Source organism: Coregonus clupeaformis, chromosome 27 (genome assembly GCF_020615455.1).
Source record: "Coregonus clupeaformis isolate EN_2021a chromosome 27, ASM2061545v1, whole genome shotgun sequence".
NCBI lineage: Eukaryota > Metazoa > Chordata > Actinopteri > Salmoniformes > Salmonidae > Coregonus > Coregonus clupeaformis.
Genome location: NC_059218.1, coordinates 7,796,132 through 7,940,310, shown reverse-complemented (window position 1 = coordinate 7,940,310; position 144,179 = coordinate 7,796,132). Strand labels below are relative to the sequence as shown.

At 42.8% G+C, this 144,179-nt stretch overlaps 5 protein-coding genes, 1 long non-coding RNA gene, 7 other non-coding genes and 2 pseudogenes across 25 annotated transcripts; 10 read left to right on the top strand and 5 right to left on the bottom strand.

The window, feature by feature from the left end:
• Nucleotides 1-9,875: 9,875 nt before the first annotated feature.
• On the bottom strand, nucleotides 9,876-12,668 carry LOC121541107 (prostaglandin E synthase-like). Its single transcript, XM_041850089.2, has 3 exons — nucleotides 12,434-12,668; nucleotides 12,186-12,268; nucleotides 9,876-10,673 (listed from the first exon to the last, which is right to left on the bottom strand). Exons 1-3 carry the CDS (start codon nucleotides 12,563-12,565, stop codon nucleotides 10,421-10,423), a joined length of 468 nt encoding a protein of 155 aa, XP_041706023.1. The 5' UTR covers nucleotides 12,566-12,668; the 3' UTR covers nucleotides 9,876-10,420.
• Nucleotides 12,669-24,878: 12,210 nt separating this feature from the next.
• LOC121541441 (ubiquitin carboxyl-terminal hydrolase 20-like) lies at nucleotides 24,879-76,206 on the bottom strand. Of its 8 annotated transcripts, none has more exons than XR_006657511.1 (26): nucleotides 75,885-76,206; nucleotides 72,983-73,079; nucleotides 72,713-72,766; nucleotides 72,444-72,506; nucleotides 72,141-72,311; nucleotides 71,653-71,761; nucleotides 70,984-71,053; nucleotides 70,622-70,735; nucleotides 70,007-70,106; nucleotides 68,847-69,333; nucleotides 68,534-68,686; nucleotides 68,247-68,359; nucleotides 67,780-67,952; nucleotides 66,723-66,817; nucleotides 66,570-66,603; nucleotides 66,405-66,450; nucleotides 55,959-56,139; nucleotides 55,587-55,713; nucleotides 54,619-54,788; nucleotides 54,221-54,302; nucleotides 53,864-53,972; nucleotides 52,276-52,378; nucleotides 50,251-50,319; nucleotides 47,738-47,907; nucleotides 25,433-26,170; nucleotides 24,879-25,172 (listed from the first exon to the last, which is right to left on the bottom strand). XR_006657511.1 is itself a non-coding variant. In XM_045208027.1 (25 exons), exons 2-24 carry the CDS (start codon nucleotides 73,061-73,063, stop codon nucleotides 47,744-47,746), a joined length of 2,868 nt encoding a protein of 955 aa, XP_045063962.1. In that variant the 5' UTR covers nucleotides 73,064-73,079; nucleotides 75,885-76,206; the 3' UTR covers nucleotides 24,879-26,170; nucleotides 47,738-47,743. The 8 variants fall into 8 exon arrangements, 6 of the variants coding, with proteins under 6 accessions (XP_045063962.1, XP_041706378.1, XP_045063964.1 ...); XR_006657510.1 differs by having other exon boundaries at nucleotides 24,879-25,580; nucleotides 25,744-26,170; XM_045208027.1 differs by having other exon boundaries at nucleotides 24,879-26,170.
• An 11,249-nt stretch (nucleotides 76,207-87,455) lies between these two features.
• LOC121541439 (mediator of RNA polymerase II transcription subunit 22) lies at nucleotides 87,456-93,267 on the bottom strand. Of its 2 annotated transcripts, XM_045208025.1 has the most exons (5): nucleotides 93,158-93,267; nucleotides 92,790-92,938; nucleotides 91,713-91,793; nucleotides 91,112-91,320; nucleotides 87,456-87,853 (listed from the first exon to the last, which is right to left on the bottom strand). In XM_045208025.1, the coding sequence occupies exons 2-5, from the start codon at nucleotides 92,910-92,912 to the stop codon at nucleotides 87,652-87,654; spliced, it is 615 nt and encodes a 204-aa protein (XP_045063960.1). In that variant the 5' UTR covers nucleotides 92,913-92,938; nucleotides 93,158-93,267; the 3' UTR covers nucleotides 87,456-87,651. The 2 variants fall into 2 exon arrangements, with proteins under 2 accessions (XP_045063960.1, XP_041706376.1); XM_041850442.2 differs by lacking the exon at nucleotides 87,456-87,853 and having other exon boundaries at nucleotides 90,085-91,320.
• A 712-nt stretch (nucleotides 93,268-93,979) lies between these two features.
• Nucleotides 93,980-94,056, top strand: LOC121542272. Its single transcript, XR_005995879.1, has one exon. It is a non-coding gene; the product is annotated as a small nucleolar RNA SNORD36 (small nucleolar RNA).
• An 80-nt stretch (nucleotides 94,057-94,136) lies between these two features.
• Nucleotides 94,137-97,205, top strand: LOC121541440 (60S ribosomal protein L7a; the record flags this gene model as incomplete). The annotated part of the gene is made up of 7 exons (XM_041850443.1): nucleotides 94,137-94,260; nucleotides 94,492-94,641; nucleotides 94,928-95,068; nucleotides 95,271-95,350; nucleotides 95,613-95,743; nucleotides 95,994-96,063; nucleotides 97,066-97,205. Coding segments are annotated over 7 exons (801 nt in total), but the record flags the coding sequence as incomplete, so codon positions are not given.
• On the top strand, nucleotides 94,329-94,397 carry LOC121542240. The gene has a single exon (XR_005995849.1). It is a non-coding gene; the product is annotated as a small nucleolar RNA SNORD24 (small nucleolar RNA).
• LOC121542241 lies at nucleotides 94,732-94,800 on the top strand. Its single transcript, XR_005995850.1, has one exon. It is a non-coding gene; the product is annotated as a small nucleolar RNA SNORD24 (small nucleolar RNA).
• Nucleotides 95,119-95,193, top strand: LOC121542228. Its single transcript, XR_005995839.1, has one exon. It is a non-coding gene; the product is annotated as a small nucleolar RNA SNORD36 (small nucleolar RNA).
• LOC121542229 lies at nucleotides 95,442-95,518 on the top strand. Its single transcript, XR_005995840.1, has one exon. It is a non-coding gene; the product is annotated as a small nucleolar RNA SNORD36 (small nucleolar RNA).
• On the top strand, nucleotides 95,848-95,917 carry LOC121542230. The gene has a single exon (XR_005995841.1). It is a non-coding gene; the product is annotated as a small nucleolar RNA SNORD36 (small nucleolar RNA).
• LOC121542242 lies at nucleotides 96,175-96,244 on the top strand. The gene has a single exon (XR_005995851.1). It is a non-coding gene; the product is annotated as a small nucleolar RNA SNORD24 (small nucleolar RNA).
• Nucleotides 97,206-98,943: 1,738 nt separating the features above from the next.
• On the bottom strand, nucleotides 98,944-103,092 carry LOC121542176 (annotated as a pseudogene).
• A 6,598-nt stretch (nucleotides 103,093-109,690) lies between these two features.
• LOC121541106 lies at nucleotides 109,691-110,285 on the top strand. 2 transcript variants are annotated; one of them, XR_005995711.1, is made up of 3 exons: nucleotides 109,691-109,929; nucleotides 110,037-110,148; nucleotides 110,230-110,285. It is a non-coding gene; the product is annotated as an uncharacterized LOC121541106 (long non-coding RNA). The 2 variants fall into 2 exon arrangements; XR_005995710.1 differs by lacking the exon at nucleotides 110,230-110,285 and having other exon boundaries at nucleotides 110,037-110,149.
• A 1,128-nt stretch (nucleotides 110,286-111,413) lies between these two features.
• LOC121542175 lies at nucleotides 111,414-112,744 on the top strand (annotated as a pseudogene).
• A 9,558-nt stretch (nucleotides 112,745-122,302) lies between these two features.
• Nucleotides 122,303-137,788, bottom strand: LOC121541438 (alpha-N-acetylgalactosaminide alpha-2,6-sialyltransferase 6). Of its 4 annotated transcripts, none has more exons than XM_041850437.1 (7): nucleotides 137,710-137,788; nucleotides 137,001-137,080; nucleotides 136,362-136,568; nucleotides 124,363-124,781; nucleotides 123,979-124,086; nucleotides 123,697-123,768; nucleotides 122,303-123,584 (listed from the first exon to the last, which is right to left on the bottom strand). In XM_041850437.1, the coding sequence occupies exons 2-7, from the start codon at nucleotides 137,022-137,024 to the stop codon at nucleotides 123,398-123,400; spliced, it is 1,017 nt and encodes a 338-aa protein (XP_041706371.1). In that variant the 5' UTR covers nucleotides 137,025-137,080; nucleotides 137,710-137,788; the 3' UTR covers nucleotides 122,303-123,397. The 4 variants fall into 4 exon arrangements, with proteins under 4 accessions (XP_041706371.1, XP_041706372.1, XP_041706373.1 ...); XM_041850438.1 differs by having other exon boundaries at nucleotides 123,697-123,765; XM_041850439.1 differs by lacking the exon at nucleotides 123,697-123,768.
• Between the last annotated feature and the right edge of the window lie 6,391 nt (nucleotides 137,789-144,179).

The following is a 144,179-nucleotide window of genomic DNA, read 5'->3' as shown; positions in this document are numbered from 1 at the left end:
CTGAACGTTATTGAGTAGTATACTTGGAAGCGGTGGGGGGTGTGCGCGCCTCCTAAGTCGAACCAGCAGGCCGCTCCGAGTGCCTCTCCTCCGCCGGCGATGTTTTGGGTCAGCCGCTGGAATCAGTTCAGTTGCCCTGGGGAGAGCAAACAAAGGATCTGCTTCGGGAAAGTCGTATTCCTGGTCTTAATGCTGGTGAGTTACTGCCGCTCTGATATCCAATAGTTTTCCCCGGCTGTATGTAATGATACAAAACACTTTATGAGCTAATAATGTAAAAAAAAATACATTAAAAAAAAAAATACTACAAAGTTTCCTAAGAGCTAGTCGCGAGGCCGCCATCTTCGTCGGCGCCAGGTTGGTCCAAGTTTTTGCTTGTAAGCAGGAATCAGGAGGATAGAATTATGGTCAGATGTTCCACATGGAGGGCGAGGGAGAGCTTTGTACGCGTGTGGAGTAAAGGTGGTCTAGAGTTTTTTTCCTCTGGTTGCACATGTGACATGCTGGTAGAAATGAGGTAAAACTGATTTAAGTTTGCCTGCATTAATGTCCCCAGCAAATAGGAGCGCCGCTTCTGGATAAGCATTTTCAAGTTTGCTTATGGCCTTATGCAGCTCGTTCAGTGCGGTCTTTGTGCTAGCATCGGTTTGTGGTGGCTACGAAAAATATAGATAAACTCTCTTGGTAGATAGTGTGGTCAACAGCTTATCATGAGGTACTCGACCTCAGGCGAGCAATACCTCGAGACTACTTTAATATTAGACATCGCGCACCAGCTGTTATTGACAAATAGACACACACCCCCACCCCTCATCTTACCGGTCGTAGCTGTTCTGTCCTGCCGATGCACGGAAAACCCAGCTAACTGTATATTATCAATGTCGTCGTTCATCCACGACTCGGTGAAACATAAGATATTACAGTTTTTAATGTCCCGTTGGTAGGATAGTCTCGAACGGAGCTCATCCAGTTTATTCTCCAGTGATTGCACGTTGGCTAACAGAACGGATGGTAGAGGCGGGTTACCCACTCGCCGACTAATTCTCACAAGGCAGTACCCATGCTAAGGACTATTCAACGCTGGTCTGACCAATCGGAATCCATGCTTCAAGATTGTTTTCATCACGTGGACTGGGATATGTTCCGGGTAGCTTGCGAAAATAATTTAGACGAATACACTGAAACGGTGACTGAGTTTATCAGGAAGTGAATAGGTGATGTTGTGCCCACTGTGACTATTAAAACCGGCCCAGACGGCATCCTTAGCCACATCGTCAGAGCATGCGCAGACCAGCTGGCTGGTGTGTTTACGGACATATTCAATCTCTCCCTTTCCCAGTCTGCTGTTCCCTCATGCTTCAAGATGGCCACCATTGTTCCTGTACTCAAGACAGCAAAGGTAACTGAACTAAATGTCTATCACCAGGGGCGGTGTGTTCATTAGGGCGATATGGGCGACGCACTGCCAAACGGGAAAAGGAAGGGATTTTTTTTCTAATCAATTATATCACGGCAACAGTAGTTATCAGTGTTCTAATCTAGACGTCTGATCTGCCACTAAATGTCCAATCAGGCTAAAGTCGTGCTTCAAATGGCCCCGCCCCTTTTGGGGTGATTTCAGTCAGGTTGAAAATCGCCCCAGAAGTCTCTCATAGACTCTCATGTAAAATCATTTTTTTTCAAATATCAGAGCTTTCAATACAATCTCTATGGGTTCCGGGAGGGCTTGCACTTACGCGCTTTCGTCATACGTAACATAACCATGAACGTAACTAAGAAAAGAGCGGGTAGCGGCGTCAATCAATTCACGTACTACTGTCAAGATGGCTAGCGTTCAGTGCAACTCGATTGTCTCTTTGAAAGAAGTTCCTTTTTGTCGGCGAACAAATCAAGATAAATTGGCAACGAAACAATTAGGACCTCCCAGACCAAATTTTATAATTCAACAGGTTTCTACTAAAGGGGGAAAGTCCTACACCCGAGGATTTTCCAAAAATTGGTACGAACGAAAAACCTGTCTAGCAGGCTGCGATGTAGCTAATGCAGTCTTCTGCTACCCCTGCTTACTCTTTCACCCTGAAGGCGGCACGGCAGACAGCACCGCTTGGACAGCGACTGGTGTAACGGACATGCACCATCTTTCAGAAAAGATTAAGAAACATGAGCTGTCAAAGACCCACATGGATAGCTGTTTGAGATTGTCTGCTTTGGGGAGAGTGAACATTGCCACTCAACTGGATGAGGGATACAGGCTAGCTGTCCGCCGCCACAACGATGAGGTTAGCAAGAACCGCCACATCCTCAGCCGGCTAATCCAGTGTGTGAAGTTTTGCGGAGTGTTTGAGTTAGCTTTGCGAGGCAAAGATGAAACTGAGGGCTCCACCAACCCTGGTATTTTTCTTGGACTTGTCAACTTTGTGGCACAATTAGATGAGGTGTTTTATGGAAATGCATATTGTTTATGCAGTGTTGAGGAATGTGAAAGAACACCCTTGATTATTTTTACTGTGATAACTTATTTTGCTTTTGTAAGCCAACACTTTTGAGATCAGTCAATAAATGCTTCTGGTATTGACTTATATGCTGCCCCTGTCTTCATGTTGTTGCTGGACATATCTTTTTTAAAATGTGTGTAGGTCACCTAAATCATCAGAAAAATTGCCCCCCCCCGAGATTTTTTTCAGGAGCCGCCACTGTCTATCACCCTGTAGCACACACCTCTGTCATCATGAAGCGCTTTGAGAGACTAGTCAAGGATCATATCACCTCTACCTTACCTGTCACCCTAGACCCACTTCAATTTGCTTACCTCCCAAATAGATCCACAGACGATGCAATCGCCATCACACTGCCCTATCCCATCTGGACAAGAGGAATACCTAGGTAAGAATGCTGTTCATTGACTATAGCTCAGCATTCAACAGCATAGTACCCTCCAAGCTCATCATTAAGCTTGAGGCCCTGGGTCTGAACCCTGCCCTGTGCAACTGGGTCCTGGACTTCCTGACGGGCCGCCCCCAGGTGGTGAAGGTAGGAAATAACATCTCCACCTTGCTGATCCTCAATACTGGGGCCCCACAAGGGTGCGTGCTCAGCCCCCTCCTGTACTCCCTGTTCACCCATGACTGTGTGGCCAAGCACGCCTCCAACTCACTAATCAAGTTTGCAGACGACACAACAGTAGTAGGCTTGATTACCAACAATGACGAGTCAGCCTACATCGAGGAGGTGAGGGCTCTGGGAGTGTGGTGCCAGGAAAATAACCTCTCACTGAACGTCAAGAAAACAAAGGAGATGATTGTGGATTTCAGGAAACAGCAGAGGGTGCACCCCCCTATCCACATCGAATGCATGACTGGCAGGATGCATGTGTAATGATGATTTTATGGGCATTCCCCCATTGTTTAAAAAAAAGTTACATTATTTCACCATAAAACCTTTGACACATGATAGAAGTCATCCATAAAAAAAAATCATTTTTCTTTTGAATACCTTACACTGGGTGTGTAAAATCAATTGTCATGTACAGTGAGAGTATGTAAGTGTGTTAACATGAATGAGACATAAAGAGGGTGAAGTGCAAGAATGCATGTAATTGTGAACACCCATACAGTAAATTACAGATCGGGCACATATCCATGTGTGAATGTGAGAGCGTGTTTAAATGAGTATGAGAGAAAGAGTCTACAGCCAATGAATATGTGTATAGGTTAGCAGCAAGCATGCATGACTGCACACTCTCCAGCCCCCCCAGCCCCCTTCCTGTGGACAGTGTCCAGCCCAGGGCCTTACATAACGGGCAGAGGAATTATGGAACTCAGCCCTGCCTGGAACTCTGGACCATCAGACACGGAGAGAGAGGCCAGCCAATACACACCGTCCCACCTATGACACTCACCTTCCCCCCCAGCCAGAGATTGCAATGTCTTCCCCCTGGCCCTGAATGAGATTACCTAGCAGCCCCAAGTCAGAGGAAGGAACAACTTCCAGGCCAAAAGTCTGTCTGTCTGAGGAACTAATGGTGGTCTATTGATAAGCTTGTACCTAGACAGATATTGCTTGGTTGTAATCCAGGGGCTTGAAACTTGGAACTGTGTTGCAGTAAATTGGAACTGTGTCGTAACTGTTCAGTAATGATGCCCAATTGAAACACGTAGGCTTACACAATGTCAACTTCTGCTCTAGCAAGCCTCAAAGGGCTGCAGTGTAGAACACACAATACAACATAGGAACATTCATCAACAAACCATTGGTTATAGATGGACAATATTCTAGAAACATTAGCCTGGTCCCAGATCTGTTTGTGCTGTCTTGCGAAAGTTCATCTGGAACCAGGTTAAAGAAACACAAAGGGTGAGGTTAAAGTACAGATGCCGTATCTTAATTTGAGCCAGTTTCACACAGCAGAAAAATAATCCTGCAGCAACAGGAAGTGTGAATTGGAAGTGTAGGGGTTGATACTTTTAAAACCTTGAATACACTACAAGTTTGCATTTCCTGCCATGCTGGAAACTTCCTGCAACAACAGGATGATCAAATTAAGATACGTAATCTGTAGATGTTATGATTATGGATCTGTCAGCAGTCATAGCTCCTATATAGGTCCAGGACCGGACCAGGAAAAATGATGGACCCTAGTGAGTCAAGTCCTGTGATCAGGACACATTTCTGAACCCATCCGTAGCCCATCGACCTGGCGCCGACGAGGATGGCGGCCTCGAAACTAGCTCTTTGCGGTATATTGTTTTTTTAATGTATAATTTTTTACATTATTAGCTCAGAAAGTGTTTTGTATAATTACATGCAGCCGGGAAAAACTATTGGATATCAGAGCGGCGGTAACTCACCAGCATTACAACCAGGAATACGACTTTCCCGAAGCAGATCCTTTGTTTGCTCTCCTCAGGGCAATTGAACTGATTCCAGCGGCTGACCCAAAACATTGCCGGCGGAGGAGAGGCACTCGGACGGCTTGCTGGTTCGACTTAGGAGGCGCGCACACCACCCACCACTTCCAAGTATACTACTCGCTAAAGTTCAGTCTCTGGTTAACAAGCTTGATGAGCTCCGGGCAAGGATTTCTTTCCAGAGAGACATCAAGGCCTGTAACATACTTTGTTCCACAGAAACATGGCTCTCTGGGGATATTCTATTTAAATAGGTCCAGCCAAATGGGTTCTCAGTTCATCGCGCAGACAGGAATAAATATCTCTCCGGGAAGCAGAAGGGCGGAGGTGTGCGTTTCATGATTAATGACTCATGAATGTAATGTAATTGTAGTAACATACAGGAACTCAAGTCTTTCTGTTCACCCGACCTAGAATACCTCACAATCAAATGCAGACCGTATTATCTCCCAAGAGAATCTTCTTTGGTTATAGTCACGGCCGTGTATATCCCCCCTCAAGCCGATACCATGATGGCCCTCAAAGAACTTCACTGGACTTTATGCAAACTGGAAACCACATATCCTGAGGCTGCATTTATTGTAGCCGGGGATTTTAACAAAGCAAATTTGAGGACTAGGCTGCCGAAGTTCTATCAACATATCGACTGTTGTACTCACGCTGCTAAGATCCTTGACCATTGCTATTCAAACTTCTGGGATGGTTATAATGCCCTCCCCAACCCTCCTTTCGGCAAATCTGACCACGACTCCATTTTGCTCCTCCCTTCCTATAGGCAGAAACTCAAACAGGAAGTACCCGTGCTAAGGACTATTCAACGCTGGTCTGACCAATCGGAATCCACACTGCAAGATTGTTTTGATTACGTGGACTGGGATATGTTCTGGGTAGCTTGCGAAAATTATTTAGACAAATACACTGAAACAGTGACTGAGTTTATCAGGAAGTGTATAGGTGATGTTGTGCCAACTGTGACTATTAAAACCTACCCTAACCAGAAACCGTGGATAGATGGCAACATTCGCGCAAAACTGAAAGCGCGAACCACAGCACTTAACCATGGCAAAGTGACTGGGAATATGGCAAAATAAAAACAGTGTAGCTACTCACTCCGCAAGGCAAATAAACTGGCAAAACATCAGTATAGAGACAAAGTGGAGTCACAATTCAACGGCCCAGAAACGAGATGTATGTGGCAGGGTCTACAGACAATCACGGACTACAAAAGGAAAACCAGCCACATCGCCGACACCGACGTCTCGCTTCCAGACAAGTTAAACACCTTCTTCGCCCGCTTTGAGGATAACACAGTGTCACCGACGAGGCCCACTACCAAGGACTGTGGCCTCTCCTTCTCCGTGGGTGACATGAGTAAGACATTTAAGCATGTTAACTCCCGCAAGGCTGCCGGCCCAGACGGCATCCCTAGCCACGTCCTCAGAGCATGCGCAGACCAGCTGGCTGGTGTGTTTATGGACATATTCAATCTCTCCCTTTCCCAGTCTGCTGTTCCCACATGCTTCAAGATGGCCACCATTGTTCCTGTACCCAAGAAAGCAAAGGTAACTGAACTAAATGACTATCGCCCCGTAGCACTCACCTCTGTCATCATGAAGTGCTTTGAGAGACTAGTCAAGGATCATATCACCTCTAACCTTACCTGTCACCCTAGACCCACTTCAATTTGCTTACCGCCCCAATAGATCCACAGACGATGTAATCGCCATCACAATGCACACTGTCCTATCCCATCTGGACAAGAGGAATACCTATGGAAGAATGCTGTTCATTGACTATAGCTCAGCATTCAACAGCATAGTACCCTTCAAGCTCATCATTAAGCTCGAGGCCCTGGGTCTGAACCCCGCCCTGTGCAACTGGGTCCTGGACTTCCTGACGGGCCGCCCCCAGGTGGTGAAGGTAGGAAACAACATCTCCACTTCGCTGATCCCCCACAAGGTTGCGTGCTCAGCCCCCTCATGTACTCCCTGTTCACCCATGACTGCGAGGCCAAGCACGCCTCCAACTCAATCAACAAGTTTGCAGACGACACAACAGTAGTAGGCTTGATTGCCAACAATGACGAGACCGCCTACAGGGAGGAGGTGAGGGCTCTGGGAGTGTGGTGCCAGGAAAATAACCTCTCACTCAACGTCAACAAAACAAAGGAGATGATCGTGGACTTCAGGAAACAGCAGAGGGTGCACCCCCCTATCCACATCGACGGGACCACAGTGGAGAAGGTGGAAAGCTTCAAGTTCCTTAGCGTACACATCACTGACAAACTGAAATGGTCCACCCACGCAGACAGTGTGGTGAAGAAGGCGCAACAGAGCCTCTTCAACCTCAGGAGGCTGAATAAATTTGGCTTGGCACCTAAAACCCTCACAAACATTTACAGATGCACAATTGAGAGCATCCTGTCGGGCTGTATCACCGCCTGGTACGGCAACTGCACCGCCCGCAACCACAGGGCTCTCCAGAGGGTGGTGCGGTCTGCTGAACGCATTACCGGGGGCAAACTACCCGCCCTCCAAGACACATACAGCACCCGATGTCACAGGAAGGCCAAAAAGATAATCAAGGACATCAACCACCCAAGCCACTGCCTGTTCACCCCGCTAACATCCAGAAGGTGAGGTCAGTATAGGTGCATCAAAGCAGGGACAGAGAGAATGAAAAACAGCTTCTATCTCAAGGCCATCAGACTGTTAAATATCCATAACTAGGACATTAGAGGCTGCTGCTGCCTATTAAAATCACTGGCCACTTTAAGAAATGGAACACTAGTCACTTTAATAATGTTTATATATCTTGCACTACTCATCTCATATGTATATACTGTATTCTATTCTATAATATTCTACTGTATCTTAGTCCATGCCGCTCTGTCATTGCTTGTCCATATATGTACAGTTGAAGTCGGAAGTTTACATACACTTAGGTTGAAGTCATTAAAACTTCACAAAAACGTTTTTCAACCACTCCACAAATTTCTTGTTAACAAACTTTGGTAAGTCGGTTAGGACATCTACTTTGTGAATGACACAAGTAATATTTCCAACAATTGTTTACAGACAGATTATTTCACTTATAATTCACTGTATCACAATTCCAGTGGGTCAGAAGTTGACTATGCCTTTAAACAGCTTGGAAAATTCAGGAAAATTATGTCATGGCTTTAGAAGCTTCTGATAGGCTAATTGACATCATTTGAGTCAATTGGAGGTGTACCTGTGGATGTATTTCAAGGCCAACCTTCAAACTCAGTGCCTCTTTGCTTGACATCATGGGAAAATCTAAAGAAATTAGCCAAGAAAAAAATTTGTAGACATTCACAAGTCTGATTCATCCTTGGGAGCAATTTCCAAACGCCTGAAGGTACCACGTTCATCTGTACAAACAATAGTACGCAAGTATAAACACCATGTGACAACGCAGCCGTCATACCGCTCAGGAAGGAGACGAGTTCTGTCTCCTAGCAAAGGACCTTGTGAAGATGCTGGAGGAAACAGGTACAAACGTATCTATATCCACAGTAAAACTAGTCCTATATCGACATAACCTGAAAGGCCGCTCAGCAAGGAAGAAGCCACTGCTCCAAAACCGCCATAAAAAACCCGACTACGGTTTGCAACTGCACATGGGGACAAAGATCGTACTTTTTGGAGAAATGTCCTCTGGTCTGACGAAACAAAAATATAACTGTTTGGCCATAATGACCATCGTTATGTTTGGAGGAAAAAGTGGGTCGCTTGCAAGCCGAAGAACACCATCCCAACCGTGAAGCACGGGGGTGGCAGCATCATGTTGTGGGGGTGCTTTGCTGCAGGAGGGACTGGTGCACTTCACAAAATAGATGGCATCATGAGGAAGGAAAATTATGTGGACATATTGAAGCAACATCTCAAGACATCAGTCAGGAAGTTAAAGCTGGGTCGCAAATGGGTCCTCCAAATGGACAATGACCCCAAGCATACTTCCAAAGTTGTATCAAAATGGCTTAAGGACAACAAAGTCAAGGTATTGGAATGGCATCACAAAGCCCTGACCTCAATCCTATAGAAAATTTTTGAGCAGAACTGAAAAAGCGTGTGCGAGCAAGGAGGCCTACAAACCTGACTCAGATACACCAGCGCTGTCAGGATGAATGGGCCAAAATTCACCCTACTTATTGTGGGAAGCTTGTGGAAGGCTACCCAAAACGTTTGACCCAAGTTAAACAATTTAAAGGCAATACCACCAAATACTAATTGAGTGTATGTAAACTTCTGACCCACTGGGAATGTGATGAAAGAAATAAAAGCTGAAATAAATCATTCTCTCTACTATTATTCTGACATTTCACATTCTTAAAATAAAGTGGTGATCCTAACTGATCTAAGACAGGGAATTTATACTAGGATTAAATGTCAGGAATTGTGAAAAACTGAGTTTAAATGTATTTGGCTATGGTGTATGTAAACTTCCGACTTCAACTGTATATATTCTTAAATTACATTCCTTACTAGATTTGTGTGTATTGGGTATATGTTGTGAAATTGTTAGATATTACTTGTTAGATATTACTGCAATGTCAGATCTAGAAGCACAAGCATTTCGCTACACCCGCAATTACATCTGCTAAACATGTGTATGTGACAAATACAATTTGATTTGATTTGATCGACAGGAGTGGTAGACCTGACACAACTCTATATCCATCATGTGATAGCATAGTGGCCAATGAATTGTAAACAAATACAGTGACCACCACACCGGAAATATTCCTTAGAATATGGTATTCAACCGTTTTCTTCTGTTTTAATTGAAAAATTGTATTATTATAAACTGCTCTTCAGTTCAATCTCTAAAAAACTGGATCAAACTGGTTTGAGCAAATAGGTCACTATATCCCAGACTTTCCTACAAAAATACCACTTGTTGAATGACAAGAAATACAGAATGAAAAAGACAAAAACAAGCAACAACCTTCACTTGTGTATAAAACATGTCAATACAATTAATTGATTACAAAGTTACATGTTAATTGAAAGGTTAACCTTTTTCTTCAGAGAGTAGTGTCCCCATAACCTTCAGAGGGAGTCAATTGACTTCAACATTCTGTAGCATATAGATAGCCTGGTGGTTAAGAGCATTGGGCCAGTAACTGAAAGGTCGCTGGTTCAAATCCCCAAGCCAACTAGGTGAAAAATCTGACTATGTGCCCTTGAGCAAGGCTCCTGCAAGTTGCTCTGGATAATAGCATCTGCTAAGTGACTACGATGTGAAAGAATACAGTACTACATGAAGATGTACTAGCTAGAGCACAACACTGACTTCATTTCTGAGTGTACACTTTATAGAGTATCGCTGAGAGGCACAAACTGCTGTTGTAGCATTGCAGTCTGATGACGACACAGTCTTTAGGATTTCCCTCATATGAAAAGCATCCATCCCTCTTACGAGCAGTATCCTCTACCGCTCTTATCAGGCCCTAATCATCCACTGAGATAGGTCACAGATTGACGCGGTCACCGATAGAGCCAGAACACGCATGCGAGGATCTGAACGGCCATGGAGATGCAGGGAACCTGGGTGATGACGTAGGCCAGGGAGCGCGTGGGTGCCCGCAGGACACACAGGTAGGCCACTGTATGGAGCACGCGGAACAGGAAGAAGACCAGGAAGTGAGCGTGGGCCACAACCAGCGACGGGCCAATCAGGGAGTAGACGGCCCCCAGGAACAGGAAGGGGAATATATTCTCCATGTCGTTACGGTGAGCCCTGAAACACACGAAAGAGAATATTAGATTATATGTTTTAGATGTATATTTTTAGATATTCATTGATTGGGTATATTCATATTCATTATCACGGAGGTATGGGTTTTTAAGCGAATAACTAAGCGGTTTGCACTCAACAAGTAGCCTAGAATTACTTGGATACACACAACCGCTCTCCATGCTAACACATCTGTTTTGAATCAGAAGTTCATTCCTGGAACTTACGGTATACGGTCGTCTGACTCAGCCGTCTGGCACTGACCCAAACAGTGAAAACACTTCCGCTATGATTACTCAACATCACACACACTGACACACAAACAAATTTTTTCCATTAGCCAACATTAGGGAGGGATTTAGACTACAGGTTGAGCGTAGAAACCCTCCATTACAAGAGTCTGGGAGTATAGCTGCTTATCCAGGTTTCTTACTAAAAGTGAATCACTTCCTCTCCTCTGACTGACACACACTTTTACCCAAGAGGAACATTCTTCTCAGGTATTCCAGTCTCTGTCTCTAAATGGACCTATAGAATGTCTCTATTTAAGCATGGGCTTTACCGTCAGCTAGCTGAGTCAGTTGTAAAACACAGACCATGGATTTCAAATCACCCTCAAGAGCCAAAACAGACTCAATACTACGCATTTTCTTCAGAAGCCATTCAGGCATTCCAATGAAATCAGATTTGCTCAGAAAAAGGAAGGGAAGGAAGAGGAAGGTTGTATGTAATCTCAGAGAATTGCAGTGTGTTGTTCATCTTACTTTGTTTAATTTAAGTACCACTCCAACCAATCAACATCAATATATGGAAAAGGACACAGGACCTCCCATGGTGTTGACTAATCAGAATCCACACTTGACCTTTAACTGTTTGATTATTTTGGCAGAGCTGGACAAGCATATACCCCTCCGGAATCTGTTAAGTGTACAGACTGAAACCACCATTAAATGGCTTCCTCTGGCTACAAAGCCACTCCTGTACTAATATTATCGTAGGAGGCCTGCCCTGATAAGAATTCAACTTCACTCCCCACGCATTCTACCCTATGCCATATGACTACTGGTTATCATTAGTTAATGCAGTGAATCTTAATTGGACATAAATGATACCAGTCATGAAGCATTCCATTTTATTGTGCATCAATGTATGAATGCCTGCTCAGCTCAACATATTTCCTGACTCTGGTCAGAGAGGGCCCCATGTGAAGGAGAAAAGTTTTCAGTGTTAGAAAAACATGTTTTTTCTGCTGTCATGGATCATTTCCAGACAAGTTAAAACAACACAGACACCGAGGCTGGAGAACAAACGCCCATGAAATTTAAACAAAAGTGCCACAAATGATCTCTAAAGATTTCAACCAGATCCAGATAAAATTCTCCATTCACGTTTGAGAAAAATACAAACTATTACTGTTCAATTTTAGACCACTGTTAAAATGTAATCATATTGCTACCATCAATGTCAATAGGCAAGGCTACATTAGAATCAGATAACAGTAATCATTCCTCTCACCTTCGGCACCGCTCTACATCCGGATCCTCTCTGAAGTGCTGGACGCCACCGTGTCTCTGCGCATCCTCTGGGTTCGCGAAAGCCTTCACATGAGAGAGAAAAAGAGAGAGAGAGAGAGAGAGAGAATGAATACCCTGATCAATGTTTATACAGTGCAGTACTTGACTAGGAACTAAGATGTTCAAACCATACATCAAATACTGAATTAGCCTAATAAACTGTCAGCTAGGACGCACAGAGTCTCTCACCTTTTTGCGCAGCCTTACTTGTCCAGTGATGATTGCTATGATGTACATCTTGATTACCAGGAGAACACTATAGAATACAAAACAGGAAAAAACCTTGTTCTCCAACATGATTATTTGGTATGATCTTCCCATTCCCAAATTAGTACTGCTGTTGATGTGTGCCTAACGGGAAATTGTGTGTGAGTGGGCTGGATCCCCGGTCTAAACACTTTCACTGACGCACATTTAGGAGGGGCTTCTCTCTCTCTCTCTCTCTCTCTCTCTCTCTCTCTCTCTCTCTCTCTCTCTCTCTCTCTCTCTCTCTCTCTCTCTCTCTCTCTCTCTCTCTCTCTCTCTCTCTCTCTCTCTCTCTCTCTCTCTCTCTCTCTCTCTCTCTCTCTCTCTCTCTCTCTCTCTCTCTCTCTCTCTCTCTCTCTCTCTCTCTCTCTCTCTCTCTCTCCTCTCTCTCTCTCTCTCTCTCTCTCTCTCTCTCTCCCCCTCCCTCCCTCCCTCCGGTTTTGTGATCTGAGCAGTATGATCCAATCACTATCTAATCAAGGTTTGGGGCTGGAGGGAATAGTGGACATTTTATGGGCTCCTGACCAATTGTGCTATTTTGTGTATGACTGCGTGGCCACTCAATAATAAAGTTTGCAGACTACACAACAGTAGTAGGCCTGATTACCAACAATGACGACACACTCGAAGAAGGAAGAGATGACGCTGTAGAGAGGTTGGCGTGCAGGATACCTGACGAGACTAAGTCGAAGAATGGATAAATCGCCTCTACCCTCCGTTCTATTGACGAACGTGCAATCACTGGAGAATAAACTGGATGAGCTCCGTTCGAGACTATTCTATCAACGTGATCTGAATAACTGTAATATCCTATGTTTCTCAGAGTCGTGGCTGAACAAGGACATGGTAAATATAAATCTAGCTGGTTTTTCTATACATCGGCAGGACAGAACGTTGGCGTCAGGGAAGCTCCAGGGAGGGGGTCTGTGTCTCTTTGTTCAACAACAACTGTTGCGCGATCTCTAATATTAAGGAAATCTCGAGATTCTGCTCGCCTGAGTTAGAATACCTCATGATAAGCTGTAGACCATACTATTTACCAAGCAAGTTTTCATCTACATTTTTCATAGCTGTCTATTTACCACCACAAACTGATGCTGGCACTAAGACCGCACTGTATAGGGCCATAAGCAAACAAGAAAATGCCCACCCAGAGGCGACGCTCCTAATGACCAGTGACTTTAATGCAGCAAAACTGAAATTGGTTTTACCTCATTTCTACCAGCATGTCACCTGTGCAACTAGAGGCGAAAAAACTCTAGATCACCTTTATTCCACACACACAGAGACGCATACAATGCTCTCCCTCGCCCTCCATTTGGCAAACTGACCATAACTCTATCCTCCTGATTCCTGCTTACAAGCAACAACTCAAACAGCAAGTACCAGTGACGCGCTCACTACGGAAGTGGTCCGATGAAGCAGATGCTAAGCTACAGGACCGTTTCGCTAGCACAGACTGGTATATGTTCCAGGATTCATCCGATGGCATTGAGGAGTTTACCACTTTAGTCACTGGCTTCATTAATAAGTGCATCGACAACGTTGTCCCCACAGTGACCGGACTGTACGTACATAAGCCATGGATTACAGGCAACATCCGCACGCAACAGAACAGTGTACTGTCTACACTCGGTTTGTTGTTTTTATGAAATTGCTTTAATTCAATCGTTTTTAATCATAGCTAAAGTTTGTATTGCTATGGATTCCGCGATGTGGTCAGCCTTTACAGCTCGGACTGCAAGTTTGTGTTCCAGATTCCTGTTAAGTAGCAGTTAGCTGCAAGCCATCATGAAAACAGAGCAGGCTAACGCTAGCAGTGCTAGCCCACCTGTGTTTTTATCCATGACTGGGCACAGATGCTTCAGGAGTGAGATGTTTTCCACACAATCACAAGATGAAGATAACGTGGAACGGGAAAATGGACAGGGATTTGTCTGCCTTAAATGCACCACCATCAAGCGGCTTAGGGAAGAGATTCTCCGGCTGTTAGCTCGGCTGCGAGAAAAAGATAACCTGCTTTCTAAGTACACCAACCTTGCTGTAACCCAGGCAAACCATATCTCAGTTTTAAATGCATCCTATAGCAAAGCTGTCGATGAGTCAGGCGGCGTTGATCTGTCCCAATCCAAATGACAGATGTAAAGCTCAACTCCGCGGCCCATGGGAGACTGGACACTCGCAAGGCGTTAGAGATCGGGGAGGCAGTCTGGCCACCCTTCATCTATCCGAGAAGATCCGATCCAGCTATCAAACAGCTTTGCCCTGCTTGAGACGGACCTACCAGCCCCGGGAGTCAGCACGGATCCTGGGTGTATACTAACAGCCGGCGGCCACCCAGTGGTACCCTCCCCCATGGCCACCACAGTTCAGCAGGTCACTTCCTCATCAGATTCCATCATGACCACTATCATTGTGGGCAGCTCGATGGTGAGAGATTTTGGCCTGCCTACATTCCAATATTGACACCATCGTCACTCACGTAGGTTTTAACGGCCTTCATTTTAGGCGATCTGAGGAACTGAGGGAGGACTACAAACATTTTTTAAACACCTAGTACAGGGAAGATAAGAATTATGTCTGAGACCTGGCAGTGTGGTGCCAGGACAACAACCTCTCCCTCAACGTCAGAAAGACAAAGGAGCTGATCATGGATTACAAGAAACGGAGGGCCGAGCACACCCCCATCCACATCGACGGGTCTGTAGTGGAGCAGGTCGAGAGCTTCAAGTTCCTCGGTGTACACATCACTAAGGAATTATCATGGTCCACACACACCAACACAGTCGCGAAGAGGGCATGTCAATGCCTCTTCCCCCTCAGGAGGCTGAAAAGATTAGGTATGGGCCCTCAGATCCTTAAAAATATCTACAACTGCACCATTGAGAGCATCTTGACTGGCTGCATCACCCCTTGGTATGGCAACTGCTTGATATCCTACTGCTTGATCCATCTTCCCACAACTGTTCCAGAGTCTGTTTGGGCTATTTCTTTCTCGACAAGCTGACCAATAGTGTAGGTAAACTTTTCTACTATGGGGGATAGTTGATTGACATAGGCTCATAGGCAGCGCATCCATGAGACTAGGGGAAGCTAAGCTAAGTTAAGTAAATGTAATTCAATTGCCAAAATTATATAGCCTAATTAGCCTTCTCCTGTTTATACAGAAATAAATAAAATCATTCAAAATAGGCTACTAAAGCATGATTTGGCCGCAGAGGGTCATTAGCTTCTCCTAGCCTTATAAAAATTAGTTGTGGATTGTTTTAAATTGCATTGCCTACAGTCGGAAGGAAAGGCAGTGCGCCCAATTTTGGTAGTGTTTACGGCAAATAACAAATAGATGATTTTGAGTTGCGACTGTCAGTGAAAAGAGGCTCAGCCATGCATATCGCAATATTTCAAAATTCAATCGCGGAAAAAACATAGTTTGGAAAGCAAAATGGCTATTGCTGTAAGAAGAAGACAATGAATAGACTCATCTGTCTTTTAGTTATAAAACGTTTCAACTTAAATGAGCGAACAACAGTAGCCCTATAGCCTATCTTATTGGCACCAGCGGTGTGGCACTGTGCATATTCACTCTTTATCATTGTTGGGTCAGTGCCACCTAAAAGTTTGTATTTGGACAATAATTTCCTCCTCCAGTTTAGATGGAAGTCATATTCTATAGTCTCCCCTTCTAGTAGGCCTATTATATGGATTATATTGATATGTTTGTCAGTGTCAGCAGAGTAGGCCACCCTGTAATTTGCAGTATTAAAAAAGATTCTGCTAATGTCTGCAGTAATATAAAGAGTAGTAGAATGTGTTTATAAAAGGCCACATTTTTCCCATGCAAAGAAAGAAAAAGCGTATCTGATATAGCCTATAGCCTAGGCCTCTATGCTATACGTGCTCAGCCATGCATTGAACGGTCCTTTTTGCGAACAGTGATTGAGTTATATTATTAGCCTAAATTATGACTATCCAATCTACTCATCACATTATGAATAGTGGCTACAGTGGCTTGCGAAAGTATTCACCCCCCTTGGCATTTTTTTTTTGTTGCCTTACAACCTGGAATTAAAATTGATTTTTGGGGGGTTTGTATCATTTGATTTACACAACATGCCTACCACTTTGAAGATGCAAAATATTTTTTTATTGTGAAACAAACAAGAAAGAAGAACAAAACTTGAGCGTGCATAACTATTCACCCCCCCAAAGTCAATACTTTGTAGAGCCACCTTTTGCAGCAATTACAGCTGCAAGTCTCTTGGGGTATGTCTCTATAAACTTGGCACATCTAGCCACTGGGATTTTTGCCCATTCTTCAAGGCAAAACTGCTCCAGCTCCTTCAAGTTGGATGGGTTCCGCTGGTGTACAGCAATCTTTAAGTCATACCACATATTCTCAATTGGATTGAGGTCTGGGCTTTGACTAGGCCATTCCAAGACATTTAAATGTTTCCCCTTAAACCACTCGAGTGTCGCTTTAGCAGTATGCTTAGGGTCATTGTCCTGCTGGAAGGTGAACCTCCGTCCCAGTCTCAAATCTCTGGAAGACTGAAACAGGTTTCCCTCAAGAATGTCCCTGTATTTAGCGCCATCCATCATTCCTTCAATTCTGACCAGTTTCCCAGTCCCTGCCGATGACAAACATCCCCACAGCATGATGCTGCCACCACCATGCTTCACTGTGGGGATGGTGTTCTCGGGGTGATGAAAGGTGTTGGGTTTGCACCAGACATAGCATTTTCCTTGATGGCCAAAAAGCTCAATTTTAGTCTCATCTGACCACAGTACCTTCTTCCATATGTTTGGGGAGTCTCCCACATGGCTTTTGGCGAACACCAAACGTGTTTGCTTATTTTTTTCTTTAAGCAATGGCTTGTTTCTGGCCACTCTTCCGTAAAGCCCAGCTCTGTGGAGTGTACGGCTTAAAGTGGTCCTATGGACTGATACTCCAATCTCCGCTGTGGAGCTTTGCAGATCCTTCAGGGTTATCTTTGGTCTCCTTGTTGCCTCTGATTAATGCCCTCCTTGCCTGGTCCGTGAGTTTTGGTGGGCGGCCCTCTCTTGGCAGGTTTGTTGTGGTGCCATATTCTTTTCAATAATGAATTGAATGGTGCTCCGTGGGATGTTCAAAGTTTCTAATATTTCTTTACAACCCAACCCTGATCTTTACTTCTCCATAACTTTGTCCCTGACCTGTTTGGAGAGCTCCTTGGTCTTCATGGTGCCGCTTACTTGGTGGTGCCCCTTGCTTAGTGGTGTTGCAGACTCTGGGGCCTTTCAGAACAAGTTTATATATACTGAGATCATGTGACAGATCATGTGACACTTAGATTGCACACAGGTGGACTTTATTTAACTAATTAGGTGACTTCTGAAGGTAATTGGTTGCACCAGATCTTATTTAGGGGCTACAGAGGACATGCTATAGAGGACGTTTTAAAGGCATAGGCCTACTAATAGATTAAAGAGATATCATATGCCCTTAATTCAGGGATGGGAAACTGGCGGCCCAGGGTCTATCATGGTCAAATAACCGGCTGGTGGGCCCCATTTATTTTGTTAGTCAGTCTCACTCAGATATCATATTAAAAACTGCAAACATTTCTCACCACCCTATGGCAAAATGCTCACAGACCTGCGAGCAACTATGGCCCCTCATGATGAGTTCAGATTTTTTGTGGCCCCCACCCCCTTCAAAGTTGCCCATCCCTGCCTTAATTGAAATGTTACACTTTGACAAGGAAAAACATTTGTCATGACCTCAACTATAAACAGAGACAGGTTTATTATATACAGGTAAACACCCATAGCATGTCAGGCCTCCTAACCATTTCGCTCCCCTGGGCATGGAATTTTCAGAAAGCGTGCGTTTGGGATGTTTGAAAAGCCGCAGGTTGTGTGGAGCCTTTGGAGGTGCGAGCGCCGAGCTTCAAAGATAGTCTACCTCTGAGGAATGCGCGCACGCTCCTCTCTCTGTGTAGTAAAACTTCCCAGCCGATTTGAACTCTGTCATTATAGCAATTAAATCATTACTCCGATATCAGAGTTTAAAACAGGGCCCTCAGGGACAAATTCAGAAGCACGACTTCAGGAATTCAGGAGCACGACTTGAACCCGCAACTCCATAGTGTTATGAAGCACTGTGCCATAAAAGCAGTCCAGCATTAGCTAAAATGTCCTCGGAAAACCCTTGGTTGGCAATGAGAGAAAGAGCGAGAGAGAAATAAAGAGAGAGAAAGCGAGGTTTCTATATCCTTCCTGCATTGTCCCATTTATCATCAGCACCAGAGACCCAGACAGAAATGTACAAATGTAGGATCTTAATTTGAGATGGTTTGCTACAGAAGGAAAATAATCCTGCAGCTCCAGGACATGTGAATTAATATGTGGATTATAATTAATTTATATTTTTGTAGGGGTTAATACATTTTTCGAAAGGGAAAATCTGAAATGTCAAAGTGGATATGACAAACTTCAGAAGCCTTTTTAAACCTCAAATACACTACAAGTTTAACATTTCCTGTATTGCAGGAAAGCTCTCCTGCAACAGGGTGATCAAATTAAGATCCTACATCTGTAAAATATACAGATACATATGTCCTCCACATCATAATACTAACACAGACGTTTGTACAATCCTCACAATGCGAATGTCTAATGATGTCAGTGCTAATAGACTGGTGTTTACAACAAAATGCTCTCTAATTTACTCTGGCAGCAGTTAACTGTTTGCTTTCCATGGTGACAGTTTCTCCTGCAATGAAGGGCCCTTAACTCCTTATATGCACTGTTCTTCGATCAGCTTTCTCAAATGTATCCATAACCTTTACCACAACCTGACCTAGAACAAAGCTGATTTGGTTTCTGTTGTTGGTTCTCTCTTAATACATCCTCACAATAATAGCCTCATTGGCCCAGTTTTAACACAAGGCAGTTTTGTCCATGTCAACTCCTGGATAATGTCCATAGTGCTACTGTTGGCAAGAAGGACTCTTTATCATCCTTTTATGAGGAGAATTGTTCCTATCCATGAAAGGAGAGTTCATCTTCTCTGCTGTTTGGATCTGAATATGTAACCTGGTTAAACCAGACTGAATGCTGCGCTCAAGTGAAGTAAAACAATGGTGAGAGCAGCGTTGTGAGATCCAGGCTACTTGAGCTCACCCTGGTGAGAGATTCCTACAGTTATGTGTGTAGCTCCACAGTGTCTGACTCTGTGTGTGTGTGTGTGTGTGTGTGTGTGTGTGTGTCTCACGTCTTTGCCAAAATAGGGGCTGGTGTTGTATAATACACAACAGATTTTTCCTGCACCCAACCTTTAATAGACCAACGTCAAGGGATTCATAAGCAGTGTATTCAGACTGACTGACACACGAGAAGAGACTGTATAAACAAGCTATTTTAGTAAGAAAGCTATAATAAACTTGTGCTGTATCTTGGAGCCAAGACACTGACAGCATTTCAATGTTAGATTTAATGTAGACTGATACATTATGATCAGGGCCCAGAGTAATTTACTTGACCTGATCAGGAAAAACTCCAGGTGCTAGTATATTTTCCTGGAAAAGGTCACGTAGTCAGAAAAAATGATTAGCTTGTTTATGACACAGTGTGAGCCATGATGGTAAGGCCACATCATTGTGGGATGTTTTGAGAGTTCTAAGAAAGTCTTTCCAAATCCCTATAAGACAAAAGAAACAAACAAATAGTAAAAGGATACAGATGTGAAATAATAAATACTGTACAATGAATATAATGTTGATCATTTTAACCACTTAAGAATCTGACCCTTTTTTTCAATTTTCTCCTAAAACTATTTGATACGTTTTTCCTTCATTGAGAGGAGCATATTATTATTTAATTTTTTTGTCATCTTTGAAATGCAAGACATTTTGGCCACTAGATAGCAGCAGTGTGCGCGCAAAGTTTCAGATTGATCCAGTGAAGCGTTGCAATACTGGACTATTTTGTATCAAGTCTGCCCAAATGTGGCGAATTGGTCAATTGATACATTTTCAAGTACATAAATATAGAGAACATAGAAGAATTATGTGGTAATACAAAATGTAAGTTTACACACTCCCAGGAATGTCATACATGATGGATCATTAGCTTATATACTAACTTTCACACATCTAGATGGCCGGGCGGGGTGGGGGGTGGAGCCAGAGACAGCAGGGGTTCAAACTGTAGAACCCAGTTCCTACATTTGAATATAAAAATGGATTTTATCAAACAAAACTATGCTACATTGAATCTTTGGGACCCTTAGGATGACAAATCAGAGCAGGATTACTGAATGTAAGTACATTATTTACCTTCAGAGGTGAATGTATCAAACCAGTTGCCGTGATATGTTTTTTGTTGTTGTGCACTCTCCTCAAACAATAGCATGGTATTTTTTCACTGTGATAGCTACTGTAAATTGGACAGTGCAGTTAGATTAAAAAGAATTTAAGCTTTCTGCCCATAAAAGACATGTCTATGTCCTGGAAAGTTTGCTGTTACTTACAACAGTCATGCTAATCACATTAGCGCACGTTAGCTCAACCGTCCCATATACGGGACACTGATCCTGTAGAGGTTAATGATTTATAAACCCCAAAACAGTTCCCCTTATCTCACTCACATTCACACAAGGAGGATTAGCCAACAGTTCAGTACTGTCAATCCTGTTGCAAGAAAGTTCATCTGAGTGAAGCACACTTTATTGTACACTTTCTTTTCAGATTACAGAAATGTGTATTTTTATTTCAACCCAACCTGCTAAGACACACAGGGCTCTATTTTTAATAAACCTTACGCAATGGTAAATCTAAGTGCTGGCGGAAGCGCTATAGGTCTGGGAGTGTGTCAAAAATATTTTCAATATTTTCACAGCCATTATTATGAGTGCAATAGCTGGCGGTGGCGTGAAACGGTTCAGTTTTGATTAATAAAGTTGTAGGTGTGAGGAGGCCTTGGCCACTCACTGGCCAATCAAGATGTTCCATGGCTTAATACTGAATGTGTTTGTCTCAAATTCTGTAGATTATTGACAGTCTTTGAGTTGTCATCAACTCCAATTTGGCTGGGGACACGAAAATATATCTTCCTATCCTAGTCCATTGTGGATTGATACTGCAGTTTTTAAATAGCATTGGCTACATTAACGAGTGATAGTAACATTATGTTTGGAGTGTTGACAGTCAACATTATGTTGTAATTGGCTTCAACGAGTATAGGCCTTTACGCATCGCACTTCTCCTCAAATAAAAAATACTAGGCTCCCTTAAATTGTATTGTATGTGTGAGGCACATTCTCAATAAGCAAGATATAGCATAGGCCTACCGTTGATAAGGTATTATAGGACTGAAAATGTTGAATAGCCTATGTTTGGAGGAGATCATCTTTGGTAACCGGACAAGAGGTTCTTTTTGGAAATGGGATGGATACAAGCCGAAGGGAGCATGCACTGCAGGTAGGCCGAATGTGAAATGTCAATGTGAATTGAGAATAATGCAAAAGCCTCACGAGTAGACCATTTAGAAACCTTTTATGGATAGGCTACTTGGCTAATACATGGCCATGATAAGAAAGACACCAGACATATTGCTGTTGAACCAGCTTTGGATACGGAAAACAAGCAATTGTTACAGGAAAATAGTGTCATCTCGTTCCATGATGGGCATATAGCCTGCATGGAGGGGTTTTACAGACATCCAAAATAATATCAGGAGCTGGCTAAAATAATGTAATAGCCTACATAGATAAAAAGGGGATGTCCGCTCACTGTTTTGGTGCTGCCAAACTTGATCTTTTAATAAAGCTTTGGTGATTAAGATTAATTTCAAAGCGGTCTCACGAGCCAAACGGTTTATCGATAGTCCCCACTGGGTACAGACATCAGTTCAAGGTCTAGTTTTGAGTTGTCAACTAACGTGAATTGAACGTGAAAAAAGACTAAATGGCCTTACTTTGATGACTTTTTGCAAATCCAATCAGTTTTCCATGTTGATTCAACGTCATCACATAGATTTTTTGGGTTCAAATGACGTGGAAACAACATTGATTAATAGTAGAGAGAATGATTTATTTCATCTTTTATTTCTTTCATCACATTCCCAGTGGGTCAGAAGTTTACATACACTCAATTAGTATTTGGTGCATTTCCTTTACATTTTTTTACTTGGGTCAAACGTTTCGGGTAGCCTTCCACAAGCTTCCCACAATAAGTTGGGTGAATTTTGGCCCATTCCTCCTGACAGAGCTGGTGTAACTGAGTCAGGTTTGTAGGCCTCCTTGCTCGCACATGCTTTTTCAGTTCTGCCCACACATTTTCTATAGGATTGAGGTCAGGGCTTTGTGATGGCCACTCCAATACCTTGACTTTGTTGTCCTTAAGCCATTTTGGCACAACTTTGGAAGTATGCTTGGGGTCATTGTCTATTTGGAAGACCCATTTGCGACCAAGCTTTAACTTCCTGACTGATGGTCTTGAGATGTTGCTTCAATATATCCACATAATTTTCCTTCCTCATGATGCCATCTATTTTGTGAAGTGCACCAGTCCCTCCTGCAGCAAAGCACCCCAACAGCATGATGCTGCCACCCCCGTGCTTCACGGTTGGGATGGTGTTCTTCGGCTTGCAAGCATCCCCCTTTGTCCTCCAAACATAACGATGGTCATTATGGCCAAACAGTTCTATTTTTGTTTCATCAGACCAGAGGACATTTCCCCAAAAAGTACGATCTTTGTCCCCATGTGCAGTTGCAAACCGTAGTCTGCCTTTTCTATGGCGGTTTTGGAACAGTGGCTTCTTCCTTGCTGAGCGGCCTTTCAGGCTATGTCGATATAGGACTCATTTTACTGTGGATATAGATACTTTTTTACCCGTTTCCTCCAGCATCTTCACAAGGTTCTTTGCTGTTGTTCTGGGATTGATTTTTACTTTTCGCACCAAAGTATATTCATCTCTAGGAGACAGAACGCGTCTCCTTCCTGAGCGGTATGACGGCTGCGTGGTCCCATGATGTTTATACTTGCGTACTATTGTTACTGCAGATGAACGTGGTACCTTCAGGCGTTTGGAAATTGCTCCCAAGGATGAACCAGACTTGTGGAGGTCTACAATTTTTTTTCTGAGGTCTTGGCTGATTTCTTTTGATTTTCCAATGATGTCAAGCAAAAAGGCACTGAGTTTGAAGGTAGTCCTTGAAATACATCCACAGGTGCACCTCCAATTGACTCAAATTATGTCAATTAGCCTATCAGAAGCTTCTAAAGCCAAGACATCATTTTCTGGAATTTTCCATTTTTAAAGGCACAGTCAACTTAGTGTATGTAAACTTCTGACCCACTGGAATTGTGATACAGTGAATTATAAGTGAAATAATCTGTCTGTAAACAATTGTTGGAAAAATTACTTGTGTCATGCACAAAGTAGATGCCCTAACTGACTTGACAAAACTATAGTTTATGAACAACAAATTTGTGGAGTGGTTGAAAAACAAGTTTTAATGACTCCAACCTAAGTGTATGTAAACTTCCGACAACTGTATGCCTCTGCTACATCAGAAATGTGAAAGCAGAGGTCTGGCCCCGAGACCATCCACAAAAGCTGCGGTCCTTGCAGAGCAAGGGAAACAACTACTTCAAGGTCTCAGAGCGGATGACGTCACAGATTGAAACGCTACTAGCGCGCACCGCTAACTAGCTAGCCATTTCACACTGGTTACATAAGCACACTATTCCAGACCAGTCTGCACATTTGAAAGTTTGAATGGCGTTTCTAGCTTAAATGGTGTAAGAGGAGTAGTGTTGTAAAGAATGATAAAGTCTATAAATAAGTGGTAGTTTCACAAGCCACACTAAAGATGTAGATTTATTGATGTAAGACGTGAAGACAAAATGATGGGATTAGGATAGGTTGACTGTATTTTTATTAGATTTTCCTGTATCTTTTATTTTTATTTATTTATTCTATGCCATGTGATGCATTGGGATTAATGTTATTTTGTCTGTATTGTGAGTATTTCATCGGGGGACCACGTTGAAAACAAGTGGAATCACTTTAACGTGTTATCCCCTGGGTTGTACTCAGTGCATTTTTTGCATAAATTAATCAAGGGCAGGAGATGGCATCTATAGGATATTGGTGCCAATTAGCCTCAGGTTGCCAGTCCGGACCAGATTTTCCCGTCAGACTCAGGATTTGAACTGCCGACCCTCCGGTTCTGGCCCGCCTCTCTAACCTCTAGGCCGGTGTTTCCCAACTTTTGTCCTCCAGTACCCCCAACAGTACACATTTTCATTGTAGCCCCTGACAAGAACACCTCATTCAACTCATCAAGGGCTTGATGATTAGTTGACAAGTTGAATCAGGTGTGCTTGTCAGGGGCTAAAATTAAAATGTGTACTGTTGGGGGTTCCTGAGGACTGGAGTTGGGAAACACTGCTCTAGGCTACCTGCCGCCCCAGTGTCAGTCATCTGTCTCTTGCCAGTCCATAGTGAAGGAGCTGCCGGTGGTGCTGTTGTGACTGTTGTTGTCATCGCAGCAGTCCTCTGCATCGGAGAAGGAGGACATGTAGTGGAGGCCGGTGACTCTGTGGTAGCCCCCCTGGAGAGCATCGGGGAGGGCAGTCAGTTCCATGGCCCTGCGGCTGGTTCTCCTCACCGCCACACTCCACATATCAATCAACTGAGAGCACAGGGCACAGCCCATTGTGGGTTTATGGAGAGCGATACACACACAGTGGAATTGGCTCGTAATGTTGGATGCTGATAGACACACACACGTTATGTCAGATGAAGTCACTGATTCCCACAGACAGACAGAGACAGACACCGGTAAAGTTACGTATGTGATATCACTCACACTTATTCACACGGACAGACAGACGGATGGACAGATGTGACAGGTAAGTAAGTGAAACAGACAAACAGACATGACAGACTCACTGACATACACAACTCTCTCTCAGTGGCGTAGTCTGACTCAGACCTCCAGTGAGTGAGCGAGTGTGTGCGTCTTCCCTCGGGAATGGGTTTACAGGAGCACTCCTCCTATCTGAATCCTTGCCCCAGGCCGAGAGAGAAAGCGGTGTAGCTACAACAAGAGAAAAAACGGAGGGAGTAAAAAATGAGAAGTCAGACTGTTGGTTGTATGTCGACCGCAGCAGACAGTTGCCTCACATCGAACCCAGCCCCTAGGGCAGCTCTGAGGTCACCGCCAGTTGAGGAGTCAAAGGGTTATGGATGAGCTCCCATACCTTTCACTCCTCTTTCTCTTAGTGCAATTCAGAGAGGACAGGCAACTGTTCCAAGATGGACTGTGATGAGAAGCCGAGCAGGGCCCATAGACCGAGGACAAGATACAGAATAGCTTATGCTCAAGTGTTTCTTAATTATGTAAAAATCTTTAATTAGATAACAGATATTAGTCTGTTCTGTGAAGTCCTTCTCTAGTGCCAGAAAGGAGGGAGAGTGATGGAAAAAGTGTTGGAAATGTGTCCCTCTCTCCTTAATCCAGGATATGGTTAATCTGCAGTATGGTTTACTCTGGCTCTGACTAGTGTTTTCTTTCCCAAACGTGGTCCTGGTCAGTCTTTGGTCATGCAAGGGTTGTCCTCGGTGTGAGGTCCTCAGGTCAGTGACTGTTGTAGCTCAGGATGTCGAACACACATACCAGTGACGAGCCTGAGAAGAAAGAGAGGAGAAAAGGAAAACTAGGGGTTAATGAGAGTCATCTCTCAGTCTGGCCTCCCAGTCACACACTGACACAACAAGGCTATCTAATACAGCTGTCTGCTGCAGTCGAACACACACATACCAGTGATGTGCAGTCAGGGTAGGCAATGTGATAATCTAATTTAAAAAGCTGTTATTAAAATTGTCATTCTTTTTTATTAGCTAATGTATTTTCTCAATGATTCTGGTGATTGTGGACTACAGGAAAAATAAGAAGACAGGTCAGTCTGGTTGGAGGTCGTCGGGTGAGGTTGTGTCTCTCTCTGGCGGGAGGTAAGCTTGGCTTTATACATAGTTTAAGCTTTACTCGATAAAGCCCAAACTATGTATTTAGATTGTAGTTAGGTATTGTAGGTAGTTATCGTGGGTTGTTGTATGTAATTATTGTAGGTTAGTATTGTATTCGGCTGAGCCCGGTGAAGAACGAAGCTAGCTAGCTAACCCACTGCCTGGACTAGCTAGCGGGTAGCTACTGGCAACTATTAGCAACGGTGGATAGTTGTTTCACGCCTGAGAGTGCCTGTAATTACGCCAGCTGGCTGCCTACAATAATTACATACAATAATGCCTACCATTCAGCTGTTTTCTAACCTCATTGTCTGAAGCGTTAACGTTAGGTAGTAAGTGGCTACTGTGCTTGAAATTTAGCTAGCTTGTTGCTACCTGGATAGCTACTAGTAAACAATAGCTGGAACGACCTAGCGAACAGACACGAACTGGCTGAGTCAATTCAGTGGCTAGCTTTGCACTTGGCTAGCTAACAGTAGCTGCTAGGGGTAAGTTATAACCTACATTTGTGTTTTGTTTTTACATATTGGTAGCCAGAGTCGTTCAAGGGAATTCGGGACATGGGTGACTAGTTAACGTTAGCTTGGCTCTCTCTGTGTGTTCGTGCCGTGAAAGGAGGGGTTTCTTATTTGTCTGAAAGCAATGGCTAGCTAGTATGCTAACTATTCTAGCTAACTAACTGGCTGAATAAGTTGACGACGGACTCGCTCAAGCTGTCGGGACTAACCCACAACGTTAGACACGGACACGAATGATCTGCTTGGCGTGTTGACACACTGGTGGTTTGTTGTGGCCGAGTATTGGTGCTAAACCGTGTTGTTGGAGTCCGGCATGCTAGCTGGCTGTAGCGTCTTATGACTAGGTGCCCTGGACGATTTTTCACAGAAGAATACTGTACCAAGTTAGCTAGCTGAATAAACTAAGTTAGTCTATTCCTAGAAAACATTGAACCGCTGTAGTTTACAACAATTATAGTTTCTGAGGTGGAAGTTGGGAGAGTTATATTTGGGTGTTGTGGTGAGGGAGGCCCCGCTCTCTCCTTTCCCAGATGTTTAGTTCATTTAATTCCGATCTCCTTTGCATTATTGTAGCCATTTTCTGTAGCCTGTCAACTATGCCGCTGTCTATCCCTGTTCTCTCCTCTCCGCACAGGCTATACAAACGCCTCACACCGCGTGGCTGCTGCCTCTCTAACCTGGTGGTCCCTGCACGCACCACCCACGTGGAGTTCCAGGTCTCAGGCAGCCTCTGGAACTGCCGTTCTGCTGCCAACAAGGCAGAGTTCATCTCAGCCTATGCTACCCTCCAGTCCCTCGACTTCTTGGCGCTGACGGAAACATGGATTACCACTGAAAACACTGCTACTCCTACTGCTCTCTCCTCGTCTGACCATGTGTTCTCACATACCCCGAGAGCATCTGGTCAGCGGGGTGGTGGCACAGGAATCCTCATCTCTCCCAAGTGGACATTCTCTATTTTTCCCCTGACCCATCTGTCTATCTCCTCATTTGAATTCCATGCTGTCACAGTCACTAGCCCATTTAAGCTTAACATCCTTGTCATTTATCGCCCTCCAGGTTCCCTTGGAGAGTTTATCAATGAGCTTGACGCCTTGATAAGTTCCTTTCCTGAGGATGGCTCACCCCTCACAGTTCTGGTGGACTTCAACCTCCCTACGTCTACCTTTGACTCATTTCTCTCTGCCTCCTTCTTTCCACTCCTCTCCTATTTTGACCTCACCCTCTCACCGTCCCCCCCTACTCACAAGGCAGGCAATATGCTTGACCTCATCTTTACTAGATGCTGTTCTTCTACTAATCTCACTGCAACTCCCCTCCATGTCTCCGACCACTACTTTGTATCCTTTTCTCTCTCGCTCTCCTCCAACACTACTCACTCTGCCCCTACTCAGATGGTAATGTGCCGTCGCAACCTTCGCTCTCTCTCTCCCGCTACTCTCTCCTCTTCCATCCTATCATCTCTTCCCTCTGCTCAATCCTTCTCACTCCAATCTCCTGATTCTGCCTCCTCAACCCTCCTCTCCTCCCTTTCTGCATCCTTTGACTCTCTATGTCCCCTATCCTCCCGGCCGGCTCGGTCCTCCCCTCCAGCTCCGTGGCTTGATGACTCATTGCGAGCTCACAGAACAGGGCTCCGGGCAGCCGAGCGGAAATGGAGGAAAACTAGACTCCCTGCAGACCTGGCATCTTTTCACTCCCTCCTCTCTACATTTTCTTCATCTGTTTCTGCTACTAAAGCCACTTTCTACCACTCTAAATTCCAAGCATCTGCCTCTAACCCTAGGAAGCTCTTTGCCACCTTCTCCTCCCTGCTGAAACCTCCTCCTCCTCCCCCCCCCACCCCCCTCCTCCCTCTCTGTGGATGACTTCGTCAACCATTCAACCATTTTGAAAAGAAGGTTGACGACATCCGATCCTCGTCAAATGACACTGCTGGTCCTGCTCACACTGCCCTACCCTATGCTTTGACTTCTTTCTCTCCTCTCTCTCCAGATAAAATCTTGTGACTTGTGACGGCCGGCCGCCCAGCAACCTGCCCGCTTGACCCTATCTCCTCCTCTCTTCTCCAGACCATCTCCGGTGACCTTCTCCCTTACCTCACCTCGCTCATCAACTCATCCTTGACCGCTGGCTATGTCCCTTCCGTCTTCAAGAGAGCGAGAGTTGCACCCCTTCTCAAAAAACCAACACTCGATCCCTCAGATGTCAACAACTAAAGACCAGTATCCCTTCTTTCTTTTCTCTCCAAAACTCTTGAGCGTGCTGTCTTTAGCCAACTCTCTTGCTATCTCTCTCAGAATGACCTTCTTGATCCAAACCAGTCTGGTTTCATGACTGGTCATTCAACTGAGACTGCTCTTCTCTGTGTCACGGAGGCTTTCCGCACTGCTAAAGCTAACTCTCTCTCCTCTGCTCTTGTCCTTCTAGACCTGTCTGCTGCCTTTGATACTGTGAACCATCAGATCCTCCTCTCCACCCTCTCCGAGCTGGGCATCTCCGGCGCGGCTCACTCTTGGATTGCGTCCTACCTGACTGGTCACTCCTACCAAGTGGCGTGGCGAAAAGCTGTCTCCGCACCACGTGCTCTCACCACTGGTGTCCCCCAGGGCTCAGTTCTAGGCCCTCTCCTATTCTCGCTATACACCAAGTCACTTGGCTCTGTCATATCCTCACATGGCCTCTCCTATTATTGCTACGCAGACGACACACAACTAATCTTCTCCTTTACCCCTTCTGACAACCAGGTGGCGAATCGCATCTCTGCGTGTCTGGCAGACATATAAGTGTGGATGACGGATCACCACCTCAAGCTGAACCTTGGCAAGACGGAGCTGCTCTTCCTCCCGGGGAAGGACTGCCCGTTCCATGATCTCGCCATCACGGTTGACAACTCCGTTGTGTCCTCCTCCCAGAGTGCGAAGAGCCTTGGCATGACCCTGGACAACACCCTGTCGTTCTCCGCTAACATCAAGGCGGTGACCCGATCCTGTAGGTTCATGCTCTACAACATTCGGAGAGTACGACCCTGCCTTACACAGGAAGCGGCACAGGTCCTAATCCAGGCACTTGTCATCTCCCGTCTGGATTACTGCAACTCGCTGTTGGCTGGGCTCCCTGCCTGTGCCATTAAACCCCTACAACTCATCCAGAATGCCGCAGCCCGTCTGGTGTTCAACCTTCCCGAGTTCTCTCACGTCACCCCGCTCCTCCGCACACTCCACTGGCTTCCAGTTGAAGCTCGCATCTGCTACAAGACCATGGTGCTAGCCTACGGAGCTGTGAGGGGAACGGCACCTCCGTACCTTCAGGCTCTGATCAGTCCCTACACCCAAACGAGGGCATTGCTTTCATCCACCTCTGGCCTGCTGGCCTCCCTACCTCTGCGGAAGCACAGTTCCCGCTCAGCCCAGTCAAAACTGTTCGCTGCTCTGGCACCCCAATGGTGGAACAAGGTCCCTCACGACACCAGGACAGCGGAGTCACTCACCACCTTCCGGAGACACTTGAAACCCCACCTCTTTAAGGAATACCTGGGATAGGACAAAGTAATCCTTCTACCCCCCACTTACCCCACCCCACAAAAAAATTAAATAATAATAATTGTAAAGTGGTTATCCCACTGGCTATAAGGTGAATGCACCAATTTGTAAGTCGCTCTGGATAAGAGCGTCTGCTAAATGATGTAAATGTAAATGTAAATTGTTATGCTCAAAATGTGCTAAAACTGCATCAAAACCTCAGGAAAAACGCTAGTGTTTTCACGGCTTCCTTTCCATCCTTTCCATCCATTCAAACCACTGATGCGAGCGGCTATTCCTTACTCCAGTGACTGTTAATGGACAGGGTCAGCATAGGCCTCGCTGCTTTGCCTAGCTTCATTTGTTGCATTGAGCCTATTTCATATTTTGCACATGCGTATTGCCTAAACATGTTGTGTGGGTAAGCCTGGGGTAAGCTCTGCACGTTTGGGCGTGTCCCTTGAAGCTAGCCAAATTCAGTCTGCTCGCTGTGGCAAATCAAATCAAATCAAAAGTTTATTGGTCGTGTACACAGATTTGCAGATGTTATCACAGGTGCGGCGAAATGCTTTTGTTTCTAGCTCCAACATTGCGGTAATAATACCTAGAAAACAATACAAAACAATACGCACATAATCGCAGAAGTCAAAAGAAAGAAATTAAGAAATATCAGAACGAGCAATGTCAGAGTCCGGAATATATATATATATATACTGTTTATACAACGGGTGGGTCTAATCCTGAATGCTGATTGGTTAAAATCATATTCCAGCCGGTGTCTATTCCACAAGTTACCACCGGCAAAATCTATGACATTAAAATGCCTATTTACTCTGTTCCATCTGACTGCGCAATCCACTGTCTCATCAGCCCAGCCAGGCAACTTATAAACTTGGTCTCCACTATAAAAAACATTTAGAAATTATCTCACATTTCTTGTAGACTAACATTTAGTTTTCAACAGCGGAGAATTGTATAAACCTTGCTGTCTGTCTCTCTGACATATACAACATTGTTTCAGTATTAAAATTCGATCTCCTTTTGTCCCATACTAATGAACGTGTCGGCAGTCGGGATGAGACAGACAGGCTGGCAGGCATTCTTAGGCAGTCATGAATCAGCTGGCATCATTTTTATGGATACAGTGAGGGAAAAAAGTATTTGATCTCCTGCTGATTTTGTACGTTTGCCCACTGACAAAGAAATGATCAGTCTATAATTTTAATGGTAGGTTTATTTGAACAGTGAGAGATAGAATAACAACAAATAAATCCAGAAAAACGCATGTCAAAAATGTTATAAATTGATTTGCATTTTAATGAGGGAAATAAGTATTTGACCCCCTCTCAATCAGAAAGATTTCTGGCTCCCAGGTGTCTTTTATACAGGTAACGAGCTGAGATTAGGAGCACACACTTAAAGGGAGTGCTCCTAATCTCAGTTTGTTACTTGTATAAAATACATCTGTCCACAGAAGCAATCAATCAGTCAGATTCCAAACTCTCCACCATGGCCAAGACCAAAGAGCTCTCCAAGGATGTCAGGGACAAGATTGTAGACCTACACAAGGCTGGAATGGGCTACAAGACCATCGCCAAGCAGCTTGGTGAGAAGGTGACAACAGTTGGTGCGATTATTCGCAAATGGAAGAAACACAAAAGAACTGTCAATCTCCCTCGGTCTGGGGCTCCATGCAAGATCTCACCTCGTGGAGTTGCAATGATTATGAGAACGGTGAGGAATCAGCCCAGAACTACACGGGAGGATCTTGTCAATGATCTCAAGGCAGCTGGGACCATAGTCACCAAGAAAACAATTGGTAACACACTACGCCGTGAAGGACTGAAATCCTGCAGCGCCCGCAAGGTCCCCCTGCTCAAGAAAGCACATATACAGGCCCGTCTGAAGTTTGCCAATGAACATCTGAATGATTCAGAGGAGAACTGGGTGAAAGTGTTGTGGTCAGATGAGACCAAAATGGAGCTCTTTGGCATCAACTCAACTCGCCGTGTTTGGAGGAGGAGGAATGCTGCCTATGACCCCAACACCATCCCCACCGTCAAACATGGAGGTGGAAACATTATGCTTTGGGGGTGTTTTTCTGCTAAGGGGACAGGAGAACTTCACCACATCAAAGGGAAGATGGATGGAGCCATGTACCGTCAAATCTTGGGTGAGAACCTCCTTCCCTCAGCCAGGGCATTGAAAATGCATGACCCAAAACACACGGCCAAGGCAACAAAGGAGTGGCTCAAGAAGAAGCACATTAAGGTCCTGGAGTGGCCTAGCCAGTCTCCAGACCTTAATCCCATAGAAAATATGTGGAGGAAGCTGAAGGTTCGAGTTGCCAAATGTCAGCCTCGAAACCTTAATGACTTGGAGAAGATCTGCAAAGAGTGGGACAAAATCCCTCCTGAGATGTGTGCAAACCTGGTGGCCAACTACAAGAAACGTCTGACCTCTGTGATTGCCAACAAGGGTTTTGCCACCAAGTACTAAGTCATGTTTTGCAGAGGGGTCAAATACTTATTTCCCTCATTAAAATGCAAATCAGTTAATAACATTTCTGACATGCGTTTTTCTGGATTTTGTTGTTGTTATTCTGTCTCTCACTGTTCAAATAAACCTACCATTAAAATTATAGACTGATCATTTCTTTGTCAGTAGGCAAACGTACAAAATCAGCAGGGGATCAAATATTTTTTCCCTCACTGTATATAAAAAAAAAAAAGGTACATTGAAAAAAAGGTTAAACTAAACGAAGTGCAGCTAGTTTGCAGTCTTTCCAGCTTCAGTTTGAAGTGATTGTGTTACTGCAGCTGTGTTGTTGGCTAGCTCCTCTGAACAACAGTGTCCTGATGAGTGAGCACATTTTCTATGCCAGGCGAAGTCACGCCTCATTAGCTCATTGTTATGGATGTATCCAAATAAATGTCACTAGAAAACAGCTTAAACAAATGCAAATGCAGCTGCTGTTATTCTGGCTGCACTTTTTGACGTGACTGTAAATTAGCCGTAGTTGGCTAGCTAGCAAGCAAGGGATAAGAACGTTGACAGCCAGTATTGCAATTGAACATTTAGAACGAACGACTGGGTCGCTTCCATAGATACGGAACAAAAAGACTGAACGACTGGGTCGCGTCTCTGGCAACTGAACTGATAGAACGAACGACCAGCCGGCTTGGGTAGCAACCCTAGATTTGTGTCGGGATTATATACTATATACTGTCCATTCTGTCTATGCACACCTTTATACACTGAGTATACCAGTGTATAAAGGTGTGCATAGACAGTATGGACAGTATATGAAAAGAAAAGGTGTGTACAGCAGTAGTTATATAGGATGATCCATGACTAGAATACAGTAAATAAACTCACCAAAAAAAGAAACGTCAACTGCGTTTATTTTCAGCAAACTTAACATGTGTAAATTTGTGTATAAACATAACAAGATTCAACAACTGAGACATAAACTGAACAAGTTCCACAGACATGTGACTAACATAAATTGAATAATGTGTACCTGAACAAAGGGGGGGTCAAAATCAAAAGTAACAGTCAGTATCTGGTGTGGCCACCAGCTGCATTAAGTACTGCACTGCATCTCCTCCTCCAGATTTGTCAGTTCTTGCTGTGAGATGTCACCCCACTCTTCCACCAAGGCACCTGCAAGTTCCCGGATATTTCCGATCCAACAAGTCCCAGACGTGCTCAATGGGATTGAGAGCCGGGCTCTTCGCTGGCCATGGCAGAACACTGACATTCCTGTCTTGCAGGAAATCACGCACAGAACGAGCAGTATGGCTGGTGGCATTGTCATGCTGGAGGGTCATGTCAGGATGAGCCTGCAGGAAGGGTACCACATGAGGGAGGAGGATGTCTTCCCTGTAACGCACAGCATTGAGATTGCCTGCAATGACAACAAGCTCAGTCTGATGATGCTGTGACACACCGCCCCAGACCATGACTGGCACACTTCTCCAGCATGCCAGTGGCCATTGAAGGTGAGCATTTGCCCCCTGAAGTTGGTTACGATGCCGAACTACAGTCAGGTCAAGACCCTGGTGAGGACAATGAGCACACAGATGAGCTTCCCTGAGATGTTTTCTGACAGTTTGTGTAGAAATTATTTGGTTTTGCAAACCCACAGTTTCATCAGCTGTCCAGGTGGCTGGATGTGGAGGTCCTGGGCTGGCGTGGTTACACATGGTCTGCGGTTGTGAGGCTGGTTGGACGTATTGCCAAATTCTCTAAAACGACATTGGAGGCGGCTTATGGTAGAGAAATTAACATTCAATATCTGGCAACAGCTCTGGTGGACATTCCTGCAGTCAGCATGCCAATTGCATGCTCCCTCAACTTGAGACATCTGTGGCATTGTGTTGTGTGACAACATTTTAGAGTGGCCTTTTATTGTCCCCAGCACAAGGTGCACCTGTGTAATGATCATGCTGTTTAATCAGCTTTCTGATATGCCACACCTGTCAGGTGGATGGATTATCTTGGCAAAGGAGAAATGCTCACTAACAGGGATGTAAACAAATGTGTGCACATTTGAGAGAAATAAGCTTTTTTATCATATGGAACATTTCTGGGATCTTTTATTTCAGCTCATGAAACATGGGACCAACACTTTACATGTAGCGTTTATATTTTTGTTCAGTATAGATGGTAGCGGGGTTAATAGACCGTGACTAGCGTGGTTGAGGTCCTTCCTGTGACTCCGGGTGCTGTAGATGTCCTGGAGGGTAGGCAGTGTGCCCCCGATGATGTGTTGGGCTGAATGCACCACCCTCTGGAGAGCCCTGCAGTTGCAGACAGTGCAATTGCAGTACCAGGCGGTAATACAGCCCGACAGGATGCTCTCAATGGTGCATCTGTAGAAGTTTGTGAGGGTCTTAGGGGCCTTCTTCACCAGACTGTCTGTGTGAAGCGACCATTTCAGGTCGTCAGTGATGTGCACGCCTAGGAACTTGAAGCTTTTTACCCTCTCCACTGTCGATGTGGATGGGGGCGTGCGCTCTCTGCTGTCTCCTGTAGTCCACGATCAGCTCCTTCATTTTGTTGACGTTGAGGGAGAGGTTATTTTCCTGGCATCACTCCACCAGGGCTGTCACCTCCTCCCTGTACAGTGTTGATGAAATGCGTGGCGGAGGTGTTGTTGCCTACCTTCACCACTTGGGGTCAGCCTGTCAGGAAGTCCAGGACACAGTTGCACAGGGAGGGGTTCAGATCAAGGGCTCTGAGCTTACTGATGAGCTTGGTGGGTACTATGGTGTTGAAGGCTGAGCTGTAGTCAAAGAACAGCATTTCTTACATAGGTATTTATCTTGTCCAGGTGGGATAGGTCAGTGTGCAGAGCAATGGTGATTGTGTCATCCGTGGATCTGTTGGGGCGGTATGCAAATTGTAGTTGGTGTAGGTTGTCAGATAAGGTGGAGGTGATAAGGTCCTTAACCAGCCTCTCAAAGCACTTCATTATGACATAATTTAGTTCAGTTACCTTTGCATTCTTGAGTACAGGAACAATGGTGGACATCTTGAAGCAAGTGGGGACAACAGACTGGGACATGGAGAAATGTAATATGTCCGTAAACACTCCAGCCAGCTGGTCTGCACATGCTCTGAGGATGCGGCTTGGGATGCCATCTGGGCCGGCAGCCTTGCGAGGGTTAACACGCTTAAATTGCTTACTCACGTCGGCCAAGAACAACGAGAGCACACAGTCCTTGTGAGTGGAGGGGGCCTTAGTGAGGTCGGGCACTGATGTTGGCCGATTAGGCCTGGCTCGCAGTCGGCATTCCAATTCATCCCAAAGGTGTTCGATGGGGTTGAGATCAGGGCTCTGTGCAGGCCAGCCAAGTTCTTCCATACCGATCTCAACAAACCATTTCTGTATGGACCTCGCTTCGTGCACGGGGGCATTGTCATTTCTGAAACAGGAAAGGGCCTTCCCCAAACTGTTGCCACAAAGTTGGAAGCACAGAATCGTCTAGAATGTCATTATATGCTGTAGCGCTATGATTTTCCTTCACTGGAACTAAGGGGCCTAGCCCGAACTATGAAAAACAGCCCCAGACCAAAATGTACAGTTGGCACTATGCATTTGGGCAGGTAGCAAGTCCGTTGGACTCCCAGATGGTGAAGCATGATTCATCACAGAAAATGCGTTTCCACTGCTCCAGAGTCCAATGGACGGCAAGCTTTACACCACGCCACGCCGACGCTTGGCATTGCGCATGGTGATTTTAGGCTTGTGTGCGGCTGCTTGTAAGCTCCTCAGTAAGGCCATTCTACTGCCAATGTTTGTCTATAGAGATTGCATAGCTGTGTGCTCGATTTTATACACCTGTCAGCAATGGGTGTGGCTGAAATAGCCAAATCCACTCATTTGAACTGGTGTCCACCTACTTTTTTATATATAGTGTATTTCTTGTTGTTTTAGTAACAGTGCATTCGGAAAGTATTCAGACCCCTTGACTTTTTCCACATTCTGTTACGTTACAGCCTTATTCTAAAATTGATTAAATAAAAATGTTTCCTCATCATTAATGACAAAGCGAAAACAGGTTTTTAGAAATTTTGCAAATGTATAAAAAAAAAATTCTGAAATACCTTATTTACATAAGTATTCAGACCCTTTGCTATGACACTCGAAATTGGTGCATCCTATTTCCCTTGATCTTTCTTGAGATGTTTCTACAACTTGATTGGAGTCCATCTGTGGTAAATTTAATTGATTGGACATGATTTGGAAAGGCACACACCTGTCTATATAAGGTCCCACAGTTGATAGTGCATGTCAGAGCAAAAACCAAGCCATGAGGTCGAAAGAATTGTCCGTAAAGCTCCGAGACAGGATTGTGTCGAGGCACAGATCTGGGGAAGGTTACCAAAAAATGTCTGCAGCATTGAAGGTCCCCAAGAACACAGTGGTCTCCGTCATTCCTAAATGGAAGAAGTTTGGAACCACCAAGACTTCCTAGAGTTGGCCGCCCGGCCAAACTGAGCAATCAGGGGAGAAGGGCCTTGGTCAGGGACGTTACCAAGAACCCAATGGTCACTCTGTCAGAGCTCCAGAGTTCCTCTGTGGATATGGGATAACCTTACAGAAGGACAACCATCTCTACAGCACTCCACCAATCAGGTCTTTATGATAGAGTGGCCAGACGGAAGCCACTCCTCAGTAAAAGGCACATGACAGCCCGCTTGGAGTTAGCCAAAAGGCACCTAAAGGACTCTGACCATGAGCAACAAAATTCTCTGGTCTGATGAAACCAAGATTGAACTCTTTGGCTTGAATGCCAAGCATTACGTCTGGAGGAAACCTGGCACCATCCCTACGGTGAAACATGGTGGTGGCAGCATCATGCTGTGGGGATGTTTTTCAGCAGCAGGGACTGGGAGACTAGTCAGGATCGAGGAAAAGATGAACGGAGCCAAGTACAGAGAGATCCTTGATGAAAACCTGCTCCAGAGTGCTCAGGACCTCAGACTGGGGCGAAGGTTCACCTTCAAACAGGACAACGACCCTAAGCACACAGCCAAGACAACGCAGGACTGGCTTTGGGGTAAGTCTCTGAATGTCCTCAAGTGGCCCAGCCAGAGCCCGGATTTGAACCCGATCGAGCATCTCTGGAGAGACCTGAAAATAGCTGTGCAGCGACGCTCTCCATCCAACCTGACAGAGCTTGAGAGGATCTGCAGAAAAGAATGGTGGAAACTCCCCAAATACAGATGTACCAAGCTTGTAGTGTCATACCCAAGAAGACTCGAGGCTGCCAAAGGCTGCCAAAGGTGCTTCAACAAAGTACTGAGTAAAAGGTCTGAATACTTACGTAAATGTGATATTTCCGTTTTTTTATTTTTATAAAATGTGTAAAAATGCTAAAACAATCTTTTTGCTTTGTCATTATGGGGTATTGTGTGTAGATGGAAGAAAAAACAACAATTTAATCAATTTTAGAATAAGGCTGTAACGTGACAAAATGTGGAAAAAGTCAAGGGGTCTGAAAACTTTCCGAATGCGTTGTATATGAGGTGAAATGTGTTGCTTTTACTACTTTACCACTTTATAAAAACAAAATTGAGCTAATTCATTAAATAATCAGTAGCCATCCTTATTTTCACCATCCAATATGTTGATATAGATATAGTTATAATGGTGGATATGACATCCATTAATTATGAACAGTACCCTGAAATATACATGACCCGGCCTAAAGCCATCAGTTACAGGACATCCTACCTTGTGTGTATTATTATATTTCCATGTAATCTTTGTAATGACTAATAATTATACCAGTCAATTTAACCAGATAAGAGCATTATGATGTCTACTGTCAGCAGACTGTCACCTTCTGTCTATCGTCACATCATGATCAGCCTGTGTGCATCATGCAAAGGAAACTCGTTTGCATACAAAGAGCCATTACATCCAAATGAGCCAACGATGTCAGTCGCTGGGGCGAGAGGGATGGGACAGCCCCACCCCGGTCCCATCAAAGCTACTGCTACAGTAGCCTGCACAGCATCCCTGTCATTAGTACAGCTCCTCCATGATCTCATTTAGCTCTATCACAGCCAAAGGCTTAAAGTCATTCTACAGCAGCTATTTCACTATCATCACTCATTCATGTCATGAGGTTTGGTTTCTCCTGAGTCATTCAATGTCTGTAAGAGCTGAAACTCTACCCTTTACTGTGTCAGAAAATGAAGTAACATCTATGATAAACACAGTTTGTACAAAATGTGCACCTCCGCAGTCAGATGCACAGAACACCCTGATTGTTGTGCCCAAACACCATCTGTACAGGAACATATCAGTCTTTACCCTCAGACAGCTGGGGTAGACAGACAGTCACACACACGCAGTAGTCTGAGGCTGCAGTCAGAGGCACACATGCAAATGTTTTGAAACAGTGGAGCGATCCAGCAGCAGTCGCATTTGGGTGGGTCAAAGAGAGAATGAGAAAGGTATACGTTACCTCTCCCACTTACCTTGTATGTGGTTTCACTGCTCCTGTCTGCAAAGGATGATCAGTGTGCTCTTCTATCCTCTCTCCTCCTGTTCTTTTCTCTCCTAACCTTCTCTCCTTGGTCCTCACTCTGTCTGCCTCTGTCTGAATCAGCATGATACAGCCAGAGCCAGGCATAGGGGATTTGAGACTATGACATCATAGTCTCACACAGTGAGACGCCACTGTTCTGTCTCTCTCTCACACACACACAAGTTTCACAAAACATACATGCGCGCTAACACACACACACGCACAAAACACACGTGCGCGAACATGTGCAGGCACTCGCACACGCAATAAAAAGGTCACCAAAGCACCAAGGGAGAGTCCAATTAGATTATTTTACCCAGCATGCAGTATAGGGGATCCGTGGCTCTAAGTGCCCCTAAAAGCTTAATCAATGGGAAATGTCTGGTCTTCCAGATTACCTATTGATCTGGCCATCATTCCGACATTAAAAATGATATTTTAATACTAAGATTATAAATCATAACATTCTCTTCCATTATTATAAGTATCTGGAAAGATGGCATAGTCTGTGAGCATAATCATTATAACCAGATATTAAACCACTAATCAGTGTATACTCTGGGGCGTGGCAGTGGGATAGATAAGATGTCAACAATATTTCAAAATGAGAGATATTTATCATATTGTTGTGTCATGGTTCAGAATGAGACAATTTATTAAATTAGATGCCAGCAAGACCTCTGGAATATTTGTATATATTTTTTGCCAAGCCCTTGCCAGTACAAACACATCTCCTGGTTCTAATTCAGAACTGTACTGCAGCTACAGTGGGGGAAAAAAGTATTTAGTCAGCCACCAATTGTGCAAGTTCTCCCACTTAAAAAGATGAGAGAGGCCTGTAATTTTCATCATAGGTACACGTCAACTATGACAGACAAATTGAGAAGAAAAAAATCCTGAAAATCAAATTGTAGGATTTTTAATGAATTTATTTGCAAATTATGGTGGAAAATAAGTATTTGGTCACCTACAAACAAGCAAGATTTCTGGCTCTCACAGACCTGTAACTTCTTCCTTAAGAGGCTCCTCTGTCCTCCACTCGTTACCTGTATTAATGGCACCTGTTTGAACTTGTTATCAGTATAAAAGACACCTGTCCACAACCTCAAACAGTCACACTCCAAACTCCACTATGGCCAAGACCAAAGAGCTGTCAAAGGACACCAGAAACAAAATTGTAGACATGCAGCAGGCTGGGAAGACTGAATCTGCAATAGGTAAGCAGCTTGGTTTGAAGAAATCAACTGTGGGAGCAATTATTAGGAAATGGAAGACATACAAGACCACTGATAATCTCCCTCGATCTGGGGCTCCACGCAAGATCTCACCCCGTGGGGTCAAAATGATCACAAGAACGGTGAGCAAAAATCCCAGAACCACACGGGGGGACCTAGTGAATGACCTACAGAGAGCTGGGACCAAAGTAACAAAGCCTACCATCAGTAACACACTACGCCGCCAGGGACTCAAATCCTGCAGTGCCAGACGTGTCCCCCTGCTTAAGCCAGTACATGTCCAGGCCCGTCTGAAGTTTGCTAGAGTGCATTTGGATGATCCAGAAGAGGATTGGGAGAATGTCATATGGTCAGATGAAACCAAAATAGAACTTTAAGGTAAAAACTCAACTCGTCGTGTTTGGAGGACAAAGAATGCTGAGTTGCATCCAAAGAAGACCATACCTACTGTTAAGCATGGGGGTGGAAACATCATGCTTTGGGGCTGTTTTTCTGCAAAGGGACCAGGACGACTGATCCGTGTAAAGGAAAGAATGAATGGGGCCATGTATCGTGAGATTTTGAGTGAAAACCTCCTTCCATCAGCAAGGGCATTGAAGATGAAAAGTGGCTGGGTCTTTCAGCATGACAATGATCCCAAACACACCGCCCGGGCAACGAAGGAGTGGCTTCGTAAGAAGCATTTCAAGGTCCTGGAGTGGCCTAGCCAGTCTCCAGATCTCAACCCCATAGAAAATCTTTGGAGGGAGTTGAAAGTCTGTGTTGCCCAGCGACAGCCCCCAAAACATCACTGCTCTAGAGGAGATCTGCATGGAGGAATGGGCCAAAATACCAGCAAGTGTGTGAAAACCTTGTGAAGACTTACAGAAAACGTTTGACCTGTGTCATTGCCAACAAAGGGTATATAACAAAGTATTGAGAAACTTTTGTTATTGACCAAATACTTATTTTCCACCATAATTTGCAAATAAATTCATTAAAAATCCTACAATGTGATTTTCTGGAATTTTTTTCCTCATTTTGTCTGTCATAGTTGACGTGTACCTATGGTGAAAATTACAGGCCTCTCTCATCTTTTTAAGTGGGAGAACTTGCACAATTGGTGGCTGACTAAATACTTTTTTTCCCCCACTGTATGTGTGAAAATATGATCACACAACAAAATACACAGGCAAATGAAAGAACAGTCTTTTAATCATATAATCATTCATAATTACATCAGTTTTACAGACACTCATCTGAGTTTGGATGAACCACTGAAGACGAACAGCATCAATAGTTCATCATTACTGTGACCATGACAGACACTATCGTCATTGAAAAACAAGTTGATTCATTCCGAGTCATTATCTATGCAATCAATTCCACCACAGCAATGTCTTTATGTTAAATCATCAACCAGTGAAAATAATCTCTTACACGCGAGTGAGTGTGTGTGTGTGTGTGTGTGTACACAACCCAAGACACACAAACCAGGAATTCTGAAGTGAGGTGAATTAAGACAAGTATCACGGAGCGTTTTAAAGACTTTGGAATAATACTGCAGCACAAGGATCGTCACTGTAGTCCACTGTCATAACTAAGTTACAACGCTTTAGCAACCCATCTGCAGACTTTAATAATAATAACAATAATAATAATATTAACTATTCTAAGGTGTCTGAGCACAGATAGACAGCCAGAAATGTTTCATTGCACTTCTCCACAAAAACAAATATAGACACTCTTGGAGGTTTCACCTCTGTACAGAATTGACAAAAATACAAGAATACAAAAAAAAACCAATATATTTTAAAGGGGACAAAATTACGTTCTCTTTTTAAAAAATTACGTAATTACTCTTTGGACACTGACATACCACTTACAAGCACGGCAGCACAGAATCCCTCAGAAATTTCTCAAACCTATACTTTTAGGTTCAAACATTGTTTGGACCGACTAGACAGCATCCATTACATAGCATTGCTACAGTAGCCATACACACACTTGAACGCATGTCTTTTAACCATTAAATGGCTAGTTGGCATACTCAGGGAAAGCTCATAATGACATCACCGCTTGCATCATCTCTTTTCAAAGTACATAACAACATCGTCCTACCTCCCAAAAACAAAACAAAAACAAGTTTGAACCTGTTTTAGCGTGCAGTATTTACATGCACACTGGATCTCCCCCCTCTCTTTCCTCCCCTCCTAGCCTGATATCCTGTCCTAACCTGGGGCTGCATGCACCGGAGGGTTCCCTCCTCCCCTGTAGATCTGCTGCTGTCTCCTACTAGCCTGGTTCCAGAACTGTTTGTGCCGTCTTGCCAACTAGACCATAGAGTTGGTAAGACATCACAAATAGATCTGGGACCAGTCTAGTCTCCTACACTAAGGAACGGAGAGAGATAATCACCTAATCTGCTTGTTCATACTGTCTGTAAATGTACACCACTAGGGGGTATTGATGGAATAAGCCTCGATCTGTATGACTTAAATAAATAAATCTACAATGCGATGAGACACCACGAGTCACGACAATCCGAAAACTTTGCAGTCCTCCTCAGAAAGGGAGTGGAACACTGCAACAACATCGCAACGTTCAAAACACGCTCTGAACAACCTTTTCTTTTTTTACATCCATCCTCTTCCAATGTCTCGCTAAAATCAAATCAAAACGTTTGAGTGGCAGACGTATCGTCATTGAATGTTTGCTGTTAGGGGCCTGCAGCAAAAAAGATGAATGTAAAAGTTCACCCAATTCGTCGAGCAGCAATTCACACTGATGATGTCACGGCCCTCGGCACCGGATGCCATTCCCTCCCTCCGCCTCTCGTCTGATTGCAGGACACCGTTACTACAGTAGTACAGCAGCTATTTAGATTTTGAAGTCACCAACCTACTGCAACTACCAAAATAGCTTCGAAGACATGGCGTCACGCAATGTATATTTTCTTACTTAAACATCTTATTAAGAGTTTGTTCAATAAATAAGACCTTTTCTACTACGATATGATGATAATTGACCACTATGTCTTCCTGCACAGGTAATAGAATGAGGCGCGTTGCTACGTTTTACAAAGTGTTCACGACAAGGCTTCTCTTCACCCAGGTGCAAATCAAACCCCTCAGCTCCAGTGAGGGCTAGTGTAAAGGGGAGTCAAACACAGACGACCTAGAAGGGAAGAAAAAAAAAAAAAAAACTTATAAAAGAGGAAAACACATCAAGGGCAAATGGAAATGGTCTTGACTTTTGTGTATTCTGGTTAAGTATTTTTTGGTAGAATTGCCTAGAGTTTGATGTTTTAATGTGGAAGACCAATTGCCCTCCGTATTCAGGGAAATTATGCGCAATCTAGTTACAGTAACTGGAATCTCAGGTTGTGCAAACACATTTTTTAACATTTACATTTTAGTCATTTAGCAGACGCTCTTATCCAGAGCGACTTACAGTTAGTGAGTGCATACATTATTTTTGTATTTTTCATACTGGCCCCCCGTGGGAATCGAACCCACAACCCTGGCATTGCAAACGCCATGCTCTACCAACTGAGCTACATCCCTGCCGGCCATTCCCTCCCCTACCCTGGACGACGCTGCGCCAATTGTGCGCCGCCCCATGGGTCTCCCGGTCACGGCCGGCTACGACAGAGCCTGGAATCGAACCAGGATCTCTAGTGGCACAGCTAGCACTGCGATGCAGTGCCTTAGACCACTGCGCCACTCGGGAGAATTACAAGATGTTTATTAACTACATCAAGTGTATTCCTTTCACATGTATGCACACCTCACACACACCCTATCCCGCAATGGAGGAATGTAATTACTCATGAGAACGACCTGGGCTACGTGAGAACAAAGTGAGTGGATTGTAACGGTCCCAGACAGTTAAAGGAGCCAAGAGGTCTAGTACTGAAGTGTTTGGGAAAGATGGTCATGTTTATGCTACCTCCTCCTTAGACCTGAGTGGTGTGGGTATGTATATACAGTGCATTTGGAAAGTATTCAGACCGCTTGACCTGTTCCACATTTTGTTACGTTACAGCCTTATTCTAAAATTGATTAAATCGTTTTTTTTCCTACACAAAATACCCCATAATGACAAAGCAAAAACAGGTTATTAGAATTTGACAAAAAAACAAACAGAAATATCACATTTACGTAAGTATTCAGACCCTTTACTCAGTACTTTGTTGAAGCATCTTTGGCAGCGATTACAGCCTTGAGTCTTCTTGGGTATGACGCTGCAAGCTTGGCACACCTGTATTTGGGAAGTTTCTCCCATTCTTTGCATATCCTCTCAAGCTCTGTTAGGTTGGATGGGGAGCGTCGCTGCACAGATATTTTCAGGTCTCTCCAGAGAAGTTAGATCGGGTTCAAGTCCGGGATCTGGCTGGGCCACTCAAAGACATTCAGAGACATGTCCCAAAGCCACTCCTGCGTTGTCTTGGCTGTGTGGCTTAGGGTCGTTTACCGGTTGGAAGGTGAACCTTCTACCTAGTCTGAGGTCCTGAGCAGGTTTTCATCAAGGATCTCTCTGTACTTTGCTCCGTTCATCTTTTCCTCGATCCTGACTAGTCTACTAGTCCCTGCCGCTGAAAAACATTCCCTCAGCATGATGCTGCCACCACCAAGCTTCACTGTAGCGATGGTGCCAGGTTTCCTTCAGACATGACGCTTGGAATTCAGGACAAAGAGTTCAATCTTGGTTTCATCAGACCAGAGAATCTTGTTTCTCATGGTCTGAGAGTCCTTTAGGTGCCTTTTGGCAAACTCCAAGCTGGATGTCATGTGCCTTTTACTGAGGAGTGGCTTCCGTCTTGCCACTCTACCAATAAGGCCTGATTGGTGGAGTGCTGCAGAGATGGTTGTCCTTCTTGAAGGTTCTCCCATCTCCACAGAGGAATTCTGGAGCTCTGTCAGAGTGACCATCGGGTTCTTGGTCACCTCCCTGACCAAGGCCCTTCTCCCCCGATTGCTCAGTTTGGCCGGGCATTCAGCTCTAGGAAGAGTCTTGGTGGTTCCAAACTTCTTCCATTTAAGAATGATGGAGGCCACTGTGTTCTTGAGGACCTTCAATGATGCAGACATTTTTTGGTACCCTTCCCTAGATCTGTGCCTCGACACAATCCTGTCTCGGAGCTCTACGGACAATTCCTTCGACCTCATGGCTGGATTTTTGCTCTGACATGCACTGTCAACTGTGGGACCTTTTATAGACAGGTGTTTGCCTTTCCAATCCATGTCCAATCAATTGAATTTACCACAGGTGGACTCCAATCAAGTTGTAGAAACATCTCAAGGTTGATCAATGGAAAAAGGATGCACCTGAACTCAATTTCAAGTCTCATAGCAAAGGGTCTGAATACTTATGGAAATAAGTTATTTCTGTTTTATATTTGTTATAAATTTGCAAACATTTCTAAAAAAAACAGTTTTCACTGTCTTTATGGGGATTGTGTGTAGATGGATTAAATAAAACAAATCCTCACCTATTTTAGAATAAGGCTGTAAAGTAACAAAATGTGGAAAAAGGGAAGGGGTCTGAATACACTGAGATATACAGTACCAGTCAAACGTTTGGACACACCTACTTATTCCAGGGTTTTTCTTTATTTTTTACCATTTTCTACATTGTAGAATAATAGTGAAGACATTAAAACTACGAAATAACACATATGGCTTCATTAAAGAGTACCCGCAAAAAACACCAGTCTCAACGTCAACAGTGAAGAGGCGACTCTGGGATGCTGACCTTGTAGGCAGAGTTGCAAAGAAAAAGCCATATCTCAGACTGGCCAATAAAAAGAAAAGATTAAGATGGGCAGTCTGAGATATGGCTTTTTCTTTGCAACTCTGCCTAGAAGGTCAGCATCCCGGAGTCGCCTCTTCACTGTTGACATTGAGACTGGTGTTTTGCGAGTACTATTTAAATGAAGCTGACAGTTGAGGGCCTGTGAGGTGCCAGTTTCTCAAACTAGACACTAATGTATTTGTCCTCTTGCTCAGTTGTGCACCGAGGCCTCCCACTCCTCTTTCTATTCTGGTTAGAGCCAGTTTGCGCGGATCTGTGAAGGGAGTAGTACACAGCATGGTACGAGATCTTCAGTTTCTTCACAATTTCTCGCATAGAATAGCCTTCATTTCTCAGAACAAGAATAGACTGACGAGTTTGAGAAGAAAGTTATTTGTTTGAACGGTAGTGTATATAGTGTGTATTAGGTGCATGTGTGCAGGAAACCGTCAATGGGAAGCAATAATATTTGGGTGCTTATATGTACAATGCCTTCAGAAAGTATTCATACCCCTTGACTTATTCCACATTTTGTTGTTACTGCCTGAATTCAAAATGGATGAAATACCTTTTTTTCTCACCCATCTACACACAATACCCCATAATGACAAAGTGTAATTAATAACTTCACCATGCTCAAAGGGATATTCAATGTCTGCTTTTTTATTTATTTACTACCATTAGGTGTCCTTCTTTGCGAGGCACTGGAAAACCTCCATGGTCTTTGTGGTTGAATCGGTGTTTGAAATTCACTGCTCGACTGAGGGACCTTACAGATAATTGTATGTGTGGGGTACAGAGATGAGGTAGTCATTCAAAAATCATATTAAATACTATTACTGCACACAGTGAGTCCATTCAACTTATTATGACTTGTTAAGCACATTTCTACTCCTGAACTTATTTAGGCTTGCCATAAAGAGGTTGAACACTTATTGACTCAAGACATTTCAGCTTTATAATTGTATTTATTAATTTGTAAAAATGTCTAAAAACATAATTCCTATTTTACATTATCTGTGTGTGTGTGTGTGTGTGTGTGTGTGTGTGTGTGTGTGTGTGTGTGTGTGTGTGTGTGTGTGTGTGTGTGTGTGTTTGTAAAACAACGTGTTTGTGTGCTGTGACTCACCATTTCTCAGAGTGCCCTGGTCTCTGCCTCTATCTTCCTCTCTCCATGCAGGCTGTCTGTGTCGGGGGCCGGGGCCGGCACTGTCTGTCTCACTGCAATCTCAGGCCCTCCACCATAGATACTGAGGAGATACTGCCACGTCTCCTCTGAAATCTGACCATAGTCAGCCCCTAGGAGCACACACACCAAGGCGTGTTAACATACACAACACTGAGTATACCAAACATTAGGAGCACCCCACAGTGATCATATGGTCATTTAGCTATTTGATATACAGTGCATTCGGAAGGTATTCAGACCCCTTGACCTTTTCCAGATTTTGTTATGTTACAGCCTTATTCTAAAATGGATTAAATTATCAATCTACACATAATACTCCATTATTAAAAATAAACATAAATACCTTATTTACATAAGTATTCAGACCCTTTGCTATGACACTCGAAATTTAGCTCAGGTGCATCCTGTTTCCATTGATCTTTCTTGAGATGTTTCTACAACTTGATTGGAGTCCACCTGTGGTAAATTCAATTGATTGGACATGATTTGGAAAGGCACACACCTGTCTATATAAGGTCCCACAGTTGACAGTGCATGTCAGAGCAAAAACCTAGCCATGAGGTCGAAGGAATTGTCTGTAAAGCTCCGAGACAGGATTGTGTCGAGGCACAGATCTGGGGAAGGGTACCAAAACATTTCTACAGCATTGAAGGTCCTCAAGAACACAGTGGCCTCCATCATTCTTAAAAAAGGAAGAAGTTTGGAACCACCAAGACTCTTCCTAGAGCTGGCCGCCAAGCCTTGGTCAGGGAGGTGACCAAGAACCCGATGGTCACTCTGACAGAGCTCCAGAGTTCCTCTGTGGAGATGGGAGAACCTTCCAGAAGGACAACCATCTCTGCAGCACTCCACCAATCAGGCCTTTATGATAGAGTGGCCAGGCGGAAGCCACTCCTCAGTAAAAGGCACATGACAGCCCACTTGGAGTTTGCCAAAAGGCACCTAAAGGACTCTTAGACCATGAGAAACAAGATTCTCTGGTCTGATGAAACCAAGATTGAACTCTTTGGCCTGCATGTCAAGCTTAACGTCTGGAGGAAACCTGGCACCATCCCTATGGTGAAGCATGGTGGTGGCAGCATCATGCTGTGGGGATGTTTTTCAGCGGCAGGGACTGGGAGACTAGTCATAATAGAGGGAAAGATGAACGGAGCAAAGTACAGAGAGATCCTTGATGAAAACCTGCTCCAGAGCGCTCAGGACCTCAGACTGCGGAGAAGGTTCACCTTCCAACAGGACAAAAACCCTAAGCACACAGCCAAGACAACGCAGGAGTGGCTTCGGGACAAGTCTCTGAATGTCCTTGAGTGGCCCAGCCAGAGCTCAGACTTGAACGCGATCCAACAACTCTGGAGAGACCTGAAAATAGCTGTGCAGCGATACCCCATCCAACCTGACAGAGCTTGAGAGGATCTGCAGAGAACAATGGGAGAAACTCCCCAAATACAGGTGTGCCAAGCTTGTAGCGTCATACCCAAGAAGACTCGAGACTGTAATCGCTGCCAAAGGTGCTTCAACAAAGTGCTGAGTAAAGGGTCTGAATATTTCTGAAAATGTGATTTCAGTTGTTGTTTTTTATACATTTGCAAACATGTCTACAAACCTGTTTTTGCTTTGTCATTATGGGGTATTGTGTGTAGATTGATGAGGGGGAAAAACGATTTAATAAATTTTAGAATAAGGCTGTAACGTAACAAAATGTGGAAAAAGTCAAGGGGTCTGAATACTTTCCGAATGCACTGTAGTTTGTATCTAAGACACCTACAGGTGACAGTGACACATATAGTATACACTGAGTGTACAAAACATTAAGGACACCTTCCCAATATTCAGTTTCACCACCCCCCCCCACCCCCACCCCACCCACCTTTTGCCCTCAGAACAGCCTCAATTCGTCAGGGCATGGACTCTACAAGGTGTCAAAAGCATTCCACAGGGATGCTGCCCCATGCCGACTCCAATGCTCCAATGCATAGTTGTGTTAAGTTGGCTGGATGTCCTTTGGGTGGTGGACCATTCTTGATACACACGGGAAACTGTTGAGCGTGAAAAACCCAGCAGCATTGCAGTTCTTGACACAAACCGGTGGGCCTGGCACCTACTACCATACCCTGTTCAAAGGCACTTAAATATTTTGTCTTGCCCATTCACCTCTGAACGGCACACATACGCAATCCATATCTCAAGGCTTAAAAATCCTTCTTTAACCTGTCTCCTCCCCTTCATCTACATTGATTGAAGTGGATTTAACAAGTGACATCAATAAGAGATCATAGCTTTCACCAGTCTCATTGAAAGAGCAGGTGTTCTTAATGTTTTGTACATTCCGTGTATACAGACGTGTGCGCACACACACACACAAGGCGCATTCCAATACACACAATAGCGCATGCACCCACAGACCGACCAAACGACCCACACAATGTGAATGTGTTTGAGCATACACTGCTTACCTTGCTTGAGCTGTACGTGTCCCCCTTTCATGACACCAATCTTACTGTTGTCAATAGGACCTGGGGGCTCTGAGAAGACAATGACCAACATAAACAAACACCAACAAAAGCTTTACTGAGGAACATTGCAGACTGTATTTATTCATCTGTAGCTCAGTTGGTAGAGCATGGCGCTTGTAACGCCAGGATAGTGGGTTGATTAACGGGGCAAAGCATACGTCAAATTTATGCATGCATGACTGTAAATCGCTTTGGATAAAAGCGCCTGCTAAATAGCATATATTATTATTACATATATGGTCTGCACAGAGGATACAATATGATAATGATGGTGTATTAAGTAATTCAGTTCTTAGCTTCTGTTGGTACTATAATGCCTGGTATCTACAGTTGAAGTCGGAAGTTTACATACACCTTAGCCAAATACATTTAAACTCAGTTTTTCACAATTCCTGACATTTAATCCTAGTATAAATTCCCTGTCTTAGGTCAGTTAGGATCACCACTTAATTTTAAGAATGTGAAATGTCAGAATAATAGTAGAGAGAATTATTTATTTCAGCTTTTATTTCTTTCATCACATTCCCAGTGGGTCAGAAGTTTACATACACTCAATTAGTATTTGGTAGCATTATCTTTAAATTGTTTAACATGGGTCAAACTTTTCGAGTAGCCTTCCACAAGCTTCCCACAATAAGTTGGGTGAATTTTGGCCCATTCCCCCTGACAGAGTCAGGTTTGTAGGCCTCCTTGCTCGCACACACTTTTTCAGTTCTGCCCACACATTTTCTATAGGATTAAGGTCAGGGCTTTGTGATGGCCACTCCAATACCTTGACATTGTTGTCCTTAAGCCATTTTGGCACAACTTTGGAAGTATGCTTGGGGTCAATGTCCATTTGGAAGACACATTTGCGACCAAGCTTTAACTTCTTGACTGATGTCTTGAGATATTGCTTCAATATATCCACATAATTGTCCTTCCTCATGATGCCATCTATTTTGTGAAGTGCACCAGTCCCTCCTGCAGCAAAGCACCCCCACAGCATGATGCCGCCACCCGTGCACGGTTGGATGGTGTTCTTCGGCTTGCAAGCCTTCCCCTTTGTCCTCCAAACATAACGATGGTCATTATGGCCAAACAGTTATATTTTTGTTTCGTCAGACCAGAGGACATTTCTCCAAAAAGTACGATCTTTGTCCCCATGTGCAGTTGCAAACCGTAGTCTGGCTTTTTAATGGCGGTTTTGGAGCAGTTGCTTCTTCCTTGCTGAGCGGCCTTTCAGGTTATGTTGATATAGGACTCGTTTTACTGTGGATATAGATACTTTTGTACCTGTTTCCTCCAGCATCTTCACAAGGTCCTTTGCTGTTGTTCTGGGATTGATTTGCACTTTTCGCACCAAAGTACATTAATCTCTAGGAGACAGAACGCATCTCCTTCCTGAGCGGTATGATGGCTGTGTGGTCCCATGGTGTTTATACTTGCGTACTATTGTTTGTACAGATGAACGTGGTATCTTCAGGCATTTGGAAATTGCTCCCAAGGATGAACCAGACTTGTGGAGGTCTACAATTTTTTTTCTGAGGTCTTGGCTGATTTCTTTTGATTTTCCCATGATGTCAAGCAAAGAGGCACTGAGTTTGAAGGTAGGACTTGAAATACATCCACAGGTACACCTCCAATTGACTCTAATGATGTAAATTAGCCTATCTGAAGCTTCTAAAGCCATGACATCATTTTCTGGAATTTTCCAAGCTGTTTAAAGGCACCGTCAACTTAGTGTATGTAAACTTCTGACCCACTGGAATTGCGATACAGTGAATTATAAGTGAAATAATCTGTGTGTAAACAATTGTTGGAAAAATTACTTGCGTCATGCACAAAGTAGATGTCCTAACCGACTTGCCAAAACTATAGTTTGTTAACAAGAAATTTGTGGAGTGGTTGAAAAACAAGTTTTAATTACTCCAACCTAAGTGTATGTAAACTTCAGACTTCAACTGTATTCTCACTGAATCCTACCGTTGTCTTTGCCCTTGACGAAGCTCTCCCACTCTCTGAACCACTGCATACTGATACACAGGATGACTGTAGGAGCCTCCTCCGCTTGGAACTCTTTATTCAACTGGAGAGACCGAGAGAGGGGACAGGTGAGGCCGTTGATACAGGGACACACACACAGGGATTTTTCTACCATTGAAATCCTTGGGCCGGCCACTTAACTAAGCAATTTTTTCGGGTCGCCTAAGTCCAAACAGTATAAAAAAATAGAAATGGAAAAACGCTTTGTGTAAACTTGAACGACTAAACCATATATAACGTATGTAGAAAAGATAAATGGATCTATATCTTTTTTTAAATAATATAATCTTTGAGAACTAACAATCACCAAAATAAAAGCTAGATAGTCAGGGAGAATTGAAAACTCCAAAAACAATTAACTTATCTGTACAGATTTTGTTATTATGTTTGAGCAAAATAACACAGCATTAGCCATGGCGAAATGCATAGGATTGCAGGAAATTAGTTTTAAAACTGCAACATTTTGGCAGAATATGTATACTGAACAAAAATATAAACGCAACATGTAAAGTGTTGGCCCCCATGTTTCATGAGCTGAAATAAAAGATCCCAGAAATGTTCTATATGCAGAAAAAGCTTATTTCTCTCAAATTTTGTGCACAAATTTGTTTACATCCCTGTTAGTGAGCATTTCTCCTTTGCCAAGATAATCCATCAACCTGACAGGTGTGGCATATCAAAAAGCTGATTAAACAGCATGATCATTACACAGGTGCACCTTGTACTGGGGACATTAAAAGGCCACTCTAAAATGTGCAATTTTGTCACACAACACAATGCCACAGATGTCTCAAGTTGAGGGAGTGTGCAATTGGCATGCTGACTGCATGAATGTCCACAAGAGCTGTTGCCAGAGAATGTAATGTTAATTTCTCTACCAATTTAGTTTTAAGAGAATTTGGTGGTAAGTCCAACCGGCCTCACAATCGCAGACCACATGTAACCACACCAGCCCAGGACCTCCACATCAGGCTTCTTCACCTGCGGAATTGTCTGAGACCAGCCACCCGGACAGCTGATGAAACGGAGGAGTATTTCTGTCTGTAATAAAGCCCTTTTGTGGGGAAAAACGAATTCTGATTGGCTGTGCTGGCTCCCCAGTGGGTGGGCCTGGCTCCCAAGTGGATGGGCCTATGCCCTCCCAGGCCAACCCATGGCTGTGCCCATGCCCAGTCATGTGAGATCCATAGACTACGGCCTAATGAATTTATTTCAATTGACTGATTTCCTTATATGTACTGTAACTCAGTAAAAATCATTGAAATTGTTGCATGTTGCGTTTATATTTTTGTTCAGTATAGAATCGCAGGACATTTTCTTTAAAACTGCTAAAATTTTTAGAATTGCAAGAAATTGGCTTAAGAAAATTCTAAAATGTCTCTACAACGCCAAGATGAGGGCCTCAAAAATTATCGCGGAAATTCAGCCACGCTGACCGTGCCACGACCACCACTTAAGCCCCTTTTTGATGCTGAAAAAACCCTGACACACACACACACACGTGAACGCACGCACACACACCTCTTACCCTGATAAAGGTGTCTATTTCCACCTTCCTGCGTTTGATCAGAGCCTCTAACTCCACCTGGCAGATGGCACACACGTACAAGTGGTTCACTGCTGGACCTCCTCCAAAACTGGGAGACAGATAGACAGTCAGTTAAGACAGACAGTCTGATGAACAGACAGACAGTCGGACAGACAGACAGGTGGGCAGGAAGACAGTCGGACGGACGGACAGACAGAAAAGACAGAATTTATAGGCCATTGAACTCCTTCACCATGTCAGTCAGTCCGTCCGTCAGTCAGACAGAAAGGAAGATAGAAAGTTTGACAGCCAGTCAGACAGACAGCCAGACAGACTGAGGAGAGCGTCTCATTTTACCTGTTGTACAGGTACTCCCACACGTTCTGGGGCAGGATCACCACCAGGTCGTCAATGTAGTGGTATTTATTGGGCGGGATCCCTGGATAAAACACAAGTCTGAGATTATTTCAATTGGGGTTGAAAGTGGTTGTGCTTGGGATTTAAAGGTGGGGTTAGTGAGGACAGAAATAGAATATCTTAAACGGGAAAGGCCCTCAGACCAAATGGACAGAGTTAGCACTTTTGGGACTACTCAGTACTCTACTGCTTCCACTGCGCCAGGAAGCTCAATCAAGCGCAGCTTAAAGTATTTGAAAGAAAACAAGTACTACTTGAAGTGAGCCCAGGTCTTATATGGATTGAGTGTGGTTGATGTTTAGGATGGGTTGTGGTGGTAGGTCCAGTACAGTACTGACCTCCGTGCTGGCAGAGGAAGGTGTGGTTGCTGATGGGTCCTGGCTCAGTGAAAGTGTTGAACTTGTTCAGCCACTCTCTGGAGATGTAGAACTGCAGCAGGCTTGGCTCCTTCATGCTAGCTAAAGCCACCACCTTCTGCCTCTCCCTCATCGACTCCTCACTGCTCTTCCTGTGGACGTGGACACACACACACAGACACGTGAGCAGACACACACAAACACGCGTTAGCCCAAAGACTGGCAGATGGCGATATTGATCTGGTATTGATGGCTTCATCTTACTATCCAAACGCATTGTATGCAACCGGCAATATACTCGTATCCCCCGTGGACAGGTTCGTACCTAAAACATTCTCCATTCAGGCTGCAAAGGCGTTGATTTCCTCTTTAACTAGATTGAATGGCGAGAAGGCAGAAAAAAAACTGGGAAAGTATGCGCACTTTCTTTATGAAACACCATTTTCCACCACCATGCTAATGGCCAATGCTCCTTCCTGATGTTGCGCCCTGCGTTCAGCCAGGGGTAAACAACCAACTGCTGCAACCTGATTGGCTGAATGCGATACGCAACATTCGTGACTAGCATTCCTAGGCATTAGCCACTTTAGCATGGTGGTGGAAAATGGTGTTTCATAAAGAAAGTATGCATACTTTCCCAGTTTTTTTTCTGCCTTCTCGCCATTCAATCTAGTTAAAGAGGAAATTGACGCCTTTGCAGCCTGAATGGAGAATGTTTTAGGCACGAACCGGTCCACGGGGGATAGGAGTGTATCGATGGCTGCATACAATGCGTTTGTACGGTAAGATGGAAACGACTCAAATCGCCATCTGCCGGCCTTTGGGCTACAGGCGTGTATACACAGATATAGGCCCACGTATACACACACACAAAATCAAATACATTATTCGGGTCAACCAAACATGAAAACGTTTAAAGTGTTCTTACATAATGAAGGTTGAAGTCTCACCTGTAGAAGAGCACATAGGCCTCAGCATTCTGCACCACCGTCTCATGGACCTCCGTTACATACTGGTCATCAAACTCATACCACTGACCGTTAATCACGTTCTGACAGTACGCTATGTAGTGACCGCCTAGGAGGGAGGGGAAGAGAGAGAGATTAGGAGGAGAAAGACAGAGGAAGAGATAAGGGGGAGTTAGTGAAAAATAGGTTGAGTAATGGAATTGCAGAAGTGTAGATTGTGAGCTATGAAGAAAACACCTGACACACAAAGGACTATGCTGCGGTGAATCACAACCAATATCAGCCAAACAAACATGTTAAAAATAGCTGGAGGGCGTCTTTAAATGTTAGGTAATTCAGTCAAGGGTCACCCACTGCCTGCAGTGCCATGGTGACAGATGACGGACAAGAGGTCATAGGTTGTGATCTGGGAGGGGCTGTCCTTGGCCAGGAAAGGTCGGAGTTCGAGGCCCTCCAATGGGAAGGACACGTGGCTGTTGATTTTGAAGGAGTACATCACCTCATGGCGAAAACGCTTCAGGTGGATACACAGGATCTGAACACACACACACACACACACACACACACGGAATGTTTGCTATAGGGTCGTTCCATTTGATTTCAATCACTTTTTGACCACACCTCTTTTGATTTGATTGAAAGCTTCCATACATATTTGCTCAGATTTTGGTCAGAAAGTGACTTTTTGGAACTGATAAATGTACTCAAATGGGAATCAAAATGAAATGTATACTTTGGGAAGGTACCACAAAAGATGGTTGGAGGTTTACACATAAGATAATGTGGACTTGAGTGGGAATATCAGTTGTTTTAAATTAAACTAACAATCTTCCATCAGAAACCTATTGAAAATCATATAATAGAATAGACATTCCCATTTAAAGATCCACTGAACACGGCGATTGGAACGTGTGTTTTTCTGTTGCTCATTCGAAAAACTAAAGACTTCACTCTTGTAGGTGTGTTTCCTAACCGATCCCGCATTTGGTTAAAGATGTTTGTCCCCCATGAGACACTGTAAACACGGAAGCCTATTTCACTTCCTCAAAATCCCTGAGAATGAATCTCAGATCAAATTAAGTACAGATTTCTTGAGTTTACGTTTTTGCAGAGGATGTGTTAGTTGCTCAATTTTACTTTAACTAGGGTGTTTGGTGCAGTATTTCTCTAGTAAAAATAATGGGCAATGTGTTGTCTTATGTAAACAAAGTCAGAGCTGCTGGGCATGTCTGGCTCACTGTCCATGGTATTGGATTGAGAGCAATCACCGCAGCTGTTCACCCCATGTTAGTTGGCAAATGGACATTGTCAAATCAAGACCCAACCTTATTTTACCCGTTGTGATGCACGGATGTTCCATACTCCATTTTAGACGAGACTGACTGTGACCAAAATACTAGAATAACTGTTTCTGACTCATATCGATGCCACATAGACCGTTTTCAAAGGGATTCGTTGCTTTTTAAAGGCGGTCGCTCTTTAAGTTGATATTCAACAGTGGTGGACCAGCCGCAATCTTTGTGGTAGTAATTGGAAGTTTACATTTCAATTCTATTAGAAATGTCAATGGTGTGTACCAGCTAAATTATATTTGTATGATTAAAATGACATCCACCCTGTATTCAAGAGTATGCTGTGTCTCAACCGATGGCGGGCACAACGCATACACTTCAGATGATGTAAATTAGGGTCTAAACTACAAAATAATTGACAATTGTTGTTAAAAGGTTAAAAAATGAAATAATTTTTATTAACCCTCAAACTTCAGACTGGGGTCATTATGATATACTGTATAAAAAAATCTGCCAATGGTATAAATACTTGATAGAACTGCAATACAGAACTCTACACAGAGAACTGTAATGGTCTGTATTCCCGATAAGTAGTTATTCTAGGGCAAATCCATTGTTTCACGTCAGATGGCGTCACTCCTACACAACGCTCGTCCCTCAACCGATCATTCTTGTAGGACGTGGAACTCATCTCTAAAAATCAAGGTTTTGCTCATCCGCCTAACATTAGTTCCTAATTCTGAAAATAATTCCGCTCTCAGTAGCTATGATGTACTGGCTACTATGACAAACCATGCACGCTGGATCAGCTGATCAAACTTGCTCCAGCTAGCAGCCTAGTGCAAGCTTGTTTGAATGGCCATACGGTAGCTAGTTTGCCAGCTTGTTGATGAAGTTGTACGGCACCAAAGTTATGAGACTGTTCTCAGAAATCAGCATCTGACTGACAGCTGGCAAGGTGCCTCACTACTTTGTAACATTTGGCCAATGCGATAACGTCGCAGAGAGCAGTCAGCTGTGCTGTAGAACTCAGCGCACTATCACGCCAGAACAGAGATCATGAAAACTAAATTTGTCCATAGCTAGAACTTCACTACACTAGCTAGAGGGAGTGTTCAGCATTGAGTGTGTGTACTGGCATTGTAAGCATCCCTGCCTTTCCTATCATACGGATTGATTTGAGACTGGTTCAGCCAGCAAGCAGACACTTTCATTAGCTAACAAATTTTCGTGCATTTTGAATTTCATAAATATAGGATTCTACCACCACAAAACACCTTAGCTAGATGTAGAATTAGGTAGTGAAGGCTTTCTCATGAAGGAAATGTCAATATTACCTACAGGTTCGATGTTTTTGGTAAGATTTACTCTGACTCTTTTGAGGATGAAAGGGGGGGATGGGTGGACGATGTCACCTTCGTAACATTTTCGAATGTTAGGACAGCATATTGTAGCCAAACTTATTTTTAGCTATCCCATGAGTGTTTGCGAGTTATCAGACTGATCAGTGCAGACGGTCGTCGTGCTATCTGATGTGAGACAATGAGGGCAAATCTAAAACAGTATTTATTTGAATGTAGGTTTCTCTGGAGACATTAAGTTAGATTAGATTAGATATTAAGTTATACATATCATTAGAGGGTAGAGGGGGACCTGTTGCAGCATGAGTATGACCGTGTACAAAATCAAAATTACCTTATATATACACACAGTGCATTCGGAAAGTATTCAGACCCCTTGACTTTTTCTACATTTTGTTACGTTACAGCCTTATTCTAAAATGGATCATCAATCTACACACAACACTGTAGCTCAGCTGGTAGAGCACGGCGCTTGTAACGTCAAGGTAGTGGGTTCGATCCCCGGGACCACCCATACACAAAAATGTATGCACGCATGACTGTAAGTCGCTTTGGATAAAAGCGTCTGCTAAATGGCATATTATTATATTATTATTATAATGACAAAGCAAAAACAGGTTTTTAGAAATTTGTGCCAAAAAAATAACAAAGATAAATAAATACCTTATTTAAATAAGTATTCAGACCCTTTGCTATGAGACTCAAAATTGAGCTCAGGTGCATCCTGTTTAACACTGATCATCCATGAGATGTTTCTACAACTTGATTGGAGTCCACCTGTGGTAAATTAAATTGATTGGTCATTATTTGGAAAGGCACACACCTGTCTATATAAAGGTCCCACAGTTGACAGTGCATGTCATAGCAAAAACCAAGCCATGAGGTCAAAGGAATTGAGTCAAGGCACAGAGACAGCATTGAGTCAAGGCACAGATCTGGGGAAGGGTACCAAAAAATTTATGCAAAATTGAAGGTCCCCAAGAACACAGTGGCCTCCATCATTCTTAAATGGAAGAAGTTTGGAACCACCAAGACTCTTCCTAGAGCTGGCTGCCCGGCCAAACTGAGCAATCGGGGGAGAAGGGCCTTGGTCAGGGAGGTGACCAAGAACCCGATGGTCACTCTGACAGCTCCAGAGTTCCTCTGTGGAGATGGGAGAACCTTCAAGAAGGACAACCATCTCTGCAGCACTCCACCAATAAGGCCATTATGGTAGAGTGGCCAGATGGAAGCCACTCCTCAGTAAAAGGCACATGACAGCCCACTTGGAGTTTGCCAAAAGGCACCTACAGTGGCTTGCGAAAGTATTCACCCCCCCTTGGCATTTTTCCTGTTTTGTTGCAATACAATCTGGAATTAAAATGGATTTGTTGGGGGTTTGTATCATTTGATTTACACAACATGCCTACCACTTTGAAGATGAAAAATATTTTTTATTGTGAAACAAACAAGAAATAGGACAAGAAAACAGAAAACTTGAGCGTGCATAACTATAAACCCCCCCAAAGTCAATACTTTGTAGAGCCACCTTTTGCAGCAATTACAGCTGCAAGTCTCTTGGGGTATGTCTCTATAAGCTTGGCACATCTAGCCATAGGGATTTTTGCCCATTCTTCAAGGCAAAACTGCTCCAGCTCTTTCAAGTTGGATGGTTTCCGCTGGTGTACAGCAATCTTTAAGTCATACCACATATTCTCAATTGGATTGAGGTCTGGGCTTTGACTAGGCCATTCCAATACATTTAAATGTTTCCCCTTAAACCACTCGAGTGTTGCTTTAGCAGTATGCTTAGGGTCATTGTCCTGCTGGAAGGTGAACCTCCGTCCCAGTCTCAAATCTCTGGAAGACTGAAACAGGTTTCCCTCAAGAATTCCCCTTTATTTAGCGCCATAGATCATTCCTACAATTCTGACCAGTTTCCCAGTCCCTGCCGATGAAACACATCCCCACAGCATGATGCTGCCACCACCATGCTTCACTGTGGGGATGGTGTTCTCGGGGTGATGAGAGGTGTTGGGTTTGTGCCAGACATTTCGTTTTCCTTGATGGCCAAAAAGCTTAATTTTAGTCTCATCTGACCAGAGTACCTTCTTCCATATGTTTGGGGAGTCTCCCACATGCCTTTTGGCAAACACCAAACGTGTTTGCTTATTTTTTTCTTTAAGCAATGGCTTTTTTCTTGCCACTCTTCCGTAAAGCCCAGCTCTGTGGAGTGTACTGCTTAAAGTGGTCCTATGGACAGATACTCCAATCTCCGCTGTGGAGCTTTGCAGCTCCTTCAGGGTTATCTTTGGTCTCTTTGTTGCCTCTCTGATTAATGCCCTCCTTGCCTGGTCTGTGAGTTTTGGTGGGTGGCCCTCTCTTGGCAGGTTTGTTGTGGTGCAATATTCTTTCAATTTTTAAATGGTGCTCTGTGGGATGTTCAAAGTTTTGGATATTTTTATATAACCCAACCCTGATCTGTACTTCTCCACAACTTTGTCCCTGGCCTGTTTGGAGAGCTCCTTGGTCTTCATGGTGCCGCTTGCTTGGTGGTGCCCCTACTTAGTGGTGTTGAAGACTCTGGGGCCTTTCAGAACAGGTGTATATATACTGATATCATGTGACACTTAAATTGCACACAGGTGGACTTTATTTCACTAATTATGTGACTTCTGAAGGTAATTGTTTGCACCAGATCTTATTTAGGGGCTTCATAGCAAAGGGGGTGAATACATACAGTGGCGAGAACAAGTACTTGATACACTGCCGATTGTGCAGGTTTTCCTACTTACAAAGCATGTAGAGGTCTGTAATTTTTATCATAGGTACACTTCAACTGTGAGAGACGGAATCTAAAACACAAATCCAGAAAATCATATTGTATGATTTTTAAGTAATTCATTTGCATTTTATTGCATGACCTAAGTATTTGATACATCAGAAAAGCAGAACTTAATATTTGGTACAGAAACCTTTGTTTGCAATTACAGAGATCATACGTTTCCTGTAGGTCTTGACCAGGTTTGCACACACTGCAGCAGTGATTTTGGCCCACTCCTCCATACAGACCTTCTCCAGATCCTTCAGGTTTCGGGGCTGTCGCTGGGCAATACAGACTTTCAGCTCCCTCAAAAGATGTTCTATTGGGTTCAGGTCTGGAGACTGGCTAGGCCACTCCAGGACCTTGAGATGCTTCTTACGGAGCCACTCCTTAGTTGCCCTGGCTGTGTGTTTCGGGTCGTTGTCATGCTGGAAGACCCAGCCACGACCCATCGTCAATGCTGTTATTGAGGGAAGGAGGTTGTTGGCCAAGATCTCGCGATACATGGCCCCATCCATCCTCCCCTCAATACGGTGCAGTCGTCCTGTCCCCTTTGCAGAAAAGCATCCCCAAAGAATGATGTTTCCACCTCCATGCTTCACGGTTGGGATGGTGTTCTTGGGGTTGTACTCATCCTTCTTCTTCCTCCAAACACGGCGAGTGGAGTTTAGACCAAAAAGCTCTATTTTTGTCTCATCAGACCACATGACCTTCTCCCATTCCTCCTCTGGATCATCCAGATGGTCATTGGCAAACTTCAGACGGGCCTGGACATGCGCTGGCTTGAGCAGCGGGACCTTGCGTGTGCTGCAGGATTTTAATCCATGACGGCGTAGTGTGTTACTAGTGGTTTTCTTTGAGACTGTGGTCCCAGCTCTCTTCAGGTCATTGACCAGGTCCTGCCGTGTAGTTCTGGGCTGATCCCTCACCTTCCTCATTATCATTGATGCCCCACGAGGTGAGATCTTGCATGGAGCCCCAGAACGAGGGTGATTGACCGTCATCTTGAACTTCTTCCACTTTCTAATAATTGCGGCAACAGTTGTTGCCTTCTCACCAAGCTGCTTGCCTATTGTCCTGTAGCCCATCCCAGCCTTGTGCAGGTCTACAATTTTATCCCTGATGTCCTAACACAGCTCTCTGGTCTTGGCCATTGTGGAGAGGTTGGAGTCTGTTTGATTGAGTGTGTGGACAGGTGTCTTTTATACAGGTAACGAGTTCAAACAGGTGCAGTTAATACAGGTAATGAGTGGAGAACAGGAGGGCTTCTTAAAGAAAAACTAACAGGTCTGTGAGAGCCGGAATTCTTACTGGTTGGTAGGTGATCAAATACTTATGTCATGCAATAAAATGCAAATTAATTACTTAAAAATCATACAATGTGATTTTCTGGATTTTTGTTATAGATTCCGTCTCTCACAGTTGAAGTGTACAGTGGGGGAAAAAAGTATTTAGTCAGCCACCAATTGTGCAAGTTCTCCCACTTAAAAAGATGAGAGAGGCCTGTAATTTTCATCATAGGTACACGTCAACTATGACAGAAAAAATTGAGGAAAAGAAATTCAGAAAATCACATTGTAGGATTTTTAATGAATTTATTTGCAAATTATGGTGGAAAATAAGTATTTGGTCACCTACAAACAAGCAAGATTTCTGGCTCTCACAGACCTGTAACTTCTTCTTTAAGAGGCTCCTCTGTCCTCCACTCTTTACCTGTATTAATGGCACCTGTTTGAACTTGTTATCAGTATAAAAGACACCTGTCCACAACCTCAAACAGTCACACTCCAAACTCCACTATGGCCAAGACCAAAGAGCTGTCAAAGGACACCAGAAACAAAATTGTAGACGTGCACCAGGCTGGGAAGACTGAATCTGCAATATGTAAGCAGCTTGGTTTGAAGAAATCAACGGTGGGAGCAATTATTAGGAAATGGAAGACATACAAGACCACTGATAATCTCCCTCGATCTGGGGCTCCACGCAAGATCTCACCCCGTGGGGTCAAAATGATCACAAGAACGGTGAGCAAAAATCCCAGAACCACACGGGGGGACCTAGTGAATGACCTGCAGAGAGCTGGGACCAAAGTAACAAAGCCTACCATCAGTAACACACTACGCCGCCAGGGACTCAAATCCTGCAGTGCCAGACGTGCCCCCCCTGCTTAAGCCAGTACATGTCCAGGCCCGTCTGAAGTTTGCTAGAGTGCATTTGGATGATCCAGAAGAGGATTGGGAGAATGTCATATGGTCAGATGAAACCAAAATATAACTTTTTGGTAAAAACTCAACTCATCGTGTTTGGAGGACAAAGAATGCTGAGTTGCATCCAAAGAACACCATACCTACTGTGAAGCATGGGGGTGGAAACATCATACTTTGGGGCTGTTTTTCTGCAAAGGGACCAGGACGACTGATCCGTGTAAAGGAAAGAATGAATGGGGCCATGTATCGTGAGATGTTGAGTGAAAACCTCCTTCCATCAGCAAGGGCATTGAAGATGAAACGTGGCTGGGTCTTTCAGCATGACAATGATCCCAAACACACCGCCCGGGCAACGAAGGAGTGGCTTCGTAAGAAGCATTTCAAGGTCCTGGAGTGGCCTAGCCAGTCTCCAGATCTCAACCCCATAGAAAATCTTTGGAGGGAGTTGAAAGTCCGTGTTGCCCAGCGACAGCCCCAAAACATCACTGCTCTAGAGGAGAACTGCATGGAGGAATGGGCCAAAATACCAGCAACAGTGTGTGAAAACCTTGTGAAGACTTACAGAAAACGTTTGACCTGTGTCATTGCCAACAAAGGGTATAGAACAAAGTATTGAGAAACTTTTGTTATTGACCAAATACTTATTTTCCACCATAATTTGCAAATAAATTTTTTTTCTCATTTTGTCTGTCATAGTTGACATGTACCTATGATGAAAATTACAGGCCTCTCTCATCTTTTTAAGTGGGAGAACTTGCACAATTGGTGGCTGACTAAATACTTTTTTCCCCCACTGTACCTATGATAAACATTACGGACCTCTACATGCTTTGTAAGTAGGAAAACCTGCAAAATCGGCAGTGTATCAAATACTTGTTCTCCCCACTGTATGCACGCACCACTTTTCCGTTATAAATTGTTTAGCATTTTTTGAAACAAGTTATTTTTTTCATTTCACTTTACCAATTTGGACTATTTTGTGTATGTCCATTACATGAAATCCAAATAAAAATAAATTTAAATTACAGGTTGTAATGCAACAAAATAGGAAAAACACCAAGGGGGATGAATACATTTGCAAGGCACTGTAAAGGACTCTCATACCATGAGAAACAAGATTCTCTGCTCTGATTAAACCAAGATTGAACTCTTTGGCCTGAATGACAAGTGTCACTTCTGGAAGAAACCTGGCACCATCCCTACGGTGAAGCATGATGGTGGCAGCATCATGCTGTGGGGATGTTTTTCAGCGGCAGGGACTGGGAGACTAGTCAGGATCGAGGGAAAGATGAACGGAGCAAAGTACAGAGAGATCCTTGATGAAAACCTGCTCTAGAGCGCTCAGGAACTCAGACTGGGACGAAGGTTCACCTTCCAACAGGACAACAACCCTAAGCACACAGTCAAGACAACGCAGGAGTGGCTTCAGAACAAGTCTTTGAATGTCCTTGAGTGGCCCCGCCAGAGCCCGAACTTCAACCCGATCGAACATCTCTGGAGAGAACTGAAAATAGCTGTGCAGCGATGCTCCCCATCCAACCTGACAGAGCTTGAGAGGATCCCACGGGGGGCCAGTATTATTATTTTTTTTCAAATAATAATCTATGGATAAGAATGTCTGCTCAATGACTAAAATGTAAATGTAATGAATGGGAGAAACTCCCCAAATACAGGTGTGCCAAGCTTGTAGCGTCATACCCAAGAAGACTCAAGGCTGTAATCAATGCCAAAGGTGCTTCAACAAAGTACTGAGTAAAGGATCTGAATACTTATGTAAATGTGATTTGAGTTTTTATTTTAATTTTAAAATGTGTACACATTTCTAAAAAACAGTTTTTGCTTTGTCATTATGGGGTATTGTGTGTAGACTGGTGAGGAGAATAAACAATTTAATCCATTTTAGAATAAGGCTGTAACGTAACAAAATGTGGAAAAAGTCAAGGGGTCTGAATACTTTCTGAATGCACTGTATATGCTTAGTTGCAGTCAAAACAGCTGACAAGTCTGTCAGTGGTATGAATTATTGGTAGAACTGTAATTCAGAAACCAGCTACCCTCAATGTATGGATATATATAAAAATAATAATAATCCTATAATATTATATACGTGCAACGTATGATATTTTGGGTGCTATAATATTTGGTTTGAAGTGACTGAGGATTTGGGCATGCTTTTTGAAGCATCCTGCCATAGGCCCTACCATTCCCAATGTTTCATTAACAGCGATGCTAATGCTGGCTTTGGGGTATATAAATAAAGAAAACTAAGCCATATTTTTGGTCAAAGTCTCTCAGGATCAATGGATAAATAAATCACTTTTTGTCAATAAAATTAAGTACATTTCACATTTTGGTGTACTGCCCCTTTAAATTAAATGGCAGTCAATCATGTCAAAATTAATATTTACTTACAAATTCTGCAAACTAAATGATACTAGAATCAAATTATGGTAAACCAGCTTTTTAATACTAATGTGGTTTGTACTTTGGAAAAAAGCTGCACATGATATAAAGGTAAAATGTATATTTCAGTTCTACAGGATATGCAAATGAAGTGTAATTTTACTAAAATCTTTTTTTATTTTATATAACATTAACTACATGTCTAATGAAGCTTTGATAAGAAATTAGCTGATATTTTGCTTTGATTGTTGCTTTTTTCAATAGTTTCTTCTTGGGGTCAAAATGTTGGTAATCGATGTATGTAAAATATGTCGGTAGCTTGAGGGTAACATTTTTTTTATTTCAAGTATTTATAAAATAGCTTGACAACCCTGTTCGTAAGCTTTTAAATTACATCAAATTCAATCATTAACCTTTTCCAGTGATGAAGACATGGATGGGGTATGCAAAATGGGTCAACGTTAAGCACCTCTATCTCCTGAATGTTTTGGCATTCAGGTCCAAAAAGTCACTTTTCTGACCACTTCTACCATGGGCAAATATGTATGGAAAGTGTTGTTCAAATCAAAAAGGGTGTGGTCAAAAAGTGATTGAAATCAAATGGAACGACCCTATAGGTTTCCTGGAAGAAAATTCTTCATAATGAAAATCAAGGAAATGTCACAACTTAGGCATCTTCTATGCAGGATGTCAAAGTATGATATAATAGAAAGGGACAAAGATAAGAGCGTTACCTCAGGTAGCCGAAGTACTTTGCAATATTTTACACCATTTCTCAATCTGGAAGATGAGGGAAAAAGTATTAAAATGTGTGTTGTGTTGTAATGTGATCTGTTTTACCAACTAGACAGATTGATCTTCTAATGCTAAATGCAACTACAAATTCCACAAATACTTACTTTTTACACCTTTCACAGCTGTACATGTTGTCCCCTGTAAAACAATGAATTAAGAAATTACTGACCATTTATTTCATGTTCTGATTATGAATGGATCATACAGCTGAAATCTAGGCATATTATTAGACAACAACTTTATATTGACAAGTTAACCTTTGAGCTCATCAGCAGCGAAAAAGGCAGCGAGGCAGTCCTCCAGTGTGACCATAGGACCCCAAAACCAGCTGGGGATACAGGACACCACAAACCTACAGAGGGGTAGACATGGGGGGGTGAATACATAGTAAGCTGTTACATATGCTTTCATACTTGTTACAAGATTAATACATAGGTTATTCCCTTGGAATGATGCATGTGCAATGTAAAGTGTTATCATTGCCAACTAATAATATAATCCAACAAATGAATTGCCATCTAATAATGTAAATAGCAGATATTAGCATTTTTTGTGTGCATCTCGTCTGATCCCTGGTGGTATCCATGGAGATGCAGGATGCCGATGGAACTGTGACTAGCCAGCCGGACAGAGAGCGAGCGCTAGCTAGCTACTTCTTTGAGAGTGAACAACAACAAGTCGGCAGGGGAGGAGGAAGAAGTGAGGCAGAGGCACGATTCTCCATAATGCTGCTGTGTGAACTTTATGATGTTAGCTCAGTTGATAGAGCATGGTGTTTGCAACGCCAGGGTTGTGGGTTCGATTCCCACAGGGGGTATGAAAAAAAAATAATGTATGCACTGTAAGTCGCTCTGGATAAGAGCGTCTGCTAAATGACTAAAATGTAAATGTAAATGTAATGTTACAAACTACCGCTATCAATGCGGGCGGCGAGTATGCGTGATCGGAGTCCCCCAACTCCGCTGTGGAAGTCCTGCTCTATTGCACTCACGGATGTGTATGATGTTATTGTCCTGTTTATTTCTGTATCCCTGTCCCCAGGCTGGAAGGAAGTGTCTACTGTGTAACCTGTTTATTTTGTATGTTGTTGTTTTTTAACCGATCCAAACAAGAAGTTCCCTCACAGAAATATAAAGTTAATATAACATAATCCAGAGATGTGGCAGATAGAAATTCATTGAATAGAGCTAACACGATTCCTTGTTCTACATGACAGACCATCATACCTGTTCTACACCACACACTCCCGGTCTGCCCCCATCCCCAGCAGCCCCAACCCTCCAGCCCCATCCCCCTACCCCCCAGCTCCCTCACCTGCGTATGGAGTCCATGATGTAGGTGATCCAGCCCTGGGAACCGTAGACATCCAGAGACACCCCGGTCTTGGCAGGGAGGTTCTGGTGGATGGAGGCGTGTAGCTTGGCCAGGTCCTCCTTACCTGGGATGGGCAGGGACAGGTCCTGGAAGGTCTCCACTGTGGTCGACACCTATAGGGGGGAGGGGAGAGATGAGGAGGGAGAAGAGAAGAGGGGAGAGCGAGAGCGAGAGAGAGATGGTCTCAACAATCGGAATAGTGATAATCCAAACAAGCAGAATCCATCATATTCATGGATAAAGTAGGATCAAGTTTATGCATTAAAAACTGTGGTAAAATGTCTACAAATTGCAACACGTCAATGTTCAATATTCATGTGACAGTAGTGTGAGGTTTCAATAGAAGAAGTGGAGCTGAGTTTGTAAATGGCGCACTCTTGTGTTACGACACATGACACACAGCTCACCCTGTCACAAGTCAGACACTGGACCAGGCTGAGGATTGAGCCGTCGAAGATGTCTGAGATGACGCTGCGGTAGCGAGACTGCTTCTGCTTCTTGGCACCCAGGAACAGCTGGGCTGTGGAGGGGAGGATTATGGGTAACTTAGTTTGTGTGTAAGGGGATAGTGTGTGTCTTTGTGTGTGTGTGAGAGAGAGAGTGAGCGCACGTCACAGTGTGTATCTGTGTGTGTCGGTGGAGTGCGTGACAGAGTGTGTGTCTGTACGTGAATCGACCAGAACCCACCCCATACCTTTCTTAAATGAGTATGCGGGCCCTGCAGAGCGGAAGGGGCTGGAGCGAGTGGGGCTGGGGGAGAGTTTGGGGTGCAGTTCCTGGACAGTACGGACGGGGCTGCAGGGGCGAGACTGGGGGCGCTGCTGCATCGATGCCTCATTGTCTGGCTCTAGGTAGAGGTGGGTAGGAGAGGAAAGAGGAAGAGGGGGCTTTTAGAGATTACTTACTTGTACTCACACATCACTACAACAGGTCACTCCACACACAGAGACGCACACACTTACATATTTTTTTTTAAAGTTCTACTTCCACCATTACGAGGCCCCTACCTCGAGTGCTGTTGCTCTGCGTCTGCCCCTGTGTCTTACTCGGACTCTGTGGCTTAGGGCTAGGGGGGGTCCCCTCCTCCTCCTCTGCTCCCCTCTCCAGAGCCCCCTCTTCGGCCGCTGTCGTGTCCACATCTGCGTCCTCGTCCATCTCCTGGGAGCCCCCGTGGAGGGGCGAGCCCGACACCCTTTTCTCCTTCAGCCTCTCTTTCTCTGAGATGGGCCCCCCTGTGCCTGTCCCCCCTCCTCCAACTCTCGGCCCCACCCCACACTCGTCCTGAATGAGCAGCTCGGGCTCCCCCAGCCCCCCTCCCTCCCCCCGGTCGCTGCTGGCGCCCGAGTCGCAGGAGAGGAACTCGTCCTCGGAGGGGGAGCGGTCGCCCCCGTCCCTCCGCTCATCCCCCTCCCCTCCCCCGCCACACTCTGCCAGTGGCTCTTTGAGCTCCTCGTGGAGCTGGTCCATCAGACAGCGCAGGAACTCCTGGGTGTCCTACAGTAGAAAACACAGAGGGAGAGTGTGCGGAGCAGTCCTATACACAGAGACATGTGTGTGTGTGTGTGTGTAGTGCGGACAGTATTGTATGCGTGTTCCCTGCAGCTCCTAGGGACAGACAGAGACAGCCATTGAGAGAGTGTGTGTGATGGTTATAGGAGGAAGCACAAGGACAAACAGAGAGAACATGCTCACCACACACAGGCTTAACTCAACACTATTTTTAGATCGAATTAGATAAATGGATTTTCCACAGCAGTCAAACCAAAACCAGTAAAATACACACAATCCCATTCCAATCAACCCAACATTGAACGCATTTCATCTGGTTACTGTGGGTTAGTTAGATCATGGCTGCATCCCAAATCGCACCCTATTCCCTATATACTGCACTGCTATGGGCCCTGATCAAAAGTAGAGCACTACATAGGGAATAGGGTGCCATTTGGGATGCACACCATTTCATAGTCTTCGCACCCTACTTCAAGATGCCAATCAGCTACACAACAATCAATCAACCAATCCAATTTCATTGTCCCCGGGGGGAAATTAGGTTTGTGGCAACAGGGGTCATTTTGGGGGGATGGGAGGGGACATAGGGAGAGGTGGGTTAGGTCAGGGGTCAGAGGGGCCGGAGGGCTAGGGGTCGGGGCATTGTTTTGTTCCCTACCTGCTGGGAGCTTGCCCCTACCTGCTGGGCGTAGCCACGGAACATGGGGTTGACCAGCTTGATGCCCTGGGACAGACTGGTAGGGACTACGTAACTGGGCCTGGAGCAGAGAGAATAGAGAGAGAGGAGAGAGTGTGTTTTGTCAGACAGTGTCTTGCTGCATTCTTGGATTTCATCCTATGAATCTCTAGTCCAACAATTTGCACACTGAGAAGTACTGTACAGAGAGATAAGTACCTTAACAGAGATAAGTACTGTAACAGAGATAAGAAATATGCGCAGTGGTCTAAGGCACTGCATCGCAGTGCTAGCTGTGCCACTAGAGATCCTGGTTCGAATCCAGGCTCTGTCGTAGCCGGCCGTGACCGGGAGACCCATGGGGCGGCGCGCAATTGGCCCAGCGTCGTCCAGGGTAGGGGAGGGAATGGCCGGCAGGGATGTAGCTCAGTTGATAGAGCATGGCGTTTGCAACGCCAGGGTTGTGGGTTCGATTCCCACATGGGGTATGAAAAAAATAATAATAATGTATGCACTAACTGTAAGTCGCTCTGGATAAGAGCGTCTGCTAAATGACTAAAATGTAAATGTAAATATAGTGTCAAGTGTGTATGGTACCGTTTCTTGTGCCAGAGCTCAGAGATTAGTTTCTGGTAGCTTTTGCACAGTGCAGGCTTCTTGTCAGTCCGCACCAGTCCACTGCAGTCCAGGAAGAACTGAGTGAGAGGAGGACTGGAGAGGAGAGCAATTAGAGAGGAGGAGAAGGAAGAAAGAACTGGTCAGTCAATGTTTAAATCTATTGAAAACGAATACAATTACTTCTGCTGAGATGCAGGTACACAAGCACGCGCACATGCTCGCTCGCACACTCATTCACACATGCCCACGCAAACACTTCAGTGACAGGTCTCAGAACCATGTCAATCTATCTGCCATAGGTCCCCAGACTAATGAGGAAACAAGACAGGAAGTGACCTCACCAGTTGGACAGGGCTTGAAGTGCTGCGTTCATGTAGCAGGAGTTACCGATATTCTTCATCCCTGTCAGACCTTTGAGAGGATGAGATGTAGGTTAAAAAAAGCTATAATAACATCATACAGGTATATTTATAACATTAGGACTATATGGTAAGGGTTTGATATTGGCCACTCCACTGTGTTTACACCTAACATTTGGAGAACATGCATGACACAGACCCTGTCAGTTAATGATGACCTTCAGTGTATTACCGGTAGTTAAATGGATCTGGTACCTATTCTTAGGCTCCAAAGCAATTATATTTCTCCTAACCCTGAGCTTGCATCATCTAGCTCTCAGATCATTTGGGAGGTCTCTGCCCAAATCAGATTGGCATAATTCACTAAGGAATAGACCTGCAAAGCTTATCAAAGGATGAAAGAACCGATTCTACAGAGTCCTAGACCTCGACAGCTGGCATTTGCCTGATCGATGTTACATTTTTAACATAATATGTTAATTTAAGCTGCAGATCATATTTGACAGATCTATGGTTGTGTCATCCATAAAGATAAAAAATACAAATGATATAACGCTAAGGGTATCAGTTTAACTGTGGATATGCTGGACTACAGTCTTTACTGTTATTGAATATATGCCATGACGATGAGAGAAGGGGGTCTGAGGTTACCTCTGGGTTTGAGCTCATCCTCCTCCGACTCTGACCACTCTTCTTCGGCTACCGCGATAGGGACCGCCTTCAACGGGTGGTGGTGACTCACTGGTTGATGAACTGCATCCTGGGAAAGTAAGTCATCGTTAAAAACAACAAATAATGACATCAGTGTCTGCCTGTGGAATGCCAATTACACAATATATGAATACAGCATAGGCTGCATTTCAGCTCACAGGTGTCAATTGTGAGCTAATCAAAATTAAACAGAATAGTGGAGTAAAACTTTATATTAAATAAATGCTTAGAAATGCTTTATACATAGTACATAATACAGTACTTATGAATAGTTTATTAATGTTTACTAATGAAAGATATGATGGCGTTACCCATATTTGATATAGGGCCCGTCCCAAATGACGCCCTATTCTCTATATAGTGCACTACATTTGACCGGAGCTCAAATGGCACGTAAACACAGTATAGTTGAATATAGTTGAGCTGACCTTTGTGCGATGGCGTACCTGGTGTTCCATAGCTTTACAGTGGTGGGGAGTGTGTGTGGCAGACATGGTAGGTACGGCTGCAGGCCTCTGCTCCAGAAACACCTCCCTCTCACACACATAGCACCAGATCCTGAACGTGGTCAGGTTCACTGTCAGGTTGTGTTTATTTGCCTAGGGGGATGAGCACACGCACACAAACAAACACACACACACAATAAGCTTTGAAAAACATTGTTGTTGCATGCTTTCTAGAAATGGCATCTCTCGCTACCCAAGGAAAAAAAAGCTTGGCAAAAAATTCACCTGTGCATGTAGGGTGCTGTGATCTGAAAAGGTTTCTCCACATCCAACATATTGACACTCGCTCTGACCAAGAGAAATAAAGTAATACATTAGACATACACATCTATGGGGTAAAAACAACAATCAATATATTCCATCTGAAAGAGTGTTATAAAAGCGTCATAATAACACATCCTGAGAATTATGTCATGGCCTTTGAATCTGTACAAGTCATCCATCTCAAAATATTTGGAGGAAAAACAGACCCACAGAAAACCCCTGTTGTTTACCTGCAGACAGGCCCAGAGGTTGGGGCCTCCTGCTCCACATGACTGGCAGGTTCCCTTCAGAACGGGACAGAAAACAAACAGTATTAGCTGAAAAACAATCATACAGCACCATCTCCCATGTGATTCTGTCAGACCACCAGAATGTGAAGGCAAATCTAGAAGACGTGACTCAAAAGTAAAATAAATGCATGATGTCACAAATTGCATCCATTCCATACACATTACAGATGCTTGATGCAGCAAATCTCTCTTGAAACCATTCACACTCACCTTGGATTTCTGCAGAAGCTCCTCCTTGGTGACCTCCCCTATGGAATTCAGGTGGGGACAAATGTCCCCCTGGTCACTCATGTTTATTAAACTTCTTCTAAAGATCGAATAATAAACAAAAAGGTATTCATCTATGACATTTTGTATGGGCAGGTAAAACATGAAATGGAAGCAAGCTGACACAGTAAAAGGCTACAAGCAGTTACACTTCAATCAAGGTGTGTGTCTATTACAAACTGTATGGAGAATTAGTGATAGCAGGGAATGTAGCTAACAATGAAGCTCTTTGATTTAACTAGCCGCTACTATCCTCACTCAAACAAAGCTTTGAACTTGCTGTTGCATTCACTGTAGGGTCATTCCATATGATTTCAATCACTTTCTGACTGCACCCCTTTTAATTTGAATGAAACCTTCCATACATGTTTGCCCATGTTAGAAGTGGTCAGAAAGTGACTTTTTGGACCTAAATGCCAAAACATTCAGGAGATTGAGGTGCTCAAAGTTTTCATCACTGAAAAATATAAGCGATTAAGTTTGATATCATTTGAAAGCTTACAAACAGGGTTGTCAAACTATTTTCTGATGATTGAAAAAAAGTGTCATTGTCATTTTTTAAACCTTTAACGTTAATTATCTAAAAATGTGTGAACTCCCGATTTACATCTTCTGAGGTGTTTGTGTTGGGCCCGCCATCGGCTGAGACACAGCATACTCTTGAATACAGGGTGGGTGTCATGTTTTAATAATAATAATAATAATAATAATAATAATAATAATAATAATAATAATAATAATAATAATAAGCCATTTAGCAGACGCTTTTATCCAAAGCGACTTACAGTCATGCGTGCATAGTTTTGGCTGATAACTGTTCTAAAATGTTTTTAAAAATTGAATCTTTGAAATGGTACCACAAAGATAGTAGGAGGTCCACACATCAGAGTAGGTTCACTTGCATTGGAATATCCATTGTTATAAATTAAACTGTCAATCTTCCATAGGTAACCTATTGAAATCATAGAAATATTGATAATTGAATAGACATTCCCATTCAAGTTTACATTCAATGGTGGGTGGACCGGCAGCCATCTTTCTGGTAGTAATTGGAAGTTTTAATTCAATTTAAATGTTAATGGTGCACTAGCTAAATTGCAGTGGTCTGAAGGGATAGGTCCAATCTATGAATAATATTTCAATGATTGAAATAACATCCACACTGTATTCAAGAGTATGCTGTGTCTGATGATGGGTACAACACAAACACCTGAGATTATGTCAAATAGGGTCTAAGATACAACATTTGTGAAAATTTAAAAAAAAGTTTTGATAATTCATGTCAAAGGTTAAATCACCAACAACAACAAAAAATTATGATGACAGTGTCACACAGTGTGACCAAAACAAAGATCTACACACGCAAGAGGCATATCTCATTTGATACAAAACATGGATTTAATATCTTTCTGAATTTATGTTTTTGTAGAACCACCTGCAATTGAAAACTGACATTTCTAAGATACTTTTTTTCACCAAATCTAGAACGAAGAAAGTATCGTCAAGAACAAGTTAGTTGAAAAATCTATGGGGTTTGTATGGGGCTTTCCTGTAATGTTCAGTAATGGTCACCAAAAATATTTGTTTATATCCAATGATGTATATAAACCCTGGATTTCAGATGCTATGTATTGGCCATTGAGAGGCTTTGAAGCCACTGGTCGGCCATATTGCCACTTCCCAGAAGGAGCAGTCCTCCATAGGAATTAATAGAATTCTACAGTATTTCAATTAAATGTTAAGGACAAAATTACATGTATTTAAGTAACATTAGTCATCTCTAAAAATGACACTTTTAAGGATAATGTTTATATATCTTCGCGAAAACGAATGTAGACATAAATAAATGCATTTCTATAGCTGCCAAAATATGTTTTACAACGGTGAGGGAGTGCCAAGATGAAGGCACGGTGGATTAAACAAAATACCACCGATCAGTCATCTAGTGTATATATAAATCATTGATTTATGTCACATTATCTGGCATACAATTTGCCTTTTCATTGAACTAAATAGGGTTGGGGTTCCCACAAGGCCATATTTCCATGTTACAGGGGTTGTTTACGACAAACAGACGGAAGTTGGCCTGTGCTAATTAGTTATCTGCGTCTCCGAACAACTGTGTGTAAACAGAAGACGGATGCCACAGGTGTTGTCACTGAAAAATACTGTTGGCTGCAACTGTGTACAATAAGTGTATATTTTGCATTTGTTAAATAATTTTGATGTGATATGAAAATAGTGGGCTTTATCTTTCTAGAACCGTACGGCAATTGAGAATCGATTCACGTTTAGATTGAGTATTTAGCTGCAAGAGCCAATTCGCCTCATGTAAGGTCTTTGGACTATAAGGAGTAACGTCAGGCTCCTTTAGTTCAGTATTGGGCTAGCGTACAATCTGTAGCTACCTAAATGGGTCAACTTTGAGCATCTCTGTCTCCTGATTGTTTTGGCATTCCGGTCCAAAAAGTCACTTTCTGACCACTATTACCATGGCCGGGAAACATGTATGAAAGGTTTCGTTCAAATTAAAAGGGGTGCAGTCAGAAAGTGATTGAAATCATAGAACGTCGACCCTGTAGCTAACTGCCTGACAACCCTTAGGCATTCTAGAAATTGATTATCAATTCATTGATCATCTAGCTATCGCACATCAGCCAGCATAGGCACATTTTTTAGAATTAAATCAAAGACTAGACAACATTTTCCTGCACAATGGTTTGGCCACAGAGACACCGAAATATGACAGCTCTGCTGCAAACTTGAAGGCCCTGTTTTCTGCCTAGCACCAGACATTAAGGATGACATCGACAACAAATACATTCATTGCCGGAAATATATTTACCAACACCAGGCGATGTAACAACAATATTCATAACAGTTCATTTACGGGAAACCGTGCGTTAAAGATAGGCACACAGTAAGTTAACATCTAGCTAGCGATGGTATCCCGTCTAGCTAGCTAGCTAGCTAGCTAATGTTACATTAATGTAGTACTGTTAGCTGCTGCCGTCGTACAGAATGGTTTTACGTCAGTGTTGTTATGCACAACGTCAGCAAGAATGGGAGCTTGAATGGCTTTTCAGCCACGCGTCTGTGAGCATAGTAAAAACATACAGGTGTTATGGACTGTCGATTCTAAAGTTCAATCACCTCGACGACACACTCTCTTAACCTCAGTAAACAAAAACTGTACATTACCAAAAGTATGTGGACACCTGCTCGTCGAACATATCATTCCAAAACCATGGGCATTACTATGGAGTTGGTCCCCCCCTTCTGCTGCTCTAACAGCCTCCACTCTTCTGGGAAGGCTTTCCACTAGATGTTGGAACATTGCTGCAGGGACTTGCTTCCATTCAGCCACAAGAGCATTAGTGAGGTTGGGCACTGATGATGGCCGATTAGACCTAGCTCGCAGTCGGTGTTCCAATTCACCCCAAAGGTTTATCGATGGGGTTGAGGTTAGGGCTCTGTGCAGGCCAGTCATGTTCTTCCATACCGATCTTGACAAACCATTTCTGTATGGACCTCGCTTTGTACGGGGGCATTGTCATGCTGAAACAGGAAAGGGCCTTCCCCAAACTGTAGCCAAAGTTGGAAGCACAGAATCATCTAGAATGTCATTGTATGCTGTAGCATTAAGATGTTCCTTCAGTGGAACTAAACGGCCTAGCCCGACCCATAAAAAACAGCCCCAGACCATTATTCCTCCTCCACCAAACTTTACAGTTGGCACTATGCATTCGGGCAGGTAGCATTCTCCTGGCATCCGCCAAACCCAGATTTGTCCATCGGACTGCCAGATGGTGAAGCGTGATTCATCACTCCAGAGAATGCATTTCCACTGTTTCAGAGTCCAATGCCAGCGAGCTTTTCACCACTCCAGCCGACGCTTGGCATTGCGCATGGAAACCAATTTCATGAAGCTCCCGTTGAACAGTTCTTGTGCTGACATTGCTTCCAGAGGCAGTTTGGAACTTGGTAGTGAGTGTTGCAACCGAGGACAGACGATTTTTACGCACTACGCGCTTCAGCACTTGGCGGTCCCGTTCTGTGAGCTTGTGTGGCTTGCCACTTCCTGGCTGAGCCGTTGTTGCTCCTAGATGTTTCCACTTCACAATAACAGCACTTACTTACAGCTCTAGCAGGGCAGACATTTGACGAACCGACTTGTTGCAAAGGTGCCATCCAATGAAGTCACTGAGCTCTTCAGTAAGGCAATTCTACTGCCAATGTTTGTCTATGGAGATTGCATGGCTGTGTGCTCGATTTCATATACCTGTCAGCAACGGGTGTGGCTGAAATAGCCGAATCCACTAATTTGAAGTGTTTCCACATATGATTGTATATATAGTGTAGCTAGGTGATAATGGCACAGTTGAAAATACAGATGAGAACAGCTGATCTGCGTTTTGTTCTGGACTCGAGCCTAGTAGAGGTCATCAAGTAACTAAAACTGTGCAAGTTAACACATGTTAGTTACATTGCTATGTTGTACAGCAGCTACTGGTAGCTATATGCAAATGCATTTACAATACATATTTAAAATAGAGACGTCAATTACCAATCTTTTGCCGCGTTCACATGCTAGTCGGAACTACGAAACTCTGAAAGGTCCGACTTGCTAACTGGTTGTGGTTAAACAAGCAGTTAGCAAGTCGTGTTCTTGCTAACTGTTCTACCAGTTAGCAAGTCGGAAATTACAGTTTCCTAGTTCCAACCAGCACTTGAACGCGGCATTTTACCCTTTATACACAAACAGAGTAAGTATTACGTCATGTTCGGTTTTGGGGGAAGTGGCGCATAGGTCCGTCGGCGAAATCTGTTCCTCCGTATTATTATTGTTGCAAAAGAGCAGCTGCGTACACAGCGGAGCGGTTCCTGGGGCTGAAAGATTTATCGGCGAAGGAGTTACATGGAATATTGTTACAATCCGTAACACCCTCTCAGGCCCTAGAGCCTTTGAAAGAAGGAAGAAGTGGGAGTTTTGCTTTGTTTTGTCAATTCATTATTTTTATTTGGGTGGATTAAAGTTAGTTTCCCTATTACGTATGGATTTTCTTTTTACCTTGTTTTGGTATCAACCCGTTCAGTTGGTGGCAGCAATACACCTTTTGGGGTTGTAGTCCGCCATATAACCCACAGAAGAAGAAGCTGCTGCAGCTGCGTACACTTGTCCAGAGTATTTCATATGCAGCAGCGGTTAACTTTTTCACACGTGAGTTTCAAATAACTAATAACGGTCGGCCAAGCTTGAGTTGTTTTATGCACGTGATGTCAGAATGCACTCACTGTTCCAAAATGTGATTGTTACGCAACAGGACAGTTAATACGCGCTGCCTTATCTATAGGCTACGTTTGAAGTTGTCAATTTCGAATTAATTTCTAACAAGTTTATTTTCTAACAACAGTTTGAATTGAGGTGTGTTCCGCCTCCTCATTAATTCACATAGAAGTAGCCTATTTCAGTGTTGCGGACAATTTATGTTTGAGGCTTTACTGAGCCGGACAAACTTCTCTCTTCGAGGAGAGCCCAAGCACTTCCCTAGTGTTTCCGCAGATCAAGTTTGCAGACATTTGCGCAGTCTTGCACGAACTGGCACATTTTCTGGCTGGCATTTACAGTTTTATTCACATGTTTTCAAGTACTGGTGACAGCTAATGCATTCCGATTATTGCATAGATTGTAATGGACACCTATGATGTGTGTAAAATACTTTTTTGAAGTTTGTACTGATTTATAATGAGCTAATGCTAAGCTATTTGCTAGCTAGGTGTGGCGCCATGTTTGTTGACGTTATACAATGCATTCTGGGTGTCACGTAAACGTCTGTCAGACCAAAGATTTTATACTGAGGTGAAGGAATGGTTCTCATCTTTTGAGTAAACTTCAGGAAGTGAATGAAGGGAAGTGAACGATCCTAGGTGACATGCATACTGCAAACAGAGCAAACTCATCTTGTCTCCTCTTATCTTTGGTTGACCCGAAAAAACAAACATGGCGGCGCGCACAAACTACCCATCGTCGGATTACTTTCGATTTCTAGAAAGTGTTTTACTCAATTATTTTGATCAATGGTGAGTTCACCCGTGATGTGATGAAATATAAATAGTAATTGCTATTAGCAAATTCATATTGTGGTTTATGTCAGCCGAGAGTTCTCTAAATATTACCTCTTGTGTTACGTGTCTGACTTCATAGTAAGTACAGCATCATATGATACAAGGCATTTATGTAAAATATGTGGTATAAATGTCCAAATGGGTATGACTTTATTGTAAATACAGCGCCATATGATATAAGGCATTTATGGATGTTATGAATTACCGAAGGTGTCTGACTTTATATTAAGTACAGTGTCATGTACACGGGGGACCAATATGAAAATGTATGCACTCACTAACTGTAAGTCGCTCTGCATAAGAGCGTCTGCTAAATGACTAAAATGTAAATGTGAATCTTTCCTCAGTTAGCGCTAGGACTAATGTAGCCTACATTTCCCGATTTTGATGATTGTGTATGCTGTCGCTACTTCTGTGAATGTCTGAACATTGCATCCAAAAAATAAACTGCTCACATTCAGGACATAATTTTGTAAGGACTGTGTTTGTGCAAACATTTTCTGTGAGGGAAAAAAACAATGTGGCTAACTCAAATGCTGACTGTTGCGTCAATCGAAACTGGACGTTCTAAATAACCTTGTTTTTTCAACCACGTCCAGATGGTGGCGGCAATGCACCTTTTTGGTTTGTAGTCCGCCATAAAACCCACAGAAGAAGAAGCTGAGTACACTGTAAAGTCGTGTACACAAAAACAAGTTTGCTACCTTCCTTTCTAAAACTACAATAATGCCGTCGGGTAAGAATTTTAGAAGGAGAAGAGAAAGCTCTGCTAATGAACAGGAAGACTAGATAACAGCTGAAGTTAGGTAGTGTTTGAGACTTTTGCTATTTAACTAGCTAACAAGCCAGCCACGACGTGAACGATGGCTAGCTTCTAGCCCAAAGGCCGGCAGATGGCGATTTGAGACATTTCATCTTACCATCCAAAAGGAATGTATGCAGCTGGCTATACCAAATATTTTTATAACTAAACCAAGATAGACATTTTTACATAGACCACAGCCTGTCGTTTCCAATGTGAACAAATGAGACATAGTGGGCAGAAGAAGCACGAGCTAGCGAGAGCCTATTGGCGCGTTCTAGCCCCCCATCTGCATATTTCCGTTAGGGAACACCTGTGTCAAGGGCGCGTGTGCAATAACTCAATTCGCCTTTGCACTCCTAAACAACGTGATTTAAAAATAACTTTTGCAAAGGGTAAAGTCTACAAAACTTAGTCCACTCTGTTCATAACAGATTTTAGTTTTGGGAACAGAACTGCATTGAGATCAAATGTTTCATTGATGAGAAAATGTGCGGAATGTGGCAAAATCCATCTCGTTCCATCATCTCCCACTGCCTGCCAGTGGGCTTCCTTTCACTACCATTGGTAGTGAGTGGAAACGCTACGCGGACGCTACAGGGATGTAGCTCAGTTGATAGAGCATGGCGTTTGCAACGCCAGGGTTGTGGGATCGATTCCCACGGGGGGCCAGTATAAAAAAAAATATGTATTCACTAACTGTAAGTCGCTCTGGATAAGAGCGTCTGCTAAATGACTAAAATGTAAATGTAAATGCTTCACATTTATACTTCCGGTGAAATGTCTCATTATTTTATCTGTGGCTATACTCTTCTATCCCCTGTGGACCGGTTTGTACGTAAAACATTCTCTATTCAGGCTGCAAATGCGTCAATTTCCTCCTTAACCCGATTTAATGGCGAGAAGGTGGAAAAATAGGCAAAATATATGTACTTTCTTTATTAAACACAATTTTCCACCACAATGCTAGTGACTAAATGAATTTCCCGGATGTTGCGTATAGAGTTCAGCCAATCAGGTTGCAGCAGTCTCTTGTTTAGACCAGGGGAGAACGACTGCCCCCTCTCATTGAAGCCGCGGAAGTTCAAGGCCGATCGCGGTACGGCAGGCATTGTTAGCAGAAAACAGGATGATAATAATAATAATTAGTCATTTAGCAGATGCTCTTATCCAGAGCGTCTTACAGGAGCAATTAGGGTTAAGTGCCCTGCTCAAGGGCACATCGACAGATTTTTCACCTAGTCGGCTCGGGGATTAGAACCAGCAACCTTTCGGTTACTGGCACAACGCTCTTAACCAAGAAGCTACCTGATCACCCATTATGGAAATATGGCACTCTTCGTGTAAATATATATATTTTTTAAGACAATCATAGTACCAATAATTGCTTCTAATACACTAGATGTATGTCTTTGAACCAATTATTTTTTACCTCGCACACAGAGGAAGTTAAGGAAAACGTATGGCAGCCTGCAGTACCCCGATTGGCCTTCAACTTGAGTTAAGGCGTCAGCATGCTTCAGTACGGCTGTCGGCTAGGCCAAACCGAACGAGTGTGCTCGCATATCCCTTGAAAAAAGAGAAAAAAGTGGCAATAGTACTGTCCATTTTGAGACGCCATAGTCAGTATACACTCCCTCCATGTAGTCAACATTAATCTAAGATAACTCAAGAAATGTGTAATTAATTTTGACGTTTTTCCAGAGATCTTAGTCGCGCAATTTTACATTTGATTAAGATGTTTGGTGCAGTATTTCTCAATGAAAAAATGTACATGAAATCGAGTCGTCTCGTTGAATGGCAGACTTTACTGAATAATCGTTACTGTTGACCAATCACCGAAGAAGGGGCGTAGACTTAGGCTACCGACTTTGGTTTGCCTCAATAAAACATTTTGTGTACCCAAACACCTGAAAAAACCCTCACCGAAGTCCAAAATGAACAAAAACGTTACAAAATGTCGTCATAATATATGCAGGAACTCTTCCGAGCTGTTTCGGCTAGAAAGCATGCAGACTCCTTTCCTCAATGAGAGGGGGCAGCACTGAGCTAGTCTGCAACGTCACTTCCTGGAGTAGCTCAAACTGCACATGTTATGTCTCTATGAGACTTCAATGTGCTATTGAGTCTTCAATAGGAATGAGTTGTGTCACGTGATCGATGGCTTTGTCCATTCATAAATAGTTGTTGGTCTGAACCATAGAGATAATGGGCGCGTTTGAGCAGATCACTTTTGTCAAATCGGTGACTATTGGTCACCGCTTTTCAGAGTGTTGCATTCTGGGGATAAAAATGGTCCAACATGTTGACTGCATGAATTTTTTTCATGTAATGAAAGGTCGTGAAGTTTTGACTGCAGTCGACTGCAAGTTTTCGCAGTTGTCCTGCGGGTGTTGAGTGGTAGTGTTTGTCCTCAGACCGTTGGTCTGGAGTAGGGTTAAATAGTGCAATGGGGAGGTGTTCTTTTTTTTTATAGAGGTTTAATAGTTGGCTGGGCACTTTTCCTTTTACCCAATTTGTATTACCATATCAATAATTTAATGTAGGTCTTTAATGGCCTCACACACCAGATCAGCCAACCAAATCATAAAGAAAAATAATGTTATCCTGCAGGCATCACCTTCATTGTGGGAGGCTCTCTATTGTCAACCAATCATTAGTTTTTTTTTTTTTTGACCAACGCGAACATGATCCAAGACGTTACTGAAACATGCCGGGGCCAGAACGAATCAGTTGGACGGGCCTTTGATTTTCTTAGGCGGGCATGTTTTTTCACGGGACCTCCTATGTGTACACGCGCTTGCACGTTCACCATTTTTTTGAACGGGTGTAATATCAAAGACCATAGGCAACTCGTGAGTTTCATGTTTGGGGAAGCTTACAATGTATCCTACCATTTTTACCGATCTGCATGCGAACAGTTTCATTTAAATATTAACGTTTTAGTTTCTCAATCACTGTCACGTGGTTAAACATGAAAATCTCAAGCATCTAAAAGTTCAAATTCAACTATGGCGAGAGCACCAGCCATATGGACAGACACATTGATACACACTGATCCATTGGCGGCTAAAGAAATGAGAGCATAGAACTCAGCCTATGCAGCAGTAGGCCTATAACTTCCATCGTCAACTAAGTAAAATACATAGGCCTAAAGCTAACAAAATAAAAACAGTAGAACATATCCTGATTACATTTCTTAATTCAATCACATTCATCTCTACTCCACCTGGCTGCATCCCTTTCTTTCTTTCTTGAGCTATTGCTAGTGAAGTGTAACATTGTATCAAATCATCACTGGATCCAGCCAGAAGCTGTTGCTAGCGAACTTGCAACATTGTATCAACTAGCCGATTCTGGGACCACAGAGTTTCCTGTGCCAGTGAGGTCGGGACACAGCTGTTTTTATGGCGTTTCTAATGGATATATGGGATCATCAGTTCATGATATTTTTCTCTTTCACGCCGAGGCTTGGTGATTATCGAGGCCGGGAGCTAGGGTGACCACATGTCCCGGATTGTGCGGGACAGTCCGCATTTTGGCCGTTTGAACTGCATCCCAAAACCAAACAATCATGTCTCATATTTTATCAACAAATTAAAACACCACTAATTTAGAAAAAAAGGTTGATTTGTCCCATATTTCAGTCAATACATTCTAACCTGTCTCTTGCAGTCACGTTGCGCTAATGAAAATATATACAGTAGGCCCCTATATCATAAGGATGTGGTACTGGTGATGTGAAACACTTCTCCAATCGTTGTTGACATCTTCTTGCGCTGCGCAGAATCAGATCGTAGGCCAATGTCCAGAACTTGGAGAGGACAGTTAGTACTACAATTTACAAAAACATATTTGCTGCTACTTCACTCAATCCCGTTTTAAAAGTCTCCCTAACTGTTTTACATTCCTTGAGACCAACCAGAAATGTTTCCATGGCAAAATATTCCCTGATTTTCATAAAACAGCCACGGGTGGTGTCTCGTCTCTGCATCAACAAATTTTGCGCAAGGCAAAAGAGTAGCTGCTAGGTGCGCTTCGTTCCGTGCAGGGGTGCAGGAGCGCACTAGAGCGTTGCACCGCCACTTACATTTACATTTCTCACAATGATGCTTGTTTAGTCAAATTTAGATCAAAGCTGAATCAATGTCTTGGAAGATCACAATGATTAATTAGTATTCTGCATAACAGAAACAAATATAATTGCATAGTATAACGTTATTGTTACACCAAAAACACCACCTAATTTCTTAGGAGATTTTAGGATGGTTAGCTGAATAATACCTTATCTTCACTCAATCAGCTAGACCTATTGTCACGAGCACTACCCAAATTGCGGGCTTCCCGCATAGGCTAATGATCCTCTGTGGCTAAGTCATGCTCCCTGGTGAAGTATTTTGAATGATTTTATTTAGACAGGAGTAATTATATAATTTTGGCGAAACATCAATTTACATTAGGGCAATCCAGCATCCTAACAGTGCACTGTGCACCCGCCAACTTTCATCTCCAATTCGGAAGAGGCTGAAACCAGAGATCTGTGTATAATGACGAGATGCCCATGTCTCCGCCCTAACAATGGGAGTCTTTGTCCCAAAGGCCGGAAGACAGGCGACAAGCTTAGGTTAGCATATTATGCCCATAAAAACGCATTGTCTTATTCTGGACAGATTTCCTGGTATGGCAACTGCTCGGTCTCCGACCACAAGGCACTATAGAGGGTAGTGCGTATGGCCCAGTAAATCACTGGGGCCAAGCTTCCTGCCATCCAGGACCTCTATACCAGGCAGTGTCAGAGGAAGGCCCTAAAAATGGTCAAAGACTCCAGCCACCCTAGTCATAGACTATTCTCTCTGCTACTGCACCGCAAGTGGTACCGGAGCACCAAGTCTAGTTCCAAAAGGCTTCTTAACCGCTTCTACCCCCAAGCCATAAGACTCCTGAACAGCTAATCATGGCTACCTGGACTATTTGCATTGTCATATTACCTCAATTACCTCGACTAACCTGTGCCCCCACACATTGACTCTGTACCGGGACCCCCTGTATATAGCCTCCCTACTGTTATTTTATTGTACTGCTGCTCTTTAATTATTTTTTATTTTCTATTTTTTACTTAACACTTATTTTTCTTAAAACTGCATTGTTGGTTAAGGGCTTGTAAGTAAGGATTTCACTGTAAGGTCAACACCTGTTGTATTCAGCGCATGTGGCAAATAAAATGTGATTTGATCTGAGCCTTGCTGTTGGAAAACGTCATTAGTGTCCGACTTTCCGTTGTTGCAGATGCACCCCCCCGACTTCACTCCTCGACTTTGGTCTAGAGTCGGTTGATTTAGACACTCAAATGCGCCCAATATTAGGATAAATTACAAGAGTGGCTATGTCATAAACTCTCAAAGTTCCAGAATGGGATGAAAATGGCAGCTATATTGGTCAGGGAGAAATCCCAACCAGTCTAATTGGAATGAATGGCAGTTGAGGCATAATCCTGATTTTACTAATATAATAGTAATGCAGTAATGCATGTGATATCAGATATTGTGTAATATAATTATTGTCAACCTAAAGTTGTCATATAATTATAAATACAGTTTATATGGGTTTTATACAAATCTTCTGTATAAATGTCCTCTATAATATGTAAACATACCATAAATATCAAAAAATAATAATTGGGGGAAAGTACTATTGGACTGCTGTTATATGATACAATATCGGTACTTGTTACATTTACAACTTGTCTAAATCCTATCTTCAGCTGATTTCAGCCAGTGTGTGGCTGTGGATTGACTGCATTGTTTGAATGGAATGTTGGCATATTGGAAGTTAATTTGAAAAATGCATAGCATCATTCCTCTAAAACTGGCAAGTAAACAAACAAACAGTGCAGATAAATTCTTCAAATTCATTATTTTACACTATCTTATCACAACACTGGCAAACCATGGTTTACCAACTCCCTAGCCAAAATGGCTGTCTTTTATACCATCACAAGAAGGTTCATCATGTCCATGCAAAGAAACCACTACTAAAGGACACCAATAATAAGAAGAGACTTGCTTCAGCCAAGAAACACAAGCAATGTACCGGTGGAAATCTGTCCTTTGGTCTGATGAGTCCAAATTTGAGATTTTTGGCTCCAACCGCCGTGTCTTTGTGAGACGCAGAGTAGGTGAACGGATGATCTCCGCACGTGTGGCGAGACCTGAAAATAGCTGTGCAGCGGAGCTCCCCATCGAACCTGACAGAGCTTGAGAGGATCTGCAGAGAAGAATGGGAGAAACTCCCCAAATACTGGTGTGCCAAGCTTGTAGCGTCATACCCAAGAAGGCTCAAGTATTTTGTTATACATTTGCAAAAATTTCTAAAAAACAGTTTTTGCTTTGTCATTTACCATTACAGATAGCATGTGAAATGTCATAAATCTGACTTATGTGATGGTCATTCCATCCTTTGTTTCTACAATAAATTTCCCATGTTATTTTAGATTTTTTGTGTCAAAGTTAGAATAAAAGTCATTTTGTTGTAGCAGAATACATTATTTGATTGTTCCAGAAATATCTGGGATTTTTAAAAGATGAGAGACCGAAGCTTGAGTTTATAATGATGTTTTATTGACTTGTCTAATCCTTCATGACAAAGGCTTACTAACTGCAAATGCAAAATTACAAAAACATTGCTACAAAAGAAATCCAAGAATGTAACATCCATACACTTGCATGACATGCAGTCCTATAGTCATACATTTAGACATGTTTTAACAGAACGAAAGAAAGTGGCATCTAGTAATACTGTACGTCTCTGAGGTAACTTTTTTTTTTTACCTAACAAAATATCAACAACAATGTACATAATGGGGATATTAAGACCAAAATAAAACATCTTTATAATCTTAGATTTTCGGGAGACAGCATTTTAAGTTGTTTGGCCCAGCTAATTAAGTCTTCAAACTAGTTGTATGAAGTATTATTATTTCTAATCTTGTCCCAACTATTCATGAATGAACAATACTAAAATGGCAAATACGTGGCTACAGATCTTACAGCATTTATGAACTGTGTTACAGTTGGTTACCACACATTTTATTGTTTCAACGGATACGTGAAGTAACCTGAGATGGATTACCATTATTGATTTAATAAAATATGTGTGATATTTGTGCAGTTTGTAGTGTAATGTTAGACCCAGAGTGATACACACTGTGATGGAGGGAGAGGTCCATTCTCTGTTCCAATAGAACGGTTGGTTGTTTAGCAACCAAACCGACCTGCGCAACTATGGGGCAAAACAGACAGGGTTGGCTTAGACTGTTGACATGTAAACTACATTTAGTCTCCAAATGTTTATTGAAAACATAAATACATTTGCACAATGAGCACTTATCTCTCAAATACATTGTTACAGTTGTTGGTTACATAGCTAGTGAATTTTTGCCATATTAGCCTAGACATGACATCAGTCAAAACACCTCAAAACAAGACACTGTATCAATAACAAGATACGAGCTGAAACGAGCCACCTACGATTCCCCACTTGGCAGTTTCTTGTCATTGTTGCTAACTATCTGACTGTTTAGAATCAAAACGCATGCCTTCCGGCCACGTCCATGCGTGTGCATAATTTTCGTGACGTTGTCAGCCAACCCGTCTATGTGCCCATCCAAATGGTCTCCTCCAGTTCTTTAGGGCTCGTCTACCGCGGCAGTGGTCCCGTGACCATTTAAGTCGTGTTTGGGGGAAGTTTCCTGTGAGGTGGGTCCGTCTGTGTCCTCCACGCCCCCATGGGCTGACCCGGATATGTCGCCCCCGTCCGGGGACGCCCAACTGTCCCAGCGCCGGTAGGCCTCGCACAGGGGCAGGTCCGTACTGTCCAACTGACTGTAGCTTTACCAGAACAAAAACCATAGGGGGGCATAGAATCAGCAAAGCACAGAGAGGAAGGGGCAGGTGAGTGTCCGACTCACATCTGGTACAGACACACACATGCACAAAAGAGACAGACAGGTATGATACACACAAAAAGTCAGGAAACAGTAGTATGAAGGACAAGCTTAAGCTCTAGAAGGATCACAGAGAAATGTTAGCTAGTAGGTTTAGTATCTGGTGCTGTGATGATGTCCCTATATACAGTGGGGGGAAAAAGTATTTAGTCAGCCACCAATTGTGCAAGTTCTCCCACTTAAAACGATGAGAGAGGCCTGTAATTTTCATCATAGGTACACGACAACTATGACAGAAATATTGAGAATTTCTTTTCCAGAAAATCACATTGTAGGATTTTTTATGAATTTATTTGCAAATTATGGTGGAAAATAAGTATTTGGTCACCTACAAACAAGCAACATTTCTGGCTCTCACAGACCTGTAACTTCTTCTTTAAGAGGGTCCTCTGTCCTCCACTCGTTACCTGTATTAATGGCACCTGTTTGAACTTGTTATCAGTATAAAAGACACCTGTCCACAACCTCAAACAGTCACACTCCAAACTCCACTATGGCCAAGACCAAAGAGCTGTCAAAGGACACCAGAAACAAAATTGTAGACCTGCACCAGGCTGGGAAGACTGAATCTGCAATAGGTAAGCAGCTTGGTCTGAAGAAATCAACTGTGGGAGCAATTATTAGGAAATGGAAGACATACAAGACCACTAATAATCTCCCTCGATCTGGGGCTCCACGCAAGATCTCACCCCGTGGGGTCAAAATGATCACAAGAACGGTGAGCAAAAATCCCAGAACCACACAGGGGGACCTAGTGAATGACCTGCAGAGAGCTGGGACCAAAGTAACAAAGCCGACCATCAGTAACACACTACGCCGCCAGGGACTCAAATCCTGCAGTGCCAGACGTGTCCCCCTGCTTAAGCCAGTACATGTCCAGGCCTGTCTGAAGTTTGCTAGAGTGCATTTGGATGATCCAGAAGAGGATTGGGAGAATGTCATATGGTCAGATGAAACCAAAATAGAACTTTTTGGTAAAAACTCAACTTGTCATGTTTGGAGGACAAAGAATGCTGAGTTGCATCCAAAGAACACCATACCTACTGTGAAGCATGGGGGTGGAAACATCATGCTTTGGGGCTGTTTTTCTGCAAAGGGACCAGGACGACTGATCTGTGTAAAGGAAAGAATGAATGGGGCCATGTATCGTGAGATTTTGAGTGAAAACCTCCTTCGTTCAGCTAGGGCATTGAAGATGAAACGTGGCTGGGTCTTTCAGCATGACAATGATCCCAAACACACCGCCCAATGCAACGAAGGAGTGGCTTCGTAAGAAGCATTTCAAGGTCCTGGAGTGGCCTAGCCAGTCTCCAGATCTCAACCCCATAGAAAATCTTTGGAGGGAGTTGAAAGTCCGTGTTGCCCAGCGACAGCCCCAAAACATCACTGCTCTAGAGGAGATCTGCATGGAGGAATGGGCCAAAATACCAGCAACAGTGTGTGAAAACCTTGTGAAGACTTACAGAAAATGTTTGACCTGTGTCATTGCCAACAAAGGGTATATAACAAAGTATTGAGAAACTTTTGTTATTGACCAAATACTTATTTTCCACCATAATTTGAAAATAAATTAATAAAAAATCCTACAATGTGATTTTCTGGATTTTCTTCCCTCATTTTGTCTGTCATAGTTGACGTGTACCTATGATGAAAATTACAGGCCTCTCTCATCTTTTTAAGTGGGAGAACTTGCACAATTGGTGGCTGACTAAATACTTTTTTCCCCCACTGTAAGTGTGTCTGTAGTCTTTCATTCCTGTCCGTCTTCGCTATTAACAGCTGCAATGTGATCTCAAAGACGGTCAACTGAACACATTCATAGCTTGTTTTTCCCCCATTTCCAAATTCAACACAATCAATGGAACATGACCTGGAGCAAAGGGTGAATGACTAACTTTGGGTCATCTTGAACTGAGTGCTAAAAACAGTAATTGTTCATATCACGTAACTGTGTACCCATAATCCCAGAAGTGTATTAGGTCCTGATGCAGGGGAAAGAACAGGAAATGCACAGGCAGAGAAAAAGAGTGGCCCGAACACCTTGCATGCCTAAAAGCAGCATCCAGAGAGACAGCCAGATTTCTCACAGTTAAACAAATTAGACAATGAACTACATTGTTTTGTCTCTAGTTTATTTTTCAATGTTTAAAAAGGGTGGGTCTATGCAGGTGACTGACATAGACTTAATACATATTGCCATAGTTGATCTTTGTGTAACAGTGCATGCTTTGTGAACACAGTTTGCACGGTTACTGGCTTGGTCACTTGTAGGCTAGCTAGGGACGGAATCGGTAGAGATACAACACTGGATTCTGTTCACACAAGTTTCTGGAACCCTCATAGAGTTTGGATTTGAGAGATGTCTAGCACTTTCCAGTCAAAAACCATTCTATAGAAAATAAATAACATAGAAAGCTTAAAATGCCTTGTGTGATTATACAATGGTTAATTGACCTATACATCCACAATTTATATTTGGGGTTAGAAAGACATGTTAAAGGAGGAAAAACTATAACAATTGAATATACTGAATAGAAATAAACTTCCAGTGATAGTATCAAAGTTTTTGTTCTTCATAAGGGTCCAAGAATTATGCTAAAAAGCATTTAACATGTATTTGTCAGACATTTCCCTTTCCTTCCTCTCCAGGTATGTTATCTTATTCATCACTTCCATTTGAGCCTATTACAAAGAACTGAGGAAGAATATAGCAAACAGATACACTAAATACTCCACACGTATGATTGATTGTAACATTTACCATGTAGAGACCTAGAATCTATCATACATAAGGATAAAAACCTCCAGAGGCATGACAAACAAGGCACTTCATTAAATTTTCAACCAAATGAAATGAGATTCTCACGATAAATGTACTGCAATTGATTTTTGACCATAGATAGATCAACTATCTATTTTGCTGTTGAACCCGGCATTTGGATATTCTAATGAAGTTGACTCGACATACAGAGACACTAACGAACTAATGGATATGACTGAGGTGGTGGGGTAAGATCAACCCTTCATAAGGCACGGCGGTGAGGGGGAATAAGTGCTATAATGTAGGGGCTAGGTTTGGGCTATAGGGCATGATGGAGTGGGCCAACTGAACAACAACTGTACAGTATGAGCCTACTTGTACCTGGAGGAGTAATATTCTTCCTCTAGCTCGTACAGGTCGATGGCGATCTCGTCGCGGAGCGAAGTGAGCTTCTTGTCGCACTCCTCCTGCAGCGAGCGCAGCTGCTGGTTCTGCAGACTGATGGCCTCATTGACCGACGGGAAGTCATTGAGGATCAAGAACTGCTTCAGGTCCGACACCAGCTTCATCAGGGACTCGCCCGCACGCACCTTTAGACACAACAACAAAGCACTGGGATTATTTTTACATTTACATTTTAGTCATTTAGCAGACGTTCTTATCCAGAGCGACTTACAGTTAGTGAGTGCATACATTTTTAATACTGGTACTTTTGCCTTGTAACATGCACTCAATACATGTTCATTATGCACCAAATGGGGAAAGCACTGACTGAAACAGGGAGGGACTACCAACGTTTTTAGTTGCAAAAGATTTTAAACGTTTTCTGTTTCATGCCCCAATGAACATGAGCCAGGATTAAATTCCATGTTTATCATTTACTTTACTAGTGTCATGAATCTACACTCTGGGGTTTAAAGGCAAGCTCGTTTAGTTTCAAGGGGAGTCTGGGTGGTATGTATGTATAGTATAATGTACTTACGATGTTGGCTGCTCTGACATGCATCTCATAGTGGTCCTGCTCAGCCTGTGTAGCCCGAGAGACCTGTGTCTCATCCTCTACCTGAAGCAAAACAACCCAACACATTTTGGTTGGACCATAGTGATGACTCTTTGGGTTGAACCATCATTCTTTCCGTTTTAAAAAAAACACACTAGAAAAAAAAGGTTTTCTGTTTCTCTCTCTCGCTCACACAGACAAACACACACACACTATGTCTCACCACCCAGCGCATCACCGAGCTCCCAGCTATCCAGGACGTACATGCCAGGTGGTGTCTGAGAAAGGCCCGAAAAATTGCCAAAGACTCCAGCCACCCGAGACATGTTCTCCATGCTCCCGTCTGGCAGGCAGTACCAGTGCATCAAGGCTCAGACAAACAGACTCCTAAACAACTTTTATCCCCTGGCCATAAGACTGTAAAATTGCTAACAACTACTGCTCTCTCTCTCCCACAGACTATCCACACTGACTCTATGCCAATCCACAGGTCTCTACACACTCAGACACTACCTACGCTGCTGCTAAAATGATTATTGATTAGATGTATTACTCCATTCCGCAGCTGTCCATTGATTATCAATTGCCATTACCAATAGTATTTCCTGTATATATTTATCCTGCTACTGGTCACTATTACTCCTGTTTAAATGTATATATTACCATTAGTATATTACCATAAGTATTTATACATTCCTGCTACCAGTAACTTTTCTGCCCTGTTCACATGTATATCCTACTACCAGTCACTTTTTATGTATAAACCCACCTCAACAACTCCAGTACCAATGCACATTGAATAAGGTACTGGCACTGACCAGTACATAATGTAATAAAATGTTCTTTAACTCTCATCATAGTTCTTATGTGGCTTTTATTCTTACTTGTATTTGTTATTCTATTTTCTATATTATTATTATTATTATTATCACTGCATTGTTGGGAAAGAGCTCTCAAGGTAGGAATTTCACTGTACTTTTTTTTTTTACACTGGTTGTATCCTGTGCACGTGGCACACACACACACACACACACACAAATATCGTAATGTTACAGCTACCTTTGCAGTTTTGATGATTTCTGTGAGGTTGTCTAGAATGGACCTGATATCATCCTTCAGTCTTTTGTTGTAGTTCTGAAGAAGGCTCTCCTTGCTTTGAGGGAGCGCTCTTTGATTGGCCATCGTATTCAGGAATGTAAACAAACCCACTAAAAGCACATAAATGAGATAAAGAACATAAAATACGATCATAAAGTTATGTTGTTAACCAGAAAAATAAAACGGCATGTGCATGGCACTAGCTAGCGCATCACCAGTGTCTTGACTTTCTCCACTTGGAAAAATGTACATAGAAATGCATGTTTAGACATATCCTATGTTTGTGCACCCTATATTATGTCTAAAATTATTAATGACAACTCACTTACCTCCCAATTCATTGTTGAAAAATACTATTTATAAAATTAGAAACATCCCGTTCAAAAACAACCCTGCCGTCGATTGTTCATGACGTCACATCAAGGTATCGCGGTACTTAAATTACCCACAATCCATAGGTCTTCCTTTCTATCTGATCCAACATGGTGAGTGTACGGGTATTTCATTTGGTGGGGAGAATATACATGTTTTCATCCTTTACCATCTTCTTCATATAACGTTAATGTGTCATAAAAGTGACCGTTATTTATTGAACATAACCAAAGTACCCATTTCAAGTTTGTATGGTGTGAAAATGTTTTGCTGTTTTATCTGAAATCTACCCTGACTTGGTAATGATATTGCCGGTGGCAGTTGTCTGCCGGACTACCAGCCATACAGCGTGCTTTAACACCATCAGTGTCTTGGAATTTGTTGAAATGCAGTTTATGTAAACGTTAAATCATGCATTACACTTGTTAGGCATGTTAAAAAATGTTGTGTAGTTGCTTTGCGACTAGACGGTTAGCTAGTAACGTAGCTAGCGAGTGGGCTAATTAATGTCGAAGGCCTAAACTCGCATCAGTCAGTACAGGTTACGGGTCTCTCTCTTCCATGCGACCTGAATGGGTTAACTCATTGTCCTTAACGGTAGTAGTGTAGGATATTTAAATTGTTAATTAATTGCAAGTTGTCATATAAACCATTATGCCTTTGCGAGCTGGGTAGCTAGCTAACTAGGCAGCCATAGCTAATGTTAACTCGAAAAACAGTAGTGTTGATGAGAACTCGCGTCAAGCATATGATCAATCACTGACGTTTATTTCAGGCTTTTGCAATGATGCTTTGAATTTCTTGAACTGAATCTTTTATGTTGATTCAAAACACGAGCTTTTTAACCCTGAGCTAAAGCCACAGTAAAGTTATATTCTGTGAAATGTATTTGACCAAGCTAACATGTATGCTGACCAGTCTACTTGTTGCCTTTGACAGCCTAAAGGCAAGAAGTCTAAGGGGAAGAAGGTGGCACCAGCCCCTTCAGTGGGCAAGAAACATGAGGCCAAGAAAGTGGTCAACCCCCTGTTCGAGAAGAGGCCAAAAAACTATGGCATTGGTGAGTTAAGTGAACCTGGGATTTCTTAGATTTTCAGTAACCGTTCCAAATCTTCCCATGTCAGCCTGTGCAGATGATGTAAAGAATATTTGCTATCTTAACAACAATGCAGACAACCCACCAAGATCGCTGATGCACTTGTTCCATGATTGTAGTGGCCTCAGGCTGTTTTCTGATCATACAAAAGTGATTGGATGCATTATACCCCCCCCTCCCCATGTTTGTTTATAGGTCAGGACATCCAGCCCAAGCGTGATCTGACACGCTTTGTGAAATGGCCCCGCTACATCCGCCTGCAGAGGCAGCGCTCCATCCTGTACAAGCGTCTGAAGGTCCCCCCTGCGATCAACCAATTCACCCAGGCACTGGACCGTCAGACCGGTAAGTCTATGCATGAGCTTATCAATGTCGTTGAGTTGTCTATTGGCATGGGGGAATTGTTTCTGAAGATGGCTGGAATATTGTGGGTTATGCAGATGATGTGAAAGAATATTTGCTAACTGAACAGCAATGTTGACACCCACCAAGATCACTGATGCACCTTACTGTACTTGAAAGACCCTCGAGCTATCCGTGTGGCTCCCTAACTTTAGATAACTTGAGTTGCAGATGTTTTCTGAAATGCCTCCGAGCCAGTGGGATGTACTAATTCTCTATTTCCCATCAGCCACACAGCTGTTCAAGCTGGCCCACAAGTACAGGCCGGAGACCAAGCAGGAAAAGAAGCAGAGGCTGCTGGCCCGCGCTGAGCAGAAGGCCGCTGGAAAGGGAGACGCCCCAACCAAGAGGCCTCCTGTTCTCCGTGCAGGTGAGGCATGATGGATTGCAATTATTTTTTGATTACATACTTTGGCCTTGATGCAATGATGTTTGAATTTCTTCACCTGAAACAATCATGTAGTTTTTTTATTGAGCTTTTTAACCCTGAGCATCAGCCATAAGTATTGTTTTAGTTCAACAGAACTCTTGGTTGAACGTGGGTTTGATATCCATATTGAATTCTCCCATAGGTGTGAACACAGTCACCACTCTAGTGGAAAGCAAGAAGGCCCAGCTGGTGGTCATTGCCCACGATGTGGACCCTATTGAGGTAGGACTCCTTTCACCATTCTATGCTTATTTTGTGCGTTATGGGTGAGCTGTTGCAGGCTTGATCATTATTCATGGGGAAATGTGGTCGTTCGCAATGATGCTTGAATTTCTTCACCTGAATCCTCCATGTGGATCAAAACATACGAGCTTTTTAATTCTGAGCTAAGACCACTGTATTGTAGAAGCGAAAGCACAGTCACAAATGTTTGCTCCATAAAGAATAGATACTTATACTTGTCGTTTTCTTGTCCCCTCTGTAGCTGGTGGTGTTCCTGCCCGCTCTGTGTCGTAAGATGGGCGTCCCTTACTGCATTGTCAAGGGCAAGGCCAGGCTGGGAAGACTGGTGCACAGAAAGACCTGCACTTCAGTTGCCTTCACACAGACAAACCCGTAAGTAACAGGTGGAAACGCCAAACACTTGTGAAAGTGGTTGATGCACTGAGGCCTACCTCTGGGAAGTTGGGCTTGTGCTTTATAATATCGATGAAATCCTTTGGTAATGATGTATGAATTTCTTCAACTGAACAACCATGTGGCTTTATAAGCTTTTTAACCCTGAACCAAAAGATTGTGTGCGGTTTAACTGGATCTCAAATGTTCTTTGTGACGATTCACTGATAACATGTTCCTACCTTTTCAGTGAGGACAAAGGTGCCCTTGCCAAGCTGGTGGAAGCCATCAAGACCAACTACAATGACAGATACGAGGAGGTGAGTGGCTGGTCTGACCACCATCTGTTAATATTGACTAGTAGTCAAGCCACCATGTTTCGGTGTCCTGACGATGGAATGGATTATCTTGCGGGTTCAAATTTGGGTTTTTGCAGATGACGTGAAATAATATTTGCTATCTTAACAGGGATGCTGACACCCACCAGGATCACTTGATGCAATTTTCTTGACAGACCTTTACCATGTGTTAATTTCTGTATATGGCTTTAGGGCTGGGAATTGCCAGGGACCTCACGAATCATAGGCGCTGATACGATATGTATTGCGATTTTATGTTCCAAACATTACATTTACATTTTAGTCATTTAGCAGACGCTCTTATCCAGAGCGACTTACAGTTAGTGAATACATATATTTTTTATATATTTTTTTATACTGGCCCCCCGTGGGAATCGAACCCACAACCATGGCGTTGCAAACACCATGCTCTATCAACTGAGCTGCATCCCTGCCGGCCATTCCCTCCCCTACCCTGGACGACGCTGGGCCAATTGTGCGCCGCCCATGAGTCTCCCGGTCGCGGCCGGCTGCTACAGAGCCTGGATTCGAACCAGGATCTCTAGTGGCACAGTTAGCACTGCGATGCAGTGCCTTAGACCACTGCGCCACTCAGGAGTACATATTGCTCACTGTACGCTGCAGGGAGACTGAGGGCATGATAATGAGTTTTGATCAGTCAGGGAAATGGTAGTGCTGAACAGACTGGCTCACTATTTTTGGGGGATTGAACAAGCTATAGGATAAATGCCTGCCTTTTGGCGCAGGTACAGCAGACTAGCACTAGCTAACGCTAACTTTTACAAACCGATACGGGTGTCAAATCTATCGTCCAAAAATATTGCGACGTCGCTACATAACTGGAGGTGATCTGGAGGCACACAAGTCACCTCATTGCCGCAGTCTTCCCCTTTGTCTCTGAAAGGTCTTCATTATGCCAATCCGGACTTCAATTAAATCATGACAATTTGCTTCCTTTCCTAGATCCGTCGTCACTGGGGAGGTGGTATCATGGGCCCTAAGTCCACAGCCCGCATCACAAAGCTGGAGAAGGCAAAGGCCAAGGAACTGGCCACCAAGCTTGGATAAACTGTTTGCTATTAAAATAAATGTCCCAAGAAATATGCTGTTTTTTTCTTGTCTTTTGTCAATACTGAACCCAAAAAATATCAACTCAACATGAAATCTGTGAAATTGTTGTACTGAGTTAGTTCATAGAAGAAAATCAGTCAATTGAAATAAACTAAGCTCTAATCTATGGATTTCACATGGGCCTTGGAGGGCATAGGCTCACCCACTTTGACTGACAGACCAGGGCCAGCCAATCAATGACTTTTTCCCCACAACGTCTTTATTACAGACAGAAATACTCCTCAGACAATTCCTTAGGTGAAGAAGCTGTATGTGGAGATCAAGGGCTGGCGTGGTTACAAGTGGCCTGCAGTCTAGAGGCCGGTTGGACTTACTGCCAAATTCTCTAAACTGACATTGGAGGCAGATTGTGGTAGAGAAATGAAGATTACATTCACAGGCAACAGCTCTGGTGGACATTCTTGCAGTCATTCCAATTGCAGTTTTTTTTTTTTTCCTTTACCCCTGTACGAACTTGGGAGAGGCGACGGTCGAGAGCCATGCGTCCTCCGAAACACCAACTGCACATTTTAAAGTGGCCTTTTATCGTCCCCAGTACAAGATGGACCTGTTTCAATATAAATTAATTTGAGAAATGTGCATTTTGTGCATATGGAACTTTTTTTCTGGGATTTCATGAAACATGGGATCAACATTGTTTTTGTTCAGTATAATTATTTATGTAACATTGTTTTTGTTCAGTATAATTATTTATGTTTTAACCTATTTGAAGCTGGATATCATTGTGCTGATCACTAAAACATCAATGCCAGTCAGAGGTTAGCTGTTGATATACTGTGGGGAATATAGTGGCACATTTTGCATGACCATAGATGTTCAGATTTTAAGACAGTGCCAGGTTTTTATTTGTCCATTCTTCAAGGCAAAACTGCTCCAGCTCCTTCAAGTTGGATGGGTTCTGCTGGTGTACAGCGATCTTTCAGTCATACCACAGATTCTCAATTGGATTGAGGTCTGGGCTTTGACTAAGCCATTCCAAGATATTTAAATGTTTCCCTTTAAACCACTTGAGTGTTGCTTTAGCAGTATGCTTAGGGTCATTGTGCTGCTGGAAGGTGAACCTCTGTCCCAGTCTCACATCTCTCGAAGACTGACAGGTTTCCCTCAAGAATTTCCCTGTATTTAGTGCCATCCATCATTCAATTCTGACCAGTTTCCCAGTCCCTGCTGATGAAAAACATCCCCACAGCATGATGCTGCCACCACCATGCTTCACTGTGGGGATGGTGATGAGAGGTGTTGGGTTTGCGCCAGACATAGCGTTTTCCTTGATGGCCAAAAAGCTCAATTTTAGTCTCATCTGACCAGAGTACCTTCTTCCATATGTTTGGGGAGTCTCCCACATGCCTTTTGGCGAACACCAAATGTGTTTGCTTATTTTTTTTCTTTAAGCAATGGCTTTTCTCTGGCCACTCTTCCGGCTTAAAGTGGTCCTATGGACAGATACTCCAATCTCCGCTTTGCAGCTCCTTCAGGGTTATCCTTGGTCTCTTTGTTGCCTCTGATTAATGCCCTCCTTGCCTGGTCCGTGAGTTTTGGTGGGCGGCCCTCTCTTCACAGGTTTGTTGTGCATATTCTTTCCATTTTCTAATAATGGATTTAATGGTGCTCCGTCGGATGTTCAAAGTTTCAGATATTTTTTCATAACCCAACCCTGATCTGTAATTTTGTGTATGTCCATTACATGAAATCCAAATAAAAATCAATTTAAATTACAGGTTGTAATGCAACAAAATAGGAAAAACGCCAAGGGGGATGAATACTTTTGCAAGGCACAATATGTACAATGATTTGTGTAGTATCGCCACTTCACCCGAATTAAGTGGTGAAACTATCCAGGCCTAAGTGTGAAGAATACTTAGACTGATCAATCATTACACAATCGTAGATATACTGAATGAATAGACAAGAAGCATTGTGGGTATTACATCACACTTTAGTGTATATACACAATCCAACTATTTACACATTTGTCAAAATAAAAAGCAAGTCAATTGAAGTACCTACAGCTGCTTCTATTCTTCCATGATCTGTCCACGTGGTATATTCATGGCATCTTGAACAATGTATTCATTTACACAATCCTTTTGATGAACTTTGCATACCACATGTAAGAGGTTGTTGCGCAGAGGCCATACCTACAGATGGGAAGAGAAGCACTCATTAGATGTGCATAATTCTATTTATGCAATCCAGGCCCAAGAGGCTAGGCTATACCCAGTGAAGAAAAAAATAGGGACATTGATTGTGATATGAACAATTCTGAAACCCACCACATCATAATGTACTGCATATGTTCACTCCTGAGGGTGACTCGGGTCTGTCCTCCTATAGGTCCACCCGGAATTGTGCTGTCCGAGAATAAAAAAAACAAACCTAAGCTTTCCATTTATTCTCAAAGAAGCACACATTACCAACACACTTTCGCTAAAAGAAAATGTTGGGAAATGCAGTTATTCCAAACCTCCACAGGGAATGTTAATTGCCATTCAAATACCTTATTTTCGGACACATCATGCTTGATCATCATATCCATGCAATTAAAACAACGTGCAAGATTACTAATACTAAGAGCTCAGCATCGATGAAGATCTGCTCGGCCTCTGGGACTCTGGCCATGGCCAGGTTGCGGTAGTGCCAGCGGTTGTGCTCCACATCGTTTTGTAGCACAAAGGGTTTGCGGATCTGTCAGCCTCGTCATCTACCTACAGGGCAGCACAATGACAAAGTCATCACCTATAACATAAGAGTATGGCGCTTGCAATGTCAAGATTGTGGGTTCAAATCCCGCGGGCCACCCATGTGTAAAATATATGCATATGGATAAAAGCATCTGCTAAATGGCTTATTTAGTATACTGTATGAACTTTGCAGTTTTGCAACTTGGGAGTCTTTAATTAGACAATGAATAGGGAGTCACGTTTACCTGTCCCTTCATCCTGGTTTCTGGTTTGATCTTCTTCCTTGGAACATATCCTCTGTTTAGGATAGTAATCCTGTGAAATATATACAACAATGTCAACAATAACTTTTGTGTAATGAGATTATAATCTCTTCAAATGTTGTAGTTCACATACAAAACTACTGTAGAAAGGGAACTGGGTGAGATTTAGGACCTTATTATTGACTGGTGCAGTAGAATTGGTTGTGGATTATGTTGAATGGAGTATGTTTACATCATACCCTGGTAAAGTAGAATAAGGTAATGAGTAGAGTTCTTACCCTAGGTCGGTACAGTAGAACGGTGTAACGACATTGGCTCCAGTCTCGCCACTGGATGACATTGGCTCCAGTCTCGCCTACCTCCCTGGCCTCTTTCTCTGGGTCGACAGGCGAGCGGGGTAAGATGTACATCTCCTTGGAGTGGTCATAGCGCCCACGCACCTTCACTCTCCTGTACTGCAGGTCATTCAGCTCCAGAGGTCTAGGAAGCAAAGACACATAACAAGAACATTACAAACACTTCCAGTCTGACCTAAAAAGGCAAGACAACGTAATTATGTGCAATTATGTCTGATAACTAGTGATTGTGTCACTCACTCAATAGGAAGAGAGATAGGTTCTGCGGAGGTAAAACTCCTGAGTTCTGCAATCAACTGCATTTTCCATTCCTGCCGTTTCACCTGAGTAGAAGAGTGACTTAGGTCAGTATCATTTTTCATATATTTACATTTACATTTTAGTCATTTAGCAGACGCTCTTATCCAGAGCGACTTACAGTTAGTGAATACATATTTTTTTATACTGGCCCCCCGTGGGAATCGAACCCACAACCCTGGCGTTGCAAACGCCATGCTCTATCAACTGAGCTACATCCCTGCCGGCCATTCCCTCCCCTACCCTGGACGACGCTGGGCCAATTGTGCGCCGCCCATGAGTCTCCCGGTCGCGGCCGGCTACGACAGAGCCTGGATACGAACCAGGATCTCTAGTGGCACAGTTAGCACTGCGATGCAGTGCCTAGGTCCTCTGTAGCTCAGCTGGTAGAGCACGGCGCTTGCAACGCCAAGGTAGTGGGTTCGATCCCCGGGACCACCCATGCACAAAAATGTATGCATGCATGACTGTAAGTCGCTTTGGATAAAAGCGTCTGCTAAATGGCATATTATTATTATTATTATTATTATCTATTCTAGAGGTTTGAACAACTGTATAGACGGGTTACCTGACAATGTCACGAAAACATTGTGTGCGCTTCAATGGTGCAGAAGTCCGTGTCATATCTTGTTATTGATACCATGTCTTGTTTTTAGGTGTTTTGACTGATGTCCCGTCTATGCTAATATGGCAAAAGTTTGCTAGCTAGCTAACCAACAACTGTTACAATGTATTTGAGAGACAAGTGCTCATTGTGCAACTTTATGTTTTCAATAAACATTTGGAAACTAAATATAGTTTACATGTTGTCAACAATCTAAGCCAACCCTGTCTGTTTTGCCCCATAGTTGCGCACATGTCGGTTTTGTTGCTAAACAACCAACCCCTAGCCATATTAGCATAGACGTGACATCAGTCAAAACACCTCAAAACATGACATGGTATCAAGAATAAGATCAAATGAGCAGAAACAAGCCACTTATGATTCACCACATGGCAGTTTCTTGTCATTGTTGCTAGCTACACTATATATACACAAAAGTATGTGGACACCCCTTCAAATTAGTGGATTCGGCTATTTCAGCCACACCCGTTGCTGACAGGTGTATAAAATCTAGTACACAGCCATGCAATCTTCATAGACAAACATTGGCACTAGAATGGCCTCACTGATATAGGATGCCACCTTTCCAACAAGTCAGTTTGTCAAATTTCTGCCCTGCAAGAGATGCCCCGGTCAACTGTAAGTGCTGTTATTATGAAGTGGAAACGTCTAGGAGCAACAACAGCTCAGCTGCGAAGTGGTATGCAACACAAGCTCACAGAATGGGACCGTCGAGTGCTGAAGCGCGTAAAAATCGCCTGTCCTCGGTTGCAACACTCACTACAGAGTTCCAAACTGCCTCTGGAAGTAACATCAGCACAATAACTGTTCGTCGGGAGCTCCATGAAATGGGTTTCCATGGCCGAGCAGCCGCACACAAGCCTAAGATCACCATGCGTAATGCCACGCGTCGGCTGGAGTGGTGTAAAGCTTGCCACCATTGGACTCTGGCGCAGTGGAAATGCGTTCTCTATAGTGATGAATCACGCTTCACCATCTGGCAGTCCAACGGACGAATCTTGGTTTGGCGGATGCCAGGAGAACGCTACCTGCCCGAATGCATAGTACCAACTGTAAGGAATAATGGAATGGGGCTGTTTTTCACGGTTTGGGCTAGGCCCCTTAGTTCCAGTGAAGGGAAATCTTAACGCTACAGCATACAATGACATTCTAGACCATTCTGTGCTTCCAACTTTGTGGCAACAGTTTGGGGAAGGCCCTTTCCTGTTTCAGTATGACAATGCCACTGTGCACAAAACGAGGTCCATATAGAAATAGTTTGTCGAGATCGGTGTAGAAGACCTTGACTGGCCTGCACAGAGCCCTGACCTAAACCCCATCTAACACCTTTGGGATGAATTGGAACGCCGACTGCGAGCCAGGCCTAATCGACCAACATCAGTGCCAGACCTCACTAATGCTCTTGTGGCTGAATGGAAGCAAGTCCCCGCAGCAATATTACATACTTTTGGTAATGTAGTGTATCTGACCATCCATAACCCACAGCCTTACATTGTCAGCTAACCCGAATAATGGAGCCATACCTGCCATGTCCCAAGACCTAATGTGGTGGCAGGAATCAGAAGCAGGAACATTTTGAGGAAGGAGTCCTCTCCCTTCTCTGCTCTGGCAGCTGTGAAGTTTGACAGTCGGGCAAAGTTGATTCACTTGCCTGTTTTAAATATACTTAAGTATCAAAAGTAAATGGAATTGCTCAAATGTACTTAAGTATCAAAAGTAAAAGTATAAATCATTTCAAATTCCTTATATTAAGCAAACCACACAGGATTATTTTAATTTTTTTACGGATAGCCAGGGGCACACTCCAACACTCAGACATTATTTACAAACGAAGCATTTGTGTTTAGTGAGTCCTCCATATCTGAGGCAGTAGGGATGACCTGGGATGTTCTCTTGATAAGTGTGTGAATTGGACCATTTTCCTGTCAAAATGTAACGAGTACTTTTGGGTGTCAGGGAAAATGTATGGAGTAAAAAGTAAATTATTTTCTTCAGGAATGTAGTTAAGTAAAAGTAGCCAAAAATATAAATAGTAAAGTACAGATACAAAAAAAAAACTACTTAAGTAGTACTTCAAAGTATTTTTACTTAAGTACTTTACACCACTGGCTTGGAACTTGTCTTAAACATTACCTTCTGCTCGTTTGAAGAGAGGCAGTCGTGGCAATAAGAGAGTCCTCTTGAAATAAATTGCATGCGATTAAAAAAAAATAAAAAATCTATAATTATAACTTTAGATGCGGTCGAACTCTGGAATTTATGCAACACAGCTAGCTTGACGTTAGCTATCTAGCTAGCTAAAACACAATTTTATGCAGTTAGCCATGTATAATAACTTACATTGTTTTTTATTATCTTCAGGGTCTTACTAGAGCATGCGAACATACATTTTAAACTACTCATAGTTACTGAAAATATCGAAAACACACAGAGCTAGTTAGGCAATTTGACAAGGCAACTGACTACTTAACTGGCATGTCCTATATGAAGGTGGAATGTTTTGGATGTAACTACATCCGGTCCAGCGTGACCTCTAAGCCACGCCCATTTAAGTCTACACACGTGCTTTTGCTTGTGCTTATGCTGTCTGTCTGTGGTTGCCGTTTTAAAAGTTTATCAGCAAGTGTTGCAATTTTATTTTGATAGTCTTAAAATGGTTATTTATTGATGATTGGTGGTTAAAGTATCAGAAAAATGACCCGCAGCATATCTCTCGCACTTGCTGTTTGAAGAGAGAGTTTACATTATTTAGCGTGTTCGTGATTGGGAAGTTTTGTTCTACAAATGGCAAGTCTTGCTTCAAAGGACTCATACCTTCAGAAATTAGCGAGTAAAGTATGTGCTCAACAGCATGAACCAAGTGTTAGAAATTGCGTAATTCAAATCTGGTATTGGAATAAGAGAAAACATAATCAAGAGATATTCAATCCAAGCTAAATTTATTATATGCAAAATGTATGTATGGGTCATTCTACAGATTCGGTGCCTTTTGTGATTGAGGAGGATGAAACAATGAACATTAAAATCTTAAGCTTTTTTTTATTTGATGTGACAAAGTAATGTGTGTACTTGATAGAAAATACCTTTTCCCATCTCAATGTAGAGTATTAAGTTATTATTCTGTATTATTTTCTCAAACAAGTCCCAATTTAATTCAACCCCGTCACAGTCATTTTGTTATTCAACTATTCATTTTTCCAATAAGCTTGAGATCAGCTTCTGGCATAATATCACAGTTTAGATGTCCCTTGTAAATAATGGCATATTGTAATTAAAGAGAAAATCAAGAAAAACTGACCAGCACCATCCTTTCCAGTTTACGATGAAGACATTTCTAATCTAACTCCACATTTTCGCAAGAAATGTGCAAGAATGCTGCGTAATTCCTGACAAAATTGAAATAGCCTTATTTACCCTGATTTAATACACACAATAAAAACACTATTGATGTTATATTTTGTGTATTTAATACAAAAATGTAAAAAAATAATCTCGTAACAGGGATGAATGCACCGCAACAGGGTTGAAAATCATGTAACAGGGTTGAGTGAAAAGCATCACGTGTCATATGTTTTATCTTTTGAGATCACTAACATGTTGCCATTTTTTAAACATTTTAAACATTTTTAAACCTACTGTCAACATAGCTTTTAAAATCTAAAGAATCTAGATGAAAGCTAGACAGAGTAAAACACATTAATGAACTAATAACAGTAACAACATTTAATTGATTTCATAAAAATATCCATCTGATAATGGCAGGAGTCTGTTTGAACATTAAACAAACATCTTAACATTAATAACCTATAGGTAAGCCTACAGTTTGTTCACCATTTTTACTGAGAGAGCCTAGCCCACACTTCCTTCTGTATTTCCATGTGCCTAGAAGTCACCGGTTTAGGGGGATCAATGTGTTCCAAGATGTCCTCAAATGGATACCACAGGATATCATCAAGAAGTGGCCAGAAGTACCTATTTGGTCCAGCACAGCACATGCATTTGACCTGCACATGGGATTCATCTGTGGCTAGAATTATTCCGGGATAGAAATCGTCATCATTTTTGGCCACGCACCATTTCCCGCATATGTCTGGATTTGCCCAATCAACCTCCCTCTGTGACACGACTGATGTAACTTTAGGGGTAAATGTGAAATGTTGTGTATTGAAACACTGGCATTCCAGTTTCTTGTTGTGGACTGTGCACATACAGCTTACATCACGGTAGGCAATTTGCCTTGCAGCCACACAAACAAGTTGGTGGATCCGCATTGTGGATGGAACTACTAGCAAATTGGCTGGCATACCTTGGACGGCTTTCTCGATGGCCTCGTCTTCAATGAAGTAAAGCTTGATGGCAGTGTTGTTCTCCTCTAAGACCCTGTACAGAGTATGAGCATTTGGGATGTCACATCCTTGACTTATCAGCCTGTCTGCGGTTCTTTTTAGGGTTGCACCAACACCATCTGGTGCTCCCTTCCCATGCCCTGCTTCAAAGAAATTCCAAGACCCTGCCCTCAAGCCCCTCTTGGCCAGTTCTGTGCTGAACAGAAAGAAATTGCCTTTTTTTTCTGTACTGGGTACAAGGGCCATCGCTGAAGAAGTGTACTGTTGATATGTTGGGGTGGGTATGTTGCAGGTCATCAAGCACAGGACTGAGGTGTGCCCAGATAGCAGGAGGAGCCTTATTCCTTGATGGAGAAATGGTGGTGAAGCAAGTTGGTTGCTGATTCTGTCCAACGTAGAGGACACCTGTGTGGAGGACAGCCTGTTCATGAGATGAACCAAAGTGAACAGACTGTATCTCTGTCCCATATCTGCAGGTGAAGTTTTCTGAAAAATCAATATGGATAAGGCACTCATCTGCAGACATGTTTTTCTTGAGTTCGCGACAGTAAGCATACTGCTGTTTAATGTTGAAAAGATGTTTCCGAAACCTGAAGAGGAGCGTATGAAACAACTGTACTAGTTGTTCCTGCGTCATGTTTACCTCATCCTTCACAGTGACTTTTACTGTTTGACCTTCCTCATTTTTTTCTTTGCTTTTCTTTGACCGCCAAGGCAGTATACTGTATGTCTTTTTAGACTAGTCTTCATTTACATTCTCTAGTCTTTTTATGCATTACCAAATTATGCTTTAAAGCAACAAAACTTTATTTTCTGTTGATTGTGTGTCCATGACCACCACCACCTCGTGTCTTAAAGATCTTACATTTCCAGGAGAATTACCTGACCACCGGCGCGCGGATGTCCCTCACCTTCCTCTCTATGTGTGTTTCCTTTCTGCTGCTGTTTTTTCCATTGTTGAATCTGAAATTGTAGGTCAAGGTCAAGTCAATGACCTGCTTACTCTTCAAGACTAAATATTGTATCCTTTTAATCACTATGTAGTAAAATGAACATGAACTTGCAGATAATACTCCTAAATATGTCAATGTATATAGGAGAGAGAACAAATTAATTGTCACTTTTTTTAAGTTATTATTTTCAAAAATTCCTCGTACTTTTAGTTGATACTGTAAAACCGTAAACAACAAACATTCAACAAGAAAATATGATTGGTATTAAGCAATATACATTAAATATTGCTAAGATTTAACAGCTATTCAACCCTGTAACAGCCATTCAACCCCGTAACATTGAAAAATGTGATGGGGTTGAATGTGACAGGGTTGAAGATTTTGTGCTAATCTGTTGCTAATTCGGGATGCTAGCAGCTAGCAGTGTGCCACATGGCCTTATTCAACAAAAGACATTGTTATACTTCATAGCTATAAAAACAATTCTTGGTAAAATCTTAACTATGAATTCCCCCCCCCCAACAGAGTTGAATACCTGAGATTGACAAAGCCCATATGTGCTTAAAAAACATGAAATATTTATAAAAAGTGAGAGAGCAGCTTACCACTTGTCACACCAGGCTTCTCTGAAGACTTGTATGATGTCACTTCCTCATAAATGATGTCCACAGGATCAAACCATTATTTAATTGTGAGTGGGGGTATTGTTGCGTTACGGGGTTGAAAGAAATACAAGGACAGGGGTAAAAGCCTGAATTTCTCAGAAAATAAAATGTCTTATGCTGAGAAAATGGATTATGCATAATAAGGGGGCATATACAATTAATTTAACAAAAAAAAACATTATTATTTAACACTGTGTACTCAAAATGAGTCACGCCATTTGCATGATGGTCAATAGGGACAGGCGAAATTCTTAATACTCCTAAGAAAAGCAAACATATAAGTATTGAAATTCATCTCTGTTTAAAATCATATTCTCTACTCCATATTAAAAACATGTAAAACTTTGAAATGTTGTAATTTAAGTGTAGTTTGATAAATGTTCTGACAAGTTATAACACTAGTACATCTTGGGACACTGACAATACTGAAATGTCACCGAATCTGTAGAATGACCCGTATGATAAGTATGATGGTTCGTATACGGGCTCACTGAAATACCACGCAGGGCAGACAGAGAACTAATCCATTGTTACAGGTTCTTCTTCAAATACTCTGACAGAGATATTTCCCACTCCCTGCTGGCCAATCAGAGTAGAGACTGCGCGTGGTTTAGACTTACTCAGCCAATCCGTTGGCGCACCGGCTGGTCCCAGATCCTTGGTGCTCCACTTGTTGCACACTGTTGCCAGGCATAAGTTTTTATCATAACAACCTGTGGAGTTAGCACCCAAAAGACACCATTCCACTGTACTGTGAGTACCTAGTTCAAGGACGGTTCACAGACAACGGTTCACAGACAACAAAGAGGCAGTGTTCATATCTGTAAGAAATACAAGTCTTATCTGTCCTACCCCCTAACGTTCCTCACATGAATCACAGCTGGTTATGTGAAACAATTTATATCAGTATAGTACAAACCTTCTATGCTTATCATTAATGCATTCCTTCTAAGCTATTCATCACATACAGATCCAGTTATGAGAAAATAGATCCCCACACAAGGAATAACGTTAGGCCATTTGGTAAATGTTTTCAATGTAACTTTTAGCTTGCTGCATGTTTGAATTTGTATGGTAATGCCTGGGTTTGAATTAATTTTAGATGGGTGCTGATGTTAGTCATGAAACCTCTAGCCACACTCAGATTTGAGCAATAAAACCCTCCAATGTATAGGCATTTTCATCTGTATTTGTACAATCGAACGTGTTGTCTCTCTTCATGAATGAAGTCCCTTTTCAAACTGGATTTGTGGCTGGTTGTCCAAAGAAGAGGAACAAAACCAATCAGAAACACAGAGCTGCCAACTCTCACGCTTTCGCCGTGTGACACACGTTTTTGCCTGTTTTCACACGCACTCACGCCACACATCCAATTTCTCACGCAAAAAAAATAGGCCGAGACTCGTTCGTTCCTTTTTTCAAACTCCCCGACGGTAGATGGCGCTGATGAGCGCCACTGAACCATATGCGCTGCACCCCGAAGTGAGCGACAGAAGAAGAGATACTATTGCCACTAAAGACAACAGGAGAAGAAACGGTCACTACCTCAAGAAGTCTGATAAGAAGCTGAGCTGAGACTAGGTATTGTGGGGATCTATTTTCTTATAACTAGATGTGATGCCTAGCTTAGAAAGAATGCATTAATGATTAAACATAATAGGTTTGTACTGTACTGATATAAATTGTTAAACATAACAAGCTGTGATTCATGTGAGGAGCTGTTAGGGAGTAGGGGGAGATAAGAACTTGTGTCTCACATGTCTCACATACACGAACACTGCCTCTTTGTTAAACCGCGCTCAAGGACGTGTACTGCAAAAAGGTGCTGACTCTACAAGTTGTGATGATAACAACTTATGCCTGGCAACAGTGTGCAACAGTGAAGCGCCAAGGGGCTGGGACCAGCCTGTGCGCCAACGATAGGCTGAGTAAGTCTAAACCATGGTCAGTCTCTACTCTGATTGGCCAGCAGGGAGCGGGAACTATCTCTGTCAGTGTATTTGAAGAAAAACTTAGAACAATGGATCAGTTCTCTGAGTGCCCTGCGTGGTATTTCAGTGGACCCGTATATACGAACATCATATTTACCATTGAAGTGTTTTGCATTAATTAAAATACTAGTATATCTTAGAAGTCGTGTTGACCTCTTTTGTTCCCAATACCAGATTTGAATTGACGCAACTTAACAGTATGTAACAATGAAATGTCGTCCAATTGAGGACTCACTCTCTTAAACTTTAAATCTTGAAAGAAATGATTTGTTTGTGCGTGTGAACATGATTTAGTGTGGTGAATGTAAACTCAGCTGATTTCGAACAGGTAAGATGTATTCCAAAGAATTTAACATAAATACAGGAAATGTGTGCAATAGAAGTAGACTTGTGCAGACATTCACTGACCCCATGACAGAAGTGTACCTGCTGTTCTTCCAAGCCACCGTACCAACTTTCACTTCTTTCAACTTGCTGCTTCAGAGAGAGCAGTCATCAATATTTTTGTTACATGATGAGGTGGGATTGGATTTTGCAGTTTTTTTCCATTTTGTGTTTCTTGCTGATATCTGCAGGGATCCTCTAAAACAGGTTTCACCTACTATTTTTGTAAATGTCTGTTATAGATGGTGAAATTCGTACGCAAGCTATGTTCCAAGTTTATGGTTCCAGCAGCTCTGCAGTGCCATGAGGAGCCTTGTGAAATTGCCTTTAAAGAAAAGGCAAACCATTTACCAGGTTAGTATTTGACTATTATTATGATCAAACACTGTGATATGTGATAGTGTACATTATACCGATATGCTGTATCTGTGACAGGAAGAAAGTTGAACATTAGGTTCACAACCAGGGCTAAACTTAACAGATTACTCGACAAGGGTGACATCACACCACAGCAGGTGGATTCATTCCTTGAAGCTGTGTTGTGTTTCCTGACAAGTGCTGTGGACTATGCACTTAACAAGCTGCCACTGGAAGAGCTACTGATCAAGTACGCACAATTTGTAGATGTACGGCAGAGGGCTGAAAGTGACATCGAAGATGTCCTGTACTTTGTTGAAAGGTTAGTTTTTGTCTGTTATCTTAGCTAAAATACCCTGTGTTTTATGATGAGGTGTGTTCACTCCTAAACTGCACATGAGATATTCTTATGTGGCTTCTCCTCAAAGATGTGTATGAACTGCTGCTGGTTGATGACTATATACCTAAAACGTAACAACTTGTAATTGTACTTTCATAAATAGGTTTCCCCATCTCCTCCCATACCATGGGCCAGAGGAGCATGACCTTCTGGGTGAGGAGTTTCTAAATTATCAGACCATGCCAATGATATCCCTGCAGGACGAAACTGAAATGGAAAGCTTCTGGGCTGAAATGGCAACCCGGAAGCATAAGGTAAACATTTTTAATTTTTTGTCTTTCCTTTTGGCAGGTGTGGCTTGGCTACATCTGTTGCTTAAAATTGTTGCATGCATATGTGTCATGCATGTTGCAAATTATGCATGTTTTTATCTGAACTTTGTTAATGGATCAACCTACAGTATACTTACAGTATTAATCAATCAAAAATCAAGGTATGTTTTTCCATTGTGTTTTGGTGCATTTTCCATAGGTGACAGGAGCCAAAGAATTTGAGAGGCTTGCTGCCGTCGCCAAGCTTGTCCTGGTGTTGCCCCATGCAAATGCAGATGCTGAGAGGGTGTTTTCAGTTGTGGGACTGAACAAAACCAAGAGAACAAACAGCCTAGCATTGGATGGCACCCTGTCCTCAATAATGACCATAAAGATGGCCAATCTGGAGCCCTGCTTCAAATGGGAGCCCCCCTCCGATATCATCAAGGCCTCCAAGAAGGCCACAGGCCAGTATAACCATGCCGACAGATCATAGACAAGAGGCTCATTTGAGATGAGCCAGGTCTGCGCAGAATCGATCACCGGCGATCACCGCCCAATGCATGCTGGTTAGATTTGTGTCCGACTTGATCCCGACTTTCTCTGACGTCATGCACACGTGGGCAACGATTACCTCATGAGATCAAGGCGGCCGCAGTTCTGAGACACAGGCAGTGCAATTGCTTTTTACCGACTGCAGGACCCAGGCCAAAATCTCACTCCAAGGTTTTTTGAAAAGTTGGCAGGTATGGAAACAGATCAATGGGAACAGCAACCCAACCAAACACCAGAAGCCACCTTTAGAGCCTAACCAGAAGCCTTTCATGACGCCAGCACAGAAAGCACCTGGTGCAACAGAACAGAATACCCCAAAAGCTTCAGTTCCAAATGGGACAGAGGTTGAGACAAAACAGAAGCCCAAAGGTAAAGTTAAATCTTGAGATGTCTAGTCCTCCTCAAATGATGCTCAACTTCCTAGCATCTACTGGTGATACTTGCCTGTCCTCTCTCTGTATTTTGACTAGGTATTGTATATGGTGTTATTTTAATGGTGTAATAGCCACGTCAGAGACATTGAAGGTGGAAAGCCGGGCACTAAATTCTCCACGGTAGATATTCTACGTCAGAGACTTCGTGAGAAGATTGAGGAGTCTCGTGGGCAGGTATGTATTAGGTTTTTTAAGGGGTTGTGTTCAGTGGCTACACAGTAGTTGTCCTATCACTGACCAACAGCTGCCTGTCAACTTGGCAGAGCACATTATTCTGTATAGCCTATAACTAACCTTACATCCTATTTTCTTCCCATAGGGAACACCTAAGGACCCATCCTCTGAGGAAGTGCAGAATTAGCGAAATAAGGAAAGGGAGCGCAAGAAGATGAAGCGCAAAGTGTTCCGCAAAAAAAAGCTTGCAGAAAAAGCCGGCCTGGAATACGAGCCAGAGATCAAAATGGAAGAAGCCCCTTCTCCTCCCACCACACGCCGCTGGTGGGCAAGAACTTTAAGCAGCTGCTGGGGCGCGTGGAGGCATGCAAGGCCAAGCTGGAGGAGCTGCGGGAGAAGGACGAGGGCAAGGCCAAGGTGCAGGAGGAGAAGATGAAGTGGACCAACGTGCTGTACAAGGCAGAGGGCCTGAAGATCAAGGATGACGAGGACCTGCTGAGGGCCTCGTTCAAGAGGAAGGAGAAGATGCGCTCGCAGCAGAAGAAGAAGTGGACGGAGCGCAGCGAGACGGTGGTGGAGAAGATGCAGAGGCGGCAGAAACATCCAGAAGAACAACAAGGGCAAAGTGGAGAAGAAGGAGGACCGGGCCAGGAAGAGGGGCTGCATGCTGCCAGAGCATCTGAAGAAGGCTCAAGTGTAGAGGGAGGGGCAGGAGTGTCAAACTGAGGGATGTGGAAAACAGACTGGTTAATTGCTGGACATTATTACATGTTTTTTTGTTTGAGCTATACTGCTATGCTATACTATATATACTATGCTATACTACTATATTGTGGCATGGTATTTTGCCCAGTGTCCACATAATGTATATACTGTATTCTATACTACTCTACTGTATCTTAATCCATGCCGCTCTAACATCGCTTGTCCATATGTGTATATATTCTTAATTCATTCCTTACTTAGATTTGTGTGTATTGGGTATATGTTGTGAAATTGTTAGATATTACCTGTTAGATATTACTGCACTGTCGGAGCTAGAAGCACAAGCATTTCGTTACACCCACAATAACATCTGATAAACACGTGTAATTGACCAATACAATTTTATTTTATGTATACAAAGCCTACTCTATTTAATTGAGAACACATGCTCACCTGATCTCGCAGGTATGGCTATTGAACTGGAGGCAGCAAGAATGATGACAGCGACACTTGCTACGTTTTGTATAGTCCTATAGGATTTAGCCTAACTTTTAGGAGGACAATTTGCAGCCAGAGACAAATAAATGGGTATCAATACTTATTGAAAATGAAAAGGCGCAAAGCTCACTCACCGTAGTAGCCTATCCTACAGTGGGGGAAAAAGGTATTTAGTCAGCCACCAATTGTGCAAGTTCTCCCACTTAAAAAGATGAGAGAGGCCTGTAATTTTCATCATAGGTACACGTCAACTATGACAGACAAATTGAGAAAATAAATTCCAGAAAATCACATTGTAGGATTTTTAATGAATTTATTTGCAAATTATGGTGGAAAATAAGTATTTGGTCACCTACAAACAAGCAAGATTTCTGGCTCTCACAGACCTGTAACTTCTTCTTTAAGAGGCTCCTCTGTCCTCCACTCGTTACCTGTATTAATGGCACCTGTTTTAACTTGTTATCAGTATAAAAGACACCTGTCCACAACCTCAAACAGTCACACTCCAAACTCCACTATGGCCAAGACCAAAGAGCTGTCAAAGGACACCAGAAACAAAATTGTAGACCTGCACCAGGCTGGGAAGACTGAATCTGCAATAGGTAAGCAGCTTGGTTTGAAGAAATCAACTGTGGGAGCAATTATTAGGAAATGGAAGACATACAAGACCACTGATAATCTCCCTCGATCTGGGGCTCCACGCAAGATCTCACCCCGTGGGTCAAAATGATTACAAGAACGGTGAGCAAAATTCCCAGAACCACACGGGGGACCTAGTGAATGACCTGCAGAGAGCTGGGACCAAAGTAACAAAGCCTACCATCAGTAACACACTACGCCGCCAGGGACTCAAATCCTGCAGTGCCAGACGTGTCCCCCTGCTTAAGCCAGTACATGTCCAGGCCCGTCTGAAGTTTGCTAGAGTGCATTTGGATGATCCAGAAGAGGATTGGGAGAATGTCATATGGTCAGATGAAACCAAAATATAACTTTTTGGTAAAAACTCAACTCGTCGTGTTTGGAGGACAAAGAATGCTGAGTTGCATCCAAATAACACCATACCTACTGTGAAGCATGGGGGTGGAAACATCATGCTTTGGGGCTGTTTTTCTGCAAAGGGACCAGGACGACTGATCCGTGTAAAGGAAAGAATGAATGGGGCCATGTATCGTGAGATTTTGAGTGAAAACCTCCTTCCATCAGCAAGGGCATTGAAGATGAAATGTGGCTGGGTCTTTCAGCATGACAATGATCCCAAACACACCGCCCGGGCAACGAAGGAGTGGCTTCGTAAGAAGCATTTCAAGGTCCTGGAGTGGCCTAGCCAGTCTCCAGATCTCAACCCCATAGAAAATCTTTGGAGGGAGTTGAAAGTCCATGTTGCCCAGCGACAGACCCAAAACATCACTGCTCTAGAGGAGATCTGCATGGAGGAATGGGCCAAAATACCAGCAACAGTGTGTGAAAACCTTGTGAAGACTTACAGAAAACGTTTGACCTGTGTCATTGCCAACAAAGGGTATATAACAAAGTATTGAGAAACTTTTGTTATTGACCAAATACTTATTTTCCACCATAATTTGCAAATAAATTCATTAAAAACCCTACAATGTGATTTTCTGGATTTTTTTTCCTCATTTTGTCTGTCATAGTTGACGTGTACCTATGATGAAAATTACAGGCCTCTCTCATCTTTTTAAGTGGGAGAACTTGCACAATTGGTGGCTGACTAAATACTTTTTTCCCCCACTGTATGTGCGCATTGTGCCTTTTCCTTTTCAATTATGATTACATTTTTTGATTGCACTTCGACTCACATTGGTTGAGCGCCCTACAGTTCTTTTCATTATCAATATATATTTACAGACACTGTAGTAAACTACAGTCTAATCATTTAAAAGTTAATTTCATATTCAAGCTAACTGCCACGTGATTCTCCGCCCATGTAGGCAGCCTAATCTATTTCAATGAGACCACACATACAGTGGCTTGCGAAAGTATTCACCCCCCTTGGCATTTTTCCTTTTTTGCTGCCTTACAACCTGGAATTAAAATTGATTTATTGGGGGGTTTGTATCTGTCTGACAGCCCGTTCCCGCCTGCAGCATGAAAAAATGCAGACCTGTGCAGCAATGATCTCTGTCGGGTCCTGCAGGCATCCTGCGGGAACACATCCCTCTAGTGCTAATCATGTCTTAGCAGGATCAGATGGTGACAGGGGTCCCAGCAGGGTCAGACAGCCAGGGAAGACCAGTCTACTGAGCTCAGGTGAATTTTGCAGTATATTCAGTGATTAATACAAAGTTCCATCTTGACTTGATGTGTAGACCTACAGTAGCTACAGGACAGCAGCTTAAGCTTAAAGCTACAGTCTGGGATCTGGGAATAATGGTCATTTCAATTATTGAACCATCGATTCTATTCTTGGATAATATAATGTATAAATGTACACCAAGGTAATTCTTTGTCATGCCTCATTTTAGGAGGATCAGATGGTGACAGGGTCTCATCAGAGTCAGGCAGCCAGGGAAGACCAGTCTGTGACAGAGGTGAGGTAAATTTTTGCAGATACAACACTTTATTCTCTCTGTCCAGCAAACACTGGTCAAGCCAGATGCTATTTTAACGCAGTCTGACAAACCTCCAAAGTTGATTTCCAAACTGTATCAAGGGTTGATAGAGGCTTTTCCCGATGACAAAAACATGTAAAAACAAAAATATGAGGAAGACCTGGGAGACGCTATTGATGATGATGACTGGATATAGATATGTCAGAATGCCCAGTCATGCTCATATAATCTCAGACATAAATTAATGCCGTTTAAGACCATCCATAGAACATACTATATGCCAGTGAAACTGAAAATCATGCACTCAGAAATTGTATTATTCTGCTGGAGGTGTAAAGCACAAAAGGGGACATATTTGCAAATGTTGTGGTCTTGTGAAGGCTGGCTGAATTATGGCAAAGATTGTGTTATTTTATCTCAGCATGTCTACAGATTCTCCCTTCTCCCTTTTTTTATTTGCTTGGAAATGTTGATACTGGAGACTGTTATCAGAATAAACTGTGTAACCTAGCATTTATAGTGGCTAATAAATGCATTGTCATTAATTGGAAGGTTGGTTATCCTCCCACAATGTAAGGAAGAAATGTCAAGTTAAATACAGTATCACTAGATTTGTTTTAAGATTAAGGGTATACTGTGCGACATTCATAAGGTCTGGATGCCTTATATGAAATACTGAACGACAGAAGGAGTCTGTATTGAAAACATGCCCACGTCAGGGGAGATGTAGGCAATCCCTAGCTGCTGGGCTACTCAGTCCTGGCCCTGGGGGACTCTGGCCTTGGCCTAACACACCTGAAACCAATAATTAATGTTTCACTAAGATACTAAAGCTGAGAGGGGTGTGTTGGGTTGGGGTGCTACAGGGCTGTGGGTACCTAGGGGCACGACGGGGTGACCCAGCTATATTGTGTGCAATTAAAAAGAGCTCTACAGTACTATTAGGCCTATGATGTTAATTATATGGAGGGTGTACTGTTTCTGTGTGTTAATGTGTATGTGTGTTTTCATTAAACTTTTGTTTTCCAAACCTTTCCCTTGACACAAAAAAAAGATGGGAAGGAAGTTGTGTTGGGGAGAGAGTTTAGTTATTGACTAGACTGGTGGGGGTCGGGTGTGTAGGCGGCTCGGGTTGACTGGGCGGTCTGGCTGAAATTTGATGTAGAGCAGGGCTGCCCAACCCTCTTCCTGGAGATCTACTGTCCTGTAGGTTTTCATTCCAACCGTAATTTAGCATATCTGATTCAGCTAGTTAAGGTCTTCTTGAGCAGCTAATAAGTAGAATCAGGTGTGTTAAATTAGGGTTGGACTGAAAACCCACAGGACGGTAGCTCTCCAGGAAGAGGGTTGGGCAGCCCTGATGTAGAGGATGTCTTAAAGACAATTTGTACTTTATTTGTAAGAGTTGTTCATTTGTTAGGCTATTGGTTAAAGGTGCAACACAATATTGATTATTGAATTATCATGGAACTAGTTCAGTCTTATCAATCATTTAAACATATTTAATAATCTCTTACCTAGCTTGATGATTTCTGCTTACTTTTTGTTGTTCTAAATAGAGACGGCTCGAAGGGCCATGGGTCATATTAGATTGTGTAGAAATGTGCTTTAGATGCCCCCCAAAATGGGAGGGCCCCCAGACCCACTGCCAAGTTATGTCCCCCTCTGCAAATAGCACTGCTGGGTGATTTAAAAAGTCATAGTCAAGCGATCAATAATATAATAATACTCTTAGCAAAAATGTTTATTTGTAATTTACAATATGTAGAATCTATGATAATAGAAAGGTTCAGAACTTTTGTGAAACATCACAGCACAGTTGAAAAATATATGGCAAATAGAAATCAAAACTGGATGGTGTTCAGAGATAGATGGGAGGGGTTGAGTGGAGCTGAAGGATGGGACTAAAAACAAACAAAAGATAACTATTGTAAAGTATACTGAGTCCGTCAAATGTATATAGTATGTATAAGCTGGAAGTAGAAGCCTAAGTGTTGTTGTCCATTAGTTTACTCCAATTAGGGGAGGGATGATAGGGTTAGGGGAAAATAATGAAGGAAAATATATTTAAAAATATATATTTACCAAAAAATATACGGGGGATTGGAAATGATGCAGACAATTACAGTGATGGAAGCCACAATCTATCTGCAATATTAAAGCTGATCTACACCCTAAAAATATATATACCGTTGAAGTCAGAAGTTTACATACACCTTAGCCAAATACATTTAAACTCCGTTTTTCACAATTTCTGACAATTAATCATAGTAAAGATTCCCTGTCTTAGGTCAGTTAGGATCACCACTTTATTTTAAGAATGTGAAATGTCAGAATAATAGTTGAGAGAATTATCTATTTCAGCTTTAATTTCTTTAATCACATTCCCAGTGGGTCAGAAGTTTACATACACTCAATTAGTATTTGGTCGCATTGCCTTTCATATAAATAATGTAGGATTATGTTTTGAATATTTGTAACCCGTAGGACGACCATACACAGTGAGCGTTGCCCTACCCGGTTCTGTACTGGACAATGCGCCTAGTCCACTGAATTCCGCACGTACCTGGCTGGACAGATAGCCAGAGTCTGTGTTGTGTTCTGTGTCGATGAGATCATCGTGTTTGACGAACAAGAGGAGGATGTCAAGTAAGACCTCCGTTTCTGAGCATCTTATTTTAGGCTCATGTCTTTATTAGTTTGATGCGGTTTTAGATATTAGGTCTTGACAGTAAGACCTTCATGTTGTTTTTATTTCACAAGACTGTTGAGGGGCAATTCAACAGTGTCTGCAAGAAAGGTCAAGCCTGCATTCAACTGGCTAGAATCCTCCAGTTCCTGGAATGCCCACAATGAGTAGCAGGGACCTACAGTGCATTTGGAAAGAATTCAGACCCCTTCACCTTTTCCACATTTTGTTACGTTACAGCCTTATTCTAAAATTGATTAAAGAAAGAAATCATCAATCTACACACAATAAACCCATAATGACAAAGCGAAAACAGGTTTTTAGACATTTTTGCAACTATCTTTTTTTAAATACAGAAATACCTTATTTACATAAGTATTCAGACCCTTTACTATGACACTCAAAATTGAGTTCAGGATTGTGTCAAGGCACAGATCTGGGGAAGGGTACCAAAACATGTCTGCAGCATTGAAGGGCCCCAAGAACACAGTGGCCTCCATCATTCTTAAATGGTAGAAGTTTGGAACCACCAAGACTCTTCCTAGAGCTGGCCGCCCAGCCAAACTGAGCAATCAGGGTAGAAGGGCCTTGTACAGGGAAGTGACCTAGAACCCGATGGTCACTCTGACAGAGCTCCAGAGTTCCTCTGGAGATGGTAGAACCTTCCAGAAGGACAACTATCTCTGCAGCACTCCACCAATCAGGCCTTTATGGTAGAGTGGCCAGACAGAGGCCACTCCTCAGTAAAAGGCACATGACAGCCCGCTTGGAGTTTGCCAAAAGGCACATAAAGGACTCTCAGACCATGAGAAACAAGATTATCTGGTCTGATAAAACCAAGATTGAACTATTTGGCCTGAATGCCAAGCGTCAAGTCTGGTGGAAACCTGGCACCATCCCTACGGTGAAGCATGGTGGTGGCAGCGTCATGCTGTGGGGATGTTGTTCAGCGGGAGGGACTGGGAGACTAGTCAGGATCGAGGGAAAGATTAATGGAGCAAAGTACAGAGAGATCCTTGATGAAAACCTGCTCCAGAGCGCTTAGGACCTCAGACTGGGGCGAAGGTTCACAATCCAACAGGACAACGACCCTAAGCACACAGCCAAGACAACGCAGGAGTGGCTTTGGTACAAGTCTCTGAATGTCCTTGAGTGGCCCAGCCAGAGCCCGGACTTGAACCCGATCTAACATATCTGGAGAGACCTGAAAATAGCTGTGCAGAGACGCTCCCCATCCAACCTGACAGAGTTTGAGAGGATCTGCAGAGAAGAATGGGAGAAACTCCCCAAATACAGGTGTGCCAAGCTTGTAGCGTCATACCCAAGAAGACTCAAGGCTGTAATCGCTGCCAAAGGAGCTTCAACAAAGTACTGAGTAAAGGGTCTGTATACTCATGTAAATGTGATATTTCCGTTTTTTTAGTTTTAATACATTTGCAAAAATTTGCTAAAAAATTCTAAACCTGTTTTTGCTTTGTCATTGTGGGGTATTGTGTGTAGATTGAGGGGAGAAAAAAAAACATTTTAATCCATTTTAGAATAAGGCTGTAACGTAACAAAATGTGGAAAAAGTGAAGGGGTCTGAATACTTTCCGAATGCACTGTATGAGGAGACTATCAAATGCAGTTGCAGTCTTTGACAATGGTTTTGATCCTTTTCCTTTTGTCTTATTTCCAAGGTATCTGCAAATCATTCTTCCCAATGCATAAAGATCTACACTATGCCGGTGAGTGAGTAGCTGTGTATCCATCTCCATTCCTGGTTTTCCCAATGATATAATGAACGTTTTCTATCCCAAAAGGTCTGAGATCCCGTCCAATGTGCTCAGTGCCATTATCCTTGCAAGGTAAGGTATTAAAAACAGAGTTGTCAATAAGTTTGACCCCTATCTTTTTGAGAGAAAAAAATATTACTTGTTTAACAATATTATTCTCTGAGCAATTGTATTAGTATAAAATAATATAATTTCCCAATTTTTTGGGAGCATACAATATAGCTCAGTATTTGAATGGATTTATTTTATTCAGTCATTTTTGCTCATCTTTCTCAAGGGTGTCAATAATTTCAGACCCCACTGTACATATCCTCCACAACTCTAGCCATTATTTTCAATTATACTGAGCAAAAATATAAATGCAACAATTTCAAAGATTTTACTGAGTTACAGTTCATAGAAGGAAATCAGTCAATTGAAATAAATTCATTAGGCCCTAATCTATGGATTTCACATGACTGGGCAGGGGCGCGGGAGGACATAGGCCCACCCACTGGGGAGCCAGGCCCAGCCAATCAGAATGAGCTTTTCCCCACAAACGGGCTTTACTACAGACAGAAACACTCCTCAGCACCCCCCGTCCCCCTCCTCAGACGATCCCGCAGGTGAAGAAGACGGATGTGGAGGTCCTGGGCTGGCGTAGTTACACGTGGTCTGTGGTTGTAAGGCTGGTTGGATGTTCTGCCAAATTCTCTAAAATGACGTTGGAGGCGGCTTATGGTAGAGAAATGAACATTCAATTCTCTGGCAACAGCTCTGTTGGACATTCTTGCAGTCAGCAAGCCAATTGCACGCTCCCTCAACTTGAGACATCAGTGGCATTATTGTGTGACAAAACTGCACATTTATGTGGCCTTTTATTGTTCCCAGCACAAGGTGCACCTGTGTAATGATCATGCTGTTTAATCAGCTTCTTGATATGTCACACCTGTCAGGTGGATGGATTATTTTGGCAAAGGAGAAATGCTCACTGACAGGAATGTAAAAACATTTGTGCACAACATTTTAGAGAAATAAGCATTTTTGTGCGTATGGAACATTTCTGGGATATTTTATTTCAGCTCATAAAACATGGGACCAACACTTTACATGTTGCATTTATATTTTTGTTCAGTATAGATAAGCCTGAGATTTTCATTCAATTCGATTTTCATTTATTTTGATAAATCTCACGTTTACAAGTGTATGACCTGACCATTGGGACATCAGAGAAAGGCGGCGACGTTGAAAGGCGGCGACCCCTCTTTCTCCATTGAAGTAAGTTCAGAGTATGAGGTAAGAACTACAAAACACAATAAGTTGGAAGCCCTGTTTATCTTATATTGTAGATAACATCATGCTAATTTTCTATGGCTTAACTTTGTTTTGTTGCACTCTTTTTCTTTCCCTCCTCCACGTTGGTTGTGTTTGGTGGTCTGCAGGGTTTGGAGGCCAGTGTGGATGGTGATCAGAACCTGGAGTTGACTGACCCCAGTGTTCTGTTTGACCTGTACCTCAACACTTGCCCCAACCAAGGCAGCAGGACCATATGCACAAAGGTGCGTGGAGAACCGAGAGAAGAGCGTGTAGAAGGGGGAAGACTGAGGATAGCAAACTGTCCATCACATGGTCCTTTTTAGCTCAGTTGGTAGAACATGGCACTTGCAATGCCAGTATAGTGGGTTAGATTCCAGGCACCACCCATACGTAAAATGTAGTGACTGATGTCATGACTGAGTCGCTTTAAATAAAAGTGTCTGCTAAATGGCATATTATATTACATGCATCTGCTGTAGGTCAGTTTTTCCAGACCAGGTAAAACACTGGCAATGGACCATTGTTTCCATACATGGTAAGGAAAAACTCAGGGCCCGTTATCTTTCATTATATCAGCTGGGAGTTCAACCTGACCTGTCTATACTGTTTCTCTGATCCACCCCGTGCGTCTTTCACAGGAGGCCATCTTGATCTCGATGTCCAGCCAGAGGCAGAAAATCGCAGCCGCGGCCAATGGTTCGTAACAGGAAGTGGCCGCTGACAAACCATCACTGAGAGGAAGTCAAAAGGACTAATAATTCACACCTTTTATATACTTCTGGGATCGAATGAATGGACATTCTGTGCTATCAGCATTTTTTATTCAAGGCTAGAAAGATCACAGCACAAGTAAAGAACCAAATGTCTTGGTCATGAGACATCATCCTTGATGGTGCTCCTTGTCTTTTGTATCTAGTCGGTAGGTGTGTTCAATCTATATCCACTGTTACCCTTTTGTCTTATGTTTCTACTGTCCCGTGTATAGGATTCCATGCGAAATTAAACGTCATGTACATGCATCGGTTTTCAAATGTTATTTGTTCTCAAGACACACATTACAGAACATTCATGAAGAATAACAAGTCGATCAGCACAATGCTAGCAATACATTATTTTGGATCATTCAAACTGACAGCTGCATCCTTCGGGATGTCAGAGGTAAAGGGTCAAACATGACGAGACAATGTTTGTCCGTGTCATGGTTTGACAGGATAAAACAAACTCTGCATCCAACACAGCACAGTTGAGTGAATGCCTTAACCTCAAACACCCCTACATTCAACAGGCATGTTATAATTCCATTGGGTTGGCACGAGCCAACCTACAGTGCTATAAATGTAAGCTTAAAGTGTTCTGATGTTGGTATTTTTACTGCGTTAAGTGTAAGCCACACAAGGTTTGATTGGATAACGTAATGCAACAAACGACATGTCACTTAATTTTAGCCATACTGTCTATAAGCATATGTCTCTGAAATTAATTCCTTTAACTTCTTGGATAATACAATCTCCCCTCAGTATGGGAAAGATGATATTATCTTGTATTATAACATTTGCGTTTGAGGACTTTTTTTTTAACAAACATTATAAACATGTAAAAATACTTTTTTAAATAATTCATTTTGTTTCTATTTACAATAAACATCCGTTGCCCTCTGCGCACTGCCTTGCTGTACACATAAAATACATTATTAACTCCTGTAAAACTTAGATTTTACACTTTTATAGATAGCTTTGTAAAAGAAAAAACACATTTCTAATTCATATTACTGGTTCCAAACCAAGCTCACAGCTTCATATGTGAAAGAAATACTTAGTCAATACAGAGCCACAGTAATTCCCAAGAAAAATGACTACCATTCAGAGAAGGGGGCACACCTTGTGAGAGGAACCAGTCACCTCACCATATGGGGTGAGTGAAGGTGATATTATACTTCTTGGCCCAATGTGCAAACACCTGCTTCTCCGTGATGAACCGATGGTGGGGCCCCTTTCGGCCCTTCTCGTTCTGCAGGTAGGTGACACACTCTTCTGGGCCCCTGGGCTTGTAGTAGTGGTAGGGCATCTTCTTGGGCTGGGGCTTTTTTCTGGGAGAAGGGGCGTAACAAATGATTGCATTGACAACGTGCTGCAAGACAACCAGCATACATAATGGGTAGCAATAACTATGGCTCCTTCGTAGACAAGAAAGATAGATACCCGCACATTGTCGAATGCTCCCCTCGCTGTTTTATAGTGCAACGTTTCAACCCAAAAGTCTTCGTCATGCTTCTTTCATTGAAACACAATCATAATACATAATGTTACATTGCGTACAAGCAATCCTGTCAATTGCAGACAATGGTTTCATAATAATCAGTATTATAGATTAACTATTTGCTCACTGAACAAATTTATGATTACACAATGTAATAGCTTGATTTAAGTGCTTGATAGATTGCTATTAGTGATTTATCATTGTTTAACCTTGTTCATACTCACCCACAGTGACTGGGTGGAACCATCCCGTACACTTTAATATTGTCACACATCTCTATAGCGATCACCATGGTGAACCAACCGGTGCTCAACCAGGACTGAGACTTCGCTCTTTGGAAGGAAACCGTAGGATAAAATGTTTGAGGAAAAAAAATGTAATTAATAAGAGCATTTGTATTTCTTGATAGGGGCATTTCTTTCATTAGATTCCAGGAAAATCCCCATATTGTGATCATCATCACTAAGAAATGTAATTAGAATTTGCATTCATTATTTAAGCTGAATTCCATTTTGAATTGGAATTTCATGATTTTAAACTGAATTGAATTAATGTAGCATTATCACCATTGTTCTGTCCCCATTCCCACCTTCATCCCTGTTACCCACCTGTCTCGCCCCGTCTCTTTCTGAAAGAGCGTATCAAACTTGTGCATCTTGCTGGGCGTGATTGTGAAGCTGGACAGGTTACTGTAGGTCATGCTCACTCTCTGGATCAGACGGTACAGCGTTCCTTTAGCCTCTCTACCAATCTTGGTGGGCGGTCCCCAGAATATGACTGTAGAGTTTGCTCTATGATCCGTGCGGTTGAGGAACTCGGTGGGCCGCCTGACCACCCTGAACACGCTGGAGTGGGCCACCACTCTGAGAGTGGTCCGGTTGCCCACGTCACGCTCGAACCCTGTGGTGGGGGCGTCGTTCATGCGGATCACGCACTGGGTGCGGTCGATTTCCGGTCCGGCCCTGCTACCCAGCACGTGGCTGGAGCTGGTCACCAGGGCACAATGGTGGCAGTGCAGAGTCATATTCTGGAGAGGGAATGGATAAATGTCAGAAAATATATACAGTATATCATTCTCTAATGCGGGTCGTTCCACGAAATGATATTTTAAGTAGAAATTGTGCACCAATATTGGATTTTAAAAGCCTGCTATAATAAATGAAGTGCCCTTTAATATAGACCACATGGAAAATTCAATAAATCAGATTTGTATATGAATAATGACATGCTTAATTGCCTAAATGTATGTCCCTGTGATGAGTGTGATTAGAAGGAGTCAAGCGCAGGGGGATAAATCACCGAATACAGAGTTTATTCCGTCGTACACAGTTGGATAGCGCTGGATAGCGACTGTCGTATCTGAGGAATTTATGACTTTGCTAATGGTTTCAAATGGTTTTAGAGGATGTTGACTAAGCTTAAAGGGAGCATCTGGGGAGTAGTTCTATAGGGGCACCCTAAAGCCGAGGAAGTCTGTTAGGTGGCCTCCTGGGATTGGTCTGTATGGGAAAACACCCATATTATGTTACATAGGGCATAGGATATAAATACTTGGTTAAAACAAAGGAGGACAGAATAACATATTACAGATTGGGGTCCGGTTATTCTCCAGATGTCTGCAGATATCTGTAAATTGACGCTGAAATACTCTGATATAATAAACCTTTATAATCAAAGTACAGTGTCAGCGGATTTCCTTGGTCTCACAGCATAATTAGCAACGTTTTCTCGACACCACAAAATGGCGACGAGGTATTTGGTCGTGTTGCATCTTTTCCCAGCGTTCCATTCATGGGCGCCGAGCTGACTTTCGCTCCAGAGTCCGGCAGATAAGGGTGAGTTTTCTCACTACTTTGGGCACTGGTCAGTTCGTGTGTCTGTGTGTGTGCGTTGAATGAATGCACCGTTAAGAACTTGCGTGTGTGCTTTGCTGTTATTTGCTGTGGGATAGGAGTCTGTTCTAAATTTGTTTGCGTTGAAAGCAACGCAAAAAGGGGGGAGTGTCTATAGGGATATTTTGCTTGAATAAAATTCAAAAAGAATACAATGAAGGAATAAGGCCAGGAACTAAGGTAAATGTATACAAATTAGGCCATTGCGAATCTATGGAAGCCCTCTAAGGAGGCGATCATTAGGATGGGCCGAAAATCCTAAAAGCACGTCAGGTGTATTTAGGTAAGTCCTAGGGGGCTTGAGGTATATATATATATATATATATATATATATATATATATTCGGTTGCAAGTTACCGCTCAACGTATGGTTGACGAATTATATGATTGATGTGACCGCTCATCGGATGTCCGCGGAACTCGTGGTAGCAGAAATTTAGGAACAATGGAATTATACGGCGTAATGGAGGTAGCATACTGCCTTAGGGGTCCATAGGAATGGGATAAGCCTCTTAAACTGTATGTATGTATGTGTATGTGTGTAGAAGAAAGTAGGATTTGTGTTCAATGTTTTATGTTGGTTTGTGAGCTCTGTTAAAGTGTTACTGTTTGTCTATGGGGGGTAAAAGAGAGGAAGTACAGCGGGACTGCCCTCTCCACTCTGAAATCGCACTGGTGAATGTACTACGCATGCGTGTGATTTTATGACTTTAGAGTTACGTAAGAGCAAATGTGCCACTCCTCTGCCTGCACTGAGTTGCTGGGAGATGCAGACTCAGAGCAGAGCAGACAGAGAGGAGTGGGGGATTTGAACACGAATGGAATGTTCTTTTTGTTAAATAGGCTTTTGGTTAACGATGAAACTATTTGAGATCTATTGAATTGATAAATGAGAGAGAGATGTTGACGGATTAAAAATAAATAAAATAAAATGTTATTGAGCTATTTATACTATTCTTGAGTTAAGTTGTTTGCTTATTTCTCAGAGCGAGTATGACTAGAGGAATATTGAATGGTTGAAATAACTCAGTGAGTGCATAAACTACTAAATTATTGTCTGTTTCTTTGTTCTTTTGTCATATGAGAGACGAGAAGGAGGAGGATGCGACAGAATGTGCTGCAACAGGATCAAGTCAAATCAAGGCCAGTACTGTTCTATTTACAAAACGTACCTTCCCATAGAGGATATTTTGGTTGCCTAGCATATTTGATGTTATGACAATTTGACAAAACCTTGGCAACAGACTGATCAATGGATGTAATTAAGAATTGCATTTGAGTTTTTGTGCATGAGTGGGTTTGATTAGAGATGAGGGGAAATCGAGTACTGACATTATTCTGTAAAACTAAGGTAATCGGGTGCTTATTAAGCAAGGGGTTTGTGAGTACTGTAGTGTTGCAGGATTATAGGTCTTTATTTTTTGGGTTGCTCTAAGGTGACTACTTTCATTTACTTTCCTGATTGGATGTGGTAAGATTGCCACTAATCAATAATTTGGTAAAATAAAATAAAATGAATAAATAAGTAAATTGATGAATAAATGAATAAATTAATTGATTAATTAATTAGTTTGGGGAAGGAAAAAAAAGAGAGAACTATAGGCTATATAGTCTAAAATAATGAAATAATTTACAATAAAGGAATATAAAAGAGTTGTTACAAGGGGGGAAAAGGACATAAAAACGATGAAAGTAATTACTCCTGTTGATGTAGTACAAAATAGTAATCCTTTAGTTAATGGTATTGCAAGGTTATCTGGAAAAGGGAATAAACGTTGGCATGACATTGAACAACCATGGCTAGTGGAAGGGACTTTTAACCCTGACATCATCAACATGATGAAAGTGATTGAATAATAGAGAGAGGAGAAGCAGAAACGACCATAAAGATGAATCCAAAACTCCAAAAGTAAGAAGAAAACGATATGTCTGGAAACTAAGGGTGGAGTGAGGTTAAGGAAGATGGAACTTGAAGATGAAGAAGATGATGATGATCAGAGTGATTGAGAAGAGATCATGGGTGGATATGACTCTGTGATTAGAAGGAAGTTGGAGGAAGAAGAAGGATACTAGAGATTCGATCTCTGAGGAAAGTGAAGATGGAGACAGCGATGAAGATTTGGAGATTAAAGGTGCTTTATGTTCAAGAGGATTTTATCCTACAATGATTAGCACAGAAGAAATAGAAAGAGATATAGACTGATGCGTATTATGCCTGGATAAGGGGAATAATTTAGAAGAGACAAAGAGAACTGGAAGAACAACTCAAGAAGCTGAAGATACAGAAAAGAAAAAACTGCTGAGAAAAGGATCCCAAGAATTGGAGGAGAAGAATAATACATTGAGGAAAGGAAAGAGAGCACAAGTAAGAAGATGATGCCAGTGATCATTCGAGGACAGAACTTAGAATATAAGCCTTTGAAGAATACCGATATGTCAACAACTAGAAAGAACAGGACCAAGAAACTCTCAGAAAACTTGATGAAATACAACGGGGGGAGAATAAGAAGGAGAAGAAAAGCTTTGGTTATGAAGAATCAGTGTGAACCAAATCAACAATCACTGCCACGGCTTCAACTGAACAAGGTCAAATGCAATTGTACCAGCCACAACTAGTGGTACAAGTTGTTTCATATCCATAGATAGTTTCTGGACTGAAAGAATTGGAGAGGAAGAGGATGAAAAGGCTTAGAAAGAGGAAGAGGAGGGAGATTTAAGCCATACTTCCAGCAATCTTAAGAAGTGTGTTATGATTGTGGACAGGTTGGTGACTTTGCTGTGAGTGTAATGGGCCAGAAGGAAACACAAGAGAGAATTTCAGAGGAAGATACAGGAGCAAGTGAAGATCATCTGGAGGACAGGTGAACCCTTATAGGGACAAGGAGCAAGGATTCTAGGGGTGCCTAGAAGATCCGAAAGGGGGTGTCAGCTGGTAGCACCAGTTAGGAAAAAAGATCCAACAATTGAAGTGAAAATAAACAATGGACTATGGGAATTGATGATGGATAGTGGAAAGGTTTATCTGTGTTCAGCCTGAAGAGGTTACACATCTCACTATGTCAAATCAACTAATTAGGATAGGGATTTGAGGGAGTAAAACAGTTGATTACTCTTAAGGAACCAATTGAGCTCTGCTATGAAAATGAGAAAATTAAAATACCCATACTGGTATCAGAACATATACCTATTGCATTGTTGGGAAGAGATGCATTGTGGAAATTGAACTGTACAATAATATGTACACCAGACGGCTGTCTGGTAGAAGTGCCAAAGGAGAAGGTTTACCAATTGTTGATGATGACAGAAATGGATTCGTCTTCAGTATTCTGGATTGGAAATCTCAGTGAAGATTTTTTGAAGCAGGCTAAGATATGGAAGAAATTTAAGGGGAAAAAATGCCAGATGCGAGGCTTCTGGAATATCCATTTCAACTCAGCTGAAGTATTTCAAGAATGCTGCCGAATTGAACTCAGAGGAATGGTTGAGTCTTCAACTGAAGAAAGTTCAACTCAGCTTATGTTGAATAATTTAGGACCACAAGGAGCAATTATGAAGATAAACACAGATGATTATCTGGATAAAGAAGTGGGGGAAATGGTATGGGGTAAATGGTATGTGATTCATTTTATATATTATTTTATATATTATTTTTAGTTGATATTGATGTTTTAATTTGAATGTGTTGTTTTGCAAAAGATACTGTTTGGTCTTTTCTTTTCTTCCAGAAGCATATGGGGGAATGTGTAGAGGGGATTCAAATACTCAAACAAGGACAATATGAAGGGACAATATGAAGGGACTGGAGGAAGTGGAACAAGGAAGGTGTGGAGATGTTCAGATTCCATCATCGACGATGAATTTGAAGTCGACACTGCTGAGGAGATGAAGTGTAGTGGACTACATTCCAGTATCTGCAATGATATATAGACATATTTGTATGTGTAATACATAATTTGTGTCATATTCTTTTTGTATTAATTTTTGAAGAATTATGTTTGCTGTTATTGGGTACATGTGGGGATCCCAGATGTTTTTGTTTATTTTGTGGATGCTTAGGGATATTGGGTCTAGGCAGGGATAGAGAGAATCCACAGGAGGGTCCGATGGGTTGACCAGCCTGAATGTGGACAGATTTGATTGTATTTTGTTTGCTGAGGCTTTCATGTGTATTTAAATTGCATCATAGTTTAAAATGCATTGATAAAGATGTATGAATTGATCTGGAGTACTTAAGTGGTTGCCTGGGGCAGAGGGGCTGTGAGAGAATTTTACTGTCTTGATTGATTGATGGATATTTGGAAAGAAAGCTGCCAGACTGTTTTTTCGCTCTCACACTCCATAAAGATTTGTTCATATTTCATAGAAATGTATTTACACTCCATAGAAAAATGTGTTTTGGGTTTATTGTAAAAGTTACTCAATAAGAGAATTTTTTTTATTAGTCATAAACCTATTATTTTTGTTTTCGAGACTTAATTCGTCTCGAAGGGGGGAATATGTGGTATCTGAGGAATTTATGACTTTGCTAATGGTTTCAAATGGTTTTAGAGGATGTTGACTAAGCTTAAAAGGAGCATCTGGGGAGTAGTTCTATAGGGGCACCCTAAAGCCGAGGAAGTCTGTTAGGTGGCCTCCTGGGATTGGTCTGTATGGGAAAACACCCATATTATGTTACATAGGGCATAGGATATAAATACTTGGTTAAAACAAAGGAGGACAGAATAACATATTACAGATTGGGGTCCGGTTATTCTCCAGATGTCTGCAGATATCTGTAAATTGACGCTGAAATACTCTGATATAATAAACCTTTATAATCAAAGTACAGCATCAGCGGATTTCCTTGGTCTCACAGCATAATTAGCAACGTTTTCTCGACACCACACGACAACAAAATACAGGCACAGGGGAACAATCTACCCCAGCAATACAAGGAACGAGTAGCTCCACCGAGCTACACTCAACTCACATAAAACAATCACCCACAAGGACAAGGGGGCAGAGGGAACACTTATACACAGACTAATTGACAAGACAAGACAAATGGAATGATGATATATGGAGCGGCAGTGGCTAGTAACCGGTGACGACGAACGCCGAAGCCTGCCCGAACAAGGAGGGGAGGCAGCCTCGGCAGAAATTGTGACAGTCCCTCTGTGCACTGTGACTTCTCGGAAGATTTGAACCCACTTAACCCTAAAAACTCTCGTTTTAATATATATTTTTAAAATAAATTAAATGAAACATTTAACATCTAATTGTCAAATCATTGTGTAAAAGCAGGTGAGCTGTTTCTACTCTTTTTGGCAATTTTCTGGTGTTTTGTGGTGTAAAACTGAGTGGGTCGAGCATAACACGTCAACCCTGTTACCCATAGATAGACAGTTGCCCCTCCCAAGCTCTAAGAAACCCATAGATTCCCATTCAGTTGCCCCTCCCTGTTGCACAAAACAATCCAGCTAGCCTAGCACATTATGTTCTGAGAACCATATGTTTCTTACAGTGCACTCAGAAAGTATTCAGACCCCTTGACTTTTTCCACATTGTTACGTTACAGCCTTATTCTAAAATGGATAAAATAAAAACAATTCCTCAATCTACACACAACACCCCATAATGACAAAGTGAAAACAGGTTTTTATAAATTTTTGCAAATGTATAAAACATTAAACTGAAATACCTTATTTACCTAAGTACTCAGACCTTTTGGTATGAGGCTCGAAATTGAGCTCAGGTGTATCCTGTTTCCATTGATCATCCTTGAAATGTTCTACAACTTGGAGTCCACCTGTAGTAAATTAAATTGATTGGACATGATTTGGAAAGACACACCTGTCTATATAAGGTCCCACAGTTGACAGTGCATGTCAGAGCAAAAACCAAGCCATGAGGTCAAAGGAATTGTCTGTAGAGCTCCAAGACAGGATTGAGTCGAGGCACTGATCTGGGGAAGGGTACCAAAAAATGCAGGGATGAAGGTTCTCAAGAACACAGTGGCCTCCATCATTCTTAAATGGAAGAAGTTTGGAACCACCAAGACTCTTCCTAGAGCTGGCCGCCCGGCCAAACTGAGCCATCGGGGGAGAAGGGCCTTGGTCAGAAGAACCTGATGGTCACTCTGACAGAGCTCCAGAGTTCCTCTGTGGAGATGGGAAAACCTTCAAGAAGGACAACCATCTCTGCAACACTCCACCAATCAGGCCTTCATGGTAGAGTGGCCAGACGGAAGCCACTCCTCAGTAAAAGGCACATGACAGCCCGCTTGAGGTTTGCCAAAAGGCACCTAAAGGACTCTCAGACCATAAGAAACAAGATTCTCTGGTCTGATGAAACCAAGATTGAACACTTTGGCCTGAATGCCAAGTGTCACGTCTGGAGGAAACCTGGCACCATCCTTACGGTGAAGCATGGTGGTGGCAGCATCATGCTGTGGGAATGTTTTTCAGCGGCAGGGACTGGGAGACTATTCAGGATCGAGGCAAAGATGAACGGAGCAAAGTACAGAGAGATCCTTGATGAAAACCTGCTCCAGAGCATTCAGGACCTGGGGTGAAGGTTCACCTTCCAACAGGACAAAAACCCTAAGCACACAGCTGAGACAACGCAGGAGTGGCTTCGGGACAAGTCTCTGAATGTCCTTGTGTGGCCCAGCCAGAGCCCGGACTTGAACCCGATCTAACATATCTGGAGGGACTTGAACCCTATCGAACATCTCTGGAGAGACCTGAAAATAGCTGTGCAGAGACGCTCCCCATCCAACCTGACAGAGCTTGAGAGGATCTGCAGAGAAAAATGGGAGAAACTCCCCAAATACAGGTGTGCCAAGCTTGTAGCGTCATACCCAAGAAGACTCAAGGCTGTAATCACTGCCAAAGGTGCTTCAACAAAGTACTGAGTAAAGGGTCTGAATAATTATGTAAATGAGATATTTCTGTTTTTTATGAGGTACTGTGTGTAGATTGATGAGAAATATATAATTTCATCAATTTTAGAATAAGGGTGTAATGTAACAACATTTTGAAAAATGAAGGGGTCTGAATACTTTCCGAATGCACTGTAGGTGTGAATTTCAGTACTTCAGCATAACGTTTACTACAGATTTCCTCATGGTTCTATTTAAAGTAGTGTTCTCAAATTGTTCCAAGAACGTTAAGAAACAACGTTCTTCTGTGGGAATTTCATTACTTTAGCATAAGGTTTCCTACAGGTTTCCTCATGGTTCTATTTAAAGTAATGTGCTGAGAAACTTCCATAAAAAAACACTAGAAAACATTGGTAACGTTCAAAGAACATTCTAAGAATGTTATTTAAAAACCTATATTCCATTCTCAGCTTCAACACATCTCTTGAACTTTATGTTGGTAAGTGTGTTCAGGTCAGTTGGCCACACCTGATCCTAATGAGTGCTTTTTTTCCTTTGAAAAGGGGCCTGTTTGAATAGACTAAAATGAACAGCTTTGTATGAGTTTAAAAAACATGGCACGCAAGCTCCATCCTGGTGGCGCAGTGGACTAATTCCAAGGAAAGAGAACACAAAAAATAAATGTTTGCATGATTAATGCCAAAGCAAATTAATTTCCATGTGTCCTATCTGTGCTTGGAGTTCAAAACAGTTAACCCAAACTAAGCTAGCAGTATTATTAAAAGTAATACTTTCCCAGAACAGCAGATTTTCACTTGCGTCCTCAGAACGTCTATATTTTTTCTTCTCAGTTTTACCGGTCAGGAAACGTATTGCTTCGTTCCCAGAACCAATGGAAAACCAAAAACATACGTTCCCACAACTTCCAAGGAACCAAATGTGCTAGCTGGGAAGCTTCCATTCCCCTGTCACAAGGGGATTTATGGCTAATTTAAAGTCAACCCTGTTACTTTATTTGGCACATAATAGGCACTTACTATAGTCATTTTTTAAATTGTATCTCTTGAGATGGGAAAACCTTTTTTTTATTAAGTTGAGCATGTGCTCGTCATGACAGAATATAAAAATTAGGTGAAATAAAATGTGTTTTTTCCCCACCAATTTACACTACAGAAAAGGGACTCATTTAATAATAATATAATAATAATATGCCATTTAGCAGACGCTTTTATCCAAAGCGACTTACAGTCATGCGTGCATAAATGTTTTGTGTATGGGTGGTCCCGGGGATCGAACCCACTACCTTGGCGTTACAAGCGCCGTGCTCTACCAGCTGAGCTACAGAGGACCACATGTATCCCTTAAATGGTAGACCCATGCACAAATATGAACATACACTGCACTTCACACAGCCGTACAGACTTTCCACTAGGGCAGTGAAGTTTTTTACTTAATTTTGAACTTGGGATGTTTTTTTGGCTGTGCATGATTGTTTCTATGAATCATGCAGTACATAGCTACATTTAGCCAGTGTCAAGCATTTTTTATCCACCAATACAACTTGATGCTGCAAGTGTGAGCGGAACAGGGTTCAAATTACACCTTGACTTTTGGAGGTGCACTAAAAATAGCTGACTTGACCAAGATTATTTGAACCCTTTGGGGGAAGCAAATATGAATGTTTCTAGGCTTGTGGGTGGAATTACTTTTATATGTAATACAGATTGTTACAAGGGTGCCCTGCATATTAATGTTTGTACCATGTTTTGTGCTGCTGCCATGTTGTGTTGCTACAATGTTGTTGTCATGTGGTGTTGCTACCATGCTGTGTTGTCATGTGTTGCTGCCATGCTATGTTGTTGTCTTAGGTCTCTCTTTATGTAATGTTCTGGTGTCTCTCTTGTCGTGATGTGTGTATTGTCCTATATTTTTATTTTTAATCCCAGCCACCGTCCCCGCAGGAAGCCTTTTGCCTTTTGGCAGGCTGTCATTGTAAATAAGAATTTGTTCTTAACTGACTTGCCTAGTTAAATAAAATAATATTAATATTATTATTACCACCATATTATTATGGTGGGTAAGCTTACTGTAGGGGAGAGTGGGGTAAGTTGAGCTAAAGGGATACATTGAGCCACTCTTGTTAATAGGAAACCATACACAAAATTAATAATTTCACCAAATATTTAGGAAGAGGTAATTTCATGGAGCCTGTGAAGGAAGAAATCACATGGAAAAAGTGGTAATCAAGTTAGGTCCAAAAAAACGGATTTTCACTAAGTCAAATGAATTTATTGTGTATCAAAACTAAAGTAGATCATTTTAAGATTGTTGGGGTCTCTATAAGCTTCAATATGAGGTCCTAAACCTAGCATGAAAGTGCATCCTTGCTGTGGTGTAAAGTACTTAAGTAAAAATACTTTAAAATACTACTTTAAAGTCGTTTTTGGGGATATCAGTACTTTACTATTTATATTTTTTACAACTTTTACATTTTAGTCATTTAGCAGACGCTCTTATCCAGAGCGACTTACAGTTAGTGAGTGCATACATTTTTCATACTGGCCCCCTGTGGGAAACAAACCCACAACCCTGGCGTTGCAAGCGCCATGCTCTACCAACTGAGCTACACGGGGCTTCTCCTCTGAAATTCCTAAAGAAAATCATGTACTTCTTACTCCATACATTTTCCCTGACACCCAAAAGTACTTGTTACATTTTGAATGCTTAGCAGGACAGGAAAATTGTCCAAATCACACACTTATCAAGAGAACATCCATGGTCATCACTACAGCCTTTGATCTGGCAGACTCACTAAACACAAATGCTTCATTTGTAAATTATTTTGGATTATTGGAGTGTGCCCCTGGCTATCCATAAATAAATAAATAAAAAATCTGTGCCATCTGGTTTCTTAATATAAGCTTTGCAATGATTTATACTTTTACCTTTGATACTTAAGTATATTTTAGCAATTACATTTACTTTTGATACTTAAGTATATTTAAAACCAAATACTTTTAGACTTTTACTCAAGTAGTATTTTACTGGGTGACTTTCACTTTTACTTGAGTCATTTTCTTTTAAAAGGTATCTTTACTTTTACTCAAGTATGACAAGTGCATACTTTTAACTGTGCGGGCTAATATAGTCAAAATGTTTGCCTGGGGGTAAGTTGAGCCAATGGCCATGGGGTAAATTGAGCCAATGGTTGAACCAATGGCAAGTTGATCAAATTGAAGTGTTTTCTACCCAGGTGTAATGCAAGGCATTATCACTGGGATTTGAGGTAACAACAGGGCCTATATTAAAAGCGTTTAAAAAAGTACAAAATGTTTGTTACGTGTTAAGCCTGTGTTAAAAAAATGCTTCAAATTATTTAAAAAACAAAAAAGTGGTTGTGATTGTGTTGAATTGTGTTTGGGAAATAAAGATATACATGGTAGCGGTAATACTTAATTCAGTACTGAAATGTCTAGGCAGCTTAACTTTCCCTGTCCCGCAGCTCAATTTACCCCATACCCAGGCGGGGACAAGCTTTGTTTTCAAAACTGTAATGTTTACATGAATTCTTGAGGGATACACAACATCCTGAAATATATGTAGATATCTTTGTTAGAAACAATACTATATTTCCCTAGATGACTAAACTTACCTGTTTGTAGTGTACTACATGTTCTGATTACATGCTTGTTCTGCCCTATGAGCACAAGACGTTGAAAAGGTGTTTCAAATACGTCTTTTTGGTTGAGCTCCCATGTGTTTTATATTGGAGTGGCCTTCTTGACCAGGTCTCCTGGATTAAATAGAGGTTCCATAGATTTTCTCTGTAATTCCAACCCTGAGTGCGAGTTACCTTGTTTCCATAGACAGCAACATAGCCCTCCTTCCCCGCCCATTTCTTGAGGTCGGTGACCTTGATGGCGTGATGAGGCATGGACGCCCTGAAGGGACTGTATAAGGGACTGATGTCATTGCCGCTGTTGGAGCTATAGAGGATGAGGAGGGTCATCAGGAGGAAGATGGCTCCGAAGATCACCATCTTCTGGCTCTGTTGCCCTTGCTGGAAAATATGGGGGGGTGCTGTGTTGTCTGTTACTCTTTAGTGACAGACTGTTACAGAAAGGTAACAAATCGATTAACTGGCAAGCGTGTACACTGTATTTGGTTCTGGGTGCCGAGATCAATGTTAGTGCTTTGTTGTCTGTCTGACTTTCAGCAAGGACAAAGGCTGTTCAAATGCCATTTGCAACTCAGAGCAACTGGTGACTTATTTCAAGTTCAGGTTTATTTTGCACCATATGTGACATACATAATGTTATGCGATAAAATTGTACAAAGCATAGGCCTATTATGGACAGTGCATCAGTAATTATACTTCATAGCAAATTCTACACAAACAGTTAATTGAATCTATAAATAAGCATTTCAGGTGCCTTGTAATTATCTTTATGAACAGTAACTGAGGGTGTATCAATATTCAGAATGATCTTACCTTGTCAACTAGCCTCAGCCCCATGCTTCTAGATCAGGCTGAACTACATCACATGTTCTGTGCTTTTCTGGTCACCACCCCTGTTAAGAGGCAGATGAGCCATTGTGAATACACACTATAACCTTACATAGGCTGCTATGTATATGCTTATATTGTCAATACCATGTCACTAATCATGTTGTTATGTCACAATTGTCACGGGAAATAATACAAAAGCAATGTATTGTGCTGCAGAATAATGTATTGTGCTTATGGCATTGCACACTTCAAGAATTTGACAACCACAATATATATTTTTCTGCAATTCTGACTGATATCATAAATCAGCCTAGGCCCTATACGTTTTACAGAACAGGTGCAGTGGTGTATCAAAACAAACACCCCTGGTTTAAATAGAAAGGGATATTTGTTGCGCACACGTTTCATTTTAGCGCACCGAGATCTGTTTGGACAAAACTGTTAATCTGAGCCTATCGAAACATATTAAACATTAAAATGCAATAGAAAAAGCTATTATTATGGGAGACATGACAATATTCTGGCGGAGACCTACACCAGTTGCCTCACCGCTCACGCAGCAAGCCATCGGAGATGATTCGTGTTGACACCATAAATAGCATTATTTTAAACCATAATAGCGGGAAATGGCGGTCATTCAACAATAACAGCGGAATAATGACAAAATGCAATGGAAACGAGGGTTGCTTACCAATTCGGGGATGTATCCATATGAGATCTGTCTGTGCACCATCGAGGTTTGATCTGTCATCGCGTGCCCCATCTTCCTGCACAATTGTAGGAGGGGATTCGCTTCCCAGCTAGCACATTTGGTTCCTTGGAAGTTGTGGGAACGTACGTTTTTGGTTTCCCATTGTTACATTTTACATTTCACCGCATCAAAGGGACGATGGATGGGGCCATGTACCGTCAAATCTTGGGTGAGAACCTCCTTCCTCAGCCAGGGCATTGAAAATGGGTCGTGGATGGGTAGTCCAGCATGACAATAACCCAAAATACACAGCCAAGGCAACAAAGGAGTGGCTCAAGAAGAAGCACATTAAGGTCCTGGAGTGGCCTAGCCAGTCTCCAGACCTTAATCCCATAGAAAATCTGTGGAGGGAGCTGAAGGTTCGAGTTGCCAAACGTCAGCCTCGAAACCTTAATGACTTGGAGAAGATCTGCAAAGAGGAGTGGGACAAAATCCCTCCTGAGATGTGTGCAAACCTGGTGGCCAACTACAAGAAACGTCTGACCTTTGTGATTGCCAACAAGGGTTTTGCCACCAAGTACTAAGTCATGTTTTGCAGAGGGGTCAAATACTTATTTCCCTCATTAAAATGCAAATCAATTTATAACATTTTTGACATGCATTTTTCTGGATTTTTTTGTTGTTATTCTGTCTATCACTGTTCTAATAAACCTACCATTAAAATTATAGACTGATCATGTCTTTGTCAGTGGGCAAACGTACAAAATCAGCAGGGGATCAAATACTTTTTCCCTCACTGTAAGTCTATTCAAACAGACACCATTTCAAAGGAAGCAAGCACTCATTAAGATCAGGTGTGGCCAATTAGTGGGCCAGCACACCCAAACACACTTAACAAGATAGAGGATAGAGAGTTTTGTTGACGCTGAGAAGGGAATTCAAAAAGTATTCACACCCCTTGACACACCTTTTCCCACATTTTGTTATGTTACAGCCTGAATTTAAAATGGATCAAATTTAGATTTTGTGTCACTTGCCTACACAGAGACTAAATAGAAACATGATGAAACCTGCAGAAAATGTTATGCTGAAGTACTGAAATTCCCAAAGAAGAACGTTGATTCCTAATGTTCTCTTACCTATTTGAGAACATTCCCAATGTCAAACCAGTTGGACAACATTCCTAGAAGTAATGAAATACCAATTAAATAACGTTCCTTAAATGTGCTGAGAATGTTCCAAAGCTAAGCAACTATCCTGCACCATTTCCAGAAAGTTGTGGGAAGGTTGTATGCAAAATAACTATAGGACAACCACGCTCTCACCAAGCTCTGAAACATATGGTTCTCAGAACGTTATGTGCTAGCTGGGTTGCGTCATCAACATTTCATCACTGCAGTGGAAATACCAGGGATTTCTTGTCCAATAGCTGGTGGGTTTTATTATTGCATATAATTTACAGCGCTGTCAGCTCATACAAAATATACAGTATATCATGTATGGCATTAGAATATGATAATCATGATGTCTGAGCAATTCCCGGGTTGTAAGTTTGGCAAACAATTAGATATGAATTAATAATGTGCCATTTTGGATTTGTGTAACATTTGCTTGATTATTAAGATGTTTAGAAATAATTTATAAAGACCCAAAAGCTAGTATTTGAGGATAAATTGCAAACAAAATTGAGCACCATCTCAACACTAGGTGATCTCTCATTAAACCATATCAATATGCGTTAAGATCACCCCCACAGCTGATCTCAATTGCTGCCACTATTTGCCACCATATACCACTCCCTAAAGAGATAATCTCCTGTGGCAATTTAGGCTACTCTAAACATTTTATTAATGCAAAGCTTGTGTTGATATACTTACTTTTCATTTCCAATTAATTTAACCCATGAATAAAAACTTGTCTTAATACAGTATGGTCATTTCTTATCAAAAGAGGAAAATAAAGTATTCCTGAACTGTCTACATCTAACATCGGTAACTTAATCAAGCCACTAATGATTGAGTTAATATAATATATGTTTTCATGAAATTATAGTCTAATCAAGGTATGTCAAATGACAAATTATATTCTAATGTGGCCCAAACATAGATGTCTATAATGTACTGTATTGTTCTTTACTGTACAGTAAACTCGAGTGGAGTATAGTTCAGTACAGTACAGGAAAGTAGAGTACAGTAGAGTATCAATACAGTACTCTACTGTACTATACTCTACTTTCCTGTACTGAACTATACCCTTCTCGGGTTTACTGTACTCGAGTTTCTTACAATTCACTGGGTCTATAGGTTTACATTAAATAGTTTTCATTAATTACCAGCCTCGCTATTTTCAATGTTCCTGTTGGGTCAATATTTCATTTGGGCCTGGAGTAGAGAACCTAGATGCAGCTGTCTTTATCTAACTAATTTGACACAGTAACAATGGGAGATCAACTGATCTGCAGGTTTATTCTTGTGGGTTTTTGGTTGCAAGCAAGTTTGTTTTAACACGCAGTGGCATGTCCTCTCCTGTTAGTAGCGTTTTAAGAGATCCAGCGCTAACCTGCAGCTGCGCGTTATGTTCTGCCTGTTGGTTGCAATTGACCCTGAGAGTGTACATAATATATTTCACATTTTCAGGGTTGGGAAAACCAGACAATACTAATGAATAAACAAGAGTACTGAATAAAGAATACACAATAGGCCTACTGTAAACATTTATAATACATCTCTTTGGAATCCGGCACTATAACAACATAAGTAATTTAACAAGGCAGTTAAAGAGCATTTCATATTTCCTTAAAGAGAGGAATGTAACAGCTTCAGTAAGAACACATGCAAAAACGGACTGATGTAAATATCATCAGACCATCAGAATATAAGGCATGTCGGACCTTGTATGAAAGTAACATTAAACTGTAAGGGTCGGTGTGAGGTGTGACCCAGGTGCGGTGCAGGATATACAGTAGTCAGAGATGGTGAAACAAGGATCTTTACTGGTGGTCCCAAAGCTAAAATAAAAAAATAACAGACTTATCACGGTAAAAGAAAGGCGGAGCAAATAAGTCTCCAAAAACTGACAGCCAAAATACAAAATACTACCTACGACTGAAACAAATAACGAAACAGGGAGAACACTTCTCAAGTACCTGTACATAGGTCTCCGATCAGACACTGAGTAGTACTGCTGGACATAGAGAAACTAACAGAGAAAACTGAGCAAGGCAACACAGGCCTCCTGTAGCTCAGTTGGTGGAGCATGGCGCTTGCAACGCCAGGGTTGTGGGTTTGATTCCCACGCGGGGCCAGTATGAAAAATGTATGCACTCACTAACTGTAAGTCACTCTGAATAAGAGCTTCTGCTAAATGACTTAAATGTAAACACAGGGAAGTGAGGGCATAAATACACAGGTAGACACAGGTTACACCAATAGGATACTGATTAGACCAGACTGTAAGTGAGGAGGTGCCTAAGGTTGTCGGAGGATGACACCTAGTGGGTCACTCCGGAACTGCGACCCCCTCCTGTAACAGTGCCCCCCGACGAACGGCCCCAGCACCTCCAGGTGGAGGCGACGGAATGTTGTTATTAGCCCTGGGTCCAGAATGTCTCTCCTGGGCACCCAGGACCGCTCCTCTGGCCCATAACCCTCCCAGTCCACCTGAAATTGGAGACCCCTCCCCAGTCCAGGATCCGGTCCACAGTAAAAGCCGGCTGTCCTCCGACGAGGTACAGCGGGGGAACAGGATGAGGAGGGGAAGCTGTCCTGACGAACCGGGGTGACAGCTTCCTGGACTCCACGCGGAGGGGAGTCTGTCCTGGGTGAAAAACTGGGTCCGGGCGACGCCTGCGGTTGGCCTGATGTTGAGACCTGACCGAAGCCCGCTTAAGCGGCGCCCGTACCTGCCTCCAGCGACTGATGTGGGACGGGACCGCCACCTCTTGCTCTGGGAATAGGGGGGGGGGTTGGTACCCACATTGGCACTGGAAGGGGGACAGGCCCGTGGACGAGAAGGGTGTTGTGGATGTACTCCGCCAGCCGCTGGGTTGCTGGAGGCGTAGCACCCCCTTCAGATCCTGGATGACTCACTCCTTCTGCCCGTTCGACTGGGGATGGAAGCTGGAAGACAAGCTGGCTGTGGCAGGTGGCGAACGCCTTCCATAACCTGGAGGCAAACTGAGGGCCCCGATCCGACACCACATCTTGGGGAAGGCCGTGGACCCGGAAAACGTGCTGCACCACCAACTTACCATTCTCCTAGGCCGACGGTAGTTTGGGAAGATGAATGAAGTGGGCAGCCTTCGAGAACCGGTCCAGAACGACCAGGATGACTGTGTATCCATCAGGGCAGAAATTAAATCCAGAGAAATGTGGGACCAGGGACACTTGGGGATAGGCAAGTGGTCACAAGGGCGCAGCCTTGGGTACGCACATCCTCCCCGATGGACATCGGGCTCCCGCCGTAGCGCTGCTCTGACCAGCCTATCGATTCCCCACGAAACTGGTGCAGCAATCAGGGCGTTGGGAACAATGGGCTCATCCCTCTCCACCAGGTCCACGGGGTCAAACTGCCGGGAGAGCGCGTCAGGCTTGGTGTTCATCGACCCCGGACGGTATGAGATGGTGAACCGGAACCTGTTGAAGAACAACGCCCACCTGGCCTGGCGCAAGTTGAGCCTCTTGGCCCCCTGAATGTAGGCTAAGTTCTTATAGTCCGTCCATACGACGAATGGATGGGCGGCCCCCTCTAGCCAATGCCTCCACTCCTCCAGGGCGAGCTTGACCGCTAGCAACTCACGGTTCCCAACGTTGTAATTCCGCTCCACCGGGGACAGCCGATGGGAGAAAAACGCGCAGGGGTGAGTCTTACCGTCCATGAGGAACCGCTGGGACAGGATTGCTCCCACCGCAACGTCTGAAGCATCCACCTCCACAATGAACGGCAGTGACGGATCAGGATGCCCTAGGACCGGTGCCAATGTAAAGCGCTGCTTGAGCGCATCAAATGCGTTCCCCGATTCCGGGGTCCAGGCGAAGGAGCGCACGCTCATCTGGGTGAGGGCTGTCAGGGGAGCGGCTAGGGAGCTAAAATTGCTAATAAATCGGCTATAAAAATTAGCGAACCCTAAAAACCGCTGTAGTTGCTTGAGGGATGAGGGCTGGGGCCAATCCAGTACCACGCTGACCATGGCTGGGTCCATCTGTAGGTCCCCCTGGGTGACGATGAACCCCAGGAAGGAGACTGTCTCTGTGTGGAACATGCACTTCTCCGCCTTGACGTAGAGCTGGTGACGGAGAAGGCGTTGGAGGACTTGCCGAACGTGCTGCTGGTGTTCACTCATGTCCTTTGAGAATATTAGGATGTCATCCAAATACACGAAGACGCTGTAGTCGAGGAGGTCCCGGAGCACATCATTGACCAACGCCTGGAACACTGGCTAGACTGAACAGCATTACTTGGTACTCGTAATGCCCACTGGGTGTGTTAAAAGCCGTCTTCCACTCGTCCCCCTCCCGAATCCTCACCAGGTTGTAGCCATTGCGTAAGTCCAGCTTGGTGAAGACCCGGGCTCCCTGCAACGACTCAAATGCCGTCGTCATCAGTGGGAGTGGATAGCGGTTCTTAACCGTGATGTCGTTGAGCGCCCGGTAATCAATGCACGGCCGCTGCCTACCGTCCTTTTTCCCCACGCCTCTTACTAAACACCTCGCCCAGATCACAATACTCCCGGGGAACGCCTGCCAGGTCTGGGCCGGTGACGGAGTCTGTAGCCGCTGTCCTCCCGGTTTCAAACGCCGCTAGGGTGGTAGACGGTTCAGAGTGCGGGCGACCAGCCAGGGGTGACCGAGGACGAGGGGACACTCTGGAGAGTCCAGAATGAAAAACTGGATATCCTGCCATAGAAGAGCCTGGGAGTCTCTGGAGTTGTGGTTTCGGTTCCGGCTCGCTAGCACCCCTCCCGATACTAGCGAGCCCTCCCGTTTCCCGGCATCTCCGGGCATGAGTCGCAGTGGTGACCTGCCTGGCTGCAGTACAGGCAACGACCCTGGCGCAGACGCCTCTGCCTCTCCATCCTGGACAAGCGCGCCGACCCCAGCTGCATAGTCTCCTCCTGAAGCATCTCCTCCCTGAATCAGCGGAAAGCCTCCGGGTTGATAGGGGGACGCCAATTGTCTACCCGCACAGAGAGTTCGACGAGGCCGTCCAGTCGCTCAGGCAGCTCCCTGAAGGAGAGTTCGTCCTTCATCCCCATAAAGGCGCGTAAAGGACGATCAGGGCGGCCTCCTCCCAACCTGCCTCTCGAGCCCGGTTCCAGAACTCCACAGAGTAGTCCGCCACTGAACGGTCACGAGGCCGACAGGCCGTGAGCCGCCTCCCGGCCTCGTGCCCCAACACCACCCGAGAGGTGTCGAACACCTTGCGTAGCTCCCTGGTGAGTTTGGCTCTCCCACTCCGCGGTTGCCCAGGAA

Coding starts and splice junctions, on each gene's coding strand:
- LOC121541107 (XM_041850089.2), bottom strand. CDS start 12,565: ATGGGAAGATCATACCAAATAATCATGTTGGAGAACAAGGTTTTTTCC. Junction 12,269..12,433: donor AAGTAAGGCTGCGCAAAAAG/GTGAGAGACTCT, acceptor TCTCATGTGAAG/GCTTTCGCGAACCCAGAGGA. Junction 10,674..12,185: donor GATGTAGAGCGGTGCCGAAG/GTGAGAGGAATG, acceptor CGTGTGTTTCAG/GGCTCACCGTAACGACATGG.
- LOC121541441 (XM_045208027.1), bottom strand. CDS start 73,063: ATGAGTGACCAGGGGGACATTTGTCCCCACCTGAATTCCATAGGGGAG. Junction 66,604..66,722: donor CGCTGCTGATGAGCTCAAAG/GTTAACTTGTCA, acceptor ATTGTTTTACAG/GGGACAACATGTACAGCTGT. Junction 47,908..50,250: donor ACACGTACAGCTCAAGCAAG/GTAAGCAGTGTA, acceptor GTGTGCTCCTAG/GGGCTGACTATGGTCAGATT.
- LOC121541439 (XM_045208025.1), bottom strand. CDS start 92,912: ATGGCCAATCAAAGAGCGCTCCCTCAAAGCAAGGAGAGCCTTCTTCAG. Junction 91,794..92,789: donor AAATCATCAAAACTGCAAAG/GTAGCTGTAACA, acceptor GTTTTGCTTCAG/GTAGAGGATGAGACACAGGT. Junction 87,854..91,111: donor GAAGAATATTACTCCTCCAG/GTACAAGTAGGC, acceptor GTTCTGGTAAAG/CTACAGTCAGTTGGACAGTA.
- LOC121541438 (XM_041850437.1), bottom strand. CDS start 137,024: ATGGGGCTGAGGCTAGTTGACAAG. Junction 136,569..137,000: donor GGCTGAGGCTAGTTGACAAG/GTAAGATCATTC, acceptor CATATTTTCCAG/CAAGGGCAACAGAGCCAGAA. Junction 124,087..124,362: donor AAAGAGACGGGGCGAGACAG/GTGGGTAACAGG, acceptor TTCCTTCCAAAG/AGCGAAGTCTCAGTCCTGGT.